This window comes from Mesoplodon densirostris, chromosome 16, assembly GCF_025265405.1.
Source record: "Mesoplodon densirostris isolate mMesDen1 chromosome 16, mMesDen1 primary haplotype, whole genome shotgun sequence".
Classification (NCBI taxonomy): Eukaryota; Metazoa; Chordata; class Mammalia; order Artiodactyla; family Ziphiidae; genus Mesoplodon; species Mesoplodon densirostris.
Genome location: NC_082676.1, coordinates 72816316 through 72960494, shown reverse-complemented (window position 1 = coordinate 72960494; position 144179 = coordinate 72816316). Strand labels below are relative to the sequence as shown.

General features: G+C 40.8%; 1 protein-coding gene and 1 pseudogene across 1 annotated transcript; both read left to right on the top strand.

Moving 5' to 3' along the window:
* Positions 1-55511: 55511 nt before the first annotated feature.
* Positions 55512-60765, top strand: LOC132477004 (pyridoxal kinase-like; annotated as a pseudogene).
* A 22677-nt stretch (positions 60766-83442) lies between these two features.
* On the top strand, positions 83443-141631 carry FERMT1 (FERM domain containing kindlin 1). The gene is made up of 15 exons (XM_060120370.1): positions 83443-83532; positions 88341-88509; positions 90590-90823; positions 101265-101411; positions 103103-103316; positions 105337-105439; positions 113706-113813; positions 114231-114362; positions 116470-116519; positions 131241-131365; positions 132126-132232; positions 133704-133925; positions 134532-134656; positions 135714-135855; positions 139259-141631. The coding sequence occupies exons 2-15, from the start codon at positions 88359-88361 to the stop codon at positions 139430-139432; spliced, it is 2034 nt and encodes a 677-aa protein (XP_059976353.1). The 5' UTR covers positions 83443-83532; positions 88341-88358; the 3' UTR covers positions 139433-141631.
* Positions 141632-144179: the final 2548 nt, after the last annotated feature.

Sequence of the window (144179 nt, the reverse complement as noted above, 5' to 3'; positions counted from 1 at the left end):
TATTTTGAAGATTAATCCCTTGTCAGTTGCTTTGTTTGCAAATATTTTCTCCCATTCTGAGGGTTGTCTTTTCATCTTGTTTATGGTTTCCTTTGTTGTGCAAAAGCTTTTAAATTTCATTAGGTCCCATTTGTTTATTTTTGTTTTTATTCTCATTACTCTAGGAGGTGGGTTAAAAAGATCTTGCTGTGATTTATGTTAAAGAGTGTCCTGCCTATGTTTTCCTCTAAGAGCTTTATAGTGTCTGGCTTTACATTTAGGCCTTTAATCCATTTTGAGTTTATTTTTGTGTATGGTGTTAGGAAGTGTTCTAATTTAATCATTTTACATGTAGCTGTCCAGTTTTTCCAGCACCACTTATTCAGGAGGCTTTTTCTCCATTGAATATTCTTACCTACTTTGTCAAAGATAAGGTGCCCATACGAACATGGGCTTACCTCTGGGCCTTCTATCCTGTTCCGTTGATCTATATTTCTGTTTTTGTGCCAGTACCATACTGTCTTGATTACTGTAACTTTGTAGTATAGTCTGAAGCCAGGGAGCCTGATTCCTCCAGCTCCATTTTTCTTTCTCAAGATTGCTTTGGCTATTCGGGGTCTTTGTGTTTCCATAAAAATTGTGAATTTTTTTGTTCTAGTTCTGTGAAAAATGCCATTGGTAGTTTGATAGAGATTACATTGAATCTGTAGATTGCTTTGGGTAGTATAGCCATTTTCACAATGTTGATTCTTCCAACCCAAGAACATGGTATATCTTTCCATCTGTTTGTATCGTGTTTATTTCATCAGTGTCTTGTAGTTTTCTGCATACAAGTTTTTGCCTCCTTAGGTAGGTTTATTCCTAGGTATTTTATTCTTTTTGTTGCAGTGGTAAATGGGAGTGTTTCCTTAATTTCTCTTTCTGATTTTTCATTGTTAGTGTATAGGAATGCAAGAGATTTCTGTGCATTAATTTTGTATCCTGCTACTTTACCAAATTCTTTGATTAGCTCTAGTAGTTTTCTGGTGGCATCTTTAGGATTTTCTATGTGTAGTATCATGTCATCTGCAAACAGTGACAGTTTTACTTCTTCTTTTCCAATTTGGCTTCCTATTTTTTTCTTTTTCTTCTCTGATTGCCATGGCTAAAGCTTCCAAAACTATTTTGAATAAGATTGGTGAGAATGGGCACCCTTGTCTTGTTCCTGATCTTAGACGAAATGTTTCAGTTTCTCATGACTGAGAATGATGTTGGCTGTGGGTTTGTTATATATGGCTTTTATTATGTTGAGGTAGGTTCCCTCTATGCCCACTTTCTGGAGAGTTTTTATCATAAATTGATGTCGAATTTTTTCAAAAGCTTTTCTGCATCTATTGAGGTGATGATATTTTTTTATTCTTCAATTTGTTAATATGGTATATCACATTGATTGGTTTGTGTATATTGAAGAATCCTTGCCTTCCTCAGATAAACCCCACTTGATCATGGTGTATGATCCTTTTAATGTACTGTTGCATTCTGTTTGCTAGTATTTTATTGAGGATTTTTGAAACTATGTTCATCAGTGATACTAACCTGTAATTTTCTTTTTGTGTGTGACATCTTTGTCTGGTTTTGGTATCAGGGTGATGGTGGCCTTGTATAATGAGTTTGGGAGTGTTCCTCCCTCTGCTACATTTTGGAGGAGTTTGAGAAGGATAGGTGTAAGATCTTCCCTAAAAGTTTCATAGAATTCACCTGTACAGACTATTTTAAATTACTAGAAATCTCAAAATTGTGTTTGATACCAAGATAGATAATTTGACTAATTCTTCAAAACAAAAAGCCTAGAAATGTTCCCACTCATATATAGAAACTTAATATGTGATGGAAATGGATTTGCAGATCAGTAGTAAGAGGATTAGACTAGGCAATAATTTCTGAGATAATTAGTTGTCCACATTTTTTAGGCAGATTAAATTTCTACCTCATACAAAAATGAATTCCAGCTGAATTAAAGATGTAAATATGAAACCCAAAACTTTTTAAGAATTAGAATAAAAAGTAGGAACATGTCTTTATGACCTTGAGGTAGGGAAGGATCTTTTTAAACAAAACACACAAAAGCACAGTACAGATAATAAAATCTTGACGTACTTACCACATTAAATATTTTAATCCATCTCTGTTGAAAGTCAGTATAAAAAAGAGAAATGATGAATCACAATCTAGGAAAAGTTAATTTTTTATATACATCACCAACAAAGGATTAGACCCAGAATATATGCAGTACTTCAACAAAAAAGTTGTGACCCAATGAAAAAATGAGCAAATCATATTAATAGGCAGTTCACAGAAGGAAAAAAATGAATGTACAATAAACATACAGAAGTATTCCTCAGTCACTGGTAATCAGAGAAATTCAAAATAAAACCAAAGTGAGTTACCATTTCACACTCATCAACTTGATAAAAATGTAAACCTAACAATTCAAATATCGGAGTGGATGTAGAAAAATAGAAATTCTTGTATACTGCTGTTATGATATAAGTTGGTAATTTTTTGAAAATAATTTGGCAAAATTTAGTACTATAGATACCCTTTCCTACCTTCTCTATGGTCTCTTAATTATGGAGTCAGAGGTGGAGGCATGTAGAGCGGGGTCTCCAACCCCCAGGGCCACAAGCCAGTACCAGTTGGCAGCCTGTTAGGAACCAGGCCACACGAGGTGAGCAGCAGTAGAGCGAGCGAAGCTTCATCTGCCACTCCCCATTGCTCCCCATCACTCTCATTACCGCCTGAACCATCCCCACCCACCCACTCCCATCCTTGGAAATATTGTCTACCATGAAACCAGTTCCTGGCACCAGAAATATTGGGGACCGCTGATCTAAAGGATTCCCAGGTTTCTGGAAGTTGGGGAAAGAGTGAAGGAAAGACAGAGAGTTCAGTGAAGGACAGACTGAGTTTTAGATACATTCAGCTGAGGACACCAATGGGCAGGTAGATGTGTGTCTGGAACTAAGAGAAGATGTCTGTAACACAGGTAAGGATTGGAGAGTCCTTAGCACAGAGGCTGAAGTGAGAGTAAAATAGAGCCCTGTGAGCCATGAATGCCTGAGATTGGCTTACTTCACATGTACAATAATTTTAGCTAGGCAGGTGCTAAGCTAAGTCCCTATTCAAATACACACAAACACACTGTAAACAATCTGGCTTCATCTGCTTGGGACTGATTTGGAAGCTCTGTTGTGGGTGATATGAGACATGGATCTGTGCTCAAATTTGAAATTTTAATTTTATACTTCCATAACACAGATTATAATTTATATATCATAAAATTTATATAATAGAATATAATAGAAAATAGATTATAATTTATATTAATTATTCTCGTGTGCTTAATCAAAAGCTCAGTCATTTGATTTTATATACAACATATTTCTTTCTAAGTGAATTTTATGGACGTTTGCAAATAGCCTGTGTTATAATGTCTGCAGATTACAGGGTTAAATCAGTTAGTGATGAAGAATAGAAAGCTAAATCTTCTTACTTCGATGTCATTCTTACTAAAGTTCTGATCTCTGGTATATAACAAAGAAAGGGGTAGTGGAAAGAGAACTTGATCTGCATTCAGGATTGAGATTTAATGAATGGGACATAACCACTCTCAGGGTATATATCTTAAAGTTTCATAGAGAAATTGATGAAAAACATGAAGATTCTGGAGATAATTATTAAATTTTAAAGGCCAATGTGAATTTTTTGCAAATTTTAGAATTGTAGGGATAGCACTTGAAGAACAAAAGGTAGTAAGATGATATTATTTAATAAAATTAGAATTGATTTTATTCATATGGACATGAGGATTAATAGAGGGTATTCTGTTCACAAACATTGAGCATCTCTCCTATCTTTTTCCTGGTTTTTAAATCTTGGAAGTGAACCTCCCTTTTGGATCACATGTGTCGGTTTTCCCCTTTTAGAGTTAACTGAAAGCAAAAGTAAAACCCCAACCAACCATCTGCCTCCTAAACAAGAGAAGATTCAGGATTCCATTCAAAAGGAAACTAATTCAACAGGAACAATGTCAGTCTTGAGTAAGATCCCAGCTCCTTGGCTGGCTGTGCAGGCCTTCCCAGTTCTCTGGTTTCTGCCCGAAACACATGCGTCCCTAGTGTGGGTTTCCTACATGTGGGGATCAGCAAGAAAAAGGAATCAGCATTGCCATTCATCTGGTAAGTGACAAATGCTACTCATTCCTGACCTGGAAAATACCAGTCTGTTTCTAGAGGGAGTCAATCGTACGGATTCTGAAGAACTGAGGGTTGATGTTTACAAATGTTCCCGGGCATACAATGTAGTTGTATGGTGGAGGTCATTGTCAACCAGGAAGAGGCCAGGACAGCTGCCCTTCTAAGAACTTCAAGCAGCCTCAGGGAGGGGAAAATGGACTGCTGTTGCCTGGCTACCTTACACAGTCCTAGGAACACACTAGAAAATTGTTAGGAAATGAAGACCATTTACCAAAAAGCGAGATTGACCCAAACTGTAAATCCCTGTTCTCTAAACATAAACAAGATTCTGTAATCTCCAAAGGGGGCAGCCAGTGCTGTTTTCCTGGTAACCAGAGGTTCCCAGGGCAAAGGAAAGTGTGTACAATTTACTCAGGGCATTTGGAAATAACACCATGGAGGGTGTGGGCATATGTACTTTTGATATGATCTCCATTCTTATTGAATCTTTGATGCCTACGTATAATTATTATATCATAAGGTAAGTAAATATCTGCTTTGCTAAGGAAAATTCTTTAGAACAGTGGTCTCTAACTTGATTACACATTGTAATCATCTGGGAGATTTAAAAATACTGATGCCTGTGTCCCACCCTCAGAAATTATTCTGATCTAATTGTCATGAGTTGTGACCTGTGCATTAGGAATTTTAAAAGCTGTCCACGTGACTCAAATATGCAGGAAAGTTCTAGAGCTGCTGCCATAGAAAAACTATCCAGAAGAATCCCTTGACCATCCATAGGGTATCTTCCCTTTGGGTGTCCCCATTCACTACAGAAACAGTAATAATGGATCTGGACCTAAACTGGTTTCTCTTCTGAGTTTCTTGTTGGCTTTAAAGATCTAATTTGATTTAAATTATTTTTAAAGTCTCAAGCAACTACAGGTTCACAATCCCTTTTTCATCACTCTGAAATCCATAAAGTTCTGAAAACAGAAGTTTTGTTATAACTCATTTGACAGCAAAATCTGAGCTCAGCTGATATGGAACTATTAATAGTTTTATTTGGCTCACTTAGTGTGAATAGTCATAGATTTCTCTACAGAAATAGTCATGTAATGATTATTACATATTGCTGCTTAAGCATTAAGAACTATACAATGTATTTACCATAAGGTTTTTCTAAAATCCAAGTGTATCAGATAAGAGACACATTATGAGGCATTATGCTAGGTGCAAACAATAGAAAAATGAATCAGGATGTGGTCCCAAGCCTCAAATAACTCATATAAAAACACGTCATATTGCAATATGGAAATCTTGTCTAGGCATGTAAAGTTCTCTAGGAATGCAAAGGAGGGAGCAATTACTTCTTAAGTGAGATGAAAGAGAAAGTCAAAGGAGAAGTGGCATTTGAGCCAGATCTTGGAGAATGAGCAGGTTTGCCAAGTTGAGACACTCCAACCAGAGGCCATATTTCAGGAGACACCAGTGGATGGAATGTAAGGGGAAGGGTAGTGGAGACAGACTTGGAAAGAGGTGAGCTTCAGGTTCTTAAGGGCTTTGTAAGTCAGATGTTGAACTGTAACCCAGTGGTTCTAAAACATAAATGTGCATAAGAATCACTGGAAAATTCAGATTCAGGAGGTCTGGCTGGAGATTGTGTATTTCTAACAAGCTCCCAGAGGATGCTGCTCTGAGCAGTACACTCAAATAGCAAGGTTCTGGAACTGAGCTAACCAATACAGTAGCCACTAGTCACACATGCTAGTCAAATTTAAACCCTAATTATTTTAAATAATGTTTAAATCTAGGTCCTCAGTTTCACTGACCACATTTCAAATGCTCAGTACCCATTGAGGCTAGTGGCCACTGTATTGAAACAGACAGTGCAGAAACAGACATTTCCACCATCCCAGAGGGTTCCATTGATCAGGTCTGATTCTAGAAGAAAACATGGCATGATTAAGTATTTTCAGAGAGAAATGTCAACTGAAAGAAAAACACACAACTTAAGCGCAGTGATTTTCAGTTTTATTTAGGGATCTTACTGAGGACTATAGCCCAGGAGACAGACTCTCATGTAGCTCTGAGGAACTGCTCCAAAAAGGCAGAGGAGTCGCCAGGATACAGATAAATTTTTCACTGCAAAAAACGTGTAGTCCAACATAAAAAGATTACTACTAATCACAAAGAACAGACATTTCAAGTTGATTTTAGTGTTTTTCTATGTATAGAAAGATGCAAGAATCTGGAGTCATTGAAATTTGTCCTTAGATTATCTAGGGGCCAGTCTGTCCAGTGCACAGAATGCTTCCTGGTTTTCTCCATCCTGAATTCCCCATAGGGCTCACTGTCCGTGGGTGACAACAGTGGCTAATGATCTTTTTTTTTTTTAATAATCTTTATTGGAGTATAATTGCTTCACAATACCATGTTAGTTTCTGTTGTACAACAAAGTGAATCAGCCATATGCATACATATGTCCCCATATCCCCTCCCTCTTGAGCCTCCCACCCACCCTCCCTATCGCACCCCTCTAGGTCATCACAAAGCATTGAGTAGATCTCCCTGTGCTATGCTGCTACTTCCCACCAGCTAACTATTTTACATTTGGTAATGTATATATGTTGCTGCTACTCTCACTTTGCCCCAGCTTCCCCTTCCCCCACCCCAAGTCCTCAAGTCTATTCTCTATGTGTACATCTTTATTCCTGCCCTGCCACAAGGTTCATTGTTTTTTTTTAGACTCCATATATATGCATTAGCATACAGTATTTGTTTTTCTCTTTTTGACTTACTTCACTCTGTATGACAGACTCTAGGTCCATCAACCTCACTACAAATAACTCAATTTTGTTTCTTTTTAAGGCTGAATAATATTCCACTGTATATATGTGCCACATCTTCTTTATCCATTCATCTCTCGATGGACATTTAGGTTGCTTCCATGTCCTGGCTATTGTAAATAGTGCTGCAATGAAGATTGTGGTACATGTATCTTTTTGAATTATGGTTTTCTCAGGGTATATGCCCAGTAGTGGCACTACTGGGTCATATGGTAGTTCTAATTTTAGTTTTTTAAGGAACCTCCATATTGTTCTCCACAGTGGCTGTATCAATTTACATTTCCACCAACAGTGCAGCAGGGTTCACTTTTCTCCACACCCTCTCCAGCATTTATTGTTTTTAGATTTTCTTTTATAATGGTCATTCTGACCAGTGTGAAGTGACACCTCATTGTAGTTTTGATTTGCATTTCTCTAATAATTAGTGATGTTGAGCATCTTTTCATGTGTCTCTTGACCATCTGTATGTCTCCTCTGGTGAAATGTCTATATAGATCTTTTGCCCATTTTTTAATTGGATTCTTTGTTTTTTTGATATTGAGCTCCATGAGCTGTTTGTATATTTTGGAGATTAATCCTTTGTCCATTTTGTCATTTGCAAATATTTTCTCTCACTCTGAGGGTTGTCTTGTTTATGGTTTCCTTTGCTGTGCAAAAGCTTTTAAGTTTCATTAGGTCCCATTTGTTTATTTTTGGTTTTATTTCCATTTCTCTAGGAGGTGGGTTAAGACACGTCTTGCTCTGGTTTATGTCAAAGAGTATTTTTCCTATGTTTTCCTCTAAGAGTTTTATAGTGTCTGGTCTTACATTTAGGTCTTTAATCCATTTTGAGTTTATTTTTGTGTATGGTGTTCAGTAGTGTTCTAATTTCAATCTTTTACATGTAGCTGTTCACTTTTCCCACCACCACTTATAGAAGAGACTGTCTTTTCTCCATTGTATGTTCTTGCCTCCTTTGTTGTAAATTAGGTGACCATATGTGCATAGGTTTACCTCTGGGCTTTCTATTCTGTTCCATTTATCTATATTTCTGCTTTTGTGCCAGTACCACACTGTCTTGATAACTGTACCTTTGAAGTATAGTTTAAAGTCAGGAAACTGATTCCTCCAGCTCTGGTTTTCTTTCTCAGGATTGCTTTGGCTCTCTGGGGTCTTTTGTGTTCCCATACGAATTGTAAAAATGTTTGTTCTAATTTTGTGAAGAATGCCATTGGTAGTTTAATAAGGATTGCATTGAATCTGTAGATTCCTTTGGGTAGTATAGTCATTTTCACAATATTGATTCTTCCAATCCAAGAACATGGTATATTTCTCCATTTGTTTGTGTCAGCTTTGATTTCTTTCATCAGTGTTTTATAGTTTTCTGAATATAAATCTTTTCCATCTTTAGGTAGGTTTATCCCTAGGTATTTTATTCTTTTTGTTGCTATGGTAAATGGGAGTGTTTCCTTAATTTTTCTTTCTGATTTTTCCTTGTTAGTGTATAGGAATGCCAGAGTTTTCTGTGCATTAATTTTGTATCCTGGCACATTACCAAATTCACTGATTAGTTCTAGTAGTTTTCTGGTGGCATCTTTATCATGCTCTACGTATAGTATCATGTCATCCGTAAACAGTGACAGTTTTATTCCTTTTCCAATTTGTATTCCTTTTATTTCTAATGCTTCTCTGATTGTTGTGGCTAGGACTTCCAAAACTATGTTGAATAAGAGTGGCGAGAGTGGACATCCTTGTCTTCTTCCTGATCTTGGTGGAAATGCTTTCAGGTTTTCACGATTGAGAATGATGTTGGCTGTGGGTTTGGCATATATAGCATTTATTATGTTGAGATAGGTTCCCTCTATACCCATTTTCTGGAGACTTTTTATAATAAATTAGTGTTTAATTTTGTCAAAAGCTTTTTCTGCATCTATTGAGATGATCATATGGTTTTTATTCCTTAATTTGTTAATGTGGTGTATTTCATTGATTGATTTGTGTATTTTGAAGTATCCTTGCATCCCTGGGATAAATCCCACTTGATCATGGTGTATGGTCCTTTTAATGTGTTGTTGGATTCTGTTTGCTACTATTTTGTTCAGGATTTTTGTGTCAGTGTTCATGGATGATATTGGTCTATAATTTTCTTTTCTTTTGTGATACCTTTTTCTGGTTTTGGTATCAGGGTGATGGTGGCTTCATAGAATTAATTTGGGAGTGTTCCTCCCTCTTCAATTTTTTGGAACAGTTTGAGAAGGATCGATGTTAGCTCTTCTCTAAATGTTTGGTATAATTTGCCTGTGAAGCCCTCTGGTCCTGGACTTTCGTTTGTTGGGAGATTTTTAACTACAGTTTCAATTTCATTATTTGTGATAAGTCTGTTTATATTTTCTAATTCTTCCCGTTTCAGCCTTGGAAAATTGTACCTTTCCAAGAATTTGTCCATTTCTTCATGGTTGTCCATTTTTTTTGGCATATAGTTGTTTGTAGTAGTCTCTTATAATCCTTTGTATTCCTACAGTGTCAATTGTGATTTCTCCTTTTTCCTTTCTAATTGTATTGATTTGAGACCTCTCCCTTTTTTCCTTGATGAGTCTGACTAAGAGTTTATCAATTTTGTTTATTTCCTCAAAAAAAAAACAGCTTTTAGTTTTATTGACCTTTGCTATTGTTTTCTTTGTTTCTATTTCTTTTATTTCTCCTCTGACCTTTATGATTTCTTTCCTTCTACTGACTTTGGATTGTCTTTGTTCTTCTTTCTCTAGTTGCTTTAGGTGTAGAGTTAGATGGTTTATTTGAGATTTTTCTTGTTTCTTGAGATGAGATTATATTACTATAAACTTCCCTCTTAGAACTGCTTTTGCTGCTTCCCATAGGTTTTTGGTAATCATGTTTTCATTGTCATTTGTTTCTATGTATTTTTTAATTTCTTCTTTGATTTCTACAGTGACCTCTTGGTTATTTACTAGCACACAGTTTAGCCTCCATGTATTTGTGGGGGGGTTTTTCAGTTTCTTTCCTGTAATTGACTTCCAGTCCTATAGTGTTTTGGTCAGAAAAGATGCTTGAGACGATTTCAATTTTCTTAATTTTTTCAAGGCTTGATTTTTGACCCAAGATGTGATCTATCCTGGAGAAAATTTCATGTGCACTTGAGAAGAAACTATATTCTGCCACTTTCAGGTAGAATGTTCTGTAAATATCAATTGAATCTATCTGGTTTATTGTGTCATTTAAAGCTTGTGCTTCCTTCTTTATTTTCTGTTTGGATGATCTGTCCATTGGTGTAAGTGGTGTTCTAAAGTCCCCTACTATTATCATGTTACTGTCAATTTCTCCTTTCATGGTTGTTAGCATTTGCCTTATGTATTGAGGTGTTCCTATGTTGGGTGCATAAACATTTATAATTGTTATATCTTCTTCTTGGATTGATCCCTTGATCATTATGTAGTGTCCTTCCTTATCTCTTGTAACAGTCTTTATTTTAAAGTCTATTTTATCTGATATGAGTATTGCTACTCCAGCTTTCTTTTGATTTCTTTGCATGGAATATTTTTTTCCATCTCTTCACTTTCAGTTGTATGTGCCTCTAAGTCTGAAGTGGGTCTCTTGTAGACAGCATATTAATGGGTCTTGTTTTTGTATCCATGCAGCCAGTCTGTGTCTTTTGGTTTGGGCATTTAACCCACTTACATTCAAGGTTATTATTGATATTTATGTTCCTATTGCCATTTTTGTAATTGTTTGGAGATTGTTTTTGTGCGTCTTTTTCTTCTCTTGTGTTTCTTGCCTAGAGAAATTTCTTTAGCATTTGATGTAAAGCTGGTTTGGTGGTGTTGAATTATCTTAGCTTTTGCTTGTCTGAAAAACTTTTGATTTCTCCATTGAATCTGAATGAGATCCTTGCTGGATAGAGTAATCTTGGTTGAAGGTTTTTCTATTTCATCACTTTAAGTATATCCTGCCACTCCTTTCTTGCCTGTAGAGTTTCTGCTAAAAAATCAGCTGATAACCTTATGGGGATTCCTTTGTATGTTATTTTTTTCCCTTGCTGCTTTTAATATTTTTTCTTTGAATTTAATTCTTTTAGTTTGATTAATATGTGTCTTGGTGTGTTTCTCCTAGGGTTTATCCTGTATGGGACTCTCTGTGCTTCCTTTACTTGGATGACTATTTCCTTTCCCATGTTAGGGAAGTTTTTGACTATAATCTCTTCAAATATTTTCTCAGACACTTTCTTTTTTCTTCTTCTTCTGGAACCCTTATAATTTGAATGTTGGTGTGTTTAGTGTTGTCCCAGAGGTCTCTGAGATTGTCTTCAATTATTTTCATTCTTTTTCTTTATTCTGCTCCTCAGCAGTTATTTCCACCCTTTTGTCTTCCATCTCACTTATTCGTTCTTCTGTCTCAGTTTTTCTGTTATTGATTCCTTTTAGTGTATTTTTCATTTCAGTTATTGTGTTGTTCATCTCTGTTTGTTTGTTCTTTGGTTATTCTAGATCTTTGTTAAACATTTCTTGTATTTTCTCAATCCATGCCTACATTCTACTTCTGAGATTCTGGATCATCTTTATTATCATTACTTTGAATTATTTTTCAAGTAGATTGCCTATTTCCTTTTGATTTATTTGGTCTTGTAGGTTTTTACCTTGCTCCTTAAGCTATGACATATTTTTTTTGCCATCTCTCTTTTTTATTTTCTTTTTTTAGGAGTGGGATTCTATTCCTGTCTTACTGGTTATTTGGCCTGAGGCTTCCAACACTGAAGTTTGTAGGCTGTTGGGTAGAGCTGGGTCTTCGTGCTGAGATGAGGACCTCCAGGAGACCTCACTCTGATGAATATTCCTTGGGGTCTGAGGTTCTCTGTTAGTCCTGTGGTTCGGACTCAGAGATCCCATTGCAAGAGCTTCAGCCCAACCCCCAACTAATGAACCAAGATCTCACAAGCCATGTGGGGCAGCAAAAAATAAAAAATAAAAAAGGAGAACAATAACAATGTAAAAAATAAAATTAGACTAGGAAACTAACAGGTATGTTAGAAAGAATATAAAAATAAAAATATAGATGAAACAACCGGAATGTAAAACAGAACCACCATGGTAAAAAAGAGGAGGAGAAAAAATAAGAAAAGATGGAAAAGACCTTGGATGTGGAGGGCGAGGCCTATGAAGGGGCGTGGTTTGGACAATGGGTGGGGCCTATGCTTAGGGCCCACAGGGCTGGAAAAGGCACTGAGGGTTATGGCAGTGGTGGGGGCTTAGGCTCAACAGAACAGAAGATGCCTAGGTGTGCCTCCCGCCTCTGGTCTCAGAGGGTGGGGGACCCCACCTGGGAGCCTAGCAGGCTTTCCAGGCCCGAGTGGGCAGGGCCAACACCCTCCCCTCCTCTCCCACTCCTCTGGTACTGGAGGGCACCTCCTACCTGCCTCTCCTTCTCTCCCGGGAAGTCCCTCCTACACCCACAGGACCCACACGGCCTGGAGGGAGATTTAGAGAGTGGGGGAATGGCCTGGGAGCTCCATAAGTTTCCCGGCAGGTCCAAAGACCTGCGTTCCTCATCTGCTCCTCCCATCCTGGAGGATCCCTCCCGCCTGCCTCTCCTCTTCTCCCCCGGCCTCCCTCCTACACCCCCAGGACCAATGCAGTCTGGTGAGGACCTCTGAGGGCATAGGACCAGGCCCAAGAGCCAGGAAGACTTCCCTGGCTGACTGGGCAGGGAAAACACTGGGCATGCTCCCCGCCCTGATCCAAGCCCCCAAGGGTCCCTGCAGGCGTGGGAACCCCTACCCTCTCTCAGCCACCCCTCAGGGGTGCTGGTCCTGTCCAGCCTCCACTACTCCTTCCCCCTTTCAGCCCCCCCATGTCCTACTGGTTCACTTGGGCATAACTCCCATCTCCTTGGGTGTTGAGGTCCCCCACCAGCGTTCAACAGGCACCCTCGTTTTGGGGATACACAAACGCCAAATCTTCCCACACACCATCTTGACTCTGCCCCCCTCATGACTTGATCCTTACAGAACTGGAATGGCAGGCAATATTTTTCCTTTACAAGGATATGAGACAAGCTAATGAAAATAACCAATATTTAACACATTGCTTACCATGAGCCAGAAACCGTTAGTGGTGGTTTCAAATTATGTCCATAAATTCCTCAAGACTCCTTCCTTTAAGAGGTGGAAACTCATTCTTCTTCCCTTGAGTGTGGCTTCACTTCTAATGAATAAAATGTGACATGTGATGGCATGATTTCTTATATATATATTTATTAATTAATTTATTTATTTGGTTGCATCGGGTCTTTACTGTGGCAGGCAGGCTCCTTAGTTGAAGCTCACAGGCTCCTTAGTTGTGGCTTGCCAGCTTCTTAGTTGTGGCTTTCCAGCTCCTTAGTCGTGGCATGTGAACTCTTAGTTGTGGCATGTTTGTGGGATCTAGTTCCTGGACCAGGGAACGAACCCAGGCCCCCTGCATTGGGAGGGTGGAGTCTTAACCACTGTGCTACCAGGGAAGTCCCTGTGATGGTATGATTTCTGAGACTCAGTCATAAAAAACCATTGATGCTTCCTCCCCCTTCTCCTCCTCCTCCTTCTCTCTCTCTCTTTCTCTCTCTTTCTCTTCAATGACTCTGACAGAAACCAACTGCTATGTTGCAAGGACATTTAAGCAGCCCTATGGAGATGACTGTGTAGTGATAAACTGAGGCCCAAGAAAACAGCCATGTGATTGGCTATTTTGGAAGGAGATAATCCTCCATCCCGTATCAGGATCACTGCATCTCCAGTTGACAGCTTGACTGTAACCTCATGAAAAGCCCTGTGCCAACACTACCCAACTAAAGTACTCTCAAATCCCTGATCCATAGAAACTACAAGATCATAAAAGCTTGTTTTTTTAAACCACTAAGTTTGGGGGTAATTAGTTATATAGTAATAGATAACTAATATATGGCTCTGAGTACTTTGCACATTTTAACTCACAATGACCCTTTAGTAGAACATGCCATCTTATCCTCACTTTACAGATTGGGAAACCAAGGCACAGAGAGGCTAATTAAATTGTCTTTGGTCACACAGCTAATATGCATGGGAATGAGGATTCCAATCCAGAAGGTCAGGATTCAGTCTACAGCATGCTCTCTCCCACTACATTGCTCTAGCTCAGATTAGTCAGACCACATCTCTGAGGGCAGCAGGAGGTATAGGTTCAGGGAACCACTGAAGGAGATGCTTTCCTCTCATTCTGGTTGCATATTAGAATCCCCAGGGAACTTTTATCAATACCCAGCCACCACCCAAGATCAACTGAGGCATGATCCATGGGGTGAAATCTAAGCATTGGTAGTTTTTAAAGCCATCCAGGTGATTCCAACGTGCAGCCAGGGTCAAGAGCCACCGACAGAGCAGGGCTATTCCAACTGTGAGCCCAGGAACTTGTGAGAAGCAAAATTTGTATTTCAATAAGATTGCCCAGGTGCCTGCACAACATTGAAGTTTGAGAAGCATTGCTCTGATCCTTTCCCTGGGCCACACCTGGTGATCGACAGCAGCTGAACCTCAAATGGACAAGCACATATGGTTTTGCTGCAGGAAGTGAAATTGGGTGCATAGAGAAAAACAAAGCTTAGCATTTTAGAAAATGGTTCTTCAAAATCCCAAAAAGACAGGAGGAATGAAAACTTAAAGAGACAAGGTGGGAAAAGCAGGAGAGAACAAATAATTCTCTTGATGTCAAAGAGAAATAAAGAACTCCTCCAGGGGGTGATCAGTAAAATATTAGGGTGTCAGAGAAGGGCCTGCCTTAAAAGACAAAAATTGAAAGAGACAGCAAAATGGCCTCTCATAGGTTTGAGGCCAAGGGTAACACTACACTCACTGTATGACTTTGGAGGTTTTGTGAAAGGAATGTGAAAACTGCTTTATGCTAGCCTTATCAGTCTTCAGTGAATATCATGCCAGTAAAAGTCAACAATTTAAAACAAAGGGGACAAAATTTCTTACTTTTTCCCTATTCATTTATCAGCAGTATAATTATAGCTAATACTCAGTTATGAATAGCTTTATGACTAACCACAGACTTAAAATTTGATCAATGTCATCTGTTATTTTAAAGGTCAATCACATACAGCATTTCCTCCATCCTTTACATCTTCCAGGAACGTGGGGAGAGAGCACCGATTCAGCCGATAGATGAGAAAACAAAGGGTTAGGGAGGCTCTTGGTAGCATCTTCCTGCCTCAAGACAGGAAACTAGAACCCACTCCGCATGGATGTTTAAATAGTACAAATTTCTCCTATTTATCCAAAAAGAGACATAGCTCAAAGGGTAAATCAAAATTACCTGCAGTGGTTATCAGATGTTGGCATGCATTGGGTCACTTGGAGGGCCTATTTCAACACAGATTGCTGGGCGCCATCTCCAGAGTTTCTGGTTTAGTAGGTTGGGCCACAGCCAGAGAATTTGCCTTGCTAACAAGTCCCCAGATGATGCTGATGATGGTGGTCCCAGGTCCACGTATTGAGAACCCATGCCCTGCAGCACAGTGGGTAACACTACAGCCTAGTGGGAAGGAGCTGGAACTCTGAGCCAGTGTCATGCTTAAATCCCACCTCTGCTTCTTCCAAAGTGTGTGGCCTTAAGCAAGTTACTTGACTCCTCTCTGCCTCCATTACTTCTATTGTAAATTGAGCATAACAACAGGACAATCTCCTCAGGTTGTCATAATGACTTAAAATGTTAATTCATATAAAGAGCTCAGAGAGACTTCCCTATTGGTGCAGAGGTTAAGAATCCACCTGCCAGTGCAGGGGACATGGGTTCAAGCCCTGGCCCAGGAAGAACCCACATGCCCCGGAGCAACAAAGTCCATGTGCCACGAGTACTGAGCCTGTGAGCCACAACTCAGAACAGTGCTTAGCACTTTGTAAAATCTCTCTCCACATGATCTATTAGTATAATGCATATGGAAAACAAATTATTTTCCTACTAGCTTTACTCAGCATAATGTGTACTTCACCAGTAGAGCTAAAAAAAAATAAAATAACATTTTATTTACCTATTTATTCACGTGTTTTATTATAAATACAATTATCAATCTTGTTCTCAAATACTATTTATGAAACAGTGAATGAGAGAATAACATAATTTTCTGCAACTTAGAACAAATTCCAGAGGTATTGAAGCTGAATCCACCCTCTGCACCCTGACACCAAATTAAATCTTGGAGACAGAGTTTTGGGTGAAGTAGAAAAGAATAGCTTTATTGCTTTGCCAGGCAAAAGGGCCACAGCAGGATAATGCCCTTGAAACTGTGTGTCCTAATGGTGGTGGTGGGCTGGTGGGGGGGGGGAGTTGGGGAGTGTGGGGTGCTGTGAGGAGTCTTATAGTCAAGGGGCAGAATTCCTGATAAGGATCAGGGTGTGTACAGGGCTCCTCATTCCTTTAATCAGAGATCATCTGGCATCAGGTGATGATGGGCAAACTGTAGCTTTCTCTGGAATGAAGAGTGCTTCATCAAGTCTTACATTCGGTGGGGGTTTTAGTTCTTCAGAAGAGCTCAAAGATATTGTTATGTATATCCCTTGAGGGGGAACCAAGACCCAGCCCCAAGGCTGCACTATTGTTTCTTGACTGTTCCTCACTTATCTCTGCATCCCCTCCCTTCCCTGATTAGCAACTGCTTGAACCTGCCCTGTGGAACTCAGGGAAGGGGACACAGAAAGGTTTTTGTGCCCAGGAGCCCCATAGGATCCTACTAGGTTTCAGTATAAACAGATTTTGTGGCTACAACATACTAAGAAGGACACACAGTTCTTTAAAGAACACAGCAATTCCCATGTTATGGCATAAAAGGAAGAATTATCTGACGGGAAAAGGAAGTGGAAAAGTCAGAACAGAGAATTTTGGAGCCAGAAGTAGACAGAACATGAGGGAGGAAGTGGAGACAGTCATCGCCAGGTGGACATGACAGAAGACAAGGCCACTGCTTGAGCGCTAGGAAGCAAAGCCAGCAAACGCTTGGTGTCCAGAACACTGATCCTAGAATGAGCCAAGGGGAAATCTGCTAAAAGAATCTGGAAAGAAACATTCAGAAAGATGGACCAGAAAAGCAAACTCAGAGCTCAAAGAAGAGGAAGAGGATGCAGTTAAACAGGGGGGAATCAGGCATTACCTGAAGGATCCTGTTCAGAAGCCAGAATTTAAGCCCATCTATAAATTTTTAGAATGTAGTGCTTCCCCCATTATGAAAATATCACATATTGAACTCTTGGTCTCCCATAATTTGTCCCCATCCTCTTCTAACTTGATCTCCTACTTCCTCTCAACCACTTGTTGTCCCAGTCAAACCCACTGCTTACAATTTTCACAAAACTTAATCTAATTCTGAAGCTGCCGTGCCTGTGCTACTCTAATCCTTCCACTTGAAACAAAAGTTCTTCTTCTTCACTTAATCCTTTCCACCCTGTAAAGCCAAATCAAAATCCATCTTTCTGCTCTCCCAAAGTAAAATTAATTTCTCCTTCATCCACTCTCCTTTTGCATGCTTTTAGCCATTCTATTAACATACATCCTGCCTCATGGGATAGAGGATGGGTGTTTGCCTGACTCCCTTCCTCAGTCCTGTGATTGAGGCACCCAACCAGCACTCCGAACAGAGGTGACCGGAGCAGATGCTGCTGGGTTCTCCACTCTCACCTTTCCCCTACAGGTCCAGACTTCTTCCTGTGAGCACCTGGAACCTGCTCCACCTCTTTCCAGTGGCTGGATTAGCTGGGCCCTGCAGAAGAAAGACTAGAGCTGTGGAACAAACACCCCTGGGAGCAGTCCTCCACCAAATGGATTGGTAGATTATTACCTGCAACATACGTGCCCCTGAAACTGAGCAGGACCCTCTGGGGCTCCTGGGCACAAAAGCCTTTCTGTGTCCCCTTCCCTGAGTTCCAAAGGGCAGGTTCAAACCGTTGTTAATCAGGGAAGGGAGGGGATGCAGAGATAAGTGAGGAGCAGTCAAGAAACAATAGTGCAGCCTTTGGGCAGGGTCCTGATGCCCCTTCAAGGGACACATAACAAGATCTTTGAGTTCTTCTGCAGAACTAAAACCCCCACCAAATGGAAGATGTTAACTATTTGATGAAACAGTCTTCCTTCCAGAGAAGGTCACAGTTCACCCATCACCACCTGATGCCAGATGATCTCTGGATTAAAGGAATGTGGGCTCTGCATGCACCCTGATCCTTATCAGCAACCCCGCCCCTTGACTATAAGACTCCTCACAGGAACTCCTGGGTTGGGACACACAGTTTTGAGGATATTAGCCCACTGTAGTCTGGCAAAGCAATAAAGCTATTCTTTTCTACTTCACCCCAAACTCTGTCTCTCAGAGTTAATTCAGTGTTGGGGTACAGGGGCCAGATTTAGCTTCACCCCTGAGGTAGAACAACTGTGAGGTGGGTGTCCTACTCACCTCCTATACTCAGTCTCCTAGAGGTCCCCAGGTTTGAGCCCCAGTTGTCCTGAGCAACAACCTGTTCACTAATACACCCCCTGTTGGCTTCGTTCCTATCTCATCCTCACTTCCCCACTTCCCTGTTGATGTTTCCTGGGATCACCTTCAATTAAATAATTGCTCTAGAATCCTTGTTTTAGAGCCTACCTCTGGGAGAATCCAATATAAAATAATACTCAGTAAATACCAGTATTTTGTTAAAAGGCTAACATTCAGGGGAGAAAAGAGACCAAAAGGAAAGAGAAGAAATTCCAGGAAAAGTGACTGTATGTTTGGATGAATTTTCAGGGGTGAAAATGAGCAGGTGGGTCCAGAGCTCTTACCAGCATGGAGGTTACTCATGGAAGAAAGGGGGCAGTCAAGGCTGCATGGGCCAGATGAGACCAGATTTTTGTCATGATGATCTTCCCTGAGAAATCCTCAAAGGTTTTCTCAAGGGATTTCTTTTTTTTTTTTTTTTTTTTTTTTTTTTTTTTTGGTATGCGGGCCTCTCACTGCTGTGGCCTCTCCCATTGCAGAGCACAGGCTCCGGACGCACAGGCTCAGCAGCCATGGCTCACGGGCCCTAACGCTCTGTGGCATGTGGGATCCTCTAGGACCGGGGCACGAACCTGTGTCCCCTGCATCGGCAGGTGGACTCCCAACCACTGCGTCACCAGGGAAGCCCTCAAGGCATTTCTTTATAGAATAGCTACAAATTTTTTTTTATTAAAGTTGTTTTAGTGTTATGGGATTAAGACATGAGTACTCTCAGGAAGTGCATAGAAATATACTCCAAAAGGAAACCTCAGTTCTAAGGGTGGCAGCATGTTGAATGGTAATCTTCCTCTTGTCTTAGAATTTCTGTGGAATGCCCAAAGCTGCAAACTGTATCAGTCAGGATGGGCAAGGTAAACCTGCAGTAACAAACAACCGCAAAATATCAGTGCTTTCTATTTACAATAGCAAAGACAGCAAAGCAACCTAAATGTCCATCAACAGATGAATGGATAAAGAAGTGGTACATATATACAATGGAATATTACTCAGCCATGAAAAGAATGAAATAATGTCATTTGCAGCAACATGGACAGACCTAGAGATTATCATACTGAGTGAAGTAAGTCTGAGAAAGACAAGTATCACATGATATCACTTATATGTGGAATCTAAAAAAAAAATGATTCAAATGAACTTATTTACAAAACAGAACGAAATCACAGACATAGACAACAAACTTACTGTTACCAAAGGGGAAAGGAGGGTGGGGGAAGGGATAAATTAGGAGTTTGGGATTAACATATACACACTACTATGTAGAAAATAGATAACCAACAAGGACTTACCATATAGCACAGGGAACTATACTCAATATTTTGTAATAACCTACAAGAGAAAAGGATCTGAAAAGGAATCACTGTGCTGTACACCTGAAATTAACATGATATTGTAAATCAACTATACTTCAATAAAAACTTTTTTAATTAAGAATTTAAAATTTTTTAAAAAGAAAAATATTTTTCAGTGCTTTAAAACAAAGGTTTGCTTTTTGGCTTACACTACATGGATAAGGCATGTTTGTAGGAGGCTTTTCTCCATGTTGTCACTCAGGGATCCAAGCTGACAAAAGCAGCATCCTCTTACAATTCCAGTATCTCAAATCAAGTCCTCATGGTTTGCCATGTAAGAGAAAAAGAAGACTGAGAGTCAAGCATTGGCAACTAAATGCTTCCATCCAGAAATGAAAGCACATTTACTACTCACATTTCATGACCAGATCTAGTCACCTTGCCACATCTAACTTTTAATTATCCCTGTGCCTCACAGTGGAGATGAACCATGTATTGGAGAACATTTGTTATATCACCATAATCCTGGTGGGATGAATCATGTCTGCCCCCCAAAGATGCCCATGTCCTAATCCCCAGAACCTGTGAATATGTTACTTTACGTGAAAAAAGAGACTTTTGTGTGATTGAGTTAAGAATCCTGAGGTGTGGAGATTATCCTGGATTATCCTGGATTATCTGGTTACGACCAATATTCTCACAAGGGTCCTTATAAGAGGAAGCCAGGAGGGTCAGAGTCATAGAAAGTGATGTGATGATTGAAGCAGAGAGAGAAATTTGAAGATGCTGCACTGCTGCTTTTGAAGATGGAGGAAGAGGCCTCAAGCCAAAGAATGAAGGTGCCAGAAGAATGTGGAAAAAGAAGGAAAGAAATTCTCCCCTAGAGGTTCCAGAAGGATCTGTCAACACTGATTTTTGCCCACTAAGACTGATTTTGGACATCTGACCTCCAGAGTTGTAAGATAATAAATTTACATTGTTTTAAGCCACCAAGCTTGTGATAATTTAAGGACAGCCATAGGAAACTAATAGGACAACCATCCCTCAGGACTATCTAAGAGGTGACCAAACTGCCTCTTTGATTATTATTCTCTGTCACATACTTCCACCCTACACCAGAATAAATTAGAAGTTTGAAGGACAGTGTTGGCAGGAATTCACTGGAGTAGAAAATGCTTTGGTTTTGCTTCCTCCATCCTGCCCAGACCATGTGAAGTGGGACCCCCAGTAGAATTCCTCAGAGAGAATGTTGTTTTGGTGAGATTAGGGAGACTGCACACTCTCACTCCTGAGCAAAACCCAGCAGGTCCATTTGGTGTGACCACCAGAGCAGTGAAAGAGTTCTTAGGAGAACTTGGCACCTGTCACCAGGAGTTTAGCATGCACACAAATGTGACCAGTGTCTGATTCCTGCCAAGAGAAATCCAAATGTGGGGCTGGTAAGGGGCTGGTGAAGTTGCTACAACGAACAAGACAAAGAGAAAGAGGTCAGCCTTGGGCAAGCTTCAGGTCTCCCTTTAGTGGATGAGAATCTGTGAAGAAATTAACCAAGGGGATAATGTGGAACATGGTCAAGCTCAAAGTGCCTTATGGTACCCAGTAAAAGATCAGACACTGGGGAAGAGAGAGAGGCTATGTGAGGTATACAGCTGGGAAGGGAAGGGCAGGAGCTGAGGGGGTGGGTCCCAGAAGGTCAAGCAAAGAATGAATCAGCAGCTCTAGGAATGCAAAGTATAAGAGTTCCCAGTGAAGTTGTCTAAGAAGCCCATAAAAAAAGTGTCCCACAAAAGAGCCTGGCATTTGTTACGGCTGTAACCGAAGAAATGGTGGCCAGTAGGTATCAACCAAGAGACACCCATGAGCACCTGCACACGGGCTGAGGACAAAAAGACCCAGGAAGATAGGATGCAAGAATGGGGTAGCGAAGAAATAAACCTCTACTCCTTCCCTTTTTCCAGACCCCAAGCTTGAGTCTTCAGGCCTGAGCTTGTAGGGAAAGAACATATTTTAACTGAATGCAAGATTGAAATCATTGACTTAACTTGTACTATATTTTATAACACAAAAATGAGACTGCTCTTACAACTGAAAGTGAATAAAAAGCTCTCATGGCGAGAGACAAGGCAAGGGAAATGCAACAGAGAATGTTTGAAGTCAGTAATGGAAGAAAAATTAACCCATTTCCTGTTTTTGCTTCCATTAGGTTAGGCCCATTCAATAAATCAGATGTATAAGCCAAAACAAAATATTGTACAAATTATTACCAGACCATTCTTCTCTTTATGAGAGAAAAATAAAATGGAGAGTATTAATTACTTTTTTCTATTCTCTATTCTCAATATCACTTGGTCATTATAAAGTAACTTTTTTCAAGCTAGCTCTGTAGATGTCTAGGATGCTCTCATTTACAAACAGCTGCAGACTCAACTAAAGCTTATTTAAACAAATATGAACTTTTGTTATTTTACGTAATTAAAAGTGGGGCAGCTGATTGGTTGGGGGGCTCTAGTATTGGTTAATTCAATGGCTTAGTGACTTTATAACCCTCAGAGTTAAGATAATCTTAACATCTCCTCATGATTACAAATTTACTGCTGAAGTCCCACCATCACATTCTTACTCAACAGTGTCTAGAAATAGGAAACAAATATATCTTTCTCCTTTGCTCCCTTTTAAGAGCAAAGAAAATATGTCCATATGCCCTTCAGCTGGCTTCCCTTAGGTGCCATTGACTGGAATTGGGCCACATGCCATTCTCGAACCACTCACTGCAAAGGAGAATGAAATTACCATGATAGGCTTGGATTTAACAAATTCATCCTTTGGGACCAGAAGGGACCGAGGCACATAGCCACCTAACAACTGAATAAAATGTTCTCTTAAAAGAAGGAGGAAGAGGTGACTGCTGATACGCAATTGACACATTGTATAAAGAAGACTATATGTCCTACCAAGTCAAAAGAAGTACTGTCTCAGGTAAAGTTTCTAGAAGCAGAGCTGGAGGTGGTTTTTTGCAGGAATGCTCTCCGGAGAAGAGTGGAGAAAGAAAGATGGTGCAAGGGAAGTTGTTAGGCAAGGAGGAGGTAGTCTCAGCTGGACTTTATCTTCAGCCATGGGGAGATTCCCCATGGAACCCATGGGGAGCCCAGAAGTGTAAGCCACACCAAAAATTTGATGCCTACATTGAAGAAAGGGAGCTGATATTTTGTACCCTATTTTCAGCCAGTCATTGTTTGTGAATTGCTGAAAAGATCATAAGTTCCATGGCTGGGTGATTCCCTTCAATGGGGAACAATTCTCTAGAGAAAGGAGCAGCTGTGAGCATCCAACACTCAGCACCTAAGGATGAGGGTGCCGGTCTAGTAAAGGAGTCACTAACAGTGCCCACCACAGATGCTGAGGACTGAGGCCTCCAGAAGGGCACTCTCTCCAAGCAGGACAATTACAGAAAGTGTAGTCACCCCCAGGCCACTGTGTTTCCTCTGGAGGAGCCCTAACCAACTAGTATGTTCCAAGGTTCCACACGTAGCTCCACAAATTACAGCCTGAGTTTCAGGTACTGCTTCTAGAGCCTTTGCAGGACATGGAACCCGAGATGAAGAGCATTCCCATATTCGCTCTGCCCTGCTGCACCACTTTGCCCCCCAGAAGGTGCTGTAAGATGTACTATCAGGTATAACAAGCTTTCAACACTGCTGGTTCTGGTTCTGTGGGTCTGAGAGGCCCCACCCTTGAGGCAGAGGAAGCATCTGAACTTGGAGAGTGGCTTGTTCCTCATCTGGGGGTACTGGCCTTCAGCTATCAAATGAACCTCCCCGAGCCTGTGGCCAGGTATCAAGCCCACAGGGTGCCCTTCAACCCATGCTTTCAACAAACCTTCCATTGCCAGCGCTCTGATAGGAGAAGGTTAAACAACTCTCCATGTCTGAATTTCACTCAAGATCTCCTCTGGGTCAAGGAGAGCTGAGTTACAACAATACCCCTTTCTCACTAGACATGGATAGACTTTAGAGGAAACCAAGGCAATGAATGAGTCTTTCCAAATAATCTATTTTAAAAATTAGGGGTGGAATCACAATGTGAAGATTAATTTCCTCTTAAAATGGAGCTGTATTTCAAAAGTAGAAAGAAAGGAGGACTGAACAAATCAGTTTTGGCAGAAGCTAAAAGATTTGAAAACAACTTGAATATTCTGGATGCCATCTACAACAGGAAATGGAAAGAATTCTAAAACCCACCAACAATTAATATTAGAGAAGTCATTTTTCCTAATAAGCAAGAAGTTGAAACAAGAATAAATATTTTGTCCTGTATTTTAACTTCCTACAGTTATTTCTTAGCCCCTCTATGTATCATAAATTCTTTTCCAGGAAGGGTTGACTCAGGCCCACCCTTGGAAACCCACCACCCTCTCTCTTGCACAGAGAAGGCACTCAATCAATATTTGTTGACTTTATGAGTAAATAAAATCTAGTTAAATTTAGTTAAAACATTTAATGATCTGCTACTAACATCATTGATAGTACAACTTATCACTTACCAACTAAGAAAAATATTGGAACAAATCTTCTTAACACTTTAACACCTTATGTGTAAATGACTTGCCAGAAACAAGCTTTAAAAAGCCTTAAGAGGTAAAATCTGTTCCCCGATGCACATCAGTATCTGCAAATAATTCTAAGAGTAAAGAGAAATTCATTACGTAAGGATGCCCTCTACTGGGAAACACTCTTTTCCACTCAGCACAAATAATAGACTCTCTTCATTGACTTGCCTACCATTCACATCTCTCACCAAAGCAGAAAAAGGCCACGGGGCCAAGCCTGAGATCCTAACATGCCAAAAGGCTTGCAAACACTGAGGAGCAATCTTAAAATGTCATCGTTCTCATTTTAGATAGAATCATCTCAACTAAAGCACGGGGCAAAGAAATCTTGGAAGAGAAACTTGAGAGAGAAAAGAATTAAGGTCCCAGCATGCAGTGAACATTTCATAGGGCTGGGTTTTATCCCATCAATTCTCTCTTCTTAAACTGCCTGATTTTGGCAGATTAGTTTAGGATCGGAAGCAATAAGTCCAGCTCCTGGCTGAATCCCATCTACAGAAATTATATTCTGATATTTTTTCTTTGCATTTCAACTAAAAGGAGGATTGCTCAATTCCTGGTCTAACTTGATCTTAGTAATTTAGAAACTGACTAATCATTGGGTTTTAAAGTGTGGACAGCCCCGTAGTCAGTGTTCTCTCCCTCCTCCCACCCCCCTCCTCTATCTCCTTACTCTACTTGAATATTTTATTGTCTCATAAAAAATTGTTCCTTGGAGGCCTCTTTTGGTCAAGCTTTTCACAGTTCCCTCTGCTCTACAAATTCTCTCCTCCTATTGAATCTTGAGGTTAAAAATAGCAGCCCAGCAGCCCAGCACTAACCTGCAGAGTTAGTACGGAGCGTCTGGGGCCACAGCAAGTGCTGTGACCCGGAAGGTAACTGATCATCAAAGCTGGCTGGAGTGGATGGTTTCTGACTCAGGAACAGGTTCCAAAGTCAGCAAAACTCTCATCTCCCTGTTTGTGATTTGCACTGGAGCAAGTAACTGAAGAACAGTCGGGCAGTCCTCAGGAAGGGAGCAGTGCCTCAGGGGCATTCTCCTTCTAGGAGAAGAGAGGGTCTGTATGCACGGGCTGGAGTGTGTGTCCTTTGCTCCCATCTCCTGTCCCTCTGCTGATGCTTGGACTCCAGTCCACCCACCTCTCACTCTGCAGGCCAGTTATTTGGGAAACCAGAGCCAAGAGATGCTTACAGACCTCACAGAGAAGGCATTGTGTTTTAGCAAAAGGTAGTTTAGGTTAACGTTGCACAAAACTATACAGAGCCTTTCTGGGAACTGGTCAATAGGATTGCCTGCATAGTGTATTTTCCACTTCCAGAAAAGGCTAACTGTCTGACTGTCTACCCCAAGGTCTCACAAGTATATATTCATTATCTCTGTGAATAAGGTCAAGCCTGGCGCTCAACCTCTTCAGGTTCAATACTGGGTTTCACCAGCACAGTGAGAATGGGTCCACCAGAGAAGCACTTGGAGAGCTTTCAAAATTGTGATGTTTGGGTCACACCATCAGAGATTCTGGTTTCATTGGTCTAGGTTGTGGCCTGCTGTTATGATTTTTAGAAGCTCCTCAGGTGATTCTAGTAGATCAAAAAGTTGAGGATCACTGTCCCAGAGATGCAGACTCACTAACTAAAGCTCAAGACATCTTCTCAATTGACAGTGAGAAATCATTGTCATGGGAATGGAAAGGGTAGGATCATTGCCTTCTTTACCTGTCAGCAGATATGTTCAGGGAGCTAATTCATAATCAGAAGGTTGTTTGGTGAGGATGGAATCAGAACAAGGAGAGTTAGAGGGATCAACAGTACTCAGAGCCTGCTGTGTCCACCTCACTGGAGGGAGGGTCTTACAAACAGAACCAGAATGCTTCAAATCATTTGGTCGGAGCAGCGGTTCTCACACTTTGATGTGCATCAGAATCACCTGGAGAGCTCACCCAGCACACAGAGGTGTGCACTTATTGAACTAGGAGAAGACTGGCTCTTGTAAATTTACCAAATTCCCCAGGCAATCCTGACACAACCAAAGTTTGAGAACCACTGGGCTAGTGCTATTTGCATCCAACCCTACTTTACCAATGGCTTTGCTAGTGAGATGGGAAACATTCAAATCTATTAACCAAAGCTCCCCCAATCATAGGACAGTTCTTGGATGAGCACTGCCAACATTTGTCTCTTTTATTCACCTTTTTCTACTCTCCATAGCTGACTAATGCCCCTTTAGTCATTAGCTAGTCATGAATACATTCCAGGTACCCAGGCTTGCCTTCTGGAAGTTCCCCCATTTCTCTCCAATACCTTTGCACATCTCTGCTCTGTTTTTAGACTTGGACTTTCAGAGGGAAATCTGCATTTCCTTATTTCCAAGTTCTTAAGAGATGACAACCAGGTATTCACAACAATGGTTGGTTGTTGGTACTTAGCTGTTACTCCTTTTGCTCAGCTGGAGTGAACCTGAAAGCAAAGCTGGAAAAAAACAGCAGTATAGTCATATAGGAGAGAGGACAGAGAACTGGGTGTAGCCCCAGGCTTTCCTGAAAATCTGCTCACCCTCGTAATGACAGAGAATCAATCCACATACTGACTAGATTAAAAGCACAAATGAATGGAACTAGCTAGAATAAAACAACAGGGAGCTGTCGTCACTTCTTAGGAAAATGGAAAACTTTCTGAAGGAATGAAAAGCTGAGTAATTTTACTATGCTTTGCCAACTTACTGCATTCTGAACATTTACTCATTTCTTGGCTTCATCTGAGAAAAGATGCTCTGTGTCAAGCTTCATGGAGAAATAGAAACCAGGTAGGGCTTTCATCATCTCTGCACAGCCCAGTTCTTTCTCTCACCTTCTCCTCCTCTTACAATGTGGGAAAGACCAGGCATCACTCCATGTGAGTTCTACAGCCCTCCTGCCTTCTGGGGTTCTCACTTCATCAGTTACCCCTTTCTTTCTTGTAGCTTCAGTCTCCCTCCTCCTAAGGCCTTCTCTTCCATAGTAAAACATACTCCAGTAAAATATGCTCTAGTCTAACACCTTCAAAACAAGCTCTCCCAACTCCCTCCAGCTAGTATGTGCCCTCTCGGCTCTCGTGCACTCTCTCTATCTTCCCCCCCTCCCCACACCCTTGCCAGACACAATTATCAAGCGTTATCTATACTTACTGTCACAACTTCCTCATCTCTCATTCTTTAGCCCCCTTTTTTTTTTTTTTTTTTTTTGCGGTATGCGGGCCTCTCACTGTTGTGGCCTCCCCCGTTGCGGAGCACAGGCTCCGGACGCACAGGCTCCGGACGCGCAGGCTCAGCGGCCATGGCTCACGGGCCCAGCCGCTCCGCGGCATATGGGATCCTCCCAGACCGGGGCACGAACCCGTATCCCCTGCATCGGCAGGCGGACTCTCAACCACTTGCGCCACCAGGGAGGCCCTCTTTAGCCCCTTTTAATCAGACTCTGCCTCCACTGCTTTTACAACAGCTCTTGCTAAGTCCCCAAGGGCCTCCATGTTGCCCTCTCAGATGGCCAATTCTTAACCTTCATCTCACTTGACCCTCAGCACCATTTGATACATTTGTACTCTGTCCTTCTGGAAACACTCTTCTCTTGGCTTCTGTGATACCCAGTCTTCCTCCTACTTCTCTGGCTATTGCTTCTTAGTCTCCTGGCTCCTCCTCCTCTGACTGAACATTAAGTGTTCAGGTCCTTCAGAGTTCTTTCTTTGACTCTATTCTCTTGGTAGCTTCTCTACATTCTCAACTTAGGTGCTCTCATGCCTTCCTATGGCCTTAAAGACCTTCTATGTACTGAGTACTCACACATCACACTTCCAGACCTCTCCATGGACTCCCTATCCATACGTCCCACCACTCATTGGACATCTCTACTTAGATTTCAAAATAAACCTGTCCAAAACTGAAGTATTTATCTCTCCTCAGCCAATATGCCCCATCTCTATAATGACTGCTCCACTCACCCAGTTGGTCACTAGGTACTTGGGAGCCATGCTGGCCAGGTCTGTTCCTTGAAAGTTCTGACCCCACCCATTGCTCCAGCCTCCCCTCACCACCCTCCCCTTCACACACTGTGTGCCAGCCACCCTGGATTTCCTTCAGATCCTTAAATATTTTACATCTCTACCCCTTGAGACTACTGCAATATTGTTCCTTCAGCCTGGAATGCTTCTAAACTTACCCACCTCCAAGCTAATCATTACTAATCCTTCAATTTCACATTAAATGTCTCTTCCTCAAAGAAGCCTCTTCTGAGTCTCCAACCAAAGTGAAACCCATCTCTGCTTTCTCAGTACAACCTATATGCTTCCTACAGGTTTGTGACTGTACTTTTATTTGGGTGATTATATGCTTAATGTCTGTTTCCTCATTATCTCATGACTTGGTTCTAGAGACTCCAATGTGATTGGATGTTGAAAGAGGGTCTTCAAGGTCTATACAGATCTTAGTATCTTAATGGGCAAAATAGACAATCTATTCACAAAGTGAGTTCTCATACTTAACAAGAAAAGAAACTGAAGACAAACACAACTTTGGGAAACACTGACTTTGTGTCCTGAGATTCCTAGTTGCTTCTGAGTAATTTAATGAATTGAAAACCACACTGTCTAAGAACTTTTGTCATCTATTTGTTTGAGCAAAATGGATGGTTGGTTGTGGCAGGTTTTACTTGGCCCAAGTGTCACCTCTACTCAATAGTCAAAGACACCCAAACCACTTTTCTCCTGGTTTTGGCATTAATCTGGCAAGAGGCAGAGAGAATGTAATACAATTCAGCTAGACCTCACTGTAAAATTTTCTATAAGGGAGACAGAAATGGAAATCCCACCTCAAGAATTCTGGAAAATCAAGGTGGGTCCCCTGAAGAGCTGATTGCATGAGGTCAAGGCACATCCAAGAAGGAAAATGAGGATGATGTTGAGGCTGCTGATCAGAACTCACTAATACAATAGCAATAGGATTTTTTGAGGCATAAACCCCCAAGTACAAAGAAGCAGGAGAAGAGACTACAACAGATAATTAGCAGATTAATTTCTAGAGAAGATGAAAGAGGGAGAACCCATAATGAAAACAGGGGAGTTGAATAGCTTTGGCTGACACGTTGATTGCAGCCCATGAGACACCCTGAGCCAGAGGACACAGCCAGATCCCTGATCCACAGAAATTGTGAAATGATAAATGTTTTTTTATTTTAAACCTCTAAGATGGGGGGGGGGTAATTTGTTATGTACCGATAGATAATGAACACAAAAAACCAAACTATCACTCCAATGTAAGGTAAAACTAAAGACAATTTCAAATATTCAAAGCTTCAAAGAATTTGCCTCCCTGCTCCATTTTTTCTTAGAAACAAGTAAACAAAGACATGGAATCAGGAAAACAAGTGAACCAACACAAGAGAGAGAAAGGGAATCCTCAGGATGATAAAAAGGGAAACCCCAGGACATCAGCTGAGTGACAGTTCTAGAAAGCAACCAGCTCAGGATGAAAGACAAAGAAAGGGAATATAATAACTGTATATACTATATGGCTTGGTAGATTAGTTTGCTAGGGCTGCCATAACAAAGTGCTACAGGCAGAGCCAGAAAGAACAGAAAGAGTGACTTCCCTTCCCTAATGGTCCAGTGAGTAAGACTCCACGCTCCCAATGCAGGGGACCCAGGTTTGATCCCTGGTGGGGGCACTAGATTCTGCATGTGTGCCACAACTAAGAATCCATGTACCATAACTAAGAAGTCCGAATGTCCCAACAAAGATCCCACTTGCCACAACTAAGACTCTGTGCAGCCTAAATAAATAAATAATTTTTTAAAAAATAAAAAAATAAGAAAGAAAGAATGGAAGGAGTGAGATTATTTAAGTTAAGGAATGAGAAAGTGGTCAGGTTCCCTTTCCATGCCTGGGGCTGGAGGCCGGATTTCAGAGGAAAGACTGCTTGGTGCCCTGAGGATGACTGGACTGTGAATACCAGAGCTTCCCAAAGATTCTCATTCCCACAGAAAGGATGTCCACTCTTGAAGGATGGTATAGATTTGAACTATGAGCTTGTTAATGGTTACCATGGGAATCTCTGAAATTGTTCTGTTCTGTGTAAGTCTCTAGGACCTATGCCTGACCCTGGAAGGGGTGGGGGGAAAACTCCAGTGATTACTGAAATTTAATTTCCCAGCAGCTCAGAGGGATGCAGGCTCAGATACAGATTTAAATTGGTTCTTGAAAAATAACATGAACATGTCTTGCACACCCAAGTTTGTGGAGTATGATTCAGGCCCATTATATAGATGAGTTTACAATGAGATTTGCCAAGAAATTCAAAGTTTGCTAAGTAAATGAGCAAAGAGGGCATTTGATAATAAGTAGTGATATCCATTTGTCCAGTATCTCAAATCCCACACTAGGACCACATACAATAATGTTGATACTTCCATAGGATTAGGAGGTTATTTCTTAAAATATACTATAGTGTCTTTACTGACAATGGACAACATTTGGTTTAACAGAAATGGGAAATAACATTTCTATTGTATGTCTCTTGATCACAAATAATAGCATGCTATCATCAGTTTGGGGGCTCTCAGATACAAATTCATCATTGTTTGCCTGCTTTACAAAAATGGAGCTGGACCCTGTAAATATTTTTCCTTTTGCCAGCTGACATGATATTAAGATTTATAGGTAGAGGGCACCAGGGGGCCACTGCAAGAGGAAGAGATTTTTCTCTTCCAGGTCTGGTGTGTTCCTCTCTCCCAGCTCCTGCAGCCTGTGGATGCTCCGGTGTCTGGTTTCCAACATGGATGACTTCTCCAGCATGCAGCAACCAGCAGCTTCCCCAGCACTGCTGAGGCACCTCTCTGTGGACAACTCCCCCAGCACCCCAGAGGGCAGATCTCCAGAAGCTGCCATGGGCACAGCACTTCAGCCAACTTACACACCATCAAGGGAGCCACAGCCTTATCCTCCCAATAATGAGGAAGGGCTCTTTCTAGGGTGCACTGTCTCAGCCCTGGTAGTGCTGGCTGCTCCTCACACCTGCTATTCTTGTGTTCTTTACAGTCCTTACTTCTTACTCACCAACCTCTCATTACCCCTCAGTCCCCTGTTATAGTTAATAATTCTCCATATTAAATTTTTCATGTTCAAATACTATGTGCTTTCTGTCTCCTGGTTGGACCCTGACTGGTATAAACTGCTTTGTTTTGTTTTGTTTTGTTTTGTTTTCAAATATTTAACACTAAAGACTGGACAGGAAAGTCTCCATCTTACAGCATGTCTCTGCAGGAAGCAGTCCGTCCTGCCCTGGTGCACTTCTAGGCCTGCCAGCTCAGGCCATTCTCTGCTCCAGAAACCTCTTACATGGGGAAGAATAACATCATAACTGCAAGCTCAATTCATTTCACTCCAGTCACCTTCTAGATTATTATTGATAACATGTGTTTGGTGTCTTAAAGTAGTATTGAAATATAATTGAGCAAACACTAGGAAAAGGAAGGCTCCTAAGTTTCTGATGTTAGCTCACTGAGCAAGGTAACTCAGAATATAAATCACCATGGCATTGCTCCAGCTGAGAACCAGATATACCTATTCAGATGTTATGAGGATATGTATGGGTAAGCTGCTTAGATTGTTGGTTTCTGAACGCCAGAGATAACAATTTAGCAAAAATTCCTTTTATCCTAAGCTCACAATATAGAAGGAAGGGTGTAAGAACTAGCTTCACTGGGGAAGAAAGAATCTGTGGTAGGGCTTACCATGCAAGTGAGAATTTCCTTTAAAAACTACATTAATTTAATGTAACTTGGTACATGGTCTTCTTCCAGAACAATGGAAGGTGTCCCTTTGGCACTTAAATTGTTTCATTCATGCTGAAAGGTATTTTAGTCATATCTATTAAAATTAAAATGCACATACCCTCATATCTGGAAAATATAAAGAACTCCTAAAAATCAATACAAAACCATCAGATATTCTAACAGGAAACTGGGAAAAAAAACTTGAACAAGCGCTTTAGAGAAAAGGATATTCAAATTACAAATAAACGTATTAAAAGGTGCTCAACCTTATTAGTCATCAGATCACAGCACACTGAAACCATAGTGCAATACCAAGGCACACTCACAAGAATGGCTCAAGTAAAGAAGATCGATAAAACTAAGAGTTGGAAAGTAAGAGGAGCAACTCCCTTACTTTGCTGGACGGAGTATAAATTTACACAACCACTTACTAAAGCAGAACATATGTTTACCCTGTGTCCTAGTACTTCCACTTCTAGATCTAAGCCCAATAGAATGCAGACATATGTCCATCAAAAGACTTGTACAAAAAACAACAAATAACTTGTACAAGACTGTTCATTTCAGCACTGCTTTTAGTAGCCAAAAACTGTAAAGTATGGTAATAATAAAATGATCAAATAAATGGAGGCTTAGTCACATAATGGAATTTATACAGCAGTGATAATAAATGAACACGATTGATCTCACAGACATAATAGTGAGAGAAAGTAAGCCAAACATTAAAGAACACATTGTATGATTTCATTTATATAAAGCTCAAGAACAGTCTAAACAAATCTATGTGTTAGAAAGCAGAGAGTGCTTAACCTGGAGGAGGTGGGAGATGACTGGAAGGGGCAGGAGTGGGCTGCTGAGGGGTGGATAATGTTCTGTTTCCTAACCTGGGTGCTGGCTTCATGGATGTGCTCAGTTTGTGAAATTTCTTGAGTTGTTTAGTTATGATATGAGCACTTCTTTCTCATTTATTTTATACCAATAAAAAGTTAAAATTATACACAGACAGATATACAAATACATACCTACTTCATGGCCCTCAACTTTTATATCTCTGAATTTTTCCTAGAGAAAAGCTTACAGCTGTGTTCAAGGGGTGGGTCAGTTTGGATCTCCTGAGAAGTAGATGCCAAAACAAGAGTGGATGTGCAGGAGATCTACTGGGAAAAACGTCTGTGAGAAATAGAGGGGAAAAGGCCAGGGGAAGGCAGGGGGACAATTCAGACTATGACCAAGACCTGCCATCTGTGAAAGGAGGAAAGGGAGGAGGGATTGGGGAGGATGATCCTCAGACCCCAACTCAATTTGGAGAAAGCTTAAGCCAAATCACTGGGGAGACTCTCAGCCACAGTTGCCCTGGAACCACACCTCAGGCATGTATGGCACCCCTGCCATACTCAGTCCGTGCCTGGGAACAGCCCAACGGCAGTGTGGTCTGGCAGTGATGGATGCAGAGCTGTGGCAGCTGGAAGGGTCAATCAGTTCTGCTCCCCACTATCACTCTCTGAAGGAGGGACAAGCCACGCAGGAGGCACACACAAAGAACGTTCTTTGAGACACCTTTTGTACCAGCAAAAAATGCAAACAGCCTCAGTGGTCCATTGTTAGAGAGTTAACAAAATAACTAAATATCCACACTGCAGAAAATGAAATGAGTTAAAAGGAACCAGATTAGATAGACTGTTATGTACTGACAAGAATAGGTGTTCATAACTGAATCACTTTGCTGTACAGCAGAGTGTACAACATTGTAAATCAACTATACTTCGGTAAAAAAGAAAAAAGTCATATACATGTCACTTGCCATTAAATAAACAGATTCTCTAATAACAGAAAGAAAAAAAAGAATAGATGTTCAAGACATAGTACAGAGTGAAAAAATTATAAACTGCAAAACTCTTTTCTTTCTTTCTGTGACCACAAAATACTCTGCTTTAATTATGAAAATCATTATTCCTTGTGTCTACACATATAAGAATTCTGATAAAATTTTTGTCATTGTTTTCCTGCTTTTAAATATTGCACATTTAAGCAAGTATACACACAAGACATTATTCCTTTAGCTCCCTTTGGTAAACCCATGAATTGATGTGTTAATTTATTTTTTATCATTATCATTCCATTGTTTCTTTCTCAGCCTCTGTTTGCCTTAAGCCTTTTAAAATGTACTTCAGTAGACGTTTGTATCTTTCAGAAAAGAATCAGCCATTGATACCAATGAACTCTCCGTGGTTTTGATCTTTGTCCATGTTCTGGCCTCCACCTTTGAAATCTCCTCCTTTCCCTTTGTCCATTTTTTTCCTAGGAACAAGATATTCATATTATTTGGGGATCTATGAACCCCTAGGTATTATGTTTTGTTTGCAAAAGTTATGATATGAATTGGTGGGTTCTTGTCCCTGATTTTTTAAGTTGGTTGGTTTCTTTCCCAATACCTTGGAAGAATTTGCTCAGGGTCACTCCCTTCTTTGATCTGATTGGTCCCTGCCACTCCTTCCCCTCCACTCCTCCCATGACCAGTTTTACATATCTCCCAGGCAGCAGAACTAGAGTCAATTAGTTTACAATGAATCACGGATAGTAACAGCACAGCCCTGGCGTCAGACCTCCCTGGACTCACATCTTGGCTCTGTCACTTACTTGCTAAATGGTTTCAGCTAAGTTAGCTAACCAGTCCACGCCTGAAAATAGTAACAGCAGTTACCTCTAAAGGGTGTTGCGAGAGTTAAATGAGAAAAGTTCACGTAAAATGCGTAGAACACGACAGATCACCCAACTCATGAACTAACCGCAGAACCAGTCTTTAATAGATAGTCCTGGACATTAAACAACTAAGTGAGCAGAGGTGGGGCCCCGTCAGGAAAGAAGAAAGGGCTTTGCATGTCTTTAAAGCAAAAAGTTTATAGTCATTCCCTATATTTAGCAATAGGCGCTGGGATCATTTCCAGACACCTGCAAAGTGACCAAATTCTAGTTCTTAGGTTTGCGGGGACCTGGACGAAGTTAAGAGAACCGTGACTCAGCAGAGTGACGCTCACTCTGCCAAGTCAGAATGTCCCCATTACCGAATCTGAGCAGGAAACAGAATCTGGTCCCTCAAGTTCAATGAATTCCAAGTCATTAAAATCAAAAGCAAAGGGTTGGGATTTTAACACAACATGTTTATAACGTGTGTCAGTGAAATGGGTCAGCTGCTTACAGGGACCATAAATAGTTCTGTCATTTCCCAGTTTCCAGCTCTCACATTTTAAAAGATTTTTTTTGAGATCAAAACAATAAAAACAGAAAGATCAGAAGATGATATATGACAGGATGTTAGGCAATGACGAATGGCATTTTCCTACGGACACTCACTTAGTCATCGCCCTCAGATGGTCAACCTTTCAAGTGGGAATTACAAATAATTCCTTCCATCAGCGAGTCACAAACAACCCACTTATCAAAAATTGTCAAATAAATCTGTCACTCTTTCGGGGTTACAAGACATTCGTAAATGTGGCAGACTTCCCAAAGTAACAAGCCCACCAACACCTTTGACTGTCTCTTAGGAGGAGAAAAAGCAAACGATGGAACGGTTGCCGGAGACTCGGACATTCCAAAGCCTGACATGGCAGCCAAGGGGTCGACAGAAGTCCAGGAGGCCAGCTGCAGGCTGCAGGCTCAGCGTTTGGCCAACACACATAGAGACTGTGTATTTTCAGGGCCCACCTGTCAGATAGGCTGTGCAGGTGTTGGCTGCTCAGTGGCTTTACCTCCCCGGCCCTTCCCCTATTCCTAAAGAAAGAGGGCTGTAAAAAGGAGGCCAGAACACCCATCAGGAGTCATGGACTCATTGAACTTTTTACCCAGAAAAATCCTTAATGACCATCTAACCCTTCCCCCTTCACTTAGGAGAAAATGGTGCCCTTGGAAGATCCCAGGATTTGCCTGGGACTCATAAAGGCAGAACCCAGAGCAGACTCTGGACCTCCCAACCCCAGCCATTTATTGGACACTATGGGAGATAGTAAAGCCAGTGAAGAGACAACCTGTCTTCAAAGATGTTATCTTAGATTCAATGTGAAGGACCTAGCATATAAGCTTGCTCAACAAATGATAGTGTTCACCCTTCCTCCAGGTAAAATATTAAATTCTAGCTGGTGAATTATCATTTTAACAATTACAATGTCAAATAAATTTGAAATAGACTGTTAACTCATATTTTAAATGTAAAAAAATCATTTAATTAAAAGACACAATCAAATCTTTAATCCATTTATAGACTTTTTTTTCAAAATTCCAATGACTGCCAAAAGAGAAAGTTTCTAACCCTGATTTGCCAAAATAAATAGTAATGTGACTGGTCTCACCAAAAGCACTCCAGAGCCAGTGCTTGCCATTAGTAATTGCCTTCCAGAGAGTTCTTGCCTGAAACATACTTCTTAAACTCTCCTTTTTACAGGTCCCTCAAGCATGTTTCTTCTTTTTCTTCTTGTTATATTCTCATAAGATTGTACACTGTGTTCATTTTCTTTCTTTCTCCCTCCCCTACCAGGAGGATTTATAGTGTGTCAGTTGAAAACATGGGCTTAAAAATCAATAATTCAGGGCTTCCCTGGTGGCACAGTGGTTGAGAGTCCGCCTGCCGATGCAGGGGACGCGGGTTCGTGCCCCGGTCCAGGAAGATCCCACATGCCGTGGAGCGGCTGGGCCCGTGAGCCATGGCCACTGAGCCTGCACGTCCAGAGCCTGTGTTCCACAACGGGAGAGGCCACAGCAGTGTGAGGCCCATGTACTGCAAAAAAAAAAAAAAAAAAAAAAAAAAAAAAAATCAATAATTCAGATCTGGATTTCCATTTGGGGCTGTGACTGAGTTGTTTAAAGTCTCAGTTCCTTCATCTGTAAAATGGATATAACAATATGGTTTATCCATAAGGCTGTTGTAAGGATTAAATTAAAATAATGCCACCAAACATTTGAGAGTTTACTCTGTACCAGGTACAGTGCAAGGCCCTAAGAATTCAGAGATGATGAGTGATAGAAGCCCTCACTGGAGACTAGAACAAGAGAGAGATGGACTTTAAACAAATAATCACAAAAAGAAATATATAAAGACAACTCGTTTCTATGACAGGCAAAGTGAGTGAAAAGGAGGAGGATGCCAATGAGAATTTTCAGAATATGTGCATAAAGCAAATGGTCAAGGGATCCATATTTCCTTCCATGTGCTTTCTCTGGGAAACCCATAAATGAGACCCATAATTGTGGATGGATCCTAACAGCAGTCACAGGATATGTTTTTATCCCAACTCCTCCCAGGAAGTTGGTCAAGAGTCCCCCATTAAGTGGAAAGTCTTAAAGAGGTCACATCTATTCCCAAAACACATGGAGAAGCTGTCTCATGTTCTCTCTGGGACCCAGAGGGAGTCTGCTGCTCACCTAAATGGCATGAGATGGGGACGTTCTCTGCCTTGAAGTGGCTGAAGTGGGAAAGTGACACAAATGCAGAGATTGAAGGACATGGGGTTGATTGGGTCACCCAGGGGCCTAAAAGGCCATTGTTTTTGGGAAAATGTTCAAGCAGAGTTATGAGAAGCAGCCTCACCAGGAAGGGTTTCAAGCGGCCTCACCAGGAAGGGCTTGTAGAAAAAGAGAAAATTCCATGGGTTTTTTAAACAAACCTCTGACCTATTCCACTTTGTTTTAAAAAACTGTTAAATTGAACTTTTAAAAATAAAATATACCCAAATGAAAGAGAACTTTTATTCAACTGCTGGGGGAGAGAGAAGGGGTTTATTTTCAGCAGAACATCTTTCCATGTCTCTTTCTGTTTCTAATTTCTCTGCTTTAGGACCAGGAAATGTGTCCATCCCTTGGAAAGCCCCATTTGAGAGAAATCCCTGGGAGCCGGCTCTCGGGAGCTGCCTTGGGAGGTCAACAAGTCTTCTGCAGCCACTTGCCAGGGCCCACAGGCATGGGGTGAGCAAAGCTCAGGTTAAAAGGAGAGGAGGCCCAGGGCATTGCCTGATGTTGGCATCGCTCTGGGTGCAGAAAATGTCTAGCAGGAGCAGATTCCATGAGCCCAGATCCCAGAATGAATGGGTTTTCCCAATGATTCATGTCAACTCCCCTTTAAACTGACAGAAGGCATGTTTCTGAAGTCTGGAGGCCAACAAATACTGGGGCAGGATGTGTGTGTGTGTGTGTGTGTGTGTGTGTGTGTGTGTGTGTAGCCTGAGAGAAATCAGGTCCCGAGTTGATGTTTTATAAATGTGGGGCTGATTACTTGACAATAGGGCAAGTCAGGAAAGATGTAGAAGGACATGAGAGAAAACAAATGGCATAGAAACCTGAAGTCTTCCTTCTGCCATACTAGAGCCACTGGCTCCAGGAAAGAAGGTAGTGGCCATCTTAACAATGACAGAAAGACCTTCTCATCTGTCACATTTGTTCCCTCACAACATTCTGGGTCAGGTAGAATTGCTCCCATTTAACAAATAAGGAAATGATGTCCCTGATGCAGACCCAAATCTTCTGGCATCATGCCAATGTGATCCATTAGACAACCCTCACCCTAGAACCTAAATGTCTAACCTGATGGGCTTCTCAAACCTTAATGCTGTGACAGAAAGCATCACTCCTGTTCTTAGAAGATGACATTGGACAAATTGAAAAGTCATCATGTCCTTGGACTCATCAGAAAACTGAGGTCGTAAGGCAGACCACTACTCAAAATATGAAGAGACAGGCACATCCAAAGGAATACTACAACTGAGATCTGCTTTCCTGAAGCAGAAGCCACGGGAGGTAGAAACTGGTAGGAATATTTAAATGGCAATTTTGACGAATTGCTGGAGACTGAGTGTGGACTAGCATAAGAGTAAGAAAATCCTGGGGCTGCAGTCATGGGAGGCCCCCACACTTTCATGAGGTTTCCCTCCAGGAACCCCACGAGATTCTCATGTTGAGAAGGATCTCCTCGTGACTTTGGCACGGAGAGAAGAAGAGTAATGATAGAGAAATGAACTCAGAGCCTTCTCTATAACAAGATCCAACTCTCCAGGGTGAAAGACTTTGCCAGATCATTATCCCAGCTGAGGGAACAGCATTTCTTCCTACCCAAGTCCCTCCAGCTCCTGTCTTACCTAAGTGGGAAAGAACATAGTCAACAGGGGACATGGCTTCAAGTAAACAGATTGGAATTGTGTAGCCATGGAAGGGAGCAGGGGGTAGAATATGTGAGAGAGCTGTATCACTGGAGGAGGAACAGAGGCATTTGTGAAGGTCACAACCCCAAAACACAGGCCCAATAAAAGGTGGAGACTTCATCACAAAATTATGGAAAACTCCCTTCTCAACACAACCATCCACTAGAAAGCTCCAGTATAAAAACAATGGATTGTGGCTGAAAGAGTTACAAGGCACAGACTCTTTCTGAATGAACACAAAGAGGCTCCAAAGCCATAAAAAAGAGAAACAAAGACACCAGAAGAATTTGAAGCCTCTAGTACCTACAGCCACAACAAACACTAAAAACAGTCCAAATCCTAGCCTGAATAACATAAAACCTCATGCTAAAGGCCTATCTATTTCACTTCTTGTTATTCAATACATGTCCGACTTTTGATTTAAAAAATTACAATGCATGCAAAAGACAAGAAAAAACACAGTCTGAAGAGATAAAACAATCATAAGAACCAGACTCAGATAAAACACAGATGTTGGAATTGTCAGACAGGGAATTTTAAATAACTATGATTAATATGTTAAGGGCTCTAATGGGAAATGCAGACAACATGCTAGATGGGTAATGTAGGCAGAGAGATAGAAACTTTTAAGTACAAGTCAAAAGGAAATGTTAAAAATAAAAATAAAAAAAAACAGTAACAGAAATGAAGAATGTCTTTAACAGTATCATCAGTAGACTCAAAAAGACCAAGGAAAGAATTGGTGAACTTGAAGATAGGTCAATAGAAACTTAAACAGAAATGCAAAGAGAAAAAAATTTTTTTTTAAATAACAAAACAACCAGGGACTATGGGACAATTTTGAAAGGTATAACATTCACATAGTTGGAATACAAAAAGGAGAATAAAAGAATGAAGCAAGAAAAATATTTGAAGTAATAATGGCCAAGAATTTTCCAAAATTAATGATAGACATTAAACCACAGATCTAGGAAACTCACAGAACACTACATAGAATAAATAACAAAAATTTATTTTATAATATATTATATTCAAGCTGCCAAAAAAAAAGACAAAGAGAAAATCTTGAAGGAAGACAGAGGAGGAAAAATAAAATCTAACCTATAGAAAAATATGAATAAGAATTACAATGGACTTCTCACCAGAAATCATACAATCAAGAAAAGAGTGAAATTTTAAAATTTCAGGTGGGGGGGGCATCACCATTCGAAAACTCTATATCCAGTGAAATTCTCCTTCCAAAGTAAGGAAAAATAGAGACTTTCTCAGACAAACAAACAAAAAAAAAACATAAGTAATTTATTGTCAACAGAACTTCCCTGCAAGAAATGTTAAAAGAGAGCACTAGAGCCTGCAGCCTCTTTGGTGGGGCTAATGGCAGACTCCAGGAGGGCTCACACCAAGAAGTACTTCCCAGAACTTCTGCTGCCAGTGTCCTTGTCCCCATAGTGAGCCACAGATGCCCCCCACCTATGCAGGAGACCCTCCAATACTAGCAGCCTTGTCAAAGTCCTGCAATCAAATCCCACTAGCCTTCAAAGTCTGATTCTCTGGTAATTCCTCTTCCCATTGACAGACCCCCAACCTGATGTGGGGCTCAGATCATTCACTCCAGTATATGGTCTTCTGTGGTATAATTTTTCTCCAGTTTGCCTCCCTATTTCCTGAGATACAATATTAAAAGTAAACCAATTGGACCCTTGGAGTGCAGCCCTGCAAGTGTGGTCTGGGCTCACTTTCTATCTGCAGAGCCTCTGTTTGACACTAGTCATCTAAGGAAACAGCTGTGTGGCTGACAGGGTCTTGGTGCTCTGGCCGGGTGCCAGGCCTGTGCCTGTGAGGTGAGAGAGCCGAGTTCAGGACATTGGTGCACCATCTCCATGTAATATCAAATGGTGAAAGCTCTCCCAGAGATCTTCATCTCAACTCTAAGACTCAGATCCACTCAACAACAAGCAAGCTACAGTGCTGGACACCATATGCAAAACAACTAAAAAAACAGTAACACAATGCCATGGATTAGAAGAGATGCTGCCTAAAATCATAATAAGGTCACAGGCACCCCAAAATACACCACTGGCTGCAGACCTGCCTACTAGAAAGAAAAGATCCAGCCTCATCTACCAGAACACAGGCACTAGTCCCCTCCACCAGGAAGCCTATACAACCCACTGAACCAACCTTAGCCACTGAGGGCAGATACCAAAATCAACAGGAACTACGAACATGCAGCCTACAAAAAGGAGACCCTAAACACAATAAGCTACGAAAAATGAGAAGACAGAGAAACACACAGCAGATGAAGAAGCAAGGTAAAAACCAAAAAAAACAAACAAATGAAGAGGAAATATGCAGTCTACCTGAAAAACAATTCAGAGTAATGATAGTAAAGATGATCCAAAATTTTGGAAATAGAATGGAGAAAATACAATAAACATTTAACAAGGACCTAGAAAAACAAGCAAACAAACAATGATGAACAACACAATAAATGATATTAAAAATTCTGTAGAAGGAATCAATAGCAGAATAACTGAGGCAGAGGAACAGATATGTGACATGGAAGATAAAATAGTGAAAATAACTACTGCAGAGCAGAATAACGAAAAAAGATGAAAAGAATTGAGGACAGTCTTAGAGACTTCCAGGACAACATTAATCACACCAACATTTGAATTATAGGGGTCCCAGAAGAAGAAGAGAAAATGAAAGGGGCTGAGAAAACATTTGAAGAGATTATAGTTGAAAACTTCCCTAATATGGAAAAGGAAATAGTCAGTCAACTCCAGGAAGTACAGAGAGTCCCATACAGGATAAATCCAAGGAAAAGCATGGCAATACACATATGAATCAAACTATCAAAAACTAAATACAAAGAAAAAAATATTAAAAGCAGCAAGGGAAAAACAACAAATAACATACAAGGGAATCCCCGTATGGTTAACAGCTGAACTTTCAGCGGAAACTCTGCAACCCAGATGGGAGTGGCAGGGCATATTTAAAGTGATGAAAGGGAAAAACTTACAACCAAGATTACTCTACCCAGCAAGGATCTCATTCACATTCGACAAAGAAATTAAAACCTTTACAGACAAGCAAAAGCTGAGAGAGTTCAGCACCACCAAACCAGCTTTACCACAAATGCTAAAGGAACTTTTCTAGGCATGAAGAAAAGAGAAAGAAAAGACCTACAATAACAAACTGAAAACAATTAAGAAAATGGTAATAGGAACATAAATATCGATATTTACCTTAAATGCAAATGGATTAAATGCTCCCACGAAAACACAGACTGGATGAATGGATACAAAAACAAGACCCATATATATGCTGTCTACAAAAGACCCACTTCAGACCTAGGGACACATACAGACTGAAAGTGAGGGGATGGAAAAAGATATTCCTTGCAAATAGAAATCAAAAGAAAGATGGAGTAGCAATTCTCATATCAGACAAAATAGACTGTAAAATAAAGACTATTACAAGAGACAAAGAAGGACACTACATAATCATCAAGGGATCAATCCAAGAAGAAGATATAACAATTGTAAATATTTATGCACCCAACATAGGAGCACCTCAATACATAAGGTAAATGCTAGCAGTCATAAAAGGGGAAATCGACAGCAACACAACCATAATAGAGGACTTTAACACCATACTTTCACCAATGGACAGATCATCCAAAATGAAAATAAATAAGGAAACATAAGCTTTAAATGGTACATTAAATAAGATGGACTTAATTGATATTTATAGGACATTCCATCCAAAAACAGCAGAATACACTTTCTTTTCAAGTGCTCATGGAACATTCTCCAGGATAGATCATATCTAGGCTCACAAATCAAGCCTTGTTAATTTTAGAAAATTGAAGTCAAATCAAGTATCTTTTCCTACCACAATGATATGAGACTAGATATAAATTACAGGAAAAAATCTGTAAAAAATACAAACATATGGATGCTAAACAATACACTACGTAATAACCAAGAGATCACTGAAGAAATCAAAGAGGAAATCAATAAATACTTAGAAAAAAATGAAAATGAAAACAAGATGACCCAAAACCTATGGGATGCAGCAAAAGCAGTTCTAAGAGGGAAGTTTATAGAAATAAAACCCTACCTCAAGAAACAAGAATCATCTCAAATAAACAACCTAACTTTATACCTAAAGCAATTAGGGAAAGAAGAAAAAACCCCAAAGCTAGCAGAAGGAAAGAAAACATAAAAATCAGCTCAGAAATAAATGAAAAAGAAATGAAGGAAATGATAGCAAAGATGAACAAAATTAAAAGTTGGTTCTCTGAGAAGATAAACAAAATTGATAAACCATTAGGCAGACTCATCCAGAAAGAAATGGAGAAGACTCAAATCAACTGAATTAGAAATGAAAAAGAAGTAACAACTGATACTGCAGAAATACAAAGGATCATGAGAGATTAGTACAAGCAACTCTATGCCAATAAAATGGACACCCTGGAAGAAATGGACAAATTCTTAGAAATGCACAACCTCCGAGATTGAACCACGAAGAAATAGAAAATATAAACAGACCAGTCACAAGCACTGAAATTGTGACTGTGATTAAAAATTTTCCAACAAACAAAGTCTGGTCCTGTATGCAGAAAACTATAAGACACTGATGAAAGAAATTAAAGATGACACAAACAGATGGAAAGATATACCATGTTCTTGGACTGGAAGAATCAACATTGTGAAAATGACTATACTAGCCAAAGCAATCTACAGCTTCAATACAATCTCTATCACATTACCAATGGCATTTTTCACAGAACTACAACCAAAAATTGCACAATTTGTATGGAAACACAAAAGACCCTGAATAGCCAAAGCAGTCTTCAGAAAGAAAAATGGAGCTGGAGGAATCAGACTCCCAGACTTCAGACTATACTACAAAGCTACAGTAATCAAGACAGTATTGTACTGGCACAGAAACAGAAATATAGATCAATGGAACAGGATAGAAAACCCAGAGATAAACCCACGCATATATGGTCACCTTATTTTTGATAAAGGAGGCAAGAATATACAGTGGAGAAAAGACAGCCTCTTCAATAAGTGGTGCTGGGAAAACTGGACAGCCCCTGGTGCTGGGAAAACTGGACAGCCACACCTAAAGAATGAAATTAGAACACCTAACACCATACAGAAAAATACTCTCAAAATGGATTAAAGACCTAAATGTAAGGCCAGACATTATAAAATGCTTAGAGGAAAACATAGGCAGATCATTCTACACAAATCACAGCAAGATCCTTTTTGACCCACCTCCTAGGGAAATGGAAATGAAAACAGAAATAAACAAATGGGATCTAAAGCAAGTTAAAAGCTTTTGCACAGCAAAGGAAACCATAAGCAAGACAAAAAGACAACGCTCAGAATGGGAGAAAATATTTGCAAATGAAGCAACTGACAAAGGATTAATCTCCAAAATTTAAAAGCAGCTCATGCAGCTCAATATCAAAAAAATAAAAAAACCAATCCACAAATGGCCAGAAGACCTAAATAAAAGGGAGAGGACACAAATCAATAAAATTAGAAATGAAAAAGGACAAATCACAACTGACACTGCCTCCTCCAAGCCAACAGAAGGGGCAAAGGCAGTGGCCAAATGATCATGCCAGTGGAAAATAGAATGTGCCCATCTGGCCTTAGGGAGAGAGAAGTTTTCAAGTTTGGTACTGTGGGACACATTCTCCCCTGCACCCAGGGAAAACCCAGAGTGAAGTAGCCCAACCACCCAAGTTAAAGTCACAGCCAAATATTTGTGTCATACAACAATTCAGTCCCATTCAGGGCTAGTAATAAATTATTATTTTAGACCTGGACAGCATGATCAGTCAGTGCCAAACTGGTCATGACAGAATGACCACAGTTCCAGTGATATTCATCCCATATTCCTTGTACAATTGGGTTGGTTCTGTTTGGAGTAATTTTTCTGTTCCCAACTTAGGGAACAGAAGGTCTTCTGTATGGGAAGGTCTTCCCCTTCTATAAGAACTACACTTGTGGCCTGACCCTTGGATGTTAATGTGGCTGCAGCTTTAGGAACTTGACGTGGTTGTGCAAACCATACATGCTGACTGGAGGAAGCAGGGCTGTCAGATGTGAGGAGATGGACTGGAGGGCAGGATAAGACAGAACAGGACCCCTATCCTCTCCTCTCTTTCAATGGTGCATGTTCCATTCCAGGTAGAGTGTGTTTCAAAAGGTCCAGCTTACAGCAGGACGACAGGATCCCAGTGGAGACTGACTAGTTCCCCTTCACCCAGGAGTGTGAAGTAACTCTCCCATCCCTGTGGGTATGTCCCATTGCAAATTCCAGTAGATTCGCCTTTCCGAGGTGTGATGGGGCTTGGTGTCCTCAGCAGCACGTTGATCCACAATAAGAGTCAGGGCAATGGCCATCTCCTGAGACTTCCATACCTTTAAGGCATTGGCTATCTCAGCAGGGGTCCCCAGTCTGGCACATGGGGCAACAGGCCCTACTGGCTGATCCTTCAAATGTATTAAGGCCTAGGACATTACTTTAGTCTACCCAGCAAAGGTGTTTTACTTGTTAGTAATTTAATCTGTTGCTTTAATATTTCATTCTTCCTTTTTACCAAGGCTGCTGCTTGTGGGATCTAGGGGAGATGGAACTTCCACTCGATGTCATGTTCTTTTGCCCAGTCTGGTACATCATGACCTTTGAAATGTGATGTCCACTCACTGTCTAGTCAATGAGGGTATCTGTCCATGGTACTCAGCTTCTCTAATCCCGTAATGGTGGCAGCCTGGTTTGAGTGGCAACAGAGGAAAGGCCAGATGCAGTGACCACACAAACCAAGGCATGTTTAGAACCCTCACTTGGAGGGAGTGGCCAATATAATCAATTTGCGATCCTTCACTGGTTGGGAACTCTGGTGAATGGCCACAGACTCCTCTCACAGTTTGTTGTCTTGGGAGTTGTTTAGAACACACAGGACATTCTGTTACTGAATTAAACAAGTCATTATATTTTGAGGGCAACCCAGCACACTTGGCAATATGCCACCCAGGCGCTGCAGTGACTGCTCTTTCTATGCACCCAGTCTTCTGTATCTACTAAGGGTCAGTTGCTAGAGCTTGTACCCAAGCTTCCTAACTGCCAGGGAATGTCAGTGCTTTACGAGGTGGGACTTTGGAAGGCAGGGCTGCCTCAGGCTCTTGCAGATGAACCCAGATGTCCTTCCACATATCCTGACCCCACATGGCTTATTCATGGTCATTCACCCTTCAGCTTCCTATTGTTCAAGCTGTAGGATTAATCCCTTTAGAACATCCCAACTGTCAATGTAAAGAGTTAACAACCGGGGCTCATGAGTGATAACCAGCCAAAGGGCTCTGAGTTCAGCCCACTGGCTGCTGTGGTTTATTCCTGTTTCCATCCAGATGGTGTCAGTGTTGGGCTGAACAGTGACTGCAGTCCCATGGGCTGATTACCCTGACTAGATTCATCTGTATACCAGGCATGCGAGGGAATTTCCCCCATTCCCTTTCTACAGGCTGCAGGGGCTGCCACAGAAATAGGGGAGAGGGCATCTGGAGGATCCACATACCCTACAAGGCCTAGTAGCACCCACATATCTAGAGACAGTGGGCTGGCAGAAGGGTGCTCCTCTGATGTAAGGAGGCTGCCACTTAGAGTGGGAGGTTGAGCCATGGCAGAGGTGGGTCTATGGAAAATGTTCTCAACCTACCCCTTGATAGGAAGGGAAGTTCTCGCCTTCATGAGAGGCTCTGCCTGGAGGAGTGCTGTATACACTGCCAGGAGCTGTTACTCTATGGAGTACATGGGGTTTCTGCCCCCTTCCAGAGCTGGAACCAAAATCCTAGGAGGACTCTCTCCTGTTGCCACAGTGCCCAGCCCATACCTTGCAGAGCCACATAAACACCAAACTCAAAGGGCAGCCCTACTTGGGAGATGCCCAGAGCTTTCATCTGCTTCACTAGTATTCTTCCTTCTCAAAGGCAGCTTGCTGCCCTGATCCCCAGTCCCACACATGCCCTTTCTTTACCAAGTGGCATAAGGGATGGAGCACTGTGCCTGGTGGGGAATAAACATGCTCCAAACCCCAAATCCCTACTGAGGCTTGTGCCTCTTTTGTGTTCTTAGGGGTTGGACAGGCTTGTACTTTATCAATCACAGCTTCTGGGACAATGTGAAGCTTACCCAACCACATGACTCCCAAAAACTTTATGGCGGTGCCTGGGCCTTGAATTTTCTGTGGGTTCATCGCCCATCCTTTCCCTCACAGCTGTTCCAGTAAAGTCTTCAGAGTGTCCTGCAGCAGAGGCAAGTCTTCACATGTTAACATAGTATCATTGATGTAGTGGACCCATTTTCCTGATGTGGGGAAGGAGAACAGGGACAGGTCTCGGGTTCCCATCCCATGACATGTGGCAGCCTTGGGGAAGCACTTGAAAGGTGCATTTTTGTCCCTCCCATGTGAAGGCAAAATGATCTAGTGACTTAGTGGCCCAAGGTGAAATAAAAAAGCAACACAGCATGGTACCTTCCTAGGACCATGCCAAGGTTTCTAAGATGAGGGCAGTTGGGCACAGCTGCACAGATGGGGCCCCACCTTGTTCAATTCTCGGTGGCCCATGGCCAGTCACCCTGAGCCATATGACATTTTTACTGACAATACCAGCTGTTGAAAGCACCGTGGGCAAGGCATACAATATCCATTGGGTACAGTTCTGGGATAGTTTCTCCTGTCTCCTTATGCCCCCCACCCCCTTGGAAATCTACATTGTTTCACAGCAGCACTCTTCACAAGAGTGGTAGACTTACTGGTTCCCAGCTGGTGTTGCACTGGTTTGATTATTCTAACCCACAGGCAGAACTCACCTATGCAGGTTTGAGAGTTTGACCTTGTAGGATATCAATGCCCAATATTTTCTCTGGTATTGGAGAGATAAAAGTCTCATATTCTTGTGGGGAATATGCAGATTTGCCGTGTTGAAGGAACCTTCCTAGCCGTGACCCTTTTCCCACCATAACCATTGACGGTGATGAGGGGACGAGGAAACCTCTGCAGTTGAACATGTATTAGAGCACATTAGGCTCCACTATCAACTAGAGCCATCACCTTTTGTTTATTTCTAGGGGACCAGTGAATATTGAACACCACATGAGACCTCTGATTGCCTCCAACTGCTCTCACCTGGAGGCGATCTTTGGCTGCATCCTATACCTGAGGCATGGGAGACACCCACTCCAAACAGGACTGTGTCCCTGAAGCCTCTGCAGGAGCAGGCAGGGCATCAGGGAAGAAAAGGGCAGGTGGGACAGGTCTGAGCTGTCCTTCAGGTTTTAAGGCTTTGCACAGGCCTACCAGCCCAGAGTTGAGTTGGTGGTCTATCTTCTCAGGTGGGGTCCTGGCAGCAGGAGATCAAACCACATTTGCATCCAAGTTAATTTTATGGGACACTTTAGAGCCAGTTGGGATAGCCTTTTGGCTTTTAGAGCTCCCTCTCTGTCTTGGGTCTTTCCCACAGCCCATACCTGTCCCCAGGATTTGTCAGTTTCCCCCATATCAGCAATGCATTGCCCAAAGTCATAAATGTCTTGTCCCACTACTGGGCTCAGCATGGATATGAGTGTCCTATACCAGGTGCTGGGGGCAACCTGTACTATCTTGACCCTCATCCCTGTAGTGAATGTGGCCTGATCAAGGCCTTCAAAGACAGGGGCATAGATGACTCATCTCATTCCCAACTCCCTAAGAATTTGTCACAGCTCCTCTATAGATTTCCAGGATTCCATGTGCTTCATTGGGCCAAACCTCCCTGCAGCCTAGAATAATCCAATCAACAAGTGAGTGAGTACTTTGAACATTCCAAGCACAATGCAGGAGCTGCTGGAAGGCAGGGTGTGTGGTGATGTTGCTCATTTCCTCTGCTTTCTGTTGATCAGATAAATGTCATCGCCTCCTGTATCCCATAGCTGCACTAACCATGCCTGGATACTTTACCTGGCCTTTTGCTGAAACATGGCAGCTATAACAATAAGCTCAAAAGGAGTATATTGTCTCATCATGAACTGGGGGCTGCCCTGCTGGCTGGGGTTTTCGTTGCTGTGCTTTTGTTTTCCTTTGTATTGGGGGTCAACACCATGGGGTGATTTCACTGTCAATCACTACAATGTCCTCCTCTTCGCTTCTCACTTTCCCAGGGATTCCGCCTCTTAGAGTCCCAATCAGGCTTTGCCAAAGCATTTGGACCTTAATCTGTGGCAGCTTGCAACCTCCTAATGTTGCAGGAAAAAGGTGGGTGCAAGAGGAGGGTCACATCCCAGGACTTGAGTGAGTCCCTGGGACGGGCTGCCAAATGCTGGCCCTTGGCTTAGCACAGGAAAGAATTCAAGAGCAAACTGTAGTAAAGTGAAAGCAGGTTTACTGAGAGAGATACAAACTCCATAGACAGAATGTGGTCTGTCTCTGTCAGAGAGTGAGAGTGGCCCTGGGAGACACACACTCCACAGACACAGTGTGGGCCATCTCAGAAGACAAAAGGCCCTGAAATATGGGTGATTAGTTTTTATGGGCAGGGCAATTTCATAGGCTAACGAGTGGGAGGATTATTCCAACTATTTCGGAGAAGGAGCAGGGATTTCCAGGAACTGGGTCACCACCCAATTTTTGGCCTTTTATGGCCGGCCTCTGAACTGTCATCGTGCTTGTGGGTGTGTCACTTAGATGTTAATGTATTACAATGAGCATAAATGAGGCTCAAGTTCCACTGGAAATCGAACTTTTCCATCAACTTGGGCCTAGTTGGTTCTAACCAGTTTATGTCCTTTCCTCAACAGCGATGCCATTCCTTTAAAGGTTGTGCCCTGCCCCCTCCCTGTCCCACTAGCTTTGCAAAATGACATGCTAAGTTCTTCAGTTTCTCATCCTGCTCTCCCACCTGGTCTGCCAGCCCTGAAGCTAGCAGAGCAGTGGATATGGCACATCCTTCTCTAACCTCAGCTCTTCTTCTAACTTTCTAATCAAGCCTTAGCCTCTTGTTGGACATTGGAGACCACGAACCTACCCACAGCAGAGACAGACATTCATCTCTTTTCTTCACCGCAGTGCACTCAGCATGGCTCCTCAAGCAAATGCGTTAGACCAGCCAGTGTTTTAGGGGCATCCCTGTACTCACATGGTCCACAGCATCTAATATATGAGCCATCCCTCCCCACATAGAGGTCATGATTTCCCCCAGATGCCTCTTTCCCAAGGCCCATTTCTTGGGTTTCCTGCTTGGCTCATTAATTGTTAGTTCACAAGCTTGGGAGTTCCTTGGGTGAAATCTGAAACTGGGTGAAATCTGAAACTGATCCCTGTACATGAAGAGCAAAGAGAGACCAAAGAGAGAGCCAGAGTATATGCCAGGTTTAAAAAGCAAGGGTACTTACATGCAAGGCTTATCTTGGGCAGCCTCAAGAGGAGTAGATCTCCACACCCACTGTGAGAATCTTAAAGTTTATACAGAGGCCTTAATTTGTTTTAGTTGGTCCCAACAACACATGATCTCTCAGGGCCATGTCCTTGAAACCAGCTCCCAGTGTGGGAACAGTGGGCAGAATGTACATTCCGAGGACAGAGGAGGGGTGGCGAGCCTCCAGTTTCCTGGGTCCAGCTCACAGGTCAACCAGCAGTCACGTCCTCTCCATGACCTCCTCCAACACCTAGTACATGGGAGGCATGCAACAGAGGCTCACCGAACATCGACTGTTGAATGAAGGTCACTGAAAGGAACATCTAAAATCATACCAGTTAATGGAGATTTCCAGCGAGAACACATCAGAGAAGCCATTATAGACTTTACTAGTTCTTTAAGAATTTTTTTCTACGAATTAGAATCTGCCCATATGATTTGTCCAAATGTGAAATTTGACTGCCTCTCTGAAATGCCATCAGCACTTCCCCATCTCAGGAAATGGCACCACTGGCTTTTCAAGCTAGAAAGCTGAAGATTCCTTTTAACTGATTCTTTCTGTCTCTTTCTCTTACTAACATCCATTCTATAATGGAGTCTGGCCAAGGCTATCTCCAGAAGACACCTTGCATTCATTCACTTCATCTCCATCCTTAACTCCACTGCCACTCCGGTGGTCTAGGCCTCCACCATCACTTGTTTGAATGCCTACAATGGTCTCCTAAGTGATATTCCCATTACCCTATCAAATATCTTCAGAGGGATATCTTCAGAGCACCTTCTTCAGCCTGTTATTCCATAGTTATTTGTTGCTCTGTTTATATATGCTTCCCCTTCCAGACATAGACCTCCATAAGGACCAGGACTTTGCTTTTTTTCTTCAATCACCATTCTACAGTGCCTAGAAGGTAAAGGCAATAAACAGTCATCTAAAATGAGAAATGTCCTTGGAAATCATCTAACCTAGTGGCTCTTAGCTTTTGGGGAGTCATGGATTGCTTAAAGAAATCAGTGAAAGCTATGGATATTCTCCCAGAAAAAAACAGATGTATATAAAATGTACAATATTTTAGCTACGATTTACAATTTTAGCTATTATGATATTCCCACCTAATGCTCCATTATGGTCCAGGTTAAAAAAAGGAAAAACTCTAAATAGCCTCTTAATTTTTTCAGAATTGAGGTTAAATTAATTTTCCAAGGCCACACAGTATGTAGTTGGTGGAGCTGAGATAAGTATGTTCAATAAAACTCCAAGTGATTAAACCAGCACTCACATTTCCCAACCAAATGGTAAAGGAAACCATTTAGCTAGGAAACCCTGACTATAATACTCAAGAGCTGAAAAAGTATATAAAAAGCTACTTACCAAAAAAAAAAAAAAAGCTACTTACCAATGTATTTCTTATTAATTAAATCTGTGAAATACAATCACAACAATAAGAGAAGACCCCTCTTTTATCATTTGTGCCCTAGAAGTTCCATGACCAGCTAGAGGTCCAAAATCCTAGGAATTGGAAAAGCCTTTTGAGATCTGGCAGGTCTTTTACAGATGAAGATAAAAACGTCCATAGGGGCAGTCAGACTGAGACTAGGGAAGAGCATTCTAGGCAGAGGGAACAGCCAAGGCAAGACCCATAATCAAGGGCAAAGTTGGTGTGCTCAAGGAAAAGCAAGGATGCCAGGTTGGCTGGATCAGAGTAAACTTGTGGGAGGGTAGCAGGAGATAAGCTCAGGTAGGTGATCAGGGTATTTGGCTTCTTAGCAGCCAGTGAAGGCTGGAGAGGTGAGGACAGTGTAGGTGGTGGGTAAAGTTGTGAGTATGTAAGTCTACTATGGATGGGATCTCAACTCAAGGGGGGAGAAATGAAGACAGAGTCTTTCTTGTTTTCTACAGTGGCACAGTTCCAGCTTTTATTGGATCCTTCCTACTGTTCCTTCCCTCATCAAATCCACTTTCTCTGTTGACTTTCCTCAGGTCAATTTGGGAGAAGAGGAGAAATTATCAAAGGTGGCCAAAGGTGGTACTGGGACTGGGCTCAGGTAGATCCTTAACAGAGTGGGTGGTGAAGGAGTGGAGAAGGGGCCAAGGCAGTAAATACTGTCATGCCCCACACAAGAAAAAGAATCAACACACATAGGGTTTGCTTCATAATCCAGCCCCATGCCTCCCATCATTATACCACCACGTAGACCTTCTAAAGAAAAAATCATCCAAACCAGTTCATTTTTTAAATAACACAGATAATGTGGTAGGCAGAATAATGGTCCCCAAAGATGTCCACACCCTAATCTCCAAGACCTGTGAATACTTTATCTTTTTTTTTTTTTTTTTTTTTTTTTTTTTTTTTTTTGCGGTATGCGGGCCTCTCACTGTCGCGGCCTCTCCCGCTGCGGAGCACAGGCTCTGGACGCGCAGGCCCAGCGGCCATGGCTCACGGGCCCAGCCGCTCCGCGGCACATGGGATCCTCCCAGACCGGGGCACGAACCCATATCCCCTGCATCGGCAGGCGGACTCTCAACCACTGCGCCACCAGGGAGGCCCTATCTTAAACTGCAAAAGGGACTTTGCAAATGTGATTAGTTAAGGACCTTGAAATGGAGAGATTATCCTGGATTATCTGGGTGGGCTTAATATAATTACAAGGGTCCAAATGAAAGGGAGGCCAGTGGGTCCAAGTCACAGAAAGAGACATAATGATGGAAATAATAAGGGGTCACAAGGCAAGGAATGTGGGCAACCCCTACAAACTGGAAAAAAAGAGGAAGTGGATTCTCCCTTAGAGCCTCCAGTAAGAACACAGTCCTGCCAACACCTTGATTTAAGTCCCATGAGACCCACTTCAGACTTCTAACTTCCAGAATTTTCGGATAATAAATTTTTGTCAGTAATTTGTTACAGCAGCAATAAGAACCTAGTACAGATATGAATGCAAAGCTGGTTCTCATTATCTCATTTATTAATGCAATAAATATGTATTGAGAGCTTCTCTGTGCTGGACACTGTTCTTGGCTCTAGAGACTTTTTTTAAAAAGACACAAAGTCTATGGGCCCTTGGAGCTCACATTCTAGTGGATGCAGACAATAAACAAGTGAATGTCTAATGTATCAGATGACATAATATGTCAGGTAAGTCCTATAGCTAAAATAAATCAAAGTAATGATGAGAAGGAGGGATGACGTTATACAAGATGTTTGGAGAATGCCATTCTGACAGAGTGACATTTTAGACCTACATATCTGGGGTAAAAGCATTCCAGGCAGGAGGAACAGCAAATGCAAAGGCCCTGAGGCAATAAGTGTGATATAAAAAATTGCGACTTTACTTGTGGCATAGTTGCAGGAACTACTACTGTGGTTTGTTGTCTATATTTATAATCAAAGGAAATGCTACTTTTGTGTTAGAGCTTAGTGATTTTTTTTCTTCCTTTTCTTCCTTTTCAAATTCACACTGAATTTGGCTTAAGTCCTTCCTGATAGAAAGACTTCCTTGGTGGTCCAGTGGGTAAGGCTCTGCGTTCCCAATGCAGCAGGCACAGCTTTGATCTCTGGTCGGGGAACTAGATCCCACATGCGTGCCACAACTAAGAAGCCTATGTGTCACAACTAAAAGATCCCGCATTCCACAACTAAAGATTCTACATACTGCAATGAAGATCCTGCGTGTTGCAACTAAGACCCGGTGCAGACAAAATAAATAAATATTAAAAAAAATTCTGGTAGAATCAAGGCATTTACTTAATTTTTAGAAACAAATAGTACTGTAGTAAGTTAAAGTAGGAGGACACTGTCCTCCTCAAATCCCTAGAAACTCCCTCTTTTCAATTCAATTCAAATTTTAAGTACCTACAGAGACCTTCAAATGCCCAGTGTGAGCAAGTAAAACAACAAAAGTAATAGGAAGTCAGTGACAACATGTAAGTAAAGCAAGGATTCTGATCATTGTTAAAGGAAAATCTGCCCTCTAACTTAAAACTGGACATATTTGTGTCCTAGATCTAATGAAATCAAATCAAGATGGGGGCGGGGCGGGAGGAAAAGAAGTAGATACGATTTGCAAACAGGACAACAGTGACATCTAGTGGGAGCTATGTGGCACAGCACTTCGACTAGCTACCAATATACGCTGCAGATAGAAACAAGCACAGAAAGACACAATCATTAAACATTTATTGAGCACCTATTATAGACTAATATCTCCTTAGGCCCAGGCCAACAGCCCACTCATGCACTTTTCCCTCCCCTGGCTCCGTCCCACACAATAATGGCCTCATGGGTACACACCTAAGCCAAGTCCCAGATACAGGGACTACTCTTCCCTTTCACAGACTGGCTGATTGAAGATTTAGTGCCAAAGTAAAAAAGTCAGGCAGATATGAGATGACCAAACCCAGGCAAGGGATATTTGTCCATGAAAACAAAGAAGAATGTGTGCATTGAAGTAGGTTATAATATTGGAGACCTGGGGTGGAGTCATTCAATTCCCCACAAACTACTTCCATGTTCTCTCCCCCTTCAATCATTCCTCTTGCCTTCCTCCAACAAACCCAAAGTTCCTCAGAGGTAGGAAGAGAAGGAAAGAAGAAGTAAGATGGACAGGATTTGCAAGAAAGTGAGGTCCCGGGGCCACTGCTCAGACCTAGAGGAGCACGCACTTCTGGATCCACCCTGCAACGAAGGACAGCCCGAGGCACTGCTCAGGGCAGGTTGGAGAGGCACTGGGACCTGGGTGATCAGAATGCAATGGCTGAGAATAAGCCCAGGGAGAAACATGCTTGGGGCCAGTTGTGCAGGGAATTCCTGAGTCTCAGGTACCCAGTGGAAGCCCTAAAAGGGTCTAGAAGTGGTCTCTAGGGGGCACTCCTCTAAGCCCCATGGACTTCTCAGCCAATGGGATGGACAAGGCCAGAGGAGAGCTGAGGGGCGGGAGAGGGTTCTTGCCAAGAGTTAAGGGTATCACTGCCCTTATCTGTCCTCCCTCTCTGGCATTTCCTGGTTGTGATGTTTTCATGACTGTAGCAACTCTAGACATTCACAGAGTCCACATGGAAGAGAAGTGAAAGAGATCAACCACATCTCTCTAACAGCACTCTGTGGTACAGCACTTATACTTCACTGGACACAGGAATCACCTGGGATCTTGTTAGAATGCAGATTCTGATTCCGTGGCTCTGCTGTGGGAAACAAGAACCTGCATTTCCAGCAACTCCCAGGTGATGCTGATGCTGCTTATCCGTGGACCACACAGAGTAGCAAGTCGAGAGCAGACATAATTTTTTTCTGCCCAGCATCTCATTATTTTGGAGAACCCATCCCACTCCCATTCCATAAGAATCCTCCTCAGTCCATGTGATTCACTTGAGTCTGGTTCCACCCTCCCAAGAGTGGGCACCTGCTCCCACCAGACTGATGGGAAGACTTCCCAGGACATTGTCAGAACTTTTCAGCATTTCCAACTGTGCAGTCATAAAGGGCATAGAGAAGGTCATCCTTTTCACCAAGTTGAGTCAGCCTGAGAATAACACCATTGTAGAAGAAAACAGAGCCAAGACAAGGTGAGAATGAGACAGGGCTCTGATGAAATCCCAGGTCCAGCCATGCCGCTCGACATCTCAGTTATGACCAACATACTCCTTTTGTCCTTGAGCTAGTTTCAGATGGTTTCTTCACTTCCTGATTTCACTCTTGAGACTAGTGAAAGATACAGACAGCAGCTGATTTCAAAACGGAGACATTGCTCCCATTTCAAAGGGCCATGCCTTCCAGAAGCCTTCCCCAACCCCTCTTTTTTTTTTTAAATTTAGTTATTTATTCGTTTTTTTTTTAATTTTTGGCTATGTTGGTTTTTATTGCTGCATGCGGGTTTTCTCTAGTTGCTGAGAGCAGGGGCTACTCTGTTGCAGTGTGTGGGCTTCTCATTGCGTGGCTTCTCTTGTTGTGGAGCAAAGGCTCTAGGTGCGTGGGTTTCAGTAGTTGTGGCACATGGGCTTCAGTAGTTGTGGCTCGCAGACTCTAGAGCGCAGGCTCAGTAATTGTGGCACACAGGATTCGTTGCTCCACGGCATGTGGGATCTTCCCGGACCAGGGCTCAAACCCATGTCCCCTGCATTGGCAGGCAGATCCTTAACCACTGTGCCACCAGGGAAACCTCCTGCATTGAAACCCACAGTTCTGGGAGTTCTCTGGTAGCCTAGTCATTAGGATTCCAGACTTTCGCTGCTACAGCCTGGGTTTGGGGAACTGAGATCCCACAAGCCATGCAGTGTGGTCAACAAATAAAAAGAAACCCACAGTTCTAACAGCCCAGGGCCTCTCATTTAAAACTTTTTATTTACAGTAAAATTTGTAATCCCATTTATAAAGCATTTTCCAGTTGCAAAGCCTCTTTCAGATACATAGTCAACACAAAGCTAAACTGCCTGGGTTCAAAGCCCACTTTGCCCCTTCTAAACTGTATGGTGTTGGGCCAGTTATTCAGCTTCTTTGTGCTTCCATTTCCTCATCTATAAAATGGGGATAATTACAGTTCTTTACTTAAGGCTGCCATGATATTTGGTTGGCTAATGTATGTTAAGTTCTTAGAACAGTACTCAGCACATGGTAAGATCTGTATAAGTGCCTTCTATTACTATTACTAAAGTTATTGTTGTTATTTTATCCCAAAACAACCTCTCAGAGTAGTTATTATTGTTTTTATCCTTATTCCCATTTTATAGATGAGGAGACTGAAAATGATTGTGTGGCAAATTCATTTAGTGAACAACGTTGTTGAGATAATTTCAAGTCTTCTGATTCTATATCCCCATCAACAAGCAATCTTCCCCAAACTGTAATGTGTGGACTCTTCTAATGCTGTCATATTATTTAGCTATTTTATTACTATACCTATTTTATGTCTTCTTATTAGCTAAATTGTAATCTCCTTGGTGCTAGAAACTCTAATTAATACATCTTTAAAATCCCTCAGCAAGGGATGTCCCTGATGGTGCAGTGGTTAAGAATACTCCTGCCGATTGGTTCAAGATGGCAGAGTAGAAGGACGTGCTCTCACTCCCTCTTGTAAGAACACCAGAATCACAACTAACTGCTGAACAATCATCGACAGGAAGACACTGGAACTCACCAGAAAAGATACCCCACATCCAAAGACAAAGGAGAAGCCACAATGAGATGGTATGAGGGGTGCAATCACAGTAAAATCAACTCCCATAACTGGTGGGTGGGTGACTCACAGACTGGCGAACACTTATACCACAGAAGTACACCTACTGGAGTGAAGGTTCTGAGCCCCACATCAGGCTTCCCAACCTGGGGGTTTGGCAATGGGAGGAGGAATTCCTATAGAATCAGGCTTTGAAGCCTAGTGGGAATTGATTGCAGGACATTGACAGGATTGGGGGAAACTTGCATTGGAAAAATGCAAGAGAGGTATTCATTGTGGCCGTGGAAGCCACAGGGCAAGACCCAGTCTCAAACTGGGCTCAGAAAAAGAGAGACATTTCTTTCAAGTAAGTACTTAGAGAAGACAAATTTTTAGAGAGCAGTGAGACTGGAGTCCAGAAAGCCCTTCCAGAAAGCTCTGCCTTTTCTAAAATAATCTCAGGATCTTCTTGAGGTGCTGGAGGTCAGGGAAGTGAAACCCAATAATGATGGATTACATTCCCCACCAGCCTGGATGAAGGGGAGAAGAAGTCATGGAAGAAGGAGTGGTTTAAAATATTTTTGAAAAATTATTCATTTTAAATTTGTTAACAAATTAAAATGTATACTTGATTAAAAGCAACAGTCCCATACCTCACTCCTTGCCATCCAGTGTCTTGTTCCCAGAGGCAACTATTTCTAATTCTTTTAGCTCTTTCTCCCGGGTGTCAAGTCCATATCTCTATACAGTGGAGCCTCACTACTCGATGGTTCCATATTTGTCTACTAGCTAAAATTTATTTGTAACTCCAAAATTAATACTCAAGGTGTTTTTGTGGTAGACAACAAAAAATTTGAGTCAACTCTAACATGCTTGTGCCCAGGTGAGGTGGAGCAAGGCAGTAGTCTCCCTTCTTGTTTCAGCTCTCACACAGATGTCTTCAAAAATAATCAATAAAAAATCTATAATAGGAAAATAAAAGAGTTTTATTTGACCCAAGTTAAGGACTATGGTCAGGGAGACAGCCTCTCAGATTAATCTGAGGAACTGCTCTGGAGAAGCATGGTTTTCAGCACAGTTGTACATCTTGTCAGACAAAGAACATCAAACAAGTCAAGGATACCATCATTTCAAGGTTTCAAAAATAAACAGATCAGCATATACACAGCAAGTCAGTATGTCCTTGACACCTAGGAAGGCAGTCTTATCACTGAAGGAATACCAGCATTGGCATCACAGGAAGAGAGGCATTTAATCTTTACTGTTAATGTGGACATTCTTTACTTCTACTCAATGTACTCTTTTCTTTAATGATTAAAGCAGGTGTACACTGTATGTTTGATAGACCACAAACAGGCTGCTTAGGTTAACGTAAAATTTAAGTCAAATAATGTATAATCCAGAAACCAGACGTTCCCATACCTCAATATGTGAAATTTTCCTTCCATTATTTCTCCCTTCTGATTGCAAATCTTTCAATAGAAAGCACTGATGATCAAAATATTTGTCCCTCAATGCCAGGGTAGTTGCTGCCTGCCCTGGGTCCATCGTGTCCCTCAGTGTTAGGCTTCCTTTTTTGTTGTTTATACATGTACAGAGATTTGCCTAAGAGGGAGGTGGCCCATCATTCAAGCAGAGTCCCTGCACTGAGTAAGGCTGCAGTGGAGTGAGCCTGAGCGCAGCTGGAGCCAAGTAGAGCACAGCCTCAGCATGCAGCAGAGACACTGACCCTGCCCAGCCCTGCCCCTGAGGCAGACCTGGCAAGGAGGAAGATTGCCAGGTGCTCTCCATTCAAAGCCATGTCATCTGTGGCTACGTGGGCAACTGGGCGGCCACGCTCCCGCTACAGGTTTTGGGGTTCAAGATTGACATAGTGAACTCTGTCCAGTTTTCAAACCACACAGGCTACTCGCACTGGAATGGCCAAGTGCTGAACTCAGATGAGCTCCACAAGCTGTATGATGGGTTGGAGCTGAACAACATGAACAAATATGACTATGTTCTCACAGGTTACATGCAAGACAAGTTCTTCCTGGCCATGGTGGTGGACACCAGGAAGGAGCTGAAGCAGCAGAACTCCAGGCTCTTGGTCATGTGTGTCCCCATGATGGGAGACAAGTGGAACAGAGAAGGTTCCATCTACCTCCCTGAGGACCTTCTTCTGGTTTACAGGGAGGAGGTCATGCCAGTTGCAGACATCATAACCCCAACAAATTTGAGGCTGAGTTGCTGAGCGGGAGAAAGATCCACAGCCAGGAAGAAGACTTAGCAGTGAGTGATGGACGTGCTGCACTTAATGGGCCCTGACACGGTGGTCATCACCAGCTCAGACCTGCCATCCCCTAGGGGCAGTAACTACCTGATCATGCCAGGGAGCCAGAGGACCCAAACCCCTGATGGCACTGTGATGATGCAGAGCATCCTAATGGAGCTGTGCAAGGTGGACACAGTCTTCACAGACACCGGGGACCTCTTCACTGCTGTGCTCTTGGCATGGATGCACAAGCACCTCAACGGGCTCAAGGTAGCCTGTGAAAATACCATATTGGCCATGCACCATGTTCTACAGCAGACCATCAAGTGTGCAAAAACCAGGACTGGGGAAGGACTGAAGCCCAGCACAACCCAGCTGTAGCTGAGGACTGTCCAGAGCAAGAAGGACATCAAGAACCCAGAGATCATCATCCAGGCCATAGTGCTGTGAGGGCCGTGTGAACCTGCCTCCTTAACACCCAGTGTTAGGTGTCTCCATTTCCATCCTTGTGAAAAATGTAACATCTGCCTTAGAGCTGTGACCAAAATTTGACATTTTTTTCATTCATGAGAAAAAAAAAGAAGAAGAAGAAGAGATTTGCCTAGTTGTCCACTTGGGGGTTGGGAGGGAGGGGGCGTCTAATCAGACATAGTGAACAAGTACAGACATATGCTAATGGGGAAACATTTTATAGGCTATACATTTTATCAATTATGTTGAATTGTCACATAAACATTGTTACACCTGCTTTTTTAAATTTTATTTTGTTTATATTTTTATACAAGTTCTTATTAGTCATCAGTTTTATACACATCAGTGTATACATGTCAATCCCAATCGCCCAATTCATCACAACCCCACCCCTGCTGCTTTCCCCCCTTGTGTCCATATGTTTGTTCTCTACATCTGTGTCTATTTCTGCCTTGCAAACCCATTCATCTGTACCATTTTTCTAGGTTCCACATATATGTGTTAATATACGATATTTGTTTTTCTCTTTCTGACTTACTTCACTCTGTATGACAGTCTCTAGATCCATCCACATCTCAACAAATGACCCAATTTCATTCCTTTTTGTGGCTGAGTAATATTCCACTGTATATATGTACCACATCTTCTTTATCCATTCGTCTGTTGATGGGCATTTATGTTGCTTCCATGACATGGCTATGTTAGACCTGCTTTTAACAGTAGGCTTAAAGCAAGTAGTGATACATGTCCTGAGTAGATTCATAGCCAGGAAAAGAATAATAATACATACTATGACAATGATAATCATTTGTAAGCAAAACGGGAAAAAACTGTCTGATCTTGTAGCCATTTCACCCTTTTGGAAAATTGTGTGTGTGTGTGCCTCTACTTCTCCAGATCTGTTGACATAAGTGCAGCAAGTAGTGGGAGCAATAACATAAATGCTTCCTTATTTAACCAACAAAAATATGAGGCAATGGGCTTCCCTGGTTGCGCAGTGGCTGAGAGTCCACCTGCTGATGCAGGGGACACGGGTTCATGCCCTGGTCCAGGAAGATCCCACGTGCCACGGAGTGGCTAGGCCTGTGAGCCATGGCCACTGAGCCTGTTTGTCCAGAGTCTGTGCTCCACAACTGGAGAGGCCACAACAGTGAGAGGCCCATGAACCAAAAAAAAAAAAAAAAAACGAGGCAATTCTGTTATCTAATATTATATGGGCTAAGGAATTTAGGGATGTCTGTTATGCTACAATGCTTTTTTGCAGTTTCCTCAACTATTTGACCAATGGTGGGTGATAGATTTCTAATCATATCTCTGTTTACACATACTCCTGCATTAGGAACTAAGATTGCCAAAAGATTTTGTCATGAGGTATCTTGGTATCTTGCTAACATAGATCTCTTGACTCTGTAGTGAAGAGAGAAAGGAAGTTCATCTACTTACTTATATATAGACAATGGAGTAACATATTATCCTAGTAAAAATAAACCTGTTATTTGCCAGCTAGTAAGACTATGTGCCCATCTTTAGAAAGGTGGATCAATTCCAATACCACATGAAGACAAAACATGGGGGTGCACAAGTGATCCCTCCTAGAGTGCCCTCATTGATAGCTTCATCAGTTGGAAGTTTTGTTAATACCATATTAAATCATGGGTCATTTCTCTTGTAGCCTTTCCAAAAGCTATCTGTATGGTATTTGATGTAAGGGAGTTGTTGGCATAATTTTCTTGTGTTTTTCTCTTTAAGACATTTGTTAATTAAGTAAGGAACAGACTGAGGTGTCCTAGGGTAAGTTGTGTCAGGTCTCTAAGGATCATGGATAGTATCAGACAAAGGAGAGACAAATTAATATGTTAAAGAATTTGAACCTGAAAGGTTAAGCCAGAGGGAGGTCAGTCAAGGTGGGTGGTAACATTAGAAATATCTGAAAAGTCATGATATAGGTGTTAGGAGGGGCCAAACTGGTCTTGTACTGATGGAGGAATTTGATGACAAATCCAACAGTCAGTTAGATTGCCCCCAGGAGCTATACTCTGTGACAACTTTACTAAAGAATTTTCTTTCCATTTTGAACATTGCAGCAAAAGTATAGCTAGAAGTAAAACAAATTTCAATTTTGATAGGGAGATAAGTATTTGGTAAACAGTGCAATTGAATTAATAAGATGAGTCTTACAGGCCCAGTCCAGATTCTTGGGTCAGCTGTCTACCATTGCTGTCATCTTTTTGTCCTGGTGTGGATGTCATCTGAGGTCAGAAGTCCTTTCTATAGAACAGTCAGGTGCAGAGGTTTTCTTAAGTCAGAAATATTAATTCAAGAGTCAATTCCCATAAGTTTCACTGTACATGAGCTACTTAAGAACACCTGATAAGGATCCTTTCATCTAGGTTGAAGAGTCCTTTATATGATGTCTTTTCCAGTAAGCATGATCTCCTGGATGCAGGTCATGTGGCATCTGATCTTCATTCAAAGATAGATTACTGTGATCAGCTTCAGAAGCAAGTTTAGAATATCCTTTCAATAATTCAATAGACTTTACAATAATGTAACATAGCAACAAAGAGGCATCTTGGATGTAGGTAGTAAATAGAAAACCTTGGTATATATAAAACTTCAATGTCTACAAAGATATATTAAGGACAAATGATTTTTCTCTCTAAATTATCTTCATTTTGCACCAAATATAGTCAAATTAAGACTGATTTATTTGTAAAAATAAGTCTGATTTCAATAAACTTGGCCTGATTATTTACATAAGTGGAATTGATCCTATAGGTTCTTTTAAATTTGGCTTTGCTGGAACTTTTCATGAAGAATCTCAAATTGAACTTTTAAAAGTCCTCTCAAGACCAGGAAAGCCATGCCAAGAACTTGCCATCAGATTCTGCCTGCAATACCTACAGATTTAGGTGTATACCTCTCTTCTTGAAGTCTAAAATATCTTGAGGTTCCTGCACCTGCCAGGAAGTGGCCTTCCTTATTCACCTGGAAATGCTGCTGGGAACCTAAGAGTTTCCAATTTCTGGAGGGATCAAGTAGAGAGGAAAGATAAATGCTTCAATCTGCTTATAAAGATATAATTTACAAAATTTCTGTGAGTTATAATTAGCTTAAGAGGAGAGGTTCCCTTATGTCTGGAAGAAAATTACAGGCCAATATCACTGATGAACATAGATGCAAAAATCCTCAACAAAATACTAGCAAACAGAATCCAACAGCACATTAAAAGGATCATACACCATGATCAAGTGGGGTTTATTCCAGGAATGCAAGGATTCTTCAATATACACAAATCAATCAACGTGATACACCATATTAATAAATTGAAGGAGAAAAACCACATGATCATCTCAATAGATGCAGAGAAAGCTTTCAACAAAATCCAACACGCATTTATGATAAAAAAAACTCTGTAGAAAGTAGGCACAGAGGGAACTTTCCTCAACATAATGAAGGCCATATATGACAAACGCACAGCCAGCATCCTCCTCAATGGTGAAAACCTGAAACCATTTCCACTATGATCAGGAACAAGACAAGGTTGCCCACCCTCACCACTCTTATTCAGCATAGTTTTGGAAGTTTTAGCCACAGCAATCAGAGAAGAAAAAGAAATAAAAGGGATCCAAATCAGAAAAGAAGAAGTAAAGCTGTCACTGTTTGCAGATGACATGACACTATACATAGAGAATCATAAAGATGCTACCAGATAACCACTAGAGCTAATCAATGAATTTGGTAAAGTAGCAGAATACAAAATTAATGCACAGAAATCTCTTGCATTCATATACACTAAAAATGAAAGATCAGAAAGAGAAATTAAGGAAACACTCCCATTTACCTACAAAAGGAAGCAAAAGACTTGTACTCAGAAAACTATAAGATACTGTTGAAAGAAATCAAAGACCACACAAACAGATGGAGAAATATACCATGTTCTTGGATTGGAAGAATCAATATTGTCAAAATGACTATACTACCCAAAGCAATCTACAGATTCAATGCAATCCCTATCAAATTACCAATAACATCTTTCTCAGAATTAGAAAAATTTTTTTTACAATTTGTATGGAAACACAAAAGGCCTCGAACAGCTGGGGCAATATTGAGAAAGAAAAACAGAGCTGGAGGAATCAGGCTCCCTGACTTCAGACTATATTACAAAGCCACAGTAATCAAGACAATATGGTACTGGCACAAAAACAGAAAAATAGATCAATGGAACAGGTTAGAAAGCCTAGAGATAAATCCACTCACCTGTGGTCACCTAATCTATAACAAAGTAGGCAAGAATAGACAATGTAGTAAAGACAGTCTCTTCAATAAGTGATGCTGGGAAAACTGGACAGCTACATGTAAAAGAATAGAATTAGAACACTCCCTAACACCATACACAAAAGTAAACTCAAAATGAATCAAAGACATAAATATGACTGGACACTATAAAACTCTTAGAGGAAACTACAGGCAGAACACTCTATGACATAAATCACAGTAAGATCTTTTTTGACCTACCTCCTAGAGTAATGAAAATTAAAACAAAAATAAACAAATGGGACCTAATTAAACTTAAAAGCTTTTACACAGCAAAGGAAACCACAAACAGGACAAAAAGACAACCCTGGAATGGGAGAAAATATTTGCAAACAAAGCAACTGACAACAGATTAAGCTCCAAAATATACAAACAGCTCATGCAGCTCAATATCAAAAAAACAAACAAACCAATCCAAAAATGGGCTGAAAACCTAAACAGACATTTCTCCAAAGAAGACGTACAGATGGCCAACCAACATGTGAAAAGATGTTCAACATCACTAATTATTAGAGAAATGCAAATCAAAACTACAATGAGGTATCACCTCACACCAGTCAGCACGGACATCATCAAAAAAAAAACTACAAACAGTAAGGGCTGGAGATGGTATGGAGAAAAGGGAACCCTCCTGAACTGTTGGCGGGAATGTAAATTGATACAGCCACTATGGAGAACAGTATGGAGGTTCCTTAAAAAACTGAAAATAGAACTGCCATAGGACCCAGCAATCCCACTCCTGGGCATATACCCAGAGAAAATCATAATTCCAAAAGATACACACACCCCAATGTTCATTGCAGCACTATTTACAATAGCCAGGACATGGAAGTAACCTAAACATCCATCAGCAGAGGAATGGCTAAGGAAGATATGGTATATATACAATGGAATGTTACTCAACCATAAAAATGAAAGAAATTGTGTCATTTACAGAGACATGGATGGACCTAGAAACTGTCACACAGAGTGAAGTAAGTCAGAAAGAGAAAATCAAATATCCTATATTAAAGCATATATGTGGAATCTAGAAAAATGGTACATATGAACCTATTTGCAAAGCAGAAATAGAGACACATGTATGGAATAAATGTATGGACACCAAGGGGGGAAAGGGAGTGGGATGAATTGGGAGATTGGGATTGACATATATCCACTATTGAATCTAAGTATAAAATAGATAACTAATGTGAACCTACTGTATAGCACAAGGAACTCTACTCAGTGCTCTCTGGTGACCTAAATGGGAAGGAAATCCAAAAAAGAGGGGTTATATGTATACATATAACTGATTCATTTTGCTGTACAGCAGAAACTAACACAACATTGTAAAGCAACTATATCCCAATAAAAATTTTAAAAATAAAAAGTAAAAAGAAATATTTGATTTGAGAATTCCCTGGCAGTCCAGTAGTTAGAACACCATGCTCCACTGCAGGGGGCATGGTTTTGATCCCTGGTTGGGGAAATAAGATCCCACATGCTGCGTGGAGTGCCCCCCCCGAAAAAGAAAGAAATATTGATCTGTAAGTGCTAATATTTAAGTCAACTAGTAGAGCTCTTTTACAAATTAATTTTTATATCATCTGGAGGTAGAAACATCATATTTATAATGTGCACACAGACATACATACATCCAGCTAGACACAGAGTTCTCATAGTTTTCCTGCTTGAGTTTTAAAAGGCCTCTTTTCCCTTTTTTTTTTTTTTTTTTTTAAGTTTTAGGTTCTACTAATTGAGCCAGGGCTGTAGTCTCAGGCAATGTGGGCTGTTTACATTTCAAGGACATGATAAGAGTTATAATTTCAAATATTCTCCTAGGAGTGCTTTTGTTCTCTCAGGGTCAGAATTTTAAAAAGATGTTTTATCAAGGCAGCTTATTCCAAATGTGCACACAAAAATAAAAACAGTTTTGGAATGTCAAAAGTGTCCCATCCTGGCCATTGTAGGGCTAGATAAGTACCTGCAATTATTAGTTCTGTACCAAATGTACATGAACCTAAGTGGAGTTCCAGTGGGTGGCTGCCCGTCCAGGAGCTGGTAGGCATTAAAAGCACAATTTTCCACCCTTATTTTTGTTTTTTTAGTTTCATTTTACTATAAAGGACAAATATTTCCAATTTTAAGCCACTTTTTAAAAACAGGTCAGCCAACTCAGTTCACTCCAAAGTTCCTTCTAGGCTTTTCCTGCCTAGAAATTCCCTCTAGGTTCTCTGCTTAGTAACTTTCCCCTAGGTTCCTTCCACTAGGAAATGTACCAGCTTGTTATCTTAAGACTCCAAGTCTTAAGATAACAAACAGCTCAAGTAAAATTCATGGACTGTCACTTAATGCAAGGAGACCCAGATATCAGGAAAAACTCACTGAAGCACCTGAAAGGTGCTGTGAAGCTGGAGGAGCTCACGGGGCCCATGCTTTGTACCAAGCGCTGGTCCAAAGTAGACTCCAGGCAATTTCAGGTGGATTTCTCTGACATACTACGGGCTATGCCAAGCAATGTCAGTGGAAATAATCAATAAACAATCTATAATAGGAACAGAAAAGAGTTTTATTTGGCCCAAATTGAGGACTATAGTTGGGGAGATAACCTCTCTGATAATCCTGAGGAACCACTCTGGAGAAGCATGATTTTTAGCACTTTTACATCTTGTCAGAACAAAGAACATCAAACAAGTCAGGGATATATTCTTTCAAGGTTTCAAAAATAAACAGATCAGCACAGCACGTACACAGCGAGTCAATAAGTCCTTGGCACCTGGGAAGGGCATCTTATCATCGAAGGAATACCAGCACTGCCATCCCAGGAAAGGAGGCATTTAATCTTTATTTTTAATACGGACATTCTTCTAATCAATGCACCCTTTAATGATTAAAGCAGATGTTTGATAGACCACAAACAGGCTGTTATATTGATAGTTTAGCATAAAGTTTAAGCTAAATTGTTTATAAGCCAGAATGATTTCCCCATACTTCAATATGTGAACATTTCTTACATTACAGAGATGACCAGAGGATGGAGATCAGTGGGCAGTGCGGTGTCCTGCAAAAAGCTCCAGCTCTGGGGTCACTTGGATGTAGTATGAATCCCAACTCTGGCATCTATTAGAGGAACAGCCTAGGGTTAGTCACTTAACACTTCTGAAATTCAGAACATTTTTAAAAATAGGATCTACAAGGATGAGTTTTTTCTAAATTTAAGATTATGATCTTCTTCCGGGTAAGATGGCGGAAGAGTAAGATGCGGAGATCACTTTCCTCCCCACGGATACACCAGAAATACAGCTACACGTGGAACAATTCCTACAGAACACCTACTGAATGCTGGCAGAAGACCCCAGACCTCCCAAAAGGCAAGAAACGCCCCCACATACCTGGGTAGGGCAGGGCGGAGAGATTCCCGTGCGGAGGATCGGTGCTGAGCGGCACTCACCAGCCCAGGAGGCTTGTCTGCTCACCCGCCGGGGTGGGCGGCACTGGAAGCTGAGGCTCGGGCTTCGGTCGGAGCGCAGGGAGAGGACTGGGGCTGGCGGCGAGAACTCAGCCTGAAGGGGGCTGGTGTGCCACAGCTAGCCGGGAGGGAGTCCGGGAAAACTCTGGAGCTGCCGAAGAGGCAAGAGACTTTTTCTTCCCTCTTGGTTACCTGGTGCGCGAGGAGAGGGGATTAAGAGCGCTGCTTAAAGGGGCTCCACAGACAGGCACGAGTCGCGACTGAAAGCGCGGAGCCCAGTGACGGGCATGGGACGCTGGGGCTGCTGCTGCCGCCGCCAAAGGGCCTGTGTGCGAGCGCAGGTCACTGTCCACACTGCCCTTCCAGGAGCCTGTGCAGCCCGCCACTGCCGGGGTCCCGGGATCCAGGGGCGGCTTCCCTGGGAGAACGCACGGCGCGCCTCAGGCTGGTGCAATGTCACGGCAACCTCCGCCGCTGCAGGCTTGCCCCGCACTCCGTGCCGCTCCCTCCCACCCGGCCTGAGTGAGCTAGAGTCCCCGAAGAGGCTGCTCCTTTAACCCTGTCCTGTCTGAGCGAAGAACAGACGCCCTCCGGCGAACTACACGCAGAGGCAGGACCAAATCCAAAGCTGAGACCCAGGAGCTGTGAGAACAAAGAAGAGAAAGGGAAACCTCTCCCAGCAGCCTCAGAAGCAGCAGATTAAAGCTCCACAATCAACTTGATGTACCCTGCATCTGTGGAATACATGAATAGACAACAAGTCATCCCAAATTGAGGAGCCAGGAGTCAGTGCTGTGCCTCTGAGGTAGGAGAGCCAACTTCAGGACACTGGTCCACAAGAGACCTCCCAGCTCCACATAATATCAAATGGCGAAAAGCTTCCAGAGATCTCCATCTCAACACCAGCACCCAGCTTCACTCAACGACCAGCAAGCTACAGTGCTGGACACCCTATGCCAAACAATTAGCAAGACAGGAACACAACGCCACCCATTAGCAGAGAGGTGGCCTAAAATCATAAAAAGTCCGCAGACACCTCAAAACACACCACCAGACGTGGACCTGCCCACCAGAAAGACAAGATCCAGCCTCATCCACCAGAACACAGGCACTAGTCCCCTCCACCAGGAAGCCTACACAACCCACTAAACCAACCTTAGCCACTGGGGACAGACACCAAAAACAACAGGAACTACGAACCTGCAGCCTGAAAAAAGGAGACCCCAAACACAGTAACATAAGCAAAATGAGAAGACAGAAAAACACACAGCAGGAGAAGGAGCAAGATAAAAACCCACCAGACCTAACAAATGAAGAGGTAATAAGCAGTCTACCTGAAAAAGAATTCAGAATAATGATGGTAAAGATGATCCAAGATTCTATTTCCCAGATCCAAAATCTTGGAAATAGAATAGACAAAATGCAAGAAACAGTTAACAAGGACCTAGAAGAACTAAAGATGAATCAAGCATCGATTAAACGCACAATAAATGAAATAAAAAATACTCTAGATGGGATCAATAGCAGAATAACTGAGGCAGAAGAACGGATAAGTGAGGTGGAAGATAAAATAGTGGAAATAACTGATGCAGAGCAAAATAAAGAAAAAAGAATGAAAAGAACAGAGAACAGTCTCAGAGACCTCTGGGACAACATTAAATGCACCAACATTCGTATTATAGGGGTTCCAGAAGAAGAAGAGAAAAAGAAAGGGACTGAGAAAATATTTGAAGAGATTATAGTTGAAAACTTCCCTAATATGGGAAAGGAAATAGTTAATCAAGTCCAGGAGGCACAGAGAGTCCCATAAAGAATAAATCCAAGGAGAAATACGCCAAGACACATATTAATCAAACTGTCAAAAATTAAACACAAAGAAATCATATTAAAAGCAGCAAGGCAAAAACAACAAATAACACACAAGGGAATCCCCATCAGGATAACAGCTGATCTCTCAGCAGAAACTCTACAAGCCAGAAGGGAGTGGCAGGACATAATTAAAGTGATGAAGGAGAAAAACCTGCAACCAAGATTACTCTACCCAGCAAGGATCTCATTCAGATTTGATGGAGAAATTAAAACGTTTACAGACAAGCAAAAGCTGAGAGAGTTCAGCACCACCAAACCAGCTTTACAACAAATGCTAAAGGAACTTCTCTAGGCAAGAAACACAACAGAAGGAAAAGACCTACAATAACGAACCCAAAACAATTAAGAAAACGGGAATAGGAACATACATATCAATAATTACCTTAAATGTAAATGGACTAAATGCTCCCACCAAAAGACACAGATTGGCTGAATGGATACAAAAACAAGACCCATATATATGCTGTCTACAAGAGACCCACTTCAGACCTAGAGACACATACAGACTGAAAGTAAGGGGATGGAAAAAGATATTCCATGCAAATGGAAACCAAAAGAAAGCTGGAGTACCAATTCTCATATCAGACAAAATAGTCTTTAAAATAAAGACTACTAGAAGTGACAAAGAAGGACACTACATAATGATCAAGGGATCGATCCAAGAAGAAGATATAACAATTGTAAATATTTATGCACCAAACATAGGAGCACCTCAATACATAAGGCAAATAGTAACAGCCATAAAAGGAGAAATCGACGGTAACACAATCATAGTAGGGGACTTTAACACCCCACTTTCACCAATGGACAGATCATCCAAAATGAAAATAAATAAGGAAACACAAGCTTTAAATGATACATTAAACAAGATGGACTTAATTGATATTTTAGGACATTCCATCCAAAAACAACAGAATACACATTTTTCTCAAGTGCTCATGGAACATTCTCCAGGATAGATCATATCTTGGGTCACAAATCAAGCCTTGGTAAATTTAAGAAAATTGAAATTGTATCAAGTATCTTTTCCGACCACAATGCTATGAGACTAGATATCAATTACAGGAAAAGAGCTGTAAAAAATACAAACACATGGAGGCTAAACAATACACTACTTAATAACGAAGTGATCACTGAAGAAATCAAAGAGGAAATTAAAAAATACCTAGAAACAAATGACAATGGAGACACGATGACCCAAAACCTATGGGATGCAGCAAAAGCAGTTCTAAGAGGGAAGTTTATAGCAATACAATCCCACCTTAAGAAACAGGAAACATCTCGAATAAACAACCTAACCTTGCACCTAAAGCAATTAGAGAAAGAAGAACAACAACATCCCAAAGTTAGCAGAAGGAAAGAAATCATAAAAATCAGATCAGAAATAAATGAAAAAGAAATGAAGGAAATGATAGCAAAGTTCAATAAAACTAAAAGCTGGTTCTTTGAGAAGATAAACAAAATTGATAAACCATTAGCCAGACTCATCAAGAAAAAAGGGAGAAGACTCAAATCAATAGAATTAGAAATGAAAAAGGAGAAGTAACAACTGACACTGCAGAAATACAAAAGATCATAAGAGATTACTACAAGCAACTCTATGCCAATAAAATGGACAACCTGGAAGAAATGGACAAATTCTTAGAAATGCACAACCTGCCAAGACTGAATCAGGAAGAAAGGGAAAATATGAACAGACCAATCACAAGCACTGAAATTGAAACTGTGATTAAAAATCTTCCAACAAACAAAAGCCCAGGACCAGATGGCTTCACAGGCGAATTCTATCAAGCATTTAGAGAAGAGCTAACACCTATCCTTCTCAAACTCTTCCAAAATATAGCAGAGGGGGGAACACTCCCAAACTCATTCTAAGAGGCCACCATCACCTTGATACCAAAACCAGACAAGATGTCACAAAGAAAGAAAACTACAGGCCAATATCACTGATGAACATAGATGCAAAAATCCTCAACAAAATACTAGCAAACAGAATCCAACAGCACATTAAAAGGATCATACACCATGATCAAGTGGGGTTTATTCCAGGAATGCAAGGATTCTTCAATATATGCAAATCAATCAACGTGATACACCATATTAACAAATTGAAGGAGAAAAACCATATGATCATCTCAATAGATGCAGAGAAAGCTTTCGACAAAATTCAACACCGATTTATGATAAAAACCCTGCAGAAAGTAGGCATAGAGGGAACTTTCCTCAACATAATAAAGGCCATATATGACAAACCCACAGCCAGCATCGTCCTCAATGGTGAAAAACTGAAACCATTTCCACTAAGATCAGGAACAAGACAAGGTTGCCCACTCTCACCACTCTTATTCAACATAGTTTTGGAAGTTTTAGCCACAGCAATCAGAGAAGAAAAGGAAATAAAAGGAATCCAAATCGGAAAAGAAGAAGTAAAGCTGTCACTGTTTGCAGATGACATGATACTATACATAGAGAATCCTAAAGATGCTACCAGAAAACTACTAGAGCTAATCAATGAATTTGGTAAAGTTGCAGGATGCAAAATTAATGCACAGAAATCTCTGGCATTCCTATATACTAATGATGAAAAATCTGAAAGTGAAATCAAGGAAACACTCCCATTTACCATTGCAACAAAAAGAATAAAAAATCTAGGAATAAACCTACCTAAGGAGACAAAAGACCTGTATGCAGAAAATTATAAGACACTGATGAAAGAAATTAAAGATGATACAAATAGATGGAGAGATGTACCATGTTCTTGGATTGGAAGAATCAACATTGTGAAAATGACTCTACTACCCAAAGCAATCTACAGATTCAATGCAATCCCTATCAAACTACCACTGGCATTTTTCACAGAAGTAGAACAAAAAATTTCACAATTTGTATGGAAACACAAAAGACCCCAAATAGCCAAAACAATCTTGAGAACGTAAAATGGAGCTGGAGGAATCAGGCTCCCTGACTTCAGACTATACTACAAAGCTACAGTAATCAAGACAGTATGGTACTGGCACAAAAACAGAAAGATAGATCAATGGAACAGGATAGAAAGCCCAGAGATAAACCCACGGACATATGGTCACCTTATCTTTGATAAAGGAGTCAGGAATGTACAGTGGAGAAAGGACAATCTCTTCAATAAGTGGTGCTGGGAAAACTGGATAGAGACATGTAAAAGTATGAGATTAGATCACTCCCTAACACCATACACAAAAATAAGCTCAAAATGGATTAAAGACCTAAATGTAAGGCCAGACATTATCAAACTCTTAGAGAAGAACATAGGCAGAACACTCTATGACATAAATCACAGCAAGATCCTTTTTGACCCACCTCCTAGAGAAATGGAAATAAAGACAAAAATAAACACATGAGACCTAATGAAACTTAAAAGCTTTCGCACAGCAAAGGAAACCATAAACAAGACCAAAAGACAACCCTCAGAATGGGAGAAAATATTGGCAAATGAAGCAACTGACAAAGGATTAATCTCCAAAATTTATAAGCAGCTCATGCAGCTCAATAACAAAAAAACAAACAACCCAATCCAAAAATGGGCAGAAGACCTAAATAGACATTTCTCCACAGAAGATATACAGACTGCCAACAAACACATGAAAGGATGCTCAACATCTTTACTCATTAGAGAAATGTAAATCAAAACTACAATGAGATATCATCTCACACCAGTCAGAATGGCCATCATCAAAAAATCTACAAACAATAAATGCTGGAGAGGGTGTGGAGAAAAGGGAACCCTCTTGCACTGCTGGTGGGAATGTGAATTGGTACAGCCACTATGGAGAACGATATGGAGGTTCCTTTAAAAACTACAAATAGAACTACCATATGACCCAGCAATCCCACTACTGGGCATATACCCTGAGAAAACCATAATTCAAAAAGAGACATGTACCAAAATGTTCATAGCAGCCCTATTTACAATAACCCGGAGATGGAAACAACCTAAGTGTCCATCATCGGATGAATGGGTAAAGAAGATGTGGCACATATATACAATGGAATATTACTCAGCCATAAAAAGAAATGAAATTGAGCTATTTGTAATGAGATGGATGGACCTAGAGTCTGTCATACAGAGTGAAGTAAGTCAGAAAGAGAAAGACAAATACTGTATGCTGACACATATATATGGAATTTAAGAAAAAAATTGTCATGAAGAACATAGGGGTAAGACAGGAATAAAGACACAGACCTACTAGAGAATGGACTTGAGGATATGGGGAGGGGGAAGGGTAAGCTGTAAAAAAAAAAAGAAAAAAAAAATTATGATCTATGTGAGATATGTATGTGTGTGTGTGTGTGTGTGTGTGTGTCTGCACATATTTTCCCTAGGAGCAATGGTTCGTTATGGGCTAATTCAGTGTTTGTGGCAACTTTATAGAACATAATTCTCATGAATAATAAGAATCAACTGTATATAATATGTTTCTACTACTAATTCTCAATTTACCAATTTTACACATCCTCTGTGGAATTCCACGTGTAATAGATGAGTATTAAATTCTCTTACAAAACTCCCACCTCCCAATACAGGTACATTTAGACTTATTTTTATTTTAATTCTTCTCTTGGTTACTTTTTTTACTTCAAGTAATGTACTAAAACCTAGATTACTTGTTTATCAGCCATATCTTTTGGCATCCCATAATGTAACATGAGGCTTTTAGCACCTCTAACATTTGCCTTCATCTATTCTTTCTTTCTTCCACCCTCAAATTCTGTCACCTGTGCCTTTATTTTTGCATTGTTGAGGTTGACTGGAGGGCTTTTTCCCCAACCAATTCTCTAAATTCTCAGACATAAATTGGGTGCTCTTCAAGTCAGTGCAATTCTGACACTGGCCACCTGGAGTAGCGGCAGACCCCACAGGTTTAAGAACTCAGTCCCACAAGACTGCCCTCACTTCAGATGCCAGTTCCAAGAATTGCATCCCCAAGTTGCCTGTACTCTGTCTGACTTGGTTACAAAGTCATGGGTTCCCACAATCCCTCTCCCTCAGTGCCCGATAATTTGCTAGAAAGACTCACAGAACTCAGAAAAAACACTGTATTTACTACTCCAGTTAATAAGAAAGGATACAAATGAACAGGCAGATGAAGAAGTACGGAGCATGAGGTCCAGAAGGGGGGCAAGTGCAGGAGCCTCTGTCCCTGTGGAGTTGGGGTGCACCACCCTCCTAGCATGTGGATGTGTTCACCAATTCAGAAGCTCTCCAAAACCCATCACTAAAGGGTTTTTATGGAGGTTTCAATACATAGGCATGATTGTGGCAGTTGGTGATTAACTCAAACTCCGGCTCCTAATGATTAGAGGGTAGTACTGAAAGTTCCAAGATTTTAATCAAGGCCTGGTCTTTCTGGCAAGCAGCCCCCAGCCTGAGGCTATCCAGGGCCCTGCCAAGAGTCACCAGTTACAATGAAAGACACTCCTGTCACCCTTATCACTCAGGAAATCCCAAGGGTTTTAAAAACTGTGTGTCAGGAACCGGATAAAGACCAAATATCTTTCTTATTATATCACACTGACAATGTTTACATTCTGTTTCATAACTATAATTAAGTCTTATTTGCTTTGTTTACAGATTAATTTTTTTAATTGAAAAAGTTATATTTCCTTTTTCACATCCATTTGCTTTCCTGAATTTTCTAAATGAGTTTATTTTTTCTTGCCCTACTTTCCTTTACCATATCCCAAATCTTTTCCCAAATTTCTCATAACATCAGATATTCTACGATGTCTTCTTTTGCCCCAGAGGCCTCCTCCCAGGGCAGTCAATTCTCTTTTGCTTTTCTGGATTGGATCTACTGTTCCCTGCATCCTAGGTCTTCCTCTCTCTTGATTCACTTCCTTGTTTTCTAGAGCTCATTTTGAGAACATTTCTAAGACAGGTTTTGTGAGAATTAAATTTTCTGAGTCCCAGCATGTCTGAAACATATTTGATTGATGGTCTGACTGGGTATAGAGTGTCCATTTGGGTTCTTTTGTAGATAAGCTGTTTTTTCTTCCTAAAAGCTTTTAGGTTTTTTATATTTCCACAGTGATCTTACATTTCACAATGCTGTACTTTGGTGTAGCTATCTCTTATTTATTTGATAGGTATCCAGTAAACTCTTTAAACTGGAAGTTCATGTTCCTCACTTCTGGGCAGTTTCTCACATTATTTCTGTGATAGTTTACCCCACTGTATTTTTGCTCTTCTCTTGTATTGACCCTCTAGGTTTCTTATCTTTTTACTCATTTTTTTTGTGTTAAATTTTCTCATGTAAATTACTTCAATAAAACTGGAAAAAATAAGTAAAATAAAATAAAAAAGGATTTTTTAAAGTTTGTTTCTCTCTCATATTGGAGGATTTCCTTAAATGTTTGATAGCATTTGAGAATGAGGATATAGTTTTTTTAATCTATTTGGGAGGTTTCACTGATACGCTTTGCTCTAGGGTAATTGAGTGGGGAGTTGGCCTTTATACCAAGTAACCTTTTCAAAGGAAACATTTAACTTTTTTTTTAAATAAATTTATATATTTTATTTTTGACTGCCTTGGGTCTTTGTTATTGTGCGCAGGCTTTTCTCTAGTTGCGGCGAGCGGGGGCTCCTCTTCGTTGCGGTGCAAGGGCTTCTCATTGGGTGGCTTCTCTTTTGCAGAGCAAAGGCTCTAGGTGTGCAGGCTTCAGTAGTTGTGGCACTCGGGCTCAGTAGTTGTGGCTCGCTGGCTCTAGAGTGCAGGCTCAGTAGGTGTGGCGCATGGGCTTAGTTGCTCCACTTCATGTGAGATCTTCCCGGAGCAGGGCTCGAAACTGTGTCCCCTGCATTGGCAGGCAGATTCTTAACCACTGCACCACCAGGGAAGCTCGGAAACATTTAACTTCTAAGGAGCAGAGCCCTCTGGATTTGGGGCCGCAGGGTGGAGATCTCGCAGCCATATACTTACCCTGAATGTGACAATGAGGGGACTGACTATTCTTTATAGAGACTTTCTATTCATTCCCTTGTTTTTGACAACACATTTCATATCCACTTTCTGTCACACCTGGCATTTCCAGGACTTGAGTTTCTCTGGGAATATTCTAGAAAGCCTCAGTTACATTCCCATTTTCACTCCTAGACTATGGATTTCACTATTCTGCTTCATTACTAACAATTTCTTCTTCAATTTTCTATCTTCTAGGAAATCTTGAAATCTCTTATTGGCTGATGGCCTTTCTCCTGTTAACCTTTGTCATTGTAGGTTTATACCTTTTTATTCCTATACTATAATTTTAGCAGGGAGTCAGCAGGAAGGAAAGATAAGTATGCGTTGCCAATCAACTATCTTTAACCAAAAATCAAAATATGAAGTTAGATTTAGAAAAATAAAGGACCATGACCATTCTCACACTCAGCATTCTGGATTTTTCAAAATCACACCTGCTACTATAATAATAGCTAGTGTTTACTGAACATATATTACAAGAAAGTAGGACAGAAATCATTCCAATATTTCTAGAGCACTTTACACCTGCACTGGGATTTAGAAAGAGCTCACTGTGACCCTTTTCCTGCTAACCTGGGTGTAAACTGTCACATTTTCCCTGTGCTGCAGTCTGAAAAAGTTAATAAATTCCTACAGGTTCACCTAAGTGACAATTCCTCCCCTTCTTTGGTCCCTTACCTGTGAGCAAGAAAGGAGAAGAGGTGAGCACAGTCTTACCTCACTGGGATGAGATGCAACAGTCTCAGAGTCTCCAATTCCTCCTCTTTCCCAGAGAACACCCCACTCTTTCTTATTTACTTATTACTCTAGTAATAAATAAAGTTATTGAACATTTTCCATGTTTCAGGCTCTGTGCTCTGTGCTTCAGGAACATTCTCTCATTTCACAGCACCTTACAAGATGGGTATTATTACTCCCATTTTACAGAACCAGAAACTGAGATCAGAGAGATCTGTTTCATCAGAGATCCAGACCTAAAACATGCCCAAGCCCTGTGATCTGTTGTGTCAGCAGTACCAACAGGTGAACCCAAATTTGTCAGTTTTCAAATCCTGAACCACATGCTATAAATTCACTATAAATTCATGCTATAAATTCACATGCTATAAATTCACTGTCTGGTATAAATACCAGACATGGGCCCCAAACCCCAATCTAGTTTGAAAACTCTGGGTTACAACAAACAACGATCTGTACATGGGCTTTTCTCCCCATCCTCACTGGAGGTCATAGCTGAATCCAGAACCCTGAACCCTCCTCATCCTCTTAGTGAGTTGCTTCAGGGTCAGAACATGCTCCTGCCACCACCTTCCTCCTCTTCCTCACTTTGAATAATTTTAGACTTATAGTAAAGTTGCAAAAATGGTACACAGAGAACTTGTCTACCCTTGTACATAACCGCAATACACTTATGGAAACCAGGAAATTAGTACTGAAGTAATATTATTAACTAACCTACCACACTGTTCATATTTCCCAGGCCTTCCCCACCAATGTCTGCTCTCCATTCCAGGACTAAATCCAGGATCGCACATGGCATTTAGTTGTCACTTTAGTCTCCTCTGATCTGACACAGTCTCTCAATTTTTCTGTCTCTCATTCTCACTTCTGAAAAATATTAACTACTTATTTCATAAACTATCTTCCAATTTGGGTTTGACATTTTCTCATGATAAAATTGAGGTTCTATATGTTGGGCAAGAATACTACAGAAGTGATGCTGTGTCTTCTCAGGTGTGTGAGGTCAATATGTATTATTACAGATGATGTTCATTTTGATCACTTGATTAAGGTGATAACTGCCAGTTTTCTCTACTCTGAAGTGACTATGTTTCTTTCCCTATGTAATTGACAAATACTTTATAGGGAGATATTCTGAGACTACAAATATTCTGTTTCTCAACATACTTTTACTCACTTATTTTATAATCCATCAATGAGTCTTGCCTATGATTATCAGATGGAAACCTCAGGTACATCTTGTCTTTGCATCTCACTCACTTCCAAATTAAAGGTGTGTCTGTGTGTGCCCGAGCGAAAGGGTCTAGGTCATAGGCCTGTGCCCTAGCCGCAAGGGAGGTTGAGAATTTGAGCTCTGATTTCTAGACTGAAATAATAACATAAGAATTTCTACAAATGTGTAAAGAGGACTTTCCAAGGGTGGTAGGCAGCCATGAATATGAATGATGTCCACTACGATAACTAAGATATTTTAAAGTGAGAAAACAAAACACAGAAAAAAATATGTGTAGAATACTACCATATAAAAGTTAAATAGTCTATGCACAAAGACTATCTCCGGAAGGTTCAAGAGGAAATAGTAACAGTTTTCTCCGGGGAAGGGAACTTCATTATCAGAAGAGGACCAAGACTTAATTATCAGTGTATATTCTTTTGTACCCTTTGATTGAGATGGATGCTAAGGAAGGAAGAAGAAAGAAAGTAGGAGGGGAAGTGAGGGAGGGAGGCACCTTCTTTCTTGCTCCTCTCACTCTCAACAGCAAGGAGCAAGGCCTCCTTTGAGAGCAAAGGAGCACACTTCTTCATCCAGTGCCTGTTGATACGTCAAGACACACCTCTTTACCCTGTCAGGGAGAACATTTTAGAACTTGCCTGGGCATAGAAAGTGTTCATTATTTGTACAGCTGGAAAGGAAGGTGTAGCTATAGTAGGCACATTCTGCTTCTTTGCACTCAATAGAACACGATGTCCACAAACATGAACACAACTGCTGAGTCCCAAGGACTCAGTGAAAACAAAAATACATTTTCGGTGACTCTTGTCATTTCTTAGTTGCCAGACTTGCAGAATGTTTATAAGCTGAATGTGCAACACAGAAGTTTACATTGGGTAAAGACCTATGTGTTTTGTCAAATAAAATAATCAATCCAGAAAAAACACCTCTTTTCCCCTTCTAGCAGCTTTCTCATTCTCTCTAAGTTAATTATAAAGAATTTTTTAAACTTTTAGGGCTCATGTGGTGGAAATAGAAAGGTGTTAGAGGAAGAAAGTCACTTGTGCTTCACAGGTTGAAGTAGCCAGGATGGTCAAAGGCCCTCTACAGCTGTATTTCCCTTTTCTGTTCAGCGATTAAGAACATGGCCACATCTCTCAGCCACTCCAATGTATTTATTACCAAGCTCATACTGCTCGCCATATGACAGGCCAATAAATCGAGAAACAAGCTATTGGTGCAAGGAATAGTGAATTTACTTAGAAAGCCAGCAGACTAAGAAGATGGTATACTAATGTCCCAAAGAACCATCTTCCTGGAGTTAGAATCCAGGCTTCTTTTACAGTAAAAGAGGAGCAGTGTGGCTGGTTGTTTCAAACTTCTTGGTGCTGGAATCCTTTGTGCTTGCAGCTATCCATGTAGGTCAGGTCAACATGTTCCTGTAAACCTCTGTTCCACAACATTTGATCTCTACATGAATGAGAAGTGTTATGTCTTTAAAGGGAGGCAGAGCCTGGAGAATGGGCTATCATGTACATTTCAGGTTTGTTCTTTTCTGTTACACACTCATATCCCACATGATAATGCAAACATGACTAACTTACCTATTGAGGGTAATGATTCTCAGGTCAGCTTTGCCATATATAAGTATCTGATAATAGTTATTGTTTCAATATTTGCACCATGAACATGGAAATTTTTAAGATCAGGGAATACATCTCTTGAAGTACAATAACTATCTGCTAACTAAAAAATACCTTAAAACATTTTTCTAGAGACTACAGGTTATTATAGGCAACTAAATCTTCCAATTCCATCTCAAAACCCATCTCCTCTATGAAGCCTTTTCTCATACTCCCCACCACGCCACACAACTGGGAGAGGTACACACCCGGGAGAGGTACACATCCCTCCTCTGTATTTGTTCGCATCGTATCATGATACGAAGATAAAGTCTGTGCCTAATCTGAGCATTCTCAGCACTAGTTTTGGTGTCTAGCTCACAGTTATACAGTGTCAGCCACTGTATGAATAAATAAGCTTGTTCATTGCTTGATGAGTATATATGGATTAAATAACAGACTCAAAGTGTTGATTCTGCTTGTTTTTTAAGAGGGATTAAGGCGAGTATTACTTGTTTATATATGTATGAAATTTTGAAGTCTAGAATATACTTTTTAATACACTTCTAAACTAGAACCTTAGGGGATGAGTTGGACCTGCATCACAATAATAACTAGGTAGTAAAAAAAAAAAAAGCCTAGGACATTCAATATGGATGGAACTAAAAAATATAATGTTGAACAAAAGAAACCAGACACAAAATAGCATACATCATCCAATTCCATTTATGTATGGTACAAACATCAGCAAAACCCATCTGAGGATTAGAAGTCAGGATAATGGTTACTCTTGGTGAGGGGTGGTAGTAACTAAAAGGTGGGATTAGGGGGCTTCTGGGGACTGGCAATGTCCTGTTTCTTGATTGGAATTTCATTACCCAGGTGTGTTCAGTATGTGAAAATTCATCAGCTGTATATTTATGATTTGTGTTCTTGCGTATAAATATATAATATTTCCATTAAAAAGCTTAAAAAAGAATTTAGGCCAAGCAGAAAGGTTAAAACCAGTTAAATTCTTTAGTGCAATCCAGATATTTTCAACTAAAATGGAAAACCAATTTGGCGTAAAGAAAGCTGTTACTGCTTCATGATCATATCCAAGATCCTGAAGACAGTCTATGGTCTAATCAACCATGCACAGTCTCTAGAAAGCAAGTCTTAGACACCTTCTGCCCCAAATAAGTGCATATTTGCTCAGTTGGTATTAGGCATGCAGGGAAGTCAGACCAGATGACAGCTGACCACTTTCCTATAGTTGACAAACTACCAAATTCGGAAATTCAGTTTCAAATTTTTTAATCATTTCAAATATAAAATCCCATATTTGCTGACGGTTGTTCAACTGACCTTTTAAAATTAAATGTAAAGTACTTTCAAAACCATAATAATGGCTGAATATGGTGAAGTCCAAGCAAAACAAAGATTCCACTTCTAAATTTTACAACATCTTAAATTAAAATTTAAGTTATCAAAAGCTTTATGTACTTGACAAAAATCGCTAAAGACTGTTATACTGCATAAAACTCCTCCATGGACTGAATGCAATTCTGGTGGTGGGAATTCCATCCCTTTACCCATTTTACAGCTGAGAAAACTATAATTTCCTGTCTATTTTATAACCACTGTATCCTCAAAGCTCAACCCCAGGCCAGGTGCATAGTAAACACTCAACAAAAGTGTGTAATTTGGGCGAAGGAGGCTTGGAGAGGTTGCGTAACTTCCCCAAGGTCACACACACTCTTCCTGCTCCCTTCGGGTGTGAATCCAACAGGAGGGTGAGCGGAGGGCTGGGTGGTGAATGTGAGGTGAGCCACCCAGACTTCCGCGAGGGGCGGGGCCTTGGGTTCCCCCAGGGTCTTCCATCGTGCATGTTTGGAGTGCCTCACCCTTCTCAGGGGTTTACACCACCCTCTTACTCAGAGATGAACCGCTTTTGTTTCTTCCACCTGGCGACCACAGGTCCTCCAGGCTCTCTAGAGGGGAGGCGGTTGTTCCCGCCTGAAGCCGGGGCTCCTGGCGCGTGGACGCACCCCGGGGTGTGAGTGACTGTTACACCCTGCGGGCGGGGAAGTAGCAGGACCTTAATCACCGGGCTAGTCCTGGGCGGGCCTCGGGGAACCGGGAAACTGGAGGCGGTCTAAGGGAGGGTGGGCAGGATGAGAGGTCGCAAGAGGGGCACGGGGCTGAGCCTCCGCCGGGGTCTCCCCGCCCTCTCGCAGCGCGGTAGCCGGGCGACCACCCTTTGCCCGTAAAGTCTGCGGAGCGCCTCCTCCCCGAGCAGCGGGACCTGGCAGGCGGGGGCTGGGCGTGCAGCCGCCTGCCCGCTGTGCTGACCGGCCTGGCCCCGGGGGCCGCGCGGGGCGGAGACTGGGCGGCGGAGGCGGGCGCCAGTCTAGGTGGCAGGTCCGCGCGCAGCCCTCGCCAGCCGAACCTCGCGGAGCAGCTGCCGCCACCGCGCGCCCCTTGCTCGGCCGCAGTGGCCTCTGGCCGGGTCTCCAGGGGGCAGCGACTCCGCACGCCGCAGGCTCCGGAAAGGAGGTGGGTGGCGAGGGGCCGGGACCAGGCGGGGAGGGGAGGCTGCGATGGGCACCGCTGGTTCCCTAGACCCCCGCCCCTGTCTTTCTACAGCCTCTTGCACTTAAATGGCTGCTGAAATAAAAACCGCGTCCTCGGCTTGTGACCACCTTCTCCGTCCTTGCGTATCTGGCTGCGCAAAGTAAACTCTCCGTCCAGCCGCGGGTACTGCCTTTATGAGGGTAGGGGGCAGGTTTCTACCCACCCACCACACTCCTCTGGGCCTCAGGACCCTGCAGAGCTGGCAAAAGACAGGCCAGAGGCCTTCGGACCCACTCACTCTCTGATCTTCCAGGGGAAGCGTTGGGTCTATTTCCCCCCGTCTTTCTCTCTGTCTGCCTGCCTGCGTCTGTCTGTCTTTCTTGATTGATTTTTCTATAAAGGACCCGAGGAAGTGGGCAACTGGGCCTCCCCAGAGGAAGGCAGGTCTGGCGGTGCGCTTTGCTTCTTGTTCTGGTCTTTAACTTAGATGTGCTTCCCTCAACAAGTAACAGCTTGCTGAACGTGAGAAGTTCGCTCAAAAAGGCGCAGAAAAGATAGGAGAGGAATGTGGGGAAACCAGATTGCCTAATTTTACCCAGAATTTCGTTGTAAGGGAATCACCATTTATTGCCTAAATGAGAAGTGTTTTGATTGCCCAGGTTAGGAAAAGAAAAAACCTTCTGTCTGATTGCTCACGAAACAAGCAGTAAGGAGTCACCTTAAAAGTAAGGTTATTTTCTTTATGTACAAAACATTTTAAATAACAAAACCTTAAATCATAGCATTTTAGAAATTGTAAGGATCTTAAAGTCAAATACTTCAATGGCGTGTTATGAGTTTGTCTATGAAAGAATTATCTTTATTGTGTCCTCACTGGGAAAGATTTATGTTAGTAGGAATGCTTAGTGAAGGTACTGAGAGTTTAGCTCAGAGTTTTAAGAGTTATACAATATATCCTTGTAGTTTATTTTATTTAAAAAAAAATTTTATTGGAGTAAAATTGCTTTACAATGTTGTTAGTTTTGGCTGCTTATTTATTGTATACATAATAGTTTGTACCTCAATTTCCTATCCCTATCTTGCCCCTCCCCCCTTTCCTCTCCCCGCTGGTAACCACTAGTTTGTTCTCTATACCTGTGAGTCTGTTTCCTTTTTGTTATATTCACTAGTTTGTTTTATTTTTTTAGATTCCACATATAAGTGATATTGTACAGTATTTGTATTTCTCTGTCTGACTTATTTCACTCAGCATAATACCCTCCAAGTCCATCCATGCTGTTGCAAATGGCAAAATTTCATTATTTTTTTATGGCTAATATTCCATTCCACATCTTCTTTATCTACTCATCTGTTGATGGACACTTAAGTTGCTTCCATATCTATTGTAAATAATGCTGCTATGAACATTGGAGTGCAGGTATCTTTTCTAATTGGTGTTTTCAGTTGTTTTGTTTTGTTTTGTTTTGTTTCTGATATATACACAGGAGTGTAATTGCTGGGTCATGTGGTAGTTCTATTTTTAGTTTTTTGAGAAAACGCCATACTGTTTTCCAAAGTGGCTACACCAATTTACATTCCCACCAACAGTGTAGGAGGGTTCCCTTTTCTCCACATCCTTGCCAACATTTGTTATATGTAGTCTTTTTGATGATAGCCATTCTGACAGCTATGAGGCAATATCTCACTGTGGTTTTAATTTGCATTTTCCTGATGATTAACATGTTGAGCATCTTTTCCTGTGCCTGTTGGCCATCTATATGTCTACTTTGGAGAAATGTCTGTTTAGGTCTTATGCCCATTTTTTGAATGGGTTGTGTTGTTTTTGCTTTTGTTTTTGTTTTTTACTTGAGCTGTATAAGCTGTTTGTATATTTTGGAAATTAATCCCTTGTCTTTCACATCTTTTACAAATATTTTCTCCCATTCCATAGGTTGTCTTTTCATTTTGTTTATGGTTTCCTTTGCCATACAAAAGCTTTTAAGTCTGATTAGGTCCCATTTGTTTATTTTTGCTTTTATTTCATTTGCTTTAGGAGACAGATCCAAAAAAAATATTGCTACAATTCAAGTCAAGGAATGTTCTGCCTACGGTTTCTTCTAGGAGTTTTATGGTTTCTGATTATATTTAGGTCTTTAATCCATTTTGAGTTTATTTTGTATATGTTGTTAGAGAGTGTTCTAATTTCATTCTTTTACATGTAGCTGTCCAGTTTTCCCAGCACCACTTATTGAAGAGACTGTTTTTTCTCCATTGTATATCCTTGCCTCCCTTGTTGTGGATTAATTGACAAGTGTGTGGGTTTATTTTGGGGCTTTCTGTTCTAGTCCATTGATCTGTGTCTGTTTTTATGCCAGTCCTATACTGTTTCAATTACTGTAACTTTGTAGTATAGTCTGAAGTCATGGGAGCATGATTCCTCCAGCTCTGTTCTTCTTTTTCAAGATCATTTTGGCTATTCAGGGTCTTTCATGTTTCCATACAAATTTTAAAATTATTTGTTCTAGTTCTGTGAAAAATGCTCTTGCTATTTTGATAGAGATTGCATTGACTCTATAAATTGCCTTGGGTAGTATGGTCATTTTAACAATATTAATTCTTCTAATCCATGAATATGGTATACCTTTCCATCTGTTTGTGTTGTCTTCAATTTCTTTCTTCAGTGTCTTATAGTTTTCCAAGTATAGATCTTTTACCTCCTTAGGTTGGTTTATTACTAGGTATTTTATTCTTTTTGATGTAGTGGTAAATATGATTGTTTCCTTAATTTCTCTGATAATTCATTGTTCATGTATAGAAATGCAACAGATTACTATATATATATTTTGTGGTCTGCAACATTACTGAATTCATTGATGAGCTCTAGTAGTTTTCTGGTGGCATCTTTAGGATTTTTTATGTATAGTATCATGTCATCTGCAAACAGTGACAGTTTTACTGCATCCTTTCCAATTTAGCTTCCTTTTATTTCTTTTTCTTGTCTGATTGCTGTGGCTAGGTCTTCCAATACTATGTTCTATAAAAGTGGCTAGAGTGGGCATCCTTGTTTTGTTCCTGATCTTAGAGGGAAATACTTTCAGCTTTTCACCATTGAGTATGATTTTACCTGTGGGTTTATCATATATGGCCTTTATTATGTTAAGGTACGTTCCCTCTATGCCCACTTTCTGCAGACCTTCTCAGAGGTCACCATAGTCCTGGCTTAATAAGTGATCTAGTTAGTTTGAAGGGAGGAAATGAGTCCTGGAGCTAATTTTTCAAGTGACTGTTGCAATTTGAGGGTGTGAGAGGAAGACCAGCATTAGCTGGAGCTTGTTATGAATGCAGGGTTTCCACATCCACCCCAGACCTGCTGACTAGAACCTGCATGTTAATAAGATCCTGCTGAATAGAATCTGCATATTAATAAGGTTCTCAGGGTTCGTGTGCACTTTCCATTAGAGAAGCCCTCTCCTGGGCTGTTTGCATGCACAGATGTTTCTCAAAAACAGGCCTTATGAAAACATAGATTTCTCATAAGCTGTCTTTACCGAGCAAAGTGAAAAACATTTGTTATCACTTAAATGACTGATTTTTATTTTAAATCTTAAAATAGCCAGGAGAGGTAGTATCATTTGCTTTCTATTTAAGAGAGAGCTGACATTTTTAAGTTCTGCCAATTTGGAATCCAAGTGTTCCTATTACCCCCACAACACTCAGTTCTGATACTGCTTAGCTTCTTTCATCATAGTTCCTCCAATGAGGAGAACACTATGGGTTTCAAGTTCTCACCCCTAACTGTACTTTGAAGAGTGGGTTTGTATGTCTGTCACTCCTGTTTTAAATCTGTTGCTAAAGGTGTATCCAAAAACTTAATTGATACACTTGTTTATCAACCTCTATATGATATAAAACGGTTATTCAAGTAAATCAAATATGTGGCAATAACTAATGACCTGCTTCTCTATGTGTTTAAGATAAACTACCTTATATGGCTAAAATAGAAACAATTTTGCTCTATTTTTATTTTTTGAATTTTCATACCAGAAGATATCATCAGTATTTATGGGAGGAATGTAATAATACATATGTATATACATTAGAGATAAATATTTTTTAATATTTATTTATTTGGTTGTGCTGGGTCTTAGTTGTAACAGGCAAGCTCCTTAGTTGCGGCTCAAGGGCTCCTTAGTTACAGCTCACTGGCTCCTTAGTTGTAGCATACAAACTCATTGTGGCATGCATGTGAGATCTAGTTCCCTGACCAGGGGTCGAACCCGGGCCCCCTGCATTGGGAGCACTGAGTCTTCACCACTGCACCAACAGGGAAGTCCCAAGATAAAGATTTTAATTTCCTTTTTTTAAATCAGTTCTATTGAGGTATAATTTGCATACAACAAAATACATCAAAGTGTACATTTAAATTCAATGCATTTTATTGTATACAAATTATACTTCAATAAAGTTGATTTTTTTAAATTGTCAAGGATTGTCATGATTTGCTGCCTATTGCTAAAATAGTTCAGAGAAGGTCAAGAAAAGTCAGTAGAGAGGGATGGATGCACTGTGCAGGCACAGAAAATAGCCAGGTGGACCTGGGAGTGTGGAAAAGTGAAGTACATAAATTTAGAAGGCTTGAGATCATTTTTATAAGACTTTTTGTCTTTAAAGTTAAGACGCTGAATTTAATATCAGGAACCCTGCAGCATTTTTGAAGAGGGGGCTAAAATGGGGGGAAAAAAGTTTTGCTCTGCAAGGTCTGCTTGGCGAGTCCCAGTCTCCTTCTGATCTGTCTGACTTTTTACACAAAGACACCTGCATTTGCCACAATGCTCTCATCCAGTGACTTTGCGTCTGCTTCTTGGGAGCTCGTGATCCAAGTTGACCATCCAAATGAAGAGGAGCAGAAGGACGTCACACTGAGAGTGTCTGGAGACCTGCACATTGGGGGAGTGATGCTCAAGTTAGTGGAACAGATCAGTAAGTTGCTGCTTCTTTATGGTTTCTCTACATTTGAAACCCTCTCTGTTGCATCACCACTAAATGGCTGAACTGGATTGTCTGACCATCTAAATTTTTTTGATCATCCATCTTGTAATGGCCCCTGCCTGCAAGAGGAAGAGAAATGGGAAGACCTGAAGGAGCCCAAACCACCCTCTGACCCCCAATATGAAAATTTGAGTCTTTGGTGGCAAACTAAATCTCCCCAGTAGGTGTAAAAACCTATTTGCACAAGAACGGGACCCCTTCCATGGAGACTTTAGACCACACCTGGGGCCTTAGATTATTGTGTGATTCTCTGTTAATGCTTGATTGCTCCGTGATGCAGGCAGCCTGGTGCCAATATGTCTTTTAACATTGTCCACCATTTGCTACTCACCCTGTTTAAAACAAGGAAAGAAATCTTCAGGGTCAGAGTCTTCACATCACGAGTCAACATGAGGTACCTAGAATTTAATAATGTTCTATTTTCTTTGTATTTATTTTTTGTCTTCTACTTAAGACCACAGATGTTAGCTTATCATTTACACTAGTGATATAAAGTATTTTTAAGTAAGCTTTCATTGGAGTATCATACACGTATAGAAAAGTGCACTTATTATAAGTGTACTGTTCAGTGAATTTTCACAGTCATATAACCACCACCCAGATCAAGAAAGAGAACATTACCTGTTCCCCCACCCAAGTCCCACACCTAACCCTTCCCAGCCACTCCCCCACCAAGGGTAACCACTATCCTGAATTCTTACTCCATAGGGATAATTTTACTTGTTTGCAAACTGTATATAAGTGGAATTATACAGGATAATATACTCTTAGGCATCTGCTTTCTTTCCTGCCACATTATGTCTGTGAGATTTAACCATGCTATTGCATATAGTTTGGGTTCATTGATTCTCATTGCTGTATAATATTCAATTGTATGATTATGCCACAATTTATCCATTTACCTGTTGATAGATATTTGGATTGTTTCCATTTGGGGGCTTTTACAGATAGTACCTGTCTTTTTTTTTTTTTTTTGCGGTATGTGGGCCTCTCACTGTTGTGGCCTCTCCCATTGTGGAGCACAGGCTCCGGACGCGCAGGCTCAGCAGCCATGGCTCATGGGCCCAGCCGATCCGCGGCATGTGGCATCTTCCCGGACCGGGGCACGAACCCGTGTCCCCTTCATCAGCAGGCGGACTCTCAACCACTGTGCCACCGGGGAAGCCCTAGTACCTGTCTTTTGGTCTATATAGTACATGCATGTCTAATGGGTATATAGCTCAGAGAAAAATTGCTGAAAAGGACTTTCCAAAATAGTTATAGCATTTATACTTCTAATAGCACTGAGAGAAAGGTTTTCTAATTTAAATAGAGAGAAAGAAAGAGGGGGAAACTATTTTTTAAGTAAATAAAAATACCGGTGGCTCTTAATATAGCAAAATAAAAGATTGAATATTGACTCTAACATTGGCAAAGGGGAAAGATTCAACCTAGATGCCAAGGGGCATTGAAGAAGGGGAAGAATTCAATGTTGATGCTACCATTAAGAGAGAAAATATTCAGCTCTGATTTCAGTGTAAATACTTTGGAAACTGGGAATATGGTGGAACTAATAAGAGATGGACATTCCTGAGAAGAGTGAAATGTCAGCTTCCCAGTACTTCTGCGTGGAATTTGATTGGGAGCTGTTGATATTCCCTTGTGGAAGGATTCATTTCTATTAGAGAAATAATCTTGGTTAAACAGAGGTGATACTTCTGACCTTCCCAGAAAGGACCATGGCACCAAGGGACTTGGGAGAAAATAACTTTAGTATTTCATCAGGAACAAAAATTGTATGTTTCTCTTCATTCCATAGTATTTAAATATAAAGAAGGTAAGGTTTAGTCTGTCTTCTACCTGCCCCGCCTTAGGGACTTTGATAAGAAGCCAAGAATGATGAAACCTTGTGTTGTAGGAGGAGGTGGGAGCTGAAGACCAGCGTTGGCTTCAGTTTTGCACACAAGGGACTTGACTCTGGGGTGCGAGTGCTCACTCTCACTTTACTGCACTGTGTTCTCCGTTCTTGCAGACATAGCCCAGGACTGGTCAGACTTTGCACTTTGGTGGGAACAGAAGCACTGCTGGCTTCTGAAAACGCACTGGACCCTGGACAAATGTGGGGTCCAGGCAGATGCAAAGCTTCTCTTCACCCCTCAGCATAAAATGCTTCGCCTCCGCCTGCCCAATGTGAAGACAGTGCGACTGCGAGTCAGCTTCTCGGCCGTGGTCTTCAGAGCGGTCAGCGACATCTGCAGAGCCCTGAGTGAGTTCCCGCAGGCGCCTGCGCCCCCTGGACTCTCAGCAGAGGAGGACAGGAAAATACGAACACTTCTGTCCACAAGCAGTTGGCTTTACAGAACATGTCCCTTATTAGGAGCATACTTTTCGAGCCCAGTTCTGGAGACTTTAGCCATTTAGTGAAGTTAAACCAAACGGAACATTATTGGAATAAATCAGATTCACTTCCCCAAAGCTTAAAACTATTTCAAAGAGATTTGTAAACAGAAGAGACAACCCCATTAAGATTTTCCCCCCAAAACTCATTTCTCTAAGCCATACTGAAATCATCATTATATTTAAGACAAAAAAAAGAGTTCCATTAAATTATTATCACCATAGAGCCAATGCATCTTTATTGTTTTTGAGATAATGGTGATGCAGTGTCTTAATTGCTTCCCAAACATTTGGCTCCAGTAAATAACTCTGTCCACAAACATCATTTGTGGAGTTTATTTTAAGCAGAAAAGTACACTTATGGATCAGAAACTTTAACAGCCATTAGAGACAACACTGTCCAAACCATTTCTTCTTCCTGGGACTTCCATAATAGGAGCAAACCCTGGGTCAGGAATGTGTTCTTATTTTATGTTTTTTGAAAGTGTGTATGTATATTCTCGAGTTCCAAGGCAAAGATTTAGTATTTGAACACAGTATATACAGTATGCAAGTGAGTGATCTATCTCCCAATTAAACTGTAAACTGCTCATTCATTCCTTCAACAAATATATACGTATTGGTTTGGCAGGCACTGGGATGAGTGCTAGGGATGGGTTAAGCAATAAAAATAGCCCAAAATCTCTGCCCTCCTTGAGCTTACATTGTAGCATACAGAGACAGAAAGTAAATCATGTAAAAAATAAGATGTGACAAGGAGATAGGTAGTGGAGAAAAAAAGGAAAAAGTATAATAGTGTACACAGGATTGAGAGTGCCAATGTTGGGTACTGCAGGCTGTTATAGTATTAAATAAGGTGAAGACAGAACCATTTCTTGAACATGTCTGTGTTCCTAACACCTAGGAGAATGCCTGGCACACACCAACTGCTTAGTAACTGGTTGTTTGTTTTTTTGTTTTGTTTTTTGTTTTGTTTTTTAACATCTTTATTGGAGTAAAATTGTTTTACAATGGTGTGTTAGTTTCTGCTTTATAACAAAGTCAATCAGTTATACATACACATATGTTCCCATATCTCTTTGGTCGTTCATCTCCTTCCCACCCACCCTCCCTATCCCACCCCTGTAGGTGGTCACAAACGACCTAGCTGATCTCCCTGTGCTATGTGGCTGCTTCCCACTAGCTATCTATTTTACGTTTAGTAGTGTATATATGTCCATGCCACTCTCTCACTTTGTCACAGCTTACCCTTCCCCCTCCCCATATCCTCAAGTCCATGTTCTAGTAGGTCTGTGTCTTTATTCCCATCTTACCCCTAGGTACTTCATGACATTTATTCTTTTTCTTTTTTTTTCCCCTTAGATTCCATATATATGTGTTAGCATACAGTATTTGTCTTTCTCTTTCTGACTTACTTCTCGCTGTATGACACTCTAGTTCCAGCCACCTCACTACAAATAACTCAATTTCGTTTCTTTTTATGGCTGAGTAATATTCCATTGTATATATGTGCCACGTCTTCTTTATCCATTCGTTTGTTGATGGACACTTAGGTTGCTTCCATGTCCTGACTATTGTAAATAGAGCTGCAATGAACATTTTTGTACATGACCCTTTTTGAATTATGGTTTTCTCAGGGTATATGCCCAGTAGTGGGATTGCTGGGTCGTATGGTAGTTCTATGTTTAGTTTTTTAAGGAACCTCCATACTGTTCTCCATAGTGGCTGTATCAATTTACATTCCCACCAACAGTGCAAGAGGGTTCCCTTTTCTCCACATCCTCTCCAGCATTTATTGTTTCTAGAATTTTTGATGATGGCCATTCTGACTGGTGTGAGATGATATCTCATTGTAGTTTTGATTTGCATTACTCTAATGATTAATGATGTTGAGCATTCTTTCATGTGTTTGTTGGCAGTCTGTATATTTTCTTTGGAGAAATGTCTATTTAGGCCTTCTGCACATTTTTGGATTGGGTTGTTTGTTTTTTTGTTATTGAGCTTCATGAGCTGCTTATAAATTTTGGAGATTAAGACTTTGTCAGTTGCTTCATTTGCAAATATTTTCTCCGATTCTGAGGGTTGTCTTTTGGTCTTGTTTATGGTTTCCTTTGCTGTGCAAAAGCTTTTAAGTTTCATTAGATCCCATTTGTTTATTTTTGTTTTTATTTCCATTTCTCTAGGAGCTGGGTCAAAAAGGATATTGCTGTGATTTATCTCATAGAGCCTTCGGCCTATGTTTTCCTCTAAGAGTTTGATAGTGTCCGGCCTTACATTTAGGTCTTTAATCCATTTTGAGTTTATGTTTGTGTATGGTGTTAGGGCGTGTTCTAATTTCATACTTTTACATGTAGCTGTCCAGTTTTCCCAGCACCACTTATTGAACAGGCTGTTTTTCTCCACTGTATATTCTTGCCTCCTTTATCAAAGATAAGGTGACCATATGTGCGTGGGTTTGTTTCTGGGCTTTCTATCCTGTTCCATTGATCTATCTTTCTGTTTTTGTGCCAGTACCATACTGTCTTGATTACTGTAGCTTTCTAGTATAGTCTGAAGTCAGGGAGCCTGATTCCTCCAGCTCCATTTTACGTTCTCAAGATTGTTTTGGCTATTCGGGGTCTTTTGTGTTTCCATACAAATTGTGAAATTTTTAGTTCTAGTTCTGTGAAAAATGCCAGTGGTAGTTTGATAGGGATTGCATTGAATCTGTAGATTACTTTGGGTAGTAGAGTCATTTTCACAACATTGATTCTTCCAATCCAAGAACATGGTATATCTCTCCATCTAATTCTATCATCTTTAATTTCTTTCATCACTGTCTCATAATTTTCTGTATACAGGTCTTTTGTCTCCTTAGGTAGGTTTACTCCTAGATATTTTATTCTTTTTGTTGCAGTGGTAAATGGGGGTGTTTTCTTAATTTCACTTTCAGATTTTTCATCATTGGTGTATATGAAGGCCACAGATTTCTGTGCATTAATTTTGTATCCTGCTACTGTATCGAATTCACTGATTAGCTCTAGTAGTTTTCTGGTAGCATCTTTAGGATTCTCTATGTAGAGTATCATGTCATCTGCAAACAGTGACATCTTTACTTCTTCTTTTCTGATTTGGATTCCTTTTATTTCTTTTTCTTCTCTGCTTGCTGTGGCTAAAACTTCCAAAACTATGTTGAATAAGAGTGGTGAGAGTGGGCAACCTTGTCTTGTTCCTGATCTTAGTGGAAATGGTTTCAGTTTTTCACCATTGAGGACGATGTTGGCTGTGGGTTTGTCATATATGGCCTTCATTATGTTGAGGAAAGTTCCCTCTATGCCTACTTTCTACAGGGTTTTTATCGTAAATGGGTGTTGAATTTTGTTGAAAGTTTTCTCTGCATCTATTGAGATGATCATATGGTTTTTCTCCTTCAATTTGTTAATATGGTGTATCACCTTGATTGATTTGTGTATATTGAAGAATCCTTGCATTCCTGGAATAAACCCCACTTGATCATGGTGTATGATCCTTTTAATGTGCTGTTGGATTCTGTTTGCTAGTATGTTGTTGAGGATTTTTGCATCTATGTTCATCAGTGATATTGGCCTGTAGTTTTCTTTGTTTGTGACTCTTTGTCTTGTTTTGGTATCAGGGTGATGGTGGCCTCTTAGAATGAGTTTGGGTGTGTTCCTCCCTCTGCTATATTGTGGAAGAATTTGAGTAAGATAAGTGTTAGCTCTTCTCTAAATGTTTGATAGAATTCAGCTGTGAAGCCATCTGGTACTGGGTTTTGTTTGTTGGAAGATTTTTAATCACAGTTTCAATTTCTGTGCTTGTGATTAGTCTGTTCATATTTTCCATTTCTTCCTGGTTCAGTCTCGGCAGGTTGTGCATTTCTAAGAATTTGTCCATTTCTTCCAGGTTGTCCATTTTATTGGCATAGAGTTTCTTGTAGTAATCTCTCATGATCCTTTGTATTTCTGCAGTGTCAGTTGTTACTTCCTCTTTTTCATTTCTAAATCTATTGATTTGAGTCTTCTCCCTTTTTTTCTTGATGAGTCTGGCTAATGGTTTATCAACTTTGTTTACCTTCTCAAAGAACCAGCTTTTAGTTTTATTGATCTTTGCTATCGTTTCCTTCATTTCCTTTTCATTTATTTCTGATTTGATTTTTATGATTTCTTTCCTTCTGCTAACTTTTGGGTTTTTTTGTTCTTCTTTCTCTAATTGCTTTAGGTGCAAGTTTAGGTTGTTTATTCGAGATGTTTCCTGTTTCTTAAGGTAGGATTGTATTGCTATAAACTTCCCTCTTAGAACTGTTTTTGCTGCATCCCATAGGTTTTGGGTTGTTGTGTCTCCATTGTCATTTGTTTCTAGGTACTTTTTGATTTCCTCTTTGATTTCTTCAGTGATCACTTGGTTATTAAGTAATGTATTGTTTCACCTCCATGTGTTTGTATTTATTACAGATCTTTTCTTGTAATTGATATCTAGTCTCATAGCATTGTGGTCAGAAAAGATACTTGATATGATTTCACTTTTCTTAAATTTACCAAGGCTTGATTTGTGACTCAAGATATGATCTATCCTGGAGAATGTTCCATGAACACTTGAGAAAAATGTGTATTCTGTTGTTTTTGGATGGAATGTCCTATAAATATCAATTAAGCCCATCTTGTTTAATGTATCATTTAAAGCTTGTGTTTCCTTATTTATTTTCATTTTGGATGATGTGTCCTTTTGTGAAAGTGGGGTGTTAAAGTCCCCTACTATGATTTTGTTACTGTGAATTTCCCCTTTTATGGCTGTTAGTATTTTCCTTATGTGTTGAGGTGCTCCTATGTTGGGTGCATAAATATTTACAATTTTTATATCTTCTTGTTGGATCAATCCCTTGATTGTTATGTAGTGTACTTCTTTGTCTCTTGTAATAGTCTTTATTTTAAAGTCTATTTTGTCTGATATGAGAATTGCTACTCCAGCTTTCTTTTGATTTCCATTTGCATGGAATATCTTTTTCCATCCCCTCACTTTCAGTCTGTATGTGTCCCTAGGTCTGAAGTGGGTCTCTTGTAGACAGCATATATATGGGTCTTGTTTTTGTATCCATTCAGCCACTCTGTTTCTTTCGGTGGGAGCATTTAATCCATTTACTTTTAAGGTAGTTATCAATATTTATGTTGCTGTTCCCATTTTCTTAATTGTTTTGGGTTTGTTATTGTAGGTCTTTTCCTTCTCTTGTGTTTCTTGCCTAGAGAAGTTCCTTTAGCATTTGTTGTAAAGCTGGTTTGGTGGTGCTGAACTCTCTCAGCTTTTGCTTGTCTGTAAAGGTTTTAATTTCTCCATCAAATCTGAATGAGATCCTTGCTGGGTAGAGTAATCTTGGTTGTAGGTTTTTCTCCTTCATCATTTTAAATACGCCCTGCCACTCCCTTCTGGCTTGCAGAGTTTCTGCTGAAAGATCAGCTGTTAACCTTATCGGCATTCCCTTGTGTGTTATATGTTGTTTTTCCCTTGCTGCTTTTAATATGTTTTCTTTGTATTTAATTTTTGACAGTTTGATTAATATGTGTCTTGGCGTGGTTTCTCCTTGGATTTATCATGTATGGGACTCTTTGTTCTTCCTGGACTTGATTAACTATTTCCTTTCCCATATTAGGGAAATTTTCAACTATAATCTCTTCAAATATTTTCTCAGTCCCTTTCTTTTTCTCTTCTTCTTCTGGGACACCTATAATTCGAATGTTGGTGTGTTTAATGTTGTCCCAGAGGTCACTGAGACTGTCCTCAGTTCTTTTCCTTCTTTTTTCTTTATTCTGCTCTGTAGTAGTTATTTCCACTATTTTATCTTCCAGGTCACTTATCCATTCTTCTGCCTCAGTTATTCTGCTATTGATCTCTTCTAGAGTATTTTTAATTTCATTTATTGTGTTGTTCATCGTTGCTTGTTTCCTCTTTAGTTTGTCTAAGTCTTTGTTATACATTTCTTGTATTTTCTCCATTCTATGATTTTGGATCATCTTTACTCTCATTTCTCTGAATTCCTTTTCAGTTAGACTGCCTATTTCCTCTTCATTTGTTAGGTCTGGTGGTTTTTTGCCTTGCTTCTTCATCTGCTTTGTGTTTTTCTGTCTTCTCGCTTTGCTTAACTTACTGTGTTTGGGGTCTCCTTTTTGCAGGCTGCTGGTTTGTAGTTCCTGTTGTTTTTGGTGTCTACCCCCAGTGGCTAAGGTTGTTCAGTGGGTTGTGTAGGCTTCCTGGTTGAGGGGACTAATGCCTGTGTTCTGGTGGATGAGGCTGTATCTTGTCTTTCTGGTGGGCAGGTCCATGTCTGTTGGTGTGTTTTGGGGTGTCTGTGGCCTTATTATGATTTTAGGCAGCCTCTCTGCTAATGGGTGGGGTTGTGTTCCTTTCTTGCTAGATGTTCGGCATAGGGTGTCCAACATTGTTGCTTGCTGGTCGTTGAGTGAAGCTGGGTCTTGTTGTTGAGATGGAGATCTCTGGGAGATTTTCGCCATTTGATATTACATGGAGCTGGGAGGTCTCTTGTGGACCAGTGTCCTGAAGTTGGCTCTCCCACCTCAGAGGCACAGCACTGATGCCTGGCTGGAGCTCCGAGAGCCTTTCATCCACATGGCTCAGAATAAAATGGAGAAAAAGTAGAAAGAAAGAAAGAAAGAAAGAAAGAAAGAAAGAAAGAAAGAAAGAAAGAATGAACGGAAGGAAGAAAAGGGAGGGAGGGAGGGAGGAAGGAAGGAAGGGGATAAAATAAAATAAAATAAAGTTATTAAAATAAAAAATAATTATTAATGGGCTTCCCTGGTGGCACAGTGGTTGAGAGTCCGCCTGCTGATGCAGGGGACATGGGTTTGTGCCCCGGTCTGGAGAAATCCCACATGCCGTGGAGCGGTTAAGCCCGTGAGCCATGGCTGCTGAGCCTGAGCGTCCAGAGCCTGTGCTCCGCAACAGGAGAGACCACAACAGTGAGAGGCCCTCATACTGCAAAATAATAATAATAATAATATTTTTTATTATTATTAAGAAAAAAAAATTTACTTAAAAAAAAAACTGGACAGACAGAACGCTAGGACAAATGGTGAAAGCAAAGCTTTACAGACAAAATCTCACACAGAAGCATCCACATACACACTCACAAAAAGAGGAAAAGGGGAAAAAATAATATATCTTGCTCTCAAAGTCCACCTCAATTTGGGATGATTTGTTGTCTATTCAGGTATTCCACAGATGCAGGGTACATCAAGTTGATTCTGGAGATTTAATCCGCTGCTCCTGAAGCTGCTGGGAGAGATTTCCCTTTCTCTTCTTTGTTTGCACAGCTCCCGGGGTTCAGGTTTGGATTTAGCCTCACCTGTGCGTGTAGGTCGCCTGAAGGCGTCTGTTCTTCGCTCAGACAGGACGGGGTAAAGGAGCAGCTGATTTGGGGGCTCTGGCTCACGCAGGCCAGGGAGAGGGAGGGGCACGGAGTGCGGGGCGAGCCTGAGGCGGCAAAGGCCAGCGTGACGTTACACCAGCCTGAGGTGCGCCATACGTTCTCCCAGGGAAGTTGTCCCTGGATCACGGGGCCCTGGCAGTGGCGGGCTGCACAGGCTCCCGGGAGGTGAGGTGTAGATAGTGACCTGTGCTTGCTCACAGGCCTCTTGGCGGTGGCAGCAGCAGCCCCAGCGTCCCACGCCCGTCTCTGTGGTCCACGCTTTCAGCCGCGGCTCGCACCCGTCTTTGGAGCTCCTTTAAGCAGCTCTCTTAATCCCTTCTCCTCGCGCACCAGGAAACAAAGAGGGAAGAAAATGTCTCTTGCCTCTTCGGCAGGTCCAGACTTTTCCCCAGACTCCCTCCCGGCTAGCCATGGTGCACTAACGCCTTCAGGCTGTGTTCACCCCGTCAGTCCTCTCCCTGCGATCCAACCGAAGCCCGAGCCTCAGCCTCCAGCCCCGCCCGCCCCGGCGGGTGAGCAGACAAGCTTCTAGGGCTGGTGAGTGCCGGTCGGCACCGATCCTCTGTGCGGTAATCTCTCTGCTTTGCCCTCCGCACCCCTGTGGCTGCGCTCTCCTCTGCAGCTCCGAAGCTTCCCCCCTCCACCCCCCACAGTCTCCACCCACAAAGGGGCTTCTAGTTTATGGAAACCTTTCCTCCTTCACGGCTCCCTCCCACTGGTGCAGATCCCGTCCCTATTCTTTTGTCTCTGTTTTTTCTTTTTTCTTTTGCCCTACGCAGGTACGTGGGCAGTTTCTTGCCTTTTGGGAGGTCTGCGGTCTTCTATCAGTGTTCAGGGGGTGTTCTATAGGAGCAGTTCCACGTGTAGATGTATTTCTGATGTATCTGTGGGGAGGAAGGTGATCTCTGCGTCTTACTCTTCCACCACCTTCCTCAACTCTAGTAACTGGTTGTTGACTGAGCAAATGAATGGAAACTTCCATTACAAAACATAAGTTCCAGAATTGTCCCTGATGCGTGGTGAGCAAATGACAAGCACAGGGCACCTTGCTTTCAGTAATATTCTAATGAAAATTTGAAAACAGAGTAAATGAGTAAATAAAATTCTACATTTCACACACCACAGTGGACTGGAAGCACGCATTCTAGCTGGGTCCAAAAACTTGAAGTTTTGAAATAAACAGAAACATTCATACATTCTTTTCTTTTCCAGATTACACCTTCATGGTAGTTCTAAAGGGCTCAACTTGGCATTTCTAATAACCCCTTTTTTTTTTCTTTTGACCTATGCCACATGGCTTACGGGATCTCAGTTCCCCTACCAGAGATTGAACGCAGGCCACAGCAGTGAAAGGGCCGAGTCCTAACCACTGGACCACCAAGGAATTCCCTAATAGTCACTTTTTAAATGTGACCAATTGAAACTAAATCAAATTTAGCAATAGGATGATTTTTTCCCTCAAAGAAAAGACAAGGCACAAATCTTGGGCTTGGAGATATCAGTGTTTTGTTTTGTTTTGTTTTGTTTGTACAGCTTCCACTGGAAATTTTGATTCATTTCCAGGTTTTGTGTATAAATTATGCATTTGGAATGGTCACAGGTGTGTGTTGCAACCTGACAGTCAGGCTTGGTTACTGGGAGGGAATCGAGCTCAATTGCCAGCCTCAGCCTCAGCACCAAGCAGTGTTTGAATTAAGAGGTAGGAGGACCTATGGAATCAGGGCATTTACCTCCAGGAAAGCTGCACAGAAACTCTAACATCCACATTCCTTGGCTTTTACCTAAGATCATAGCAGCCCAGTGTGTTTATAAAGTTATCAGTTCTGATTGGAAATGGCAGTTATAAATATATTTGATTAATGGAGGAAAATGGGAACTATCCTCTTAGTTTGAGTACTCCAGAAGCAGACCTGAGGTAAGAATTCAAGTACAAATATTATTTATTTGGAAAGTCATACCAGGAAACACTGTCTGGGAGTGGGAAACTGAGACTGGGAACAGAAGGCCACTAATGAGCAAGTATCACTGATCAAGTCACACTGTGGGCAACTGGGGACCTCTGGGAGGCAGTGTGAACATGTCTTGGAGCTGTGCCACCCAAGGGGCAAGGGAGCTGGGGTGTTAATACACCATTCTCATCACTCACTGAGTCATCGAGGGCTGTTCTTGGGGAGCATTAATTCTCTGAACTCATGTGGCCTGTTGCAGCTGTATCTGAGCAGTGTGGACTCTGGCATCCAGAGCAAGCCCTTGGGTAGAGAGACACACCCTAGCTGCCATTGGAAGGGAGTCAGAGCGCACTGAAATGGTGATGGCCAAGGGGTGGGCAGGGCACCTACCATGTCTGCCTCGGGGATGAAAGTAGCTGTTGGGCAGAGAAAGGCTCTGAAGACCGCTGGTCCATAAAGAAAAAAGGTGGGGTCTTTGGTTGTTGCTTCAAAACCTAAAAACAGAAAAGGAAGGAGGGAGGGAGGAAGAAAAGAAGCAAGGAGGGAGGGGGAAACGTAGTAAATAGATGACACAAGCAAAGCAAAATGCTGAGAGCAGTTTAAGCAGAGTGACGAGCACAGGAAAGAGACACTATACTATTCCCTTCACATTGGATATGTTTGAAATATCTTCACAGTAGATTAAAAAACAAACTAGAAATTTTCCTAGACTGAATCTCCCCCCACTATCTGACCACCGCACACGCCCATTTTGGGAGTCACTTATCCCCTTCAATTTCTTCAAAAGGAATGAGATTTAGTTCCATTTATTTCTCAGGAATTTCCTGAGAAATGGTTTCAGATGCCCAATATGACTCTGAGTCTTAGAAGGAATTTTCTTTTTACTTTTTGCATGTCTTCTTTCTTTTTTATATTTTTTTATTTTTTAGATATTAGAAGAGCAGAAGAAGTTTCCTTGTTAAAGCCTTCTGGTGAATATTTTAAAAAGAAGAAAAGAAAAGAAAAAAATAATAAGGAGCCCATAATTGAAGATATTTTAAGCCTGGAGTGTTCTCCAACAAATTCAGGTCCACCAGGTAAGATTTATGATAGGTGTTTTGTTGTTATAATTCATTATTAAATCCAAGCATTTCTTAAATTTTTAAGCCCCAAGAACTCTCCTCCTCACTGCTCACCTTTCTTCTCTCCCCCAAACAAAGAAGGACTAAAATTGAGGATTCCAGTGATGAGGATAGAATATCCAATTAATTTTAGAACTAACAGAAAATTTTTGACAATGTATGTTGTATGGCTCATTATTTTAATTGTATGTATTAGGTTGCTGATGAATGTAAAACTTTAGTAGAATTGGCCATGAATTTGTAGGATAAAGGAAATGTGTTAGATCACTCAGATATACTTCTCTTCCTGATCCGACCTTCATATGACGCTTTCCTGAACTCAATTTAAATTTTGCGTTGGACGTGTAACAGGAGGGGCAGTAAAAATTCTGTAAAGGCATCATCCTTTTATTTTTACAGTCGTACATCAGAGATATTGCAGACCACAGCAATAAAGCAAGTCACACGAATTTTTTTTTTGTTTCCCAGCTCATATAAAAGTTTACACTCTGCTGTTACTATTATTAAGTGTGCAATAGCATTATGTCTTTTAAAAATGTACATACCTTAATTAAAAATACTTTATTTCTGGGCCTCCCTGGTGGCGCAAGTGGTTGAGAGTCCGCCTGCCGATGCAGGGGATACGGGTTCGTGCCCCGGTCTGGGAGGATCCCATATGCCGCAGAGCGGCTGGGCCCGTGAGCCATGGCCGCTGAGCCTGCGCGTCCGGAGCCTGCGCGTCCGGAGCCTGTGCTCCGCAACGGGGGAGGCCACAACAGTGAGAGGCCCGCATACCGCAAAAAAAAAAAAAAAAAAAAAAAAAAAAAAAAAATACTTTATTTCTAAAAATGCTAACATCATCTGAGCCTTCAGCAAGTCATAGCAGTAACATCAAAGATCACTGATCACTGACCCCCATGACAAATATAATAATAATGGGAAAGTTTTAAATATTAGGAGAATTACCAAAATGTAACACAGAGACACGAAGTGAGCAAATGCCATTGGAAAAATGGCGCCAATAGACTTGCTCAACACACAGTTGCCACAAACCTTCAGTTTCTAAAAAAGCAAAAAACCAGTATCTGCGAAGCACAATAAAATAAGATATGCCTAAATATAAGAATTAATCTCTAGCTTGCTTGCAATTCTGAGGGTTTCTTACATAGTATATTCCAATGAAAAGAATGAAAACGATTATTTATGTTTTCCTTATGCAAATTAGAGTCAGATGATTTATAAACCATCAACTAGCTGGGTTCTTAAAATTGTAAATACTGTGAATTGTTTAGGGGATTTGCCAAAAAATATAGTGTATGCATGCATTCTGCGAGAGCTCCAGTTTTCTAACAGTGCCAGAACTCACTACTGAAATAGGAGAATTTTGAATTATTGAGAAGGAGATAGTCCCACATCTGTCTGGGTTGATTTTGGAAGTTTTTACAGCCTATGAGTTCCCAAGCTTCCCAGGAGCTAAATATTCAGACAGGAGTTTTACCTGTGTTTAACTTCTCTCCCCATCACTCATGACTTATCTGATTATTTTAAATGATAACAAACATTTAAGTTCAAAATCCATTTTAGTACAAGCACTATTGGTAATTGTTTTTCTAAAGATTCCTATCCCTAATCTCATATCCTAGTTCATACTCTCCTTTGCTTTGCAGTAAGTCCTGGCTTATACAGTAGAACCATGACCCCCACATATGACCCCATCAACGGAACGCCAGCGTCATCCACAATGACTTGGTTCAGTGACAGCCCTTTGACTGAACAAAACTGCAGTATCCTCGCATTCAGCCAGCCCCCTCAGTCACCAGAAGCTCTTGCTGACATGTACCAGCCTCGGTCTCTGGTTGACAAAGCCAAGCTTAACGCAGGGTAAGGACATGACTTCGTTTTGCTTCTCTGTGAACTGATGTTGATATAGTAAGAGAGATGCTGCAGGGATGGGGGAGGGGGGTGTTTCATTTTTAAGTTAACACGCCTAGGGATTGTATACTATTCACAAAAGTCAGTGCTGATTTTAGCAACAAAAGGGGAAAATGCAGCCTCTCATCATTTCAATACATTTAAAGTGTGACAACATTTATGCACTGGGTTAATTCAATGGTTTACCATATGTGAATACTAATTCTTTGCCCGTACATGTGTGAAAAGTGTATTTTATGGAATGTAGAACAGCTTATGAGTGGGTTGGTCCCCATGGAGCAGCAGGGGAGACCCAAGGTGGCCGCACTGTCTTTTGTAGAACACTCCTCCATTCTGCGATCCAACAAGTGAGTCCTTCAGCTTTTGTTGGAAGTGGTCTCAGAAAACACAATTTATTTCTCAAACCACCATCTATTTCACTCCCTGTTGTCCACCAAGTCAAGTCAAGTTTGTTAACAGCGTTCCACTCCCTGTGAGATCTGGCCCTGAAGATGTCCATCTGTCCATCCTGCTGTGCTGTCGTGCACCCCATCCCCACACGTGCATGCTCACTCTTCTATCACTGCCTCACCTCCAGCTTTTCCCTGCTCCAGAACCTTCTCCTTCCCTCCTCCTCTACCAGCCCGTCCCTGTTTGTCCTTTAAAGCCCAACCACATACAGTCTCCTTCTCAGATGTCACCATTCAAATCAGTCACTTCCCTTGAGTCCTGTTCTTTGGCTCCAGTGTTACCTTGTTCCTTTAGTATGAGGCTTGGTTACCCCACAGGGCTGTCAATTCCTTTAGGTTGGAGACTGCCTCTTGGTTATTCTTATTCTCCCAAAAGGGAATATATAATATGTAATAGAATATTACATATATGAGTATATATAATCAATATATATAAACATATATAAAATACTTGATAGAAGTTCAAGCCATTTTCCTTCAGTGGTATTGGATGCCCCTCATTTCCACCTTGTTTTGTTTTAATTTTTTATCACCCCTCACCATTGCCAGTACTTATCTTTCAAACTCTAGAATTGTGCTACCCAGTACAGGAGGCACTAGCCGCATATGGACATTTACATTTATGTTTGAATATAACTAAAATTAAAATGTGGCACTAGCCACACTTAAACCTTCAGTAACCACATGTGGCTAGTGGCTACTCAATTGGGCAGGGCAATATAGAATATTTCCATCGTTACAGAAAGTTCTACATAGAACTTTCTGTAAGATATAGCCAGTTCTGGGTTGGACCACCTGGTGTAGAAGTGGTCAGCAGTCAGCAAATACATGCAGCACAAGTACATGCAACAGTCAGCAGGTGCAGATTCTCATTCTGGCTCCACCACGAGGCATGTGACCTTGAACATATCACTTAATGTTGCTGAGGCTCATTTTCCTCATCTGTAAAACTGAGAAAATAAGAACTGCACTGGGGGACTTCCCTGTGGTCCAGTGGGTGAGACTCTGTGCTCCAAAAGCAGGGGGCCCGGGTTCGATCCCTGGTCAGGGAACTAGATCCCGCATGCTGCAACTAAGAGTCCGCATGCCACAACTAAAGATCCAGGGAGACGCAACTGAGTCCACATGCCACCACTAAAGATCCCACGTGCCGCAACTAAGATCTGGCACAGCCAAAATAAATAAAATTAAATTGTAAAAAAATTAACTCAAAAAAAAATAAGAAGAAGAACTGCGCTGGCTCCTTCAGTTGGTTACTTTAAAGTGTCAGTGAGAAAATATATGCATACAGAAAAGCACTTGGAAAACTGTATGATAAAATGGAGATATAAGCTATTATCAAGTCATCTCCCTTACTGAGTTTTGGTTATATTACTTACCCAGATTTTGTTCAAGGGTGTATATATACACACGTATACATTTAGATATACATGTATATGTATATATAAACACATTATATAATACTATAATTATGTGTGTAAAATTGATTGACTTTTAAAACTCATCCTGTTGTTTTCTAGTTGGCTAGACTCCTCACGTTCCCTCATGGAACAAGGCATCCAGGAGGATGAGCAGCTGCTGTTACGATTTAAATACTACACTTTCTTTGACTTGAATCCCAAAGTAAGATACATTTTCTCTATTCTGTCTCTCCTTTTTTTTTTTAATGTGAATGCATGAAAGTGTAAAATTGAGTTATTTAGTTTTCAAAATTAGGATTAATTTATGTAACCTTCTGTTTAGCTCCGTAGGGTTAGACCAATAAATGTATACTGGTCTCTGGATTTTCATCTGTTTGTCTCTAGTGAGCATGGTAGGCTACCCCTGAATTAGGGGAGTCTCTAAGGGTCTTCACTCATGGCATGTGCTGTCCCGCTCCATTCACGGTGAAGCAGGAACAAAAAGAGAGTGGCTCACATAGTTGGAGCCCTTCATGCTTAGGAAGGAGGGAGTTGTCAAGGCCCAGGTTAAAAGGGAAGGGATTTTGGCGAAGAAGCCAGGACCTCATGATAGCACACACTTGGCTCCCCACTGTGGTGCTAAATGAGTCTTGAGTTATAAGACAGAGGGATTATCTGGATAAATAAAGACCCCAGCTGGTTGCCAACTCTCATTTTAAGTGCACATCTCCCACCTGAAGTTTTCTAGGACCAATGAATGGTGAAATAACTCCTCTGAACATCTGCCCCTACCTTGTCCCAATTCTCCCTTTTGTAGAATTGTGAATCGGAACTTAAAATGGCCCAAAGTAGAAAACACACAATGGGTCACCAGTCCTCTGAGTGCACAGCATGATTGTATCCTTCCCATCCCAGTTCCGAGCTGACTGCTCTTCTTCGATTACCACCGGGCACTTGTTCAAGGGGCCTGCCTCAGGTCGCCTTTTCTGCACCCATCCCTTCCTCATCCATGGCAGTGTTTCCGCCTCTTGTGTCACTGTCTTCTCCTTGGTCCTCATTTTGTCTGGTCTCCAGAGGCCTATCTGGACTCCCACTGCTTACCTAACTGTCATCTGCTTCAAAATAAACCCTCTTCCTTGTTTCTGTGGAGCTCTTGCTTAGTCTTTGATTGAGATCCAACTTACTGCCCATGGGCCTAGCTTGCATCTGGAGTACATCACTTCCAATGAATCATGGTAAGAAAGCAAACTTTGGCTCTTCTTTGATAAAATCTTCAGGAGAAATTACTGTTATGGCTTCTCTTAACCAATTGTTTTGATTTTCTTAAGGGCAATGTGAATTATAAAATTATTCAGGTTTTCCTTTTTGCATTGCCTGCTAGAACCAAATCTTTACACTTTCTGTAACCTCATTTTTTAGCCTCATTCCTGACTCAGCTTTACTCTTTCCTTGCCTAGTTCCTAGGTAACTTAATCTACCTTGTTATATGCTATCTATTCTAATAAACTGCCTTAACTTTTCTTCTGAAACTAGATAACACATAAATAAAACATACTTATGCATTTTCTAATTGCTAAGTCAGGAATGTGGCCCCAACTTATCTCTTCAGACTTGTGCCCCTGTTTTATTTATTCATTTATTTATCGAACAACTACCGTGTGTCGAGAACTAAGATAGAAGTTGAGGGCCCAAAACTGCTGGACGTTAGAATAACGTTTTCAAATTTATAAAATAAAATACATAGGATTACAAAATGGAACTATATTGAACTATAGTAACCAAAATAATTTTCAAAATGGATATAAGTAACATATCTGTTTAATTTATTGATATCAAAGTGATGATGAATGTGAGCATTATTTGAAAATAGTAACTGTGATGCAATATGAAAAATCTGTGATTCTGGTCGTCATGAAGTCACAAGTGCTCTGTAGTACTGTGGTTTGTGGCCTACATTCACCATGGAAGGAAATGCTAAACTTCCATTAAAATCCAGTGCAAATGGAGGTGTAGTTTTTCCTAATCCAGCCTTATGGACCACCTGATTTAGACTCCCAAATCCAAGAATTGCAGATTCAGAAACCCTGCCCTAAGGTCACATTCAGGTCTTATTCCTTCCAGAAAGGAGTTTTCTCTACTCTTGGTCACACTGACCCATCTCTTCTCTGAGCCACAACTGAGTGTAATTTCAGGACTCACACCTCTAATTGTACCACATTCATGGAGTTTCTCTACAAATAAACTGCAGACTCCTTGGAGTTAGGGAGCACTTCTGATACTTCCTTTACCCTCAACCCCTACGTGCTGCAAGGATGCTGGGAGAGTCAGCATTAATTAATTTAAAAAACTTGCTACCCAAGTTTTTAGGGAATCACTTAAGAGTGATTAGATCCAAATAGTATCCTTTCCTGAGAGCATGAAAACTATGGGAGGTAGGTTTTGTTATTTTTTATATTGTTGGTTGGGGGAAGGAGGGAAGGGTTTACTGAATTGACTAGATAGGGAGAAACAGGGATTCAAGCAGTGGAGTTGGCAGAAACCACATGCTTTGGTGGTTTCTATTTTCAATTAACCAGGAGACAAAGGAAATTGAGGGCCAAGGAGAGAGCAGCAGTAGCCAGTTCCCACCAGGGAAAAATTTGTTTCTGAGTAGCTGAAACCACTGAAAGAGTTCTCAGGAAAAAAGCTTTTGGGACACCTGTTACTGAATGAACTTGTAAAGACCCAGGACCTTGTGCTGTCCCAGAGCCTCAGTGGGACTGTGAACAAGCCTCCAAAGAGGAAAATCCAGAGCTCTGTGGATGCTGCAGAGGAATCCAGGTTCCTCAGCAGGAGCCAGGCTGGCCCGGCCTCTTCTCTTGATGTTAGTCTGTAAATGCAGGCAACTCTTGTTTAACCAATATTCTGTCAAAGAGGTTTTTTTTTAATCTGGCTTGGGGTGGAGGGGAGTTAAGTATTTTTAGGTGAGGAAGCTCTTATTAAATTTTTTTAAATCTTTACTGACTGCATTTGAGAGAGAAGCCTTACAGGGTGATTTAACTTACTCTCACTAAAACCCCTACAGCAGACAGAGAGGGATAGATAGATGATAGATAGATAGATAGATAGATAGATAGATAGATAGACAGATGATAGATAGATGATAGATAGATACATAGATAGATAGACAGATAGATAGATGATAGACAAATATGACAGTTTGTTAGTCCAATTCAGTTTTCGGCAACCACACATACTATTTAGATTTCGTGTTTCAGCTGTGAAAACACCAGGCAGGGGCCTTTGGGGGAGTGTGTTGGGGGTTGCTTGCCTGGTTTTGGTGTGTGCTGTGTGTGTGGTTTGTTTAGTTGTCATGTCTTTGGATTACAGTATAATTGATATGTCATAAAATTTACCCATTGTAAGTGTACAATGTGAATTTTAGTGAATTTATATAGTTGTGCAACCATCACCACAATCTAGTTTTAAAACACTTGTGTCACCCAAAAATGTTTCCTCATACCCATTTGTGGTCAGTCCCTGCGCCCAGCCCCAGCCCGCACCTGGTCTGCTTTCTGTCTTGAGTTTTGCCTTTTCTAGAAATTTCACACATGGAATCATAGAGTGTGTAGTCTTGTCTCTGGACTCTCCGCATGATGACTTCAAAGGTTATCTGTGTTTTTGCCGGAGTGGTGTCCTATGGTGTGGATGGACACATTTGGATACACTTGTTTATCCATTTTCCAGTTGAGGGACATTGTGTTGTTTCTAGTTTGGAGCTGTTATGAATGATGCTACCATGAATGTCTTTTTTTTTTTTTTTTTTTCCTGTATGTGGGCCTCTCACTGTTGTGGCCTCTCCCGTTGCGGAGCACAGGCTCCGGACACGCAGGCTTAATGGCCATGGCTCACGGGCCCAGCCACTCTGCGGCATGTGGGATCTCTTCCCGGACCGGGGCACGAACCCGTGTCCCCTGCCTCGGCAGGCGGACTCTCAACCACTGCGCCACCAGGGAAGCCCCATGAATGTCTTTATGCGTGTCATGTTTTGGTTTGTTTTTGGAGGATTCTGAGGCAAACTCCTGAGGGTCTCCATGACACCTGTCAAAGTTCACAAAACAAGGACACACTTCCTTAAGATTCTTATTATTCCAGCCTCCTGAAAACCACACCCCTGGATCTGCATTTGCCCTCATTTCCAAGCAGCTTTAGAAATGCTGAGAAGGAGGGAGCCTGTGGACAGGTCACGGTCCCACTGGCCCAAGAGCAGCACCACTTGCCAGGCTCGGCTCACTGCAGATTTTGACCTTCCCTGTCACCTTTTTCCCTAGTGCGCACAAAGTTAATGCAAAACGAAAAACAAACTCATGCCAACCAACCTGTGATAAACCTGTTTAAGTACTCTGACTCTCTATTTCTCTCCCATGTTATCTTCAACATTTTTTCTTTTTTAAAGGATACATTAAAGTATGGCCTCAATATGAAAAAAAAAAGAAAGAAAATCAAACATAGGAGTTATTGTTTAATCGGTACAGAATTCCAGTTTTGCAAGATGAAATGAGTTCTGGAGACAGATGGTGGTAATGGTTGCACAGCAATGTGAGTGTACTTAATGCCACTGAACCATACACTTAAAAATGGCTAAAACTAGGGCTTCCCTGGTGGCGCAGTGGTTGAGAGTCCACCTGCCGATGCAGGGGACACGGGTTCGTGCCCTGGTCCGGGAGGATCCCGCATGCCGTGGAGCGGCTGGGCCCGTGAGCTATGGCGGCTGAGCCTGCACCTCTGGAGCCTGTGCTCCGCAACAGGAGAGGCCACAACAGTGAGAGGCCCGCGTACCGAAAAAAAAAAAAAATGGCTAAATCTAAAAAGGAATAATTTAGAGTAAAAATGGAAAATAGTCCTTTACCATGACCTTTCTCCTGAGAACTAGCCACAGTTAAGAGCTTAATGATTAATCATGCATGCAGATTTTTTCACATACATTTATAAACGTATTTTTGAACAGATTTGCAGGATCTTTTCTTCCTACATAAATAGGATCATGTATTTGCTGTGTAGCTCGCTTCTTTTTACTTCATAATATATCACGGCCACCTTTTCATGTCAGCATATGTGTCTGGCTCACTTTTTTTAACCAGTACAAAATCATCAGGGGAAAGGCTATAGTTTATCAGGACCTGCTTGAAATTTTTCCTCTTTCAAAAACTGTGAACATTCTTGTACAAGTGTCTTTGATGAGTGCTTTGCATTTCTTTAGAATAGTAACTGTGGACATGCTCATGAAAGGGCAAAAAAAAAAAAACATTTAAATATCCCACCAAAGTTCTTCCTACTGATCTCATATGTGTAAGTGCCCGTTTGCACCACATCCTCAGCAATACCAGTCATTATCAATACTTACAGCCTGGGTAAATCTGATAAGAAAATAGAAGTTATGTCATCTTGGTTTTTGGAGTTTTTTCTAATAAATTTATTTTATTTTATTTTTTTGGTTGTGTTGGGTCTTCGTTGCTGTGCACAGGCTTTCTCTAGTTGTGGTGAGCGGGGGCTACTCTTCGTTGTGGTGTGCAGGATTCCCATTGCAGTGGCTTCTCGTTGTGGAGCACAGGCTCTATGTGCACAGGCTTCAGTAACTGCAGCATGTAGGCTCAGTAGTTGTGGCGCACAGGCTTAGTTGCTCCACAGCATGTGGGATCTTCCCAGACCAGGGCTCAAACCTGTGTCCCCTGCATTGGCAGGTGGATCCTTAACCACTGCACCACCAGGGAAGCCCTATGTCTTCTTGTTTTAATTTGAATTCTCTGATTACTAGTGAGGTTGAGAATCTTTTCTAATGTTTATGTGGCCATTTTGGTTTCTTCTGTGAATTGCCTGTTGATATACATATTTGCCCCATCTTCTACTGAACTCTTTATATTTTTCATATTTATTTATAGGAGCACTTTGTGTGTAATGGATATTACCTTTTTTATTGCAGATATTTTCTTTCAATCTATACCTTATAAACATATCATCTTCTTCAGGGTATTTTTCACTTAAAAATGTTCAGTTATTGATTGTCAAGTCAGCCTTATGCAGCATAACCTAAAGTTTTCCTGTCTTGCTTAGAAAGGGCTTCCTTGCTGAAAAATTACAAAAAGTTTTCTCTCATGTTTCCTTCTAATAGTTTTTTTTTTTTTTTTTCTTCTTTTTGCGGTATGTGGGCCTCTCACTGTTGTGGCCTCTCCCGTTGCGGAGCACAGGCTCCGGATGCGCAGGCCCAGCGGCCATGGCTCACGGGCCCAGCCGCTCCGCGGCATATGGGATCCTCCCAGACCGGGGCACGAACCCGTATCCCCTGCATCGGCAGGCGGACTCTTAACCACTGCGCCACCAGGGAGGCCCTTCTAATAGTTTTGATTGTTATCTTTAGATTTTTTATAACTGCTTTTAGATATATAATTCACATAATACCATGCATTTCACATACCAACATTTCACCCATTTAATATGTACAAATCAGTGGTTTTTGGTATATTCACAGAGTTGTGCAACCAACACCACTATCTAATTTCAGGGCATTTTCATCATCCCACCAAGAAGTCCATCACCCGTTAGGAGTCTCTTCCCATTTCCTTCCAACCCTCCTAATCCTAAGCAACCATCAGTCTACTTTCTGTCTCTATGGATTTGCTTATTCTGGACATTTCATGTAAATGGAGTTATACAATATACAAACTATGTGGTACTTTGTAACAGTTTCTTTCACTTAACATAGTATTTTCAAGGTCTATTTGTATTGTAGCATGTATCACTATTTCATTTCTTTTCATTGCCAAATAATATTCCATTATATATATATATATGTATGTATTTATGCATTTGTCAGCTGACGGACATCTGGATTGTTTCTACTTTTTGGCTATTATGAAAAATACTGCTGTGAACATTCATGTACAAGTCTGAGTTGTTGTTCTTTTTTTTTTTTTTTGACTTTTTAAAATTATGGTAAAATATACAAAACATAACATTTGCCATTTTAACCATTTTTAGGTCTACAATTCAGTGGCATTAAGTACATTCACAGTGTTGGGCAACTATCACCACTATTTTCAGAACTATTTCATCATCCTGTACAGAAACGCTGTACCCATTAAACAAATCTCCCCATTCTCCCCTCTCTCCAGCCCCTAGTAACCTCCCATCTGTATGAATTTGCCTAGTCTAGGTACTTCATGTACGTGGAATCATACAATAATTGTCCTTTTGTGTCTGTCTGATTTCACTGAGAGTAATGTCTTCAAGGTTCATTATGTTGTAGCATGTATCAGAATTCCTTTCCTTTTCAAGGCTGAATAATACTCCATTGTATTCCATTGTATGTATTGGATATATATTACATTTTGTTTATTCAATCATCTATTGATAGATATTTTGGTTGTTTCTAGCTTTTGGCAATTGTGAATAGTGCTACTATGAACACTGGTGTAATAGTATTTGTTTGAGTCCCGGTTTTCAATTTTTTTCAGTATATACTTATGAGTGGAATTGCTGGGTCATATTCTATGTTCAGATTTTTCAGGAACCGCCAAACTGTTTCCCATGGAGGCTGCACCATTTTACATTCCCACCAGCAATGCACAGGGGTTCCAATTTGTCCACATTCTCACCAATATTTGTTATTATCTGTCCTTTAGATTAGATTCATCCTAGTGGATGTGAAGTGGTATCTCATTGTGGTTTTGCATGTTTAGATTCTTTAATCTATCTGTAATTTATGTATTTTGGATGTGTAAGATTGTATTGAGATTTTCGATTTTTGTTCTCCAAATGCTTGGCATTTTTAACACTGTTATAGTGCTGAATTCTTTCTTCCCCTGCTGATAAAATGCCATTTTATTTTATATTAAATTATATACATACATAGGTCTGTTGCTAGATATTGCTTTATTGACATTTTGTGCATTGTTATACCAATACCACACTATTTTAGTTGCTGCCACTTTATTATATATTTTAATATCTGGGAGGACAAGTGTCTCCCCAGCATTGTTCTTTTTCAAAATATTCTTGGAGATATTTGAACGTTGTCTCTTCCAGCTCAACTTGATCAGCTTGCATGAAGTTCCACTAAACACCCCTGTCAGATTCTGATTAGATTTACAGAGTCTACAGATCAGCCTGCAGACCCCTTCTCCTTATACTACTTATCACATAAACCATTTCATTACCTGTGTTTCCGAACAATAAAAGTGTGATAAGAAAGGGAAAATACTGAAATCTAAGATGGGTCAGTTTGGCCCCTTGAAGAAGCTCTGGAAAATATTTTGAGAAAGGAAGTTCTTAATTCAGAAGTAAAATGAGCTGGGGCAGTGGAAAGATAGAGGGGTTTCTTTCAGTTACCTGAACTAAAGTTGATTGCATCTGATTAACAAGGATTGGCCTCAGTTATTTGAGATCTTTTGTATTGTGGAATGTAAATATGCCCCCTCATACATACACATGCATATATCTATTTCTTTCTCTAGTACGATGCTGTCCGAATAAACCAACTCTATGAACAAGCCAGGTGGGCCATTCTCTTAGAAGAAATTGACTGCACAGAGGAAGAAATGTTGATCTTTGCAGCACTACAGGTATGGGAACCTCGGTACCTTTCTCTGAAAGGAGACAAAGCAAATTTTTTCTCCTTAAAGTTTCATTTTCTTCATACTGATTTTTTTCTTTGAAAAAGAGCTGAAAATGAGGGTAGTAAATTTAAATTTAAAATATTCCTCATAACCCGTCCACATGCACATCTTATAAGGCATCAGTCTTACGATCCTTATCTTTTCTGCACTACAAGGTCAACCACTGATGGAAAATAATTGAGTTGGAACATGACTAACTATAAATCTCAAAATAATTTAAATTATATTTCATTTTCCCTACATAGCTGGGAGATCTCCTTCCAGGAGATGTTCAATATTACAGGGGAATTGTCTTCAAAGAAGAAATGGCCGATGGATTCCCTTGTGTTTATAACATTCCTAAAACCTCTGTTTTTGTTGTAGTATCACATTAGCAAACTGTCGTTGTCTACTGAAATACAGGATTTTACAAATGAGTCTGAGGTTGACGAAGTAGAAGCAGCACTTTCTAATTTGGAAGTGACCCTGGAAGGTGGAAAAGCAGACAACACTTTGGTATGAATTTTTCTGATAACTCAGAATTGTGGCTTTGCTCTGACTGATTGACAAACATAGATGAGGTTTTTTTATTATTATAAATAAGGGAATATTTTGTCTGATTTTGAAAAAAAGAAAATACTCTCTTCATCTGACAAACTTAAACCTAGCAAGAACTGACTAGCTTTTCTCAGGTCGCTCTGTAAGAGACAGTAAGGTATTTTCATCACTCTCAATGACAATTCTTTAGTATTGTATTTCTTCTTAAAGATAAGCTAGCTTGTATGAGGGAAAGACTGCTGAGGGCTCCATTTCACTAGTGTGGGACATGAATTGGCCCTTTAACTTAAGTCTAGAAGAATGAAGTAGCTGTGAAAGTAGAGAAACCATATGATCTGTTGACTTAGTCGTACATTTCAACTGGGCAAGGTTGGACATTGTAAAAATTCCTGAACCTTTTGACTTTAGTAAATAAAGAAAAACTCTCCAGTAAAACATACAGAAATAACACTGTTTTATCATCTTTATTGCTCCTTATCCAAGAAATGTGGCTGAATGTCACCTTTATAATTGCAATGCCCTTCCTTGTTTGATTCATTCGTTGGGAACCACTCTTTTGTTTAACTTCTTCAGTCATTAGTTTAATCACATTGAATCAGAGAGGTAGAGTCATTGTAATAGGCTTTAAATAGTAATAGATAAAAATGAGCCATTATATAGTTTTCTATTTAATGTGTGTTCTATTATGGTTAAATTCCTTAAAATAGGAAATTGGTATCATGCCAAAGCAAATACCATACAAACTGAATTCCCAGATTCTGTAGAGATTCAGGCCCTGAATCACATTTATTAGAGACATGGGCCCCATGAAATTGGACTTCTCTTTTGTCTACATCCTCCACTAAATACTTACAATGGAAAAGTCATCCTTCTTAGAATAAATAAAAAATTTCCTTCTCACCTCTCTCAGTATTTTTATTTGATGCCAAACAATAGTCTTTTCAGTTTGAAAAAAGGCACCAACCTACACTGCAGAATGAACTTTGAATGAGATTCCTTCTGAGAGTTTAATCAGTGAACTAGATATAGCAAGACTTATCCACTCTGATGTAAACATTGTAAAATATTTTGTTTATACATAAAAGTAGTCATTTTTTAAATAAATTTATTTATTTTATTTATTTATTTTTGGCTGTGTTGGGTCTTCATTGCTGCACGCGGGCTTTCTCTAGCTGCAACTAGCAGGGGCTACTCTTCATTGCGGTATGCAGGCTTCTCATTGTGGTGGCTTCTCTTGTTGAGTAGCACGGGCTCTAGGCGCACGGGCTTCAGTAGTTATGGCACATGGGCTCAGTAGTTGTGGTGCATGGGCTTAGTTGCTCTGCGGTATGTGGGATCTTCCCGAGCCAGAGCTCAAACCCGTGTCCCCTGCATTGGCAGGCGGATTCTTAACCACTGCACCACCATGGAAGCCCCAAATTAGTAGTATCTAACTCCAATTTTTAACTTGAATGATAGTGTGTGGTAGTTTTTTAAATCTTTTTTCATTTGTGTAATATATGACACAGAAAAGTAAAAAATACAAAAACATACAGCTTAACAAATTAGTATTAATTTATCACCCGAGTCCCCACCCAAATCAAGAACTAGAACTTTGGGCTTCCCTGGTGGCCCAGTGGTTGAGAGTCCACCTGCCGATTCAGGGGACATGGGTTCGTGCCCCGGTCCGGGAAGATCCCACATGCTGTGGAGCGCTGGGCCCGTCAGCCATGGCCGCTGGGCCTGCGCATCCGGAGCCTGTGCTCTGCAACGGGAGAGGCCACAACAGTGAGAGGCCCGCATACCGCAAAAAAAAAAAAAGAACTAGAACTTTACCAATCACCCCAGAAGCCCCACATGTGCCTGATCCCAGTCCTAACCCTCCCCCACCTCACCCCCAAGGTAACAACTGGAAATGTAGCTGGTGTGACTGAGGAACTGAGTTTTTCAATTTATTTAATTTTAATTAATTCTAATGTAAATAGCTATACATGGCAGGTGGCTACAGTGTGGGACACTGCAGGTACAGAGTATCAGCACCACCTATCTAATTACTGCTTGTCAAATGTTATCTGCTTTTCCTCAGGAGGACATTACTGATATCCCTAAACTTGCAGATAATCTCAGATTATTTAGGTAAGTCACCCTTGAAGAGGAAAGAAGTTATGCAAAATCTTGCAGGTAAAGAGTCTAGGAGTTTAAATTGAACATCCATTAGGCAGGTTCATGGTTCAAAGGTAAGAGCATGAGCTTTGGCATCAGGCAATGGATGGAATCCTAGCTCCACTATGCACACCAGCCGGGTGACCTCAGGCATTGTCCTTATGTCCCTGAGCCTCAGTTTCCTGATCTATAAAGTGGTGATATACCTCCCCTTAGGCTTGTTGGGAGAATTAAGTTAAATGATGCATATGAAGTATTGAGCAGGGTGCCTGACTCATTAAATGGTGGTGTAAACACGGCTGATGTCAGTGATACTGAACACATATGCCAGACTGGAATTCCTTCTATGGTCCACCTGCTCAGGACTCTCACACTATTTGAAAGCTCTTTCATGGTTTAAAAATCAGTTATCTCTAGAACTTTGATCCTGGGCTTATACACAGTAGTCACCTTAGTTTATCTACCTTCACCTGTTAAAGTATTTCTGATAAACTCCCCAGTCACCTCAGGTCAATCTGAAACTGATAAAAAGGCACAGAAGTTTTTTACCTTCTTCATGGAAAGAAAGGGCTGCCACATTTGTGATGGTGCCAAGGTGGGTTAGGATGAGAGGAGTAGGGTCCCTTTGAAGTTCTATCAGTTACTTTATGGTTTGTTGACTTTCCTTAACAAGCTGACACTTCACTGAGTCAGTTGGCTTGAAAAGAAACAAAAGTCGCTTTTTTTAACATATGATGCAAAGAAAGACTTGGAAAGAATGAACAATGAATCAGCTATAAATGAGAAACAAGGAAGGTAACATTTGTCACTGGGTTTCTACAAGGTTTTTTTTTTTTTAGTGTGATTTTAGCAGATGGTTCCAAACAATAGGGTCATTCATTTAACTTCTGTGGCATGAATAGTTGCAACCACGCATATTGTTATAGTCAGAGCTACAGAAAAAAGTAATTTGAATCCAAAAATATATCTTAATAAATTATTAATAACTGTTCTTAAAAGAAATTCAGTGGCCGTTTTCTCTATATAGAGCAGATTGAGCTCTTCACAAACCAAATGATGACAATATTCTTCCTATAGATTTTTTTAATATATTTTTTTAACATCTTTTTTTTTTTAATTTTTTTTTTATTTTACAAATTTAATCAGTTATACATATACATATGTTCCCATATCCCCTCCCTTTTGCGTCTCCCTCCCACCCTCCCTATCCCACCCCTCCAGGCGGTCACAAAGAACCGAGCTGATCTCCCTGTGCTATGCGGCTGCTTCCCACTAGCTATCTACCTTACGTTTGGTAGTGTATATATGTCCATGCCGCTCTTTCACTTTGTCACAGCTTACCCTTCCCCCTCCCCATATCCTCAAGTCCATGCTCTAGTAGGTCTGTTTCTTTATTCCTGTCTTACCCCTATGTTCTTCATGACATTTTTTTCTTAAATTCCATATATATGTGTCAGCATACAGTATTTGTCTTTCTCTTTCTGACTTACTTCACTCTGTATGACAGACTCTAGGTCCATCCACCTCATTACAAATAGCTCAATTTCATTTCTTTTAATGGCTGAGTAATATTCCATTGTATATATGTGCCACATCTTCTTTATCCATTCATCCGATGATGGACACTTAGGTTGTTTCCATCTCCGGGCTATTGTAAATAGGGCTGCTATGAACATTTTGGTACATGCCTCTTTTTGAATTATGGTTTTCTCAGGGTATATGCCCAGTAGTGGGATTGCTGGGTCATATGGTAGTTCTATTTGTAGTTTTTTAAGGAACCTCCATACCGTTCTCCATAGTGGCTGTACCAATTCACATTCCCACCAGCAGTGCAAGAGTGTTCCCTTTTTTCCACACCCTCTCCAGCATTTATTGTTTCTAGATTTTTTGATGATGGCCATTCTGACTGGTGTGAGATGATATCTCATTGTAGTTTTGATTTGCATTTCTCTAATGAGTAAAGATGTTGAGCATCCTTTCATGTGTTTGTTGGCAGTCTGTATATCTTCTGTGGAGAAATGTCTATTTAGGTCTTCTGCCCATTTTTGGATTGGGTTGTTTGTTTTTTTGATATTGAGCTGCATGAGCTGCTTATAAATTTTGGAGATTAATCCTTTGTCAGTTGCTTCATTTGCAAATATTTTCTCCCATTCTGAGGGTTGTCTTTTGGTCTTGTTTATGGTTTCCTTTGCTGTGCAAAAGCTTTGAAGTTTCATTAGGTCCCATGTGTTTATTTTTGTCTTTATTTCCATTTCTCTAGGAGGTGGGTCAAAAAGGATCTTGCTGTGATTTATGTCATAGAGTGTTCTGCCTATGTTTTCCTCTAGGAGTTTGATAGTGTCTGGCCTTACATTTAGGTCTTTAATCCATTTTGAGCTAATTTTTGTGTATGGTGTTAGGGAGTGATCTAATCTCATACTTTTACATGTCCCTGTCCAGTTTTCCCAGCACCACTTATTGAAGAGACTGTCCTTTCTCCACTGTACATTCCTGCCTCCTTTATCAAAGATAAGGTGACCATATGTCCGTGGGTTTATCTCTGGGCTTTCTATCCTGTTCCATTGATCTATCTTTCTGTTTTTGTGCCAGTACCATACTGTCTTGATTACTGTAGCTTTGTAGTATAGTCTGAAGTCAGGGAGCCTGATTCCTCCAGCTCCGTTTTTCGTTCTCAAGATTGCTTTGGCTATTCGGGGTCTTTTGTGTTTCCATACAAATTGTGAAATTTTTTGTTCTAGTTCTGTGAAAAATGCCAGTGGTAGTTTGATAGGGATTGCATTGAATCTGTAGATTGCTTTGGGTAGTAGAGTCATTTTCACAATGTTGATTCTTCCAATCCAAGAACATGGTACATCTCTCCATCTATTTGTATCATCTTTAATTTCTTTCATCAGTGTCTTATAATTTTCTGCATACAGGTCTTTTGTCTCCTTAGGTAGGTTTATTCCTAGATTTTTTATTCTTTTTGTTGCAATGGTAAATGGGAGTGTTTCCTTGATTTCACTTTCAGATTTTTCATCATTAGTATATAGGAATGCCAGAGATTTCTGTGCATTAATTTTGTATCCTGCAACTTTACCAAATTCATTGATTAGCTCTAGTAGTTTTCTGGTAGCATCTTTAGGATTCTCTATGTAGAGTATCATGTCATCTGCAAACAGTGACAGCTTTACTTCTTCTTTTCCGATTTGGATTCCTTTTATTTCCTTTTCTTCTCTGATTGCTGTGGCTAAAACTTCCAAAACTATGTTGAATAAGAGTGGTGAGAGTGGGCAACCTTGTCTTGTTCCTGATCTTAGTGGAAATGGTTTCAGTTTTTCACCATTGAGGACGATGCTGGCTGTGGGTTTGTCATATATGGCCTTTATTATGTTGAGGAAAGTTCCCTCTATGCCTACTTTCTGCAGGGTTTTTATCATAAATGGGTGTTGAATTTTGTCAAAAGCTTTCTCTGCATCTATTGAGATGATCATATGGTTTTTCTCCTTCAGTTTGTTAATATGGTGTATCACATTGATTGATTTGCGTATATTGAAGAATCCTTGCATTCCTGGAATAAACCCCACTTGATCATGGTGTATGATCCTTTTAATGTGCTGTTGGATTCTGTTTGCTAGTATTTTGTTGAGGATTTTTGCATCTATGTTCATCAGTGATATTGGCCTGTAGTTTTCTTTCTTTGTGACATCCTTGTCTGGTTTTGGTATCAAGGTGATGGTGGCCTCGTAGAATGAGTTTGGGAGTGTTCCTCCCTCTGCTATATTTTGGAAGAGTTTGAGAAGGATAGGTGTTAGCTCTTCTCTAAATGCTTGATAGAATTCGCCTGTGAAGCCATCTGGTCCTGGGCTTTTGTTTGTTGGAAGATTTTTAATCACAGTTTCAATTTCAGTGCTTGTGATTGGTCTGTTCATATTTTCTATTTCTTCCTGATTCAGTCTTGGCAGGTTGTGCATTTCTAAGAATTTGTCCATTTCTTCCAGGTTGTCCATTTTATTGGCATAGAGTTGCTTATAGTAATCTCTCATGATCTTTTGTATTTCTGCAGTGTCAGTTGTTACCTCTCCTTTTTCATTTCTAATTCTATTGATTTGAGTCTTCTCCCTTTTTTTCTTGATGAGTCTGGCTAATGGTTTATCAATTTTGTTTATCTTCTCAAAGAACCAGCTTTTAGTTTTATTGATCTTTGCTATCGTTTCCTTCATTTCTTTTTCATTTATTTCTGATCTGATTTTTATGATTTCTTTCCTTCTGCAAACTTTGGGATGTTTTTGTTCTTCTTTCTCTAATTGTAACATCTTTATTGGAGTATAATTGCTTTACAATGGTGTGTTAGTTTCTGCTTTATAACAAAGTGAATTGGTTATAAATATACATATGTTCCCATATCTCTTCCTTTTGAATCTCCCTCCCTCCCATCCTCCCTATCCCACCCCTCTAGGTGGTCACAAACCACCTAGCTGATCTCCCTGTGCTATGTGGCTGCTTCCCACTAGCTAGCTACCTTACGTTTGGTAGTGTATATATGTCCATGCCACTCTCTCACTTTGTCACAGCTTACTCTTCTCCCTCCCATATCTTCAAGTCCATTCTCTAACAGGTCTGTGTCTTTATTCCCATCTTACCCCTAGGTACTTCATGACATTTATTCTTTTTCTTTTTTTTTCCCCTTAGATTCCATATATATGTGTTAGCATACAGTATTTGTCTTTCTCTTTCTGACTTACTTCTCGCTGTATGACACTCTAGTTCCATCCACCTCACTACAAATAACTCAATTTCGTTTCTTTTTATGGCTGAGTAATATTCCATTGTATATATGTGCCACGTCTTCTTTATCCATTCGTTTGTTGATGGACACTTAGGTTGCTTCCATGTCCTGACTATTGTAAATAGAGCTGCAATGAACATTTTTGTACATGACCCTTTTTGAATTATGGTTTTCTCAGGGTATATGCCCAGTAGTGGGATTGCTGGGTTGTATGGTAGTTCTATTTGTACTTGTTAAAGGAACCTCCATACTGTTCTCCATAATGACTGTATCAATTTACATTCCCACCAGCAGTGCAAGAGTGTTCCCTTTTCTCCACACCCTCTCCAGCATTTATTGTTTCTAGATTTTTTGGTGATGGCCATTCTGACCAGTGTGAGATGCTATCTTGTAGTGTTTTTTTGTTGTTGTTGTTTTTTGTTTTGTTTTGTTTTGTTTTTTGGTACACAGTCCTCTCACTGCTGTGGCTTCTCCCATTGTGGAGCACAGAATCCAGACGCACAGCTTCAGCGGCCATGGCTCACGGGTCCAGCCGCTCCATGGCATGTGGGATTTCCCAGACTGGGGCACGAACCCATGTCCCCTGAATCGGCAGGCGGACTCTCAACTACTGTGCCACCAGGGAAGCCCATCTTGTACTTTTGATTTGCATTTCTCTAATGATTAATGATGTTGAGCATTCTTTCATGTGTTTCTTGGCAGTCTGTATATCTTCTTTGGAGAAATGTCTATTTAGGTCTTCGCCCATTTTTGGATTGGGTTGTTTGTTTTTTTGTTATTGAGCTGCATGAGCTGTTTATAAATTTTGGAGATTAATCCTTTGTCAGTTGCTTCATTTGCAAATATTTTCTCCCATTCTGAGGGTTGTCTTTTCATCTTGTTTATGGTTTCCTTTGCTGTGCAAAAGCTTTTAAGATTCATTAGGTCCCAATTGTTTATTTTTGTTTTTATTTCCATTTCTCTAGGAGCTGGGTCAAAAAGCATCTTTCTGTGATTTATGTAATAGAGTGTTGTGCCTATGTTTTCCTCTAAGAGTTTGATAGTTTCTGGCCTTACATTTAGGTCTTTAACCCATTTTGAGATTGTTTTTGTGTATGGTGTTTGGGAGTGTTCTAATCTCATACTTTTACTTCTACCTGTCCAGTTTTCCCAGCACCACTTATTGAAGAGGCTGTCTTTTCTCCACTGTATATTCTTGCCTCCTTTATCAAGGATAAGGTGACCATATATGCATGGGTTTATCTCTGGGCTTTCTCTCCTGTTCCATTGATATATATTTCTGTTTTTGTGCCAGTACCATACTGTCTTGATTACTGTAGCTTTGTAGTATAGTCTGAAGTCAGGGAACCTGATTCCTCCAGCTCCATTTTACGTTCTCAAGGTTGCTTTTGCTTTCGGGGTCTTTTGTATTTCCATACAAATTGTGAAATTTTTTGTTCTAGTTCTGTGAAAAATGTCAGTGGTAGTTTGATAGGAATTGGATTGAATCTGTAGATTGCTTTGCGTAGTAGAGTCATTTTCACAACATTGATTCTTCCAATGCAAGAACATGGTATATCTTTCCATCTATTTCTATTATCTTTAATTTCTTTCATCAGTGTCTTATAATTGTCTGCATACAGGTCTTTTGTCTCCTTAGGAAGGTTTATTTCTAGATATTTTATTCTTTTTGTTGCAATGGTAAATGGGAGTGTTTTCTTAATTTCACTTTCAGATTTTTCATCATTAGTGTATAGGAATGCCAGAGATTTCTGTGCATTAATTTTGTATCCTGCTACTTTACCAAATTCATTGATTAGCTCTAGTAGTTATCTGGTAGCACCATTGGGATTCTCTATGTATAGTATCATAACATCTTCAAACATTGACAGCTTTACTTCTTCTTTTCTGATTTGGATTCCTTTTATTACTTTTTCTTCTCTGATTGCTGTGGCTAAAACTTCCAGAACGATGTTGAATAATAGTGGTGACCCTGGGCAACGTTGTCTTGTTCCTGATCATAGTGGAAATGGTTTCAGGTTTTCACCATTGAGGACAGTGTTGGCTGTGCGTTTGTCTTATGTGGCCTTCATTATGTTGAGGGAAGTTCCCTCTGTGCCTACTTTATACAGGGTTTTTATCATAAATGCGTGTTGGATTTTGTTGAAAGATTTCTCTGCATCTATTGAGATGATCATGTGGTTTTTCTCCTTCAATCTGTTAATATGGTGTATCACGTTGATTGATTTGTGTATATTGAAGAATCCTTGCATTCCTGGAATAAACCCCACTTGATCATGGTGTATGATCCTTTTAATGTGCTGTTGGATTCTGTTTGCTAGTATTTTGTTGAGGATTTTTGCATCTATGTTCATCAGTGATATTGGCCTGTAGTTTTCTTTCTTTGTGACATCTTTGCCTGATTTTGGTATCAGGGTGATGGTGGCCTCGTAGAATGAGTTTGGGAGTGTTCCTCCCTCTGCTATATTTTGGAAGAGTTTGAGAAGGATAGGTGTTAGCTCTTCTCTAAATGTTTGATGGCCTGTGAAGCCATCTGGTCCTGGGCTTTTGTTTGTTGGAAGATTTTTAATCACAGTTTCAATTTCAGTGCTTGTGATTGGTCTGTTCATATATTCTATATCTCCCTGGTTCAGTCTCGGCAGGTGCTGTCTACAAGCTACCCACTTCAGACCTAGGGACACATAGAGACTGAAAGTGAGGGGATGGAAAAAGATATTCCATGCAAATGGAAATCAAAAGAAAGCTGGAGTAGCAATTCTCATATCAGACAAAATAGACTTTAAAATAAAGACTATTACAAGAGACAAAGAAGTACACTACATAATGATCAAGGGATCGATCCAACAAGAAGATATAAAAATTGTAAATATTTATGCACCCAACATAGGAGCACCTCAATACATAAGGCAAAAACCAACAGCCATAAAATGGGAAATTGACAGTAACACATTCATAGTAGGGGACTTTAACACCTCACTTTCACCAATGGACAGATCATCCAAAATGAAAATAAATAAGGAAACACAAGCTTCAAATGATACATTAAACAAGATGGACTTAATTGATATTTATAGGACATTCCATCCAAAAACAACAGAATACACATTTTTCTCAAGTGCTCATAGAACATTCTCCACGATAGATCATATCTTGTGTCACAAATCAAGCCTTGGTAAATTTAAGAAAATTGAAATCGTATCAAGTATGTTTTCCAACCACAACACTGTGAGACTAGATATCAATTACAGGAAAAGATCTGTAAAAACTAGAAACACATGGAGGCTAAACAATACACTACTTAATAACAAAGTGATCACTGAAGAAATCAAAGAGGAAATCAAAAAATACCTAGAAACAAATGACAATGGAGACACTACAACCCAAAACATATGGGAAGCAGCAAAGGCAGTTCTAAGAGGGAAGTTTATAGCAATACAATCCTACCTTAAGAAACAGGAAACATCTCGAATAAACAACCTAACCTTGCACCTAAAGCAATTAGAGAAAGAAGAACAAAAAAACCCAAAAGTTAGCAGAAGGAAAGAAATCATAAAAATCAGATCAGAAATAAATGAAAAGGAAATGAAGGAAATGATAGCAAAGATCAATAAAACTAAAAGCTGGTTCTTTGAGAAGGTAAACAAAGTTGATAAACCATTAGCCAGACTCATCACGAAAAAAAGTGAGAAGATTCAAATCAATAGAATTAGAAATGAAAAAGGAGAAGTAACAACTGACACTGCAGAAATACAAAGGATCATGAGAGATTACTACAAGCAACTCTATGCCAATAAAATGGACAACCTGGAAGAAATGGACAAATTCTTAGAAATGCACAACCTGCCGAGACTGAACCAGGAAGAAATAGAAAATATGAACAGACCAATCACAAGCACTGAAATTGAAACTGTGATTAAAAATCTTCCAACAAACAAAAGCCCGGGACCAGATGGCTTCACAGGCGAATTCTATCAAACATTTAGAGAAGAGCTAACACCTATCCTTCTCAAACTCTTCCAAAATATAGCAGAGGGAGGAATACTCCCAAACTCATTCCACAAGGCCACCATCACCTTGATACCAAAACCAGACAAGATGTCACAAAGAAAGAAAACTACAGGCCAATATCACTGATGAACATAGATGCAAAAATCCTCAACAAAATACTAGCAAACAGAATCCAACAGCACATTAAAGGGATCATACACCATGATCAAGTGGGGTTTATTCCAGGAATGCAAGGATTCTTCAATATACACAAATCAATCCATGTGATACACCATATTAACAAATTGATAGAGAAAAACCATATGATCATCTCAATAGATGCAGAAAAATCTTTCAACAAAATCCAACACGCATTTATGATGAAAACCTTGTAGAAAGTAGGCATAGAGGGAACTTTCCTCAACATAATGAAGGTCATATATGACAAACCCACAGCCAACATTGTCCTCAATGGTGAAAACCTGAAACCATTTCCACTATGATCAGGAACAAGACAAGGTTACCCAGGGTCACCACTATTATTCAACATAGTTCTGGAAATTTTAGCCACAGCAGTCAGAGAAGAAAAAGTAATAAAAGGAATCCAAATCAGAAAAGAAGAAGTAAAGCTGTCAATGTTTGCAGATGACATGATACTCTACATAGAGAATCCTAAAGATGTTGCCAGAAAACTACTAGAGATAATCAGTGAATTTGGTAAAGTAGCAGGATACAAAATTAATGCACAGAAATCTCTGGCATTCCTATACACTAATGTTGAAAAATCTGAAAGTGAAATTAAGAAAACACTCCCATTTACCATTGCAACAGAAAGAATAAAATATCTAGGAATAAACCTACCTAAGGAGACAAAAGACCTGTACGCAGAAAATTATAAAACACTGATGAAGAGAACATTTTGAAACAATTATTTGGAAATGTTTCCATTGCAACAGTGTTGCCAATAATGATACTGCCTATTAAAACAATATTATCTGCTCACCTTTAAAACCTGGAAACAGAATTTTTCTGTGTTAAAGCATCCAAATTAAGAGTGATAGTGTATTTTAAGCCCACTTATTAAAAATATTAAAGTGCCACATATCCTGATCAATTTGCATAAGTGAGTGATTGACATCAGGGAAGATGGAAATTAGCAGCCTTGTTTCAACAAAAACCTTCAAACAGGTAGACGGCATTAAAATATGGATAGTGTGATTTAGTAAACACGGCCAACAGTGTTCTTCCTCCACTGAGGTTTGTATAACTGAGCAATAACCTCCCTTCTTGAAACAAACAAAACTTTTCATATATATTTATTTTTAATTTTGGTTTATATAAGTTTTGTAATGTATATATTGTAATATATTACAAATATTACAAATAAATAATCATAAGTATGTTAGGGGGTATGTACTCAAAATATTTTAAGGATTGGGTGTGCCACGTTTAAGTTTGGAGATCACTGGTCTGGAGTTGTGTTTCTCAAACGAGGGAACCAGTTTAGGAAAGGTTACTTAAAATGAAGATACCTGGGCCCTAACCTGGACCTGCTGAATAGGAAGGACTCTCTAGGACTGGGCCCAGGCTTGTATATCTTCAACAAGTTCCCTTCCAATTCTGATGAACACCAGAATTTGAGAACCATTTTTCTAGAAAATAAAGCCCAGCTCCTTAGGTGGACATTCAGAGTCCCACCATGGCCGTGGTCTGCTTGCTGTTCTGGTCTCCATCAGCCCCACACATGGAAATGCTGTAGCCTCAGAAACTGCCTCTTTGCCCATTTCCATGGCTCAGCCCGGCACCCAGCATGAGGCTGATCAAGAAGTGTTGACCCAACTCCTACAAGCAAGGTGCCAGGCTCTGACACATCTCTGCATTTCACACATGCAGTTGCATGAACTCTTTTTTTTTAATTTTATTTATTTTTGGCTGTGTTGGGTTTTTGTTGCTGCATGTGAGCTTTCTCTAGGTGTGGTGAGCAGGGGCTACACTTCATTGCAGTATGTGGGCTTCTCATTGCAGTGGCTTCTCTTGTTGTGGAACATGGGCTCTAGGCACATGGGCTTCAGTAGTTGCAGCATGCAGGCTCAGTAGTTGTGGCACATGGGCTTAGTTGCTCCATGATATGTGGGATCTTCCCAGACCAGGGATCAAACCCATGTCCCCTGCATTGGCAGGCAGATTCTTAACCGCTGCACCACCAGGGAAGTCCCTCAACTTTTCTTTTTGAAATTTCTTTTCCCTGTTCCTCCCATCAAATTCTTATTGATCCTTCATTCTATGTTTAAATGTTGTGTACTCTGTTACTCACCACTCCTATGTCCTTGTTGTATGACTTACCTCATTTTATTATATTTATTTACTTATACATTTCCCTCTTTTAATTACAAGCTCCATGAGTATTTGACACTGTCTCTTTTCTTTTTTTTTTTTTTTGTCAATCTTCAGGTAACATTTATTGATTGCTTGTTTTGCTTTTTGCTTTTCTGAAATTTATTTTTATTGAGATAACATTGATTTATAACATTATATGTTTCATATGTACAACATTATATTTCTACTCCTGTATACCCTACAGTGTGCTCACCACCAAAAATTTAGTTTCTATCCATCACCATACAGCTGATCCCCTTTACCCATTTCGCCATCCCTGCCCCACCCCTCCCCCTCTAGTAACTACTACTCTGATCTCTGTTATCTAGGTGTTTGTTTTGGTTTGTTTTGGTTTGTTCATTTATTTTGTCTTTTGTTTTTTTATTAGTTCTTTGTATTCCACACATGAGTGAAATCATATGGTATTTGTCTTTCTCTATCTGACTTATTTCACTTAACATAATACCCTCAAAGTCCATCCATGTGGCCACAAATGGCAAGATTTCATTCTATTTTGTGACTAATATTCCACTGTGAATATATATGTATATATTCATATACATATACATACCACATCTTCTTTATCTGTTCATTTATTGATGGACGCTTTGTTTGTTTCCATATCTTGGCAGTAAATAATGCCACAGTGAACATAAAGGCGTATATATCTTTTCAAATTAGTGTTCTCATATTCTATGGATAAATACCCAGAAATTTCATTTCTGGGTTATATGGTAGTTCTATTGTTAATTTTTTGAGGAATCTCTATATTGTTTTCCATGGTGGCTACACTGGTTTGCATTCCTACCAACAGCGTATGAGGGTTCCCTTTTCTCCACAACCTCACCAATACTTTTTATTTCTTGTATTTTTTATAATAGCCAATCTAACAGGCATGAGATGATTTTAACCTTGTAGTTTTGATTTGCATTTGCCTAATAATTCGTGATGTTGAACATCTTTTCATGTACCTGTTGGCCACCTGTATGTCTTTGGAAAAATGTCTATTCAGCTACTCTGCCCGGTTTTTAATTGGGTTGTTTGTTTTTTGTTGTTGTTGAGTTGTATGAGCTCTTTATATATTTTGGATATTAATGCCTTATTGGATATACCATTTGGAAATATCTTCTCCCATTCAGTAGGTTATCAGTTCATTTTGTTGATGGTTTACTTTGCTGTGCAGAAGCTTCTCAGTTTTATGTTATCCAATTTTTAAATGTTTGCTTTTGTTTCCCTTGCCTGAGGAGATTTATCTAGAAAGATATTGCTAAGACCAATATCTTAGCAATGTTAGCAAACATAGGCATACTGCCTATGTTTTCTTCTAGTAGTTTATGGTTTTAGGTATGGTTAAGACTTACATTCAAGTCTTTAATCCATTTTGAGTTGTTTTTTGTGTATGGTGTGAGATGGTGATCTTGTTTTATTCTTTGCCTGTACCAGTCCAGTTTTTCCAACACCATTTATTGAAGAGACTATTCTTTCTCCATTGTATGTACTTTGCACGTTTGTCATAAATTAATTGTCCATAACCGCATGGGTTTTTCTACCAATACCATGCTATTTTGATTACTATGGCTCTGTGATTTAGTTTAAAATCAGGGCATGTGATACCTCCAGCTTTGTTTTTCATTTATTTGCTTTTTGTTTTGTTTCATTTTGTTTTGTTTTCCCCTTTAGGATTGCTTTTGCTATTCAGAGTCTTTTGTGGTTCCATATAGACTTTAGAATTTTTTATTCTATTTCTGTGAAAAATGTCTTTGGGATTTTGTCAGGGATTGCATATAATCTGTAGATTGCTTTAAGTAATATGGACATTTTAACAATGTTAATTCTTCCAATTCATGAGCATGGAATATCTTTCCATTTATTTGTGTCTTCTCCAATTTCTTTCAACAGTGTCATCTAGTTTTCAGTGCACAAAAAAACTATCTCATTCTTGTGTGCACCATTCCCTACCCAGCCACCTTCTCCACTCCTCCTTCCCTGCCCTGCCTCAGCCTCTGGAACATCATTAGTTTTGGGGATATGCAAAAGCAGATGGAGGGTGAGCCAACCTGGAAGAAAATAGTAGAGGGAATTTAAGATCTTTTCATACTCTTAAAGTCCAGTTAAAATAGAGAAACAGAGCTTCATTCTTAATTCTGAATAGAAATATTTAGATGCCTAGGACTAAACTGAGACCTCACTGTCTTTTGGTTGTAGGCTGTGTCTTTAGATTTTATTTTGAAAATATTAACTTTGGAGAATCTGATTCTTAGACAAGTAATCTTTTAAATATGTTCCTTAGAATTATACTACCTACAACTCTCAACATGATAAATACTATTTTAATGTAGTGATTTTCTAAATCCTAGAGATATTAATTCCGTATAAGGTTTTCCAGTTTTATTGTGTGATTGTTATATAATAATCTCCTGTAATACATTGTTTTTTTAATGAACATCTTCTCCCTTATCCTGGTGTTAAGGATAGTACATTTTTAGCTAATGAAAAACTAGTACTAACATGTTAAAAGACTTACCCCAAATTATATATGAGTGCAGTTAAGCCCAAGCTTCCTCTCTTCCTCTGTTCTTGAATGCAGAAATCTACCCCTCAAACATGAGATACCCTGATGCACCCCCAAGGCTAGGATTTCTCCACTGAACCACATACAATTCCTATTACCTTTTCTCTGTCCATCTGTAACCCCTTCCCTACTCCCCAGCTCGATCTCTTGTTTTCTATTTCGAATGACCCAGCTGAGGCCTGCCATTGGCACCACCAACCTTGTCTAGCCCAGAGTACAAAGTTTTCTGGCCCCAATGGATATCATGGTTGGAGATCTTCCCCCAAAATATTTTTTTAATTGAAGTATAGTTGATTTACAATGTTGTGCCAAAATATTTTTTAATAAGAGTAGAGTCTATGTAGATTAACTGTAGATTTTGGTAATTTCCATGGCTCACTAGGAATTTTTTCATGGTTTCTCTTAAGGGTCAAGACGAAAGTACAGAAAAGTACCTTTATATCTGATTTTTATGTCTGATAATCTGAAGATTGTGTTGTCCGTATAGACAGCTTTTTCAGATTCAAGAAGTAAACTGAAATTTTAGATGTCACCAGATTCATGGATGTTTCTCACATCATCATCATCATAGTAATAATAATAATAATTTGTTGAGCACTTCAGTTTGCCAGGTACCTTATAGAGATTACCTCTTTCCATCCTCACAAAAGCCCTGTGAACTGGAGGCTGATACTCTCCCATCACACAGAAGCAGTACATGTGGCCCAGACAGATGAAGTGTCTTTCCCAGGGTCACAAATTTATACAGCAGCACAGCCAGATTGTAGCCCTAGGTGGTCTAGCTCCTGAGATTTTGCATTAACTTCTGCATCTCATATCAAAACCCCATTTTCAGTTTTTAGAAATGAGTTAGCAATTTGAAAATTATTTTTAAAAAATACAGAGGATGCTGTTTCAAAGGGTCCCTAGAACATCTTGATTCACTTGAATTTGCAATGTGTCCTACATTTCTGGATGCTTTTTCAAATGCTTACTGTACTTTAATTTGCAGGCCCAAGAAGCTAATATTAAAAGCTTTCAAACAATATTGGTTCGTCTTTAAAGACACGTCTATGACCTACTTTAAAAATAAGGAACTTGAACAAGGAGAACCAGTAGAAAAACTAAATCTTAGAGGTAAGAGGGTCCAATATCTTGGTATGGCTTGTCATGGCCCAGCAAGTGGATGAAAGCCAAGACTCCCACCAGTGAAGCAGGTTCACTCCCAGAGGGATCTCTTATGTCACAGGTTGTCAGTGACCGCCTGCCTGCAGCTCCTCCTCCCTGTGAAACATGGACCTGAAATGCAAACCAGTGAATGGTTATTTATGTTATGCTGTCCCTTCTTTCCCAGTGTGCCCAAGTCTCGGAAGTGGTGGTAACTGGTGTCATAAACGTAGTACATGAGACACTGTTGGATCCTGAAAAGCGCTCTGAATTCCAAAACAGTTATGTCTAATTCAGTATCACTTTTGTGTCTGATTTCTGAAAGTGGCTGTGAGTGTACTGTAACTCCATTAACTAAAAATTTAATTAACTAGTGCACTCAATTCCCTTATCATTGTGACAATCAGAGGATTCCCTCTGCTTTAATTCATTTCAAAGCTTATATTCAATAATTGATTATATGAGTTAGAATAGCCAAACCAACCTGAAAAATGAATTCAACTGATGATTATTTAAGAAATCCATAAGAGAAATATTTTTATTTATCCATGTTATGTTCATAACTTATCTAGTTATCCTTTAATTAATGTTATCAGCCTGCTCCTCAGTTTTTCAGAAAAGAACCAAATCTGAGGAGCTTATGTTCAAAGTCTTTATTTTAGATGCACATCTGATATTTGTCTAAGCGATCTCTCAGAACTCAGTTCTGTCCTTGACTTTTATCATTCAGGCTGTGAAGTTGTGCCAGATGTAAATGTAGCAGGGAGAAAATTTGGAATCAAGTTACTAATCCCAGTTGCTGATGGTATGAATGAAGTATATCTGAGATGTGACCACGTAAGTAAAACCACAAAAATGGTAAGTCACTTCACTTTTATTAAGCCTCAGGACAAACCGTCTCAGGTGTTTTCTCAAATGAGAGCACTCATCAGTCAGCTACTGCTGTGTAACAAACAATCACAAAACTCACAAAGACACATACCAATAAACGTTCTGCAGGTGGGCTGGAGATTGAGTGATCCAGGCTGAGGGCATCTGGGCAGATCTTCTTCAAGCCATCCACCTGGCTCGGCTGGCTCCTTATTGCAGGCTGAGCTCACGGGATTTATTCTGCGTCCCAGGCTGCCTGGGGAGGAGGCTCTTCTCATAGGGATGGCAGAAGTGCCAGAGGGGAACTGGGAATGTGTGAGATCTCCTAAATCTTAAGCTTGCAGTCAATCGGTAGGTACACTGTCATTTCCACCCATGCTCCATTGACTAAAGCACATCCATGGCCAGGCCCAAAGTCAAGAGATGGGAAATTACACTCTGACTCTGGTGGGAGGGAATGTAAAATTACGTGGCAAGAGGTGTGGATGCTAGGAGGGTGAAGATTGAGGCCAGTGATTCAGTGAACCACACCTACTGCTGCCCTGGAGAATTAATTCAATTCTTCACCTGCATCCCCTCGGCTTCTGGGACCACTCTCTTTAGCTCCCTGAGGTAACAAATGAGCACAGACATTAAAGAACAATAGAGGCTACCACTAACTGGTTCAGCACCACCAATGGACCTGATTCCTACCATGGGATTAGAATCTTTACTAAGGATAGGCCAGGGGAGAAATAATATGAGAAGTCCGTTAATGATTTTTCCTCATTTTTTTCTGTCATAGAGATAAGATGTGATATGAAAATGGAAATATGTGTCAAGGACGCTATCGGATAGTTTGGGTTTTCACCTGTCTGTGCCCCATGGAGCTCCTTTGTGTCCTTGGTTCATCTTTTTTTTTTTTTTTTTTTTTTTTTTTGGTTGCATCAGGTCTTAGTTGCAGCAGGCGGGCTCCTTAGTTGCAGCTCATCAGCTCCTTAGTTACAGCACACGGGCTTTTTAGCTGTGGCTCGCAGGCTCCTAAGTTGCAGCATGCAAACTCTTAGTTGCAGCATGCATGTGGGATCTAGTTCCCTGACCAGGGTTCGAACCCGGGCCCCTGCATAGGGAGCATGGAGTTTTATCCACTGCACCACCAGGGAAGTCCCTCCTTGGTTCGTCTTTAAATGCAAAGTTCTCCACACGGAATTTCTTAAAGTTGACATTCGTATTCTCTAGCCCCGTGGTACCTAGAAATTCAACACAGGACTCAGAAGCTCTCATTGGACTTTAAATTATGTGGTTAACAGCCAGTCTGAATGTGTGCCACTTCGTATCTTCCCTTGCTGGGAAGGTGACGGTTTTGTATCATAGAGATGAAAGCCCAGGTCCTGCTCTGTTCCCAGCATGGCTGCTTTGCATTTGAACTTACTTCTCAGCTCTCTGGTGTTTGCTGCAGGAGAGTCAGTATGCCCAGTGGATGGCTGCCTGCATCTTGGCATCAAAGGGCAAAACCATGGCAGACAGCTCCTACCAGCCAGAGGTCCTTAACATCCTTTCATTTCTGAGGATGAAAAACCGGAGCTCAGCATCTCAGGTGGCTTCCAGTCTCGAAAACATGGATATGAACCCAGAATGTTTTGTGTCACCTAGGTGTGCAAAAAAGCACAAGTCTAAACAGGTACTGCTAATCTGGTTGGGGTGATTGCAGAAAATTCTGTATTTTCTGAAATAAAATAAATAATTAAAATGACTGAGATCATCATCATGAAAAATCAGCTGATGGGGAAATTTGACTATGAACTGGGTATTAGATGATATTAAGAAGTTATTGTGAATTTTGTTAGCAGTGACTATACTGCTAACTGAACATGGCAATATTCTCAGAATAAACCTAATTTTAAAATAATGATTTAGTCCCCATAAGTTAAAATTGTAAGTTATGCTTCCATAAGAGTGGGTTGAAAGTTACACAGATAAACTGATTCAAGTAGAATCATTGTCCATGGAGACCACAGACCCCAGAAAGAAGAACTCAGGACTCTTCATCTACATAAAGCTTAGATACTTATGTGTTGGTCCATCTTCCTGTTTCTCCACAGTGATTTGCATGTATTATAGAAAGAGAGAGAGAGAGTGAGTGAATGAATGGGAGGAATTGTCTTTGTGGAGCTGTAGTTTGGCCTTGCATTCATTCTTCTCGTTGCGGACCCGGGGCTAATGGGATGATTGCTGTAGAGGGTCAGTGCCTGCTAAGGAGAATTTGACATCTCCCACTTCTGCTTAGCTGGCAGCCCGCATCCTGGAGGCCCATCAGAACGTGGCCCAGATGCCCCTGGTCGAAGCCAAGATGCAGTTCATTCAGGCATGGCAGTCTCTACCTGAATTCGGCCTCACCTACTACCTTGTCAGGTGATTACAATGCTCACTTGCCTCTCTCACTTTCTGTTCAATTTTAAGTGGTTTCATGGAGCCCAGTTTATTCTCATTTGGTCTAGAAGGTAGATCTCTTTTTTTTTTTAATTTTAGAATACTGTCCTTTCACAAATGGCCCAAACACTTTTGACTGCTCATGACAGTCTTCCATACCTCTGTTCACAGTGCCTACCAGATCTCTCTGCTTCTCCTGGGTCCCCTAAGTTTTCAACTTAGCAGCAAGAGTGATCCTTTTAAGATCTCAGTCAAACCACGTCAGGCCTCTGCTCACCACCATCTGAAGGCATTGTGTCACATTCAGAGTAAGAGCCAAATCCTTACAGTGGCCCTATAAGACCTTAGTGCTGGAATTTCACATCCTCTCCTCTCCTTCACTGTGCCCAGCCACACTGGCCTCCTAGCAGGGCCTTGAGCCTGAGGAAAAAAAAAAACCTCTGGCTTTTGCACTGGCTGTGCCCTCTGCCTAAGATACTTTTTCCCCAGATATCCACATGGTTCACTCCCTCACAGACATTAGTTCTTTGATCAAATCTCCCTTCTCACTGAGATCTTCCCTCTCGATTTAAAATTGTAACAACCTCATTGCCAGTATTCCCTGTCCCACCTCTGTGCCTTATCCTCCTTTATGACCTTATCTGGCATGTATATTTCACTTCTTCATGACCCTCTCCCCCAACTAGAACACAAGCTGCATGAGGTCAGGAATCTTCTGTCTGTTTAGGTCACTGCTGTATTCCCAGTGCCTAGAAGGGTACCTAGCATACACAGTTGGTGCTAATTTGAATTAATTGACTTGACTGCCTCTTATTTTGCTTTCCTCTGATGTCAATTTCACTTAAATAATGTCTGCAGGACAGCCTACTCTCCAGCCTTCATATTCTATCCTAATAAAAACGCCCTTCTATAGAAAGTTCATCCCTCATTGTCTGTTCTTCAGAAATGATTGGAAATGTTGGTATTCTCTTTAAGAAGTTGTATGTGAATGAACATCATGTTACAGAAAGCCGTTACATATTTTAATTATTTTTTTCAGATTTAAAGGAAGCAAGAAAGATGACATTCTGGGAGTTTCATATAATAGGTTGATTAGAATCGATGCAGCCACTGGGATTCCAGTTACAACATGGAGATTTACAAATATGAAACAGTGGAATGTAAACTGGGAAATCCGGCAGGTAAAGTGAAAGTTTTTGGTACATTCAGCATTGAGCCTATAAATATGTGTTCCCTCAGAACTGCAGCATATTTTGATTTTAAGAAGGTGTTATTATACTTAGAACTCAGAAACCACACATATATGGTAATTGTCTGCTAAAATAATCACATGCAGTTCTGGGCAGTTTCCTAGCAAGCACAGACCAGATGCTTTTGAATTAACACAAGTGGGCTTAGTCTCCATACAGACAGACTCTAAAATTGCTGAGCAGTTTGATTAATTTCCTTCAACTCAATGTATGATTATGTAAGATTTAGGCTGATAATTACTTAGCTGAAACTACCTGAGATGTAAATATCATACAAAATAAATACAAAACAGGCGTCATCTGACTGGCTGCCAAGAGGTGTAACTGGTTGAGAACTCAGAGTCTCAACTGCCCAGCTGGAGAGCATTCCAGTCCCAAAGGGGAAAAATATCAGAGAAGCCAGCCAGGTACACAGGGGTCATGGAGGAAACTTAGCCTCTGAGTTCGGGAGCCCTCAGCCCCCATCATCTCCACCCTAGGAACCAGGTCAGGCTATGCCTGCATCACAGGACGTGCTAGACCAAGTCAGACACACCTGAGTGTCCTGATGATTTAAAACATTCTGCTGTTGCTGATATAGGATCTTTACTGCATTCCTTCGGCATTCCCATTTTTCCAGTATAAAGCTGTCAATGTAGAGTGAGAATAAGAGACTCACATTTTTCTTTTTTTAATAACCATGGATTCCTCTCAGCAGGGCTGTTGACCATCTGGACTCATTTGCAGAACAATGTTCTGAGATTAGGTGGCCTCTAAGGCAGTGACTCGAAAACCTTGTTGTACCCTCAAGGTCGTGTAACTCTGACTCTGGGAAATGCAAATCAAAACTACAATGAGGTACCACCTCACACCAGTCAGAATGGCCATCATTAAAAACCCTATAAATAACAAATGCAGGAGAGGATGTGGAGAAAAGGGAACCCTCCTACACTGTTAGTGGGAATGTAAGTTGATACAGCCACTATGGAAAACAGTATGGAGGTTCCTCAGAAAACTAAAAATAGAATTACCATATGATCCAGCAATCCCACTCCTGAGCATATATCCTGACAAAACTCTTAATTCAAAAAGATATATGCACCCCTATGTTCATAGCAGCACTATTCACAATAGCCAAGACATGGAAACAACCTAAATGTCCATCAACAGCTGAATGCACAAAGAAGATGTGGTACATAGGTACAATGGAATACTACTCAGCTATAAAAAAGAACAAAATAATGCCTTTTGCAGCAACATGGATGCAGCCTGAGATTATCATACTAAGTGAAGTAAGTCAGAAAGAAAAAAACAAATACCATATGATATCACTTATATGAGGAATCTAAAATATGACACAAATGAACCTATCTACAAAACAGAAACAGACTCACGAACATAGAGAACAGACTGGTGGTTGCCAAGAGGGAGAGGATTGGGGGAGGGATGGAGTGGGAGGTTGGGGTTAGCAGATGTAAGCTTTTATATATAGAATGGATAAACAAGGTCCTACTGTATAGGATATAGAGAACTATATTCAATATCTTATGGTAAACCATAATGGAAAAGAATATTTTAAAAAGAATGTATGTATGTATAACTGAATCACTTTGCTGTACAGCAGAAGTTAACACAACATTGTAAATCAACTACAATTTTTTAAAAAAATCATCCAACTGTGCACCTTAAATAGGTCTGTTTATTATACATCTGTTATACCTCAATAACACTGTTTGGAAAAAAAAATCTGATTCTGGGAATTACTGAGATCAGTGATTCTTTTTTTGTTTTTTTGTTTTTAAAATAACATTTATTTTTTAAAAGTTAACATGTGCATAATAGGAAACCGAAAAACACAAGAAGCAAAAAACATAGTCATCCATAATCATAAGCAGTTTACCGTTTGATGTGTCCTTCTAGGTCTCATTTGTGTATCTATACAACTAAGCATCCATTTTCATATAAGTAAGATCATACCGTTATGTACTGTGCTTTTTCAGACATCAGGAATATTTACCATTTCAACGTCCCAAAGCTATTTGAGTATTTTGATAACCAAGAATACGCTACACCAACTCAATCTACAAGGAAGAAAATGTAATCCTGCCTTTCTTGGCAACAAAAATTTCATAAAAGACAAAAATGGCAATAGGCCTCTAGATAAAGATATTGGTAGAGTTATGGTTAAAATACTACATTTCCTTAATGTTCCATTAAAACTGAGACAGAAAGCAAAATATAAATACGAACACATCCACATACATGCCTCCCTTTATACTTCCTTCTGCCCTCTGCTGCTAACCTAATGAACTAGTCCTGACGTACATTTCTCAGAGATGGTTTAACAATTCCATATCCAAGATGCTGCTTTTTTTATCAGTTGTCACAAAGATATTTACCAATTGGTTAATTCACTAGCTCTACTTTTTATCATACATTGTCACCTCAGGATATCTAAAAGCTTAGATGTTGCAAAATAAAGAATGAGCCCTGCAAAAGACTTTTGCTGGTGTGTACTAGTGAACATTTCAACTTATCCATTGCTCTACATGTTACATGCCTTTGGTTTAACTTTACTGTATATATTATGTACATACTGGACAAATGGATCCTAATTTTATAATATCTAGTCTCTAGATATTAAAGGGGTTGCCAATGTAGGACAAAAGTAGAGTTAGTAAACTAACACATTTTGTACCTTTGTGTTAAAATTCATTGAAAGGCCGTCTTTTGAAAAGGACCTTTGGAAATGAAATTGTAAATCACATCGAAGGGACACATATGCCTGTACTCACCCACTGTTGGATGATGGAAAAAAGTCATTGGGAGAAATGAAGGGTTCTAGACTAGAATGTTTCTGTGTAGATCAGTGATTCTTAAAGGTCCCCAACTGATTCCAGTGGGCAGCCAAGGTTGAGAATGGGTGAAGCTTCAGTTTCCTCCAGTGTTAGAGTTTATGACTTCCAGCTGGGAAGGAGTGAGGGCCATGGCTGCAGGAAAATTCACGTGGGCCTTTTCCTCTCCACTAAAACATCTGCAAAGCGCTCTGCCCCTCCACACAGGGAGTGCTCAGACAGTTCTTTCATCTAAACAAGAGCCAGACAGGAAATATCTTTTGTGTTGAGCGTTAGAATGTTTTGCCCGGTGTGCAGCAAAGCTGACACCACAAGAGGGCGCCAGAGAGCAGAGACGTTTTCTGTAAGCTTTGATGCAAGCGGTGGGTTTTGCAGGGTTTGGGGAAACCCATCTGTCAGCACCTCCGCAGTCCTCAGCTCTGGGACCATCTCCAGCCAAGCGGCTTCTTTCTCATTCGTCCTTGTCAGAGCTTAAGCATACCTGTGCCTTCCTCTTCCAGGTGGCGATCGAATTTGACCAGAACGTCTCCATCGCATTCACCTGCCTGAGTGCGGACTGCAAAGTCGTGCATGAGTACATCGGGGGCTACATTTTCCTGTCCACCCGCTCCAAGGACCAGAATGAAACGCTCGACGAGGACCTGTTCCACAAGTTGACCGGCGGCCAGGAGTGAGCAAAGCAGGCCTGCTGGGCCTACACAGAGGGCGGGCCTACCTGGACGTTGGGTCAACAGCCTGCACCATGTGTACATTCCAGGCTAACAGCATATATTCACCACCGGACACCCAGACCCTCGCCTCATTTCCAGCACCCTGCCTAGCACATCCCTCTCCTCACGCTGCCCTCTGCTACCCGCTGCGGAAGGGGCCTCAGTTAACCTGTTCTGTAATGCGGGGCAGGAGAGAGGACACTGCTCGGCCTTACTCTAAGGCTCCACGTGTAGCTATGACCTGCAGAACCTGCAAGTGCATGGCTAGAAGCTGTCCGTGTGCTTCTCTGCTTTGTTGCTAAGTCAAAGGAAAGACAGGTTAAAAGCACATGTAGCAAGGACAAATCTTACTCCCCAAACTCAGGTATGAAAAGAAATATGTCTTTCCCTAACAGAAGTGCCTTTAACTACCATCTTGTGAAAATGGCAGAGGGAGCCCCCGCATACACTTTTGTCCCGTAGGTCAAAGTCTGGGGGTGAAGGTCTGGGGAAAGGTGGGGTTACCTGGTACCAGTTAGTGACAAGGGATCAGAGTAGTGGCCCTCAGTGTCATCAGTCCCGAGTGACATCTGCCAAGGTGACCATTGACCCATCTGGTCTTGGACATTGGTTACTGCCCCACCTGCAAGTCCCATTCCATTCCTCGGGAGCCTTCAGCCAGGATTAAAGGGGATCCCTTAAGTCCTTCTAAAGACACAGTGACACAAGGGTTCAGGGAAACCCATTCCTCAAACCCACTCCATGTCTCAACAGCTTCTACTCTGGGTTGGGGCTCAGGAAGATGGGCTCAGTTCTCTCTTCATAAAAACCACCTCCCAGCATCAAGGCTTCCAGTGAGGTCTCCACCCCAGCCAGTCAGGGAGAGAAGAATAGGACACAGGGGAGCCCCGTACCCAAAGACCACCAACTTAATGGCTCTCAGCTTCCCCAGGGGCTTCTGTCTACTTAGGGCCTCTGGCTGGTCTGTGGGGTAGGGAAGCCTTGCTCTTATCACTACCCAGTGTTCTGGATTTGTGTCTGTTTATATGACTCACGGCCTTTCCCCTAAAGGCCTTTGGCTTTGTAAATCAAAAGCTGATAATGGACTTTTTTTTTTTTCTCTACTTTTTGCTCTGTTGTCTCTACCTTGAGACATGAATGTGGGCCAATTAACAGCTGCCTCAATTGTCATTTTCTGTTTGGGTTCATCAGTGTTGGGAGGAGTGAGTTTTAAGAAGGTAAAAAGCAGTACTGGGGTTAGAGGGAAATATCAGATGTATTTTATTATGTTTTTATAAATATTCTCCTGTCACACAAGGATGTGGGTTGCAAGGGTAAGACTGAGACTCTGTTTCCATTTTGAAGTTCTTTTAGGATGCAAACCTCAGGGGGCCTGGCTGGACTTCAGATGCCCAAAAACATTGACTGTTGCTTTATTTTCTAACAAAATTGTTTGAGAAGAGAGATCTCTGCAATTCTGGGGGCCACCCCGAGACAGCCTTGGCTGGGGACCTTTGAGCCCTGAGCCAGAAGGTGTCACTGGAAATTCCTCTTTCAGCCTCTCCTTAGAGGCGAATGTTAGTGAAGAATCTTCAGGCAACACCTGAACTTCTGAGGCCTAGCTTAAAGCCTAGATGTGGCTCGGGCACTTGGAAAATCTGGTCCATGTCAAAAAGAACTGAGTTTGAAACGTTTTGTACAGAAACCAGTGCCAAGTGAACTGCGTTGAACTTGGTGGTCATTTCTCCATAGTCCTGGGCTCCATTATTTTAGAGACTAGCTGGGCCCGACATTAAAGTAATGCTCCTTGATGTCACAGTTTCCCTGTCTGCTGTCAAATGCAGCTCTGCCTAATTTACCAAAGCTAAACCTTTGGTTCAACCTTCTTCCTTAGCTTTTCCTAGTTGTCTGACATTTCCATGAAAACACTCAAAAGAGTTGACCAGTTTAACCAGACTTTCAGGGGAGCATTTCTTCCACAACTCCACAGCCACATCCCAGAGGAATAAACAAGCATGGTAGGAAAACCTTAAACACTGCTCTTCCAAAGAGCAACTTAAGGACTTTTTTTTACATTGGGTGCAAAGGTCACCTGACTTCCTATGATGAAATTTGAAATTAATGTGTGCCTTTCAACCCTGTTTGATTTCTTATCTACAGTACATGGGGAAGTCTGCATTTTTGTGTGTGTTATTTTATATGACTTTTTAAATTAAAAGGTTTATATAGATTTGAATATGGTCTAATTGCGTCCCCTCCAGTCTGTTGCCTCTAAAAAGGTGAATATTTTCTCCATTATGAAAAAGGAGTGCAACTTTCAGGTTTAACATGTGCTTTTCCTCACAATTCCAATATCTGAGCTATTCTCTGCAGTGAGATTGACTTAGAAACCTCATTTAACCATTGTTTTCAACCGTTTTCTCATTGACTGTCACTAGATTTCCTGACATATCGTGAGCTCTTTTTATCCGGGTCTACCTTTTGGAAAAAGCAAAAAAATAGCCAGAGGCAGAGGGGCATCAGAGGGCCTCTGATTTGATGACCAAATGTCACGGGCACATCTTTGATTTAGTGATAGATGGTCCATAAGGGTTAGGAATGTGTAGTTTTTAGATATCCCTTCATGCAGTTCTTTTTTTTTAATTTAACTGCAGTTGATTTACAATATTGTATTAGTTTCAGGTATACAGGTTCTTATCCATTATAGGTTATTACAAGACATTGAATATAGTTCCATGTGCTATATAACCCTTTGTGCAATTCTCACATCAACCCACAGGGAGCAGAAACGGCTTGCCTTCTCATTTCACAAAGGAGAAACCAGGCTCCGAAGGTGAAGTAACTTGCCCAAGGTCACACCAAGAGTAAGCAGTAGAACCAAGATTCAGAGCCAGGTCTTAACTCCAGAGACCCCTGAGCTTAACCCAGCAAAACCCACCCCTCCATTTCTAGCCCTGCTCAGCCTTGAACTGCCTGCCCCACCCCCAGCACCAAGGCAGGCCTCTCCTGAGCTCAGTGTCCCCATGTCACACACCAGTGGGGGAGGGCCAGGGAAGTCAGAGGATTGGCTGCCCCAGAGGAGCTGGGGAGGTTCAGGTGGATCAAAAAGGTCTGGGAGGGGCTTCCCTTGTGGCACAGTGGTTAAGAATCCGCCTGCCAATGCAGGGGACACGGGTCCAAGCCCTGGTCCGGGAAGATCCCACATGCCGTGGAGCAACCAAGCCTGTGCGCCACAACTACTGAGCCTGCGCTCTAGAGCCCGTGAGCCACAACTACTGAGCCCGTGTGCCACAACTACTGAAGCCCACGTGCCTAGAGCCCGTGCTCTGCAACGAAGAGTAGCACCCACTTGCCACAACTAGAGAAAGCCCACTTGCAGCAATGAAGACACAACGCAGCCAAAAATAAATTAATTAATTTTTTTAAAAAAGGTCTGGGAGCCAGAGAAGTGCGTATTTTGATTCTGGGAAAGTTTCATTTTCAGTCCCACGGTCGAAAAAGTAAACAAATGAGTCTTTCATTTCAAAACTCATCTTTGAATTGTAGGCATTTGAAGCCAAGACATCCTGCAATATTTATTTTCTGAAATTGCTAAAAAAAAAATGTAATTCACTTGTAAGTAAAGACTTCTTTTTCACTTCAGTACATTCAGCAAAGAGTAAAATAGAAAGGGAGGCTCCCTTCCACGCCTCCAACCTCCCTGAGAGATTCTGAGGTGACAGGAGGAAGAGGAAAAGGCAGGAAAATCATGTGAGATAATGAAATACATACGAACTATATTCTTTCATGATTTTCCCACAGGAACACATGATTTTTATGAAATCACAGGGGATATGACCATATGAAATAATGCTATATATATATTAATTTTTTTCATTATTTTCCCACACAAACATGTGGTTTTCCTGCTTCCTCCTCTCCCCGCCGCCCCACTATCACCCGAGAATCTCTCTGGATGGCAGGGGTGGGAGGGAGCCGCCTCCTTTTCTGTTTCACCCCTTTTTTCCCCTTCCTTCAAGAGCCATTGAACCCTGGAAAATCTGAAGGTCAGCACGTGGTCCTTCCTTGTGTTCAAGTTTCCCTGTCCCCTTTCTCAACAGCAGGTACCTTCCCGAAGCCAAGTGGAGTTACTGAGCTCCATCAAAGAGAACAAAACCAGCCTGCGCATTCTCCCTCCTCACAAATGCCTGCGCTCCCCTGGAGCTCCCACCGGCCTTGGGGTGATGTGTTCTCAGACTTCTTCAGAGCTGAACCCTTTTGCTGAGTAAAAGGTCGGATCCCAATGAATTAAGCCACCCGTGAGCAAAGAGTTCCATGGAAGCCAGTTCACATAACACCAGATCAGACGATTTAGAAACAGCCTCCGGAGCCTCCCGACATCTGCCCAAACATCCGTGTTGCATGAAGATCCAGTTCCCTCAGAAGAGCCCCTATGAACGCACGTAAGCAGAATGGGAATGTGAGGTTTCTCTTCAGGCTCACTAATGCTCCTCACTAACAACTGTTGAAGAGATTTTCAACTAAATGAATTTACTTCCTTCTGACTCGTCATGGGACCTTGAAGACCCATAATTCCCCAGCAGGCCTCAGTTTCTCCAGTCATTACAGAGGAAAAATCCCACAGCCTCTCCTTCTCAGGGGACCCCACTGATGGTGATTTCCTGTCCGGGAACCCAGCAGGATGTTGTGTCTCTTCTTGGGCCAGTAAGTTGGGAGGCGGGGCCCCTGACTG

Bases quoted from the DNA above. Each gene is read 5' to 3' on its own strand.
- FERMT1 (XM_060120370.1), top strand. From the start codon at position 88,359: ATGCTCTCATCCAGTGACTTTGCGTCTGCTTCTTGGGAGCTCGTGATC. The intron at 90,824-101,264 runs GTGAGTTCCCGC...TTTATTTTTTAG, and splicing joins CGACATCTGCAGAGCCCTGA to ATATTAGAAGAGCAGAAGAA. The intron at 105,440-113,705 runs GTAAGATACATT...TTCTTTCTCTAG, and splicing joins TCTTTGACTTGAATCCCAAA to TACGATGCTGTCCGAATAAA.